The sequence below is a fragment of the Lepidochelys kempii genome, chromosome 6, assembly GCF_965140265.1.
Source record: "Lepidochelys kempii isolate rLepKem1 chromosome 6, rLepKem1.hap2, whole genome shotgun sequence".
Taxonomy (NCBI): domain Eukaryota; kingdom Metazoa; phylum Chordata; order Testudines; family Cheloniidae; genus Lepidochelys; species Lepidochelys kempii.
Window position 1 is genome coordinate 131,967,890 of NC_133261.1, and position 110,994 is coordinate 132,078,883.

The 110,994-nt window shown below is 41.6% G+C and overlaps 3 protein-coding genes across 21 annotated transcripts; 1 reads left to right on the forward strand and 2 right to left on the reverse strand.

Annotated features, from left to right (window-relative positions):
* Window positions 1–458: 458 nt before the first annotated feature.
* On the reverse strand, window positions 459–85,834 carry TOGARAM1 (TOG array regulator of axonemal microtubules 1). 13 transcript variants are annotated; one of them, XM_073350259.1, is made up of 22 exons: window positions 83,848–85,834; window positions 65,085–65,241; window positions 63,326–63,460; window positions 61,783–62,073; window positions 53,913–54,178; window positions 51,411–51,640; window positions 49,728–49,828; window positions 49,145–49,312; window positions 46,679–46,777; window positions 45,835–46,010; window positions 43,893–44,085; window positions 43,435–43,569; window positions 40,736–40,889; window positions 39,169–39,274; window positions 38,563–38,798; window positions 29,177–29,335; window positions 28,744–28,870; window positions 24,742–24,860; window positions 15,030–15,219; window positions 8,547–8,766; window positions 6,972–7,058; window positions 459–1,644 (listed from the first exon to the last, which is right to left on the reverse strand). In XM_073350259.1, the coding sequence occupies exons 1-22, from the start codon at window positions 85,825–85,827 to the stop codon at window positions 1,391–1,393; spliced, it is 5,583 nt and encodes a 1,860-aa protein (XP_073206360.1). In that variant the 5' UTR covers window positions 85,828–85,834; the 3' UTR covers window positions 459–1,390. The 13 variants fall into 13 exon arrangements, 10 of the variants coding, with proteins under 10 accessions (XP_073206360.1, XP_073206361.1, XP_073206358.1 ...); XM_073350260.1 differs by having other exon boundaries at window positions 43,893–44,061; window positions 49,728–49,831; XM_073350257.1 differs by having other exon boundaries at window positions 49,728–49,831.
* Window positions 59,239–61,772, reverse strand: LOC140913568 (uncharacterized). The gene is made up of 2 exons (XM_073350292.1): window positions 60,540–61,772; window positions 59,239–59,876 (listed from the first exon to the last, which is right to left on the reverse strand). The coding sequence occupies exons 1-2, from the start codon at window positions 61,027–61,029 to the stop codon at window positions 59,746–59,748; spliced, it is 621 nt and encodes a 206-aa protein (XP_073206393.1). The 5' UTR covers window positions 61,030–61,772; the 3' UTR covers window positions 59,239–59,745.
* On the forward strand, window positions 85,777–108,624 carry KLHL28 (kelch like family member 28). Of its 7 annotated transcripts, none has more exons than XM_073350283.1 (6): window positions 85,778–86,137; window positions 92,384–92,489; window positions 93,885–94,783; window positions 98,790–99,233; window positions 102,094–102,302; window positions 103,020–108,624. In XM_073350283.1, the coding sequence occupies exons 2-6, from the start codon at window positions 92,448–92,450 to the stop codon at window positions 103,181–103,183; spliced, it is 1,758 nt and encodes a 585-aa protein (XP_073206384.1). In that variant the 5' UTR covers window positions 85,778–86,137; window positions 92,384–92,447; the 3' UTR covers window positions 103,184–108,624. The 7 variants fall into 7 exon arrangements, with proteins under 7 accessions (XP_073206387.1, XP_073206384.1, XP_073206385.1 ...); XM_073350284.1 differs by lacking the exon at window positions 85,778–86,137 and adding an exon at window positions 86,360–87,171; XM_073350285.1 differs by lacking the exon at window positions 85,778–86,137 and adding an exon at window positions 86,360–87,167.
* Window positions 108,625–110,994: the final 2,370 nt, after the last annotated feature.

Genomic DNA, 110,994 nt, shown 5'->3' on the forward strand with positions numbered 1-110,994 from the left:
CAACTGGCAGTAGGCTCATACTCTTCCCTGCTCCCACTCCCCTTGGAAGTAAACATTCATTAAGAGCTGAGAGGCTTGTGCTAAGGAGCTAAAGGTAGGGAATGAAAATCCTGTCAGAAATAATATCTACAACTAATTTTCCACACTTAATTTAGCTCCAGCTATATCTGTAACTGAAGTGGACACAAAAGAACTATTTGTACGGTTTCCTTGAGCTCACAATTTGAGGCGGAAAATACAGTTTTACACTTTTAACCATCTTAACTTTTTAGCACTATTTGCCCATGAAACAGAACCTTGCTTCATGGTAACATTCATCCTCTCATGATACCCAGTGTAAACCAGAACTTTACAGATAACACTAGTCTTTGTTGTATGTTTAGTTGTCCATAAATGATTTTGTTTTTGCATCCAACAAAGGGAGAGAGTTTTTGAGTGAAACATCATCATGTCACACGTTTACAGAAATAAATCCATTTATTTTTTATAACATTCCTTTTTCTTTTTAAAATGAGTACAGTACCTGTAGCCGGAGAACTCTGAAAAAAGCTATTGAAGACGTGGCACTATGTTGTTGAGAATTACACACCTGGGCTGAGAGATAACACCTTTATAAATATTTGACAGATAAAGATTAAATTTAGTGTTTTTAAACAAAACTACGGAAGTTACATTCACCACCTGGAAATTTTTTTTTAAGACAAATGTGTATTTCAAAATCTGTAAAAAGTTCCTAAATTTTTTTTTGTCATCATGCTTCATTATAACCTGTTAAAATTTTACATCTGTGCAGCTGATTATGCCCAACTGTCGAACAAATGTTACATCAATGTAACAGGAGCAATAGTAAGCTAATACTGCACAATCATAAGTGGACTGATTTAAGAAATACATATTTTTCACAAATGTCACAGAAACCCCTGTTCTTGGTACCATATACATCACTCAAGGATTTTTTTCCACTTACGTAAGTAAGGCTAAGTGAGAAAACATGTCAGAACATGATTACATAATAAAAAGTATATTATTCATTACAAATTTCATATTTATTATTACATACAGGGTACTGTGCTGTAATTTCTAAAGAAGAGTGCAAATGAGCAGGACTGACTTCTCTTTAAAGACCTTAGATACTTCCATGTGGCCTGCAAGCAACACTGGTGAGGACAGTTCATGAGTGTTATACTGATTTGGTGTACATGTGCTGGCTCAGGACAGTGGGGTGCTCTACAGGTTGTCAATAAAGGCAGCCATTCTAGTTTTCTACATGAAAGTGCAGGCACTGTGAAAAGCAACTTTAGAACTGTTTCACTTGTCTTCATGTAAACAGGTATCAGTCTGTCATATAGTGTATGTATTGACTGAGCTACACACACACACCCCGTTTATTTTAGGTAGCTATATCAAGAAATTCTTCTAAATTCTTTTTGATGTGTGGTGGCTGAGATGCAGCCTGGATTAACAGGCTTTGACCCATTTGTGCAAAAAGTGCTTTTGATAATTTAGCTGTAGCTGTCCGAATATTTCCTCCAGCTCCCGGTAGCGAGCCACTGTTTGTCATGTTTCCTAAGAGATGCCATAGGACAACTAAAACTTTCTGCTCTATAGCATGAGGCTTCCGTGGGTATAGCTCCATAACAAGATCTGAAAGAATTAAGAGAACACAATACAACTGTAATTACCATGTTGTAGTATATTATTTGTATTTTCTTTGCAAATACCATGACCTCTGTGAATCCAATTTAAATAGTATCGCTTGACAATCATCTCCCCCTCAGAGGCTTTTTAAAAGTTATATCCATCTAGCACAAGTTAATAATTCTAACCATTCATTAAAAAATGATGTCAGATAAACCTAGAAAAGGAGGATACATTTTGAGGTTGGGTTGTTATAACTTCCTTTTCTCATCATTATGTATCAGTATTGCAGTGTGCATGTTAAGATAACTGACAGAGCGCTGGACAACGGCAGCTGTACCAGCATGCTGATCAGTGGGTCACCAATTAAATCACTCCCAAGTAAACCTCAGCAGTAAAGCTGGGTCTAATTGATAGATTGGGATGGTCCCAGGAGAGCCCCAACAGCTAATCAGCCCATTACTAAAGAGGTAGAAAAGGCATAGGAAGGAAGCGCTCAAAGAGAAAGAAAGACTGCCAGGTTTTTCAGGGTCAGAGCCCAGAGATATCTCTGAGCAGGAAGATATCTTCTCTCCACCTGTCTTGGCTCACTGAGCTGAGCTAAGGAGTGTATGCTTTTATCAATACAGATCTGCAGAAGTTGGTAAGGGTGCTGGGGAGAACATTATCAATAAATCGCACCAGACGTTTTACAAGAGGAAGGTCTCTGAGTAGTTTGTGGCTAGAAGACAGAGGAGTGAGGTGATGCTGTCACTCTAACCCACTTGTTCTGTTCTAGCCCTGGGAGGCCTGGCAGGGGTGCTCCAAAAAAGCGAGGCTCAAAAGCGGCGAATTATTGCCTTGATTGAAGGTAAGGGACTCCAAGCGTTGCTGTCACGGAGGCAGAGAGCCCAGTGCACCAGAGCAATGCCTGGGACGGAGTCCCACGAAGGGGTGGATAGCAGACATCAATATACACTTAACATTATTAGCTCATGTATAATTACTAAGGGGTTGTGCTCCTCTACTGGCAAGGGGCCACACAAGACAGTCAAGACCGGCTGAGGACTGGTTTTGAGCGGTTCCTCATGTCCGACACTGACCAATAGTAACTGTCTGCACGAGAAAGCGTTCTTCCCTAGCTAGGCCGTCACAGAGTCTTCCACAGTCCCTTACACCACTCTTCTGAGAAACCTGACAGAGTTCCACACATTCTGCAACACTTGGGCATAACAGATAGAACTAAAAACACTGTGGCAGTACAGAAGCCCTCTAATATAAATACCCATAAATAAAATAATTTCCCTACTTAAGATTTAACAACTTCAAAGCATAAATATTACAGGCATATTTTCATCTTGTCACCAGAATGGATAGCTATATAGTGCCATTAATTTTACTAGATCACCACCACCACCCTCACGGGGAAAAAAAAAACCACAACCTGATACACAAATGTGCTGGAAATTCAGCTTCATATGTAAAATGTATAAGACCGACCATACTGGGTCAGACCAAAGGTCCATCTAGCCCAGTATTCTGTCTTCTGACAGTGGCCAATGCCAGATACTTCAGCGGGAATGAACAGAACAGATAACTATCAAGTGATCCATCCCATGTCATCCAATCCCAGCTTCTCACAGTCAGAGACTTGGAACACCCAGAGCATGGGGTTGCGTCTGTGACCATCTAAGCTAATAGCAGGGATCTCAAAGTTCTGATAACAAAAATTACTATATGACCCCAGGAGGGTGGGCTGAAGCCTGAGCTCCACCACCCCTAGCAAGGGGGCCAAAGTCCAAGCCCAGCCTCCTGGACAGCAGGGCCAAAGACACTTTAGCAAAGCTTTTGACACCGTCTCCCACAGTATTCTTGCCAGCAAGTTAAAGAAGTATGGGCTGGATGAATGGACTATAAGGTGGATAGAAAGCTGGCTAGATTGCCGGGCTCAACAGGTAGTGATCAATGGCTCCATGTCTAGTTGGCAGCTGGTATCAAGTGGAGTGCCCCAAAGGTCGGTCCTCGGGCCGGTTTTGTTCAATATCTTTATAAATGACCTGGAGGATGGTGTGGATTGCACCCTCAGCAAGTTTGCAGATGACACTAAACTCGGAGGAGAGGTAGATGTGCTGGAGGGTAGGGATAGGATACAGAGGGCCCTAGACAATTAGAGGATTGGGCCAAAAGAAATCTGATGAGGTTCAACAAGGACAAGTGCAGAGTTCTGCACTTAGGACGGAAGAATCCCATGCACTGCTACAGACTAGGGACCAAATGGCTCGGCAGCAATTCGGCAGAAAAGGACCTAGGGGTTACAGTGGACAAGAAGCTGGATATGAGTCAACAGTGTGCCCTTGTTGCCAAGAAGGCCAATGGCATTTTGGGATGTATAAGTAGGAACACTGCCAGCAGATCGAGGGATCTGATCGTTCCCCTCTATTCGACATTGGTGAGGCCTCACCTGGAGTACTGTGTCCAGTTTTGGGCCCCACACTACAAGAAGGATGTAGACAAATTGGAGCGAGTCCAGCGGAGGGCAACAAAAATGATTAGGGGACTGGAACACATGACTTCTGAGGAGAGGCTGAGGGAACTGGGATTATTTAGTCTGCGGAAGAGAAGAATGAGGGAGGATTTGATAGCTGCTTTCAACTACTTGAAAGGGGGTTCCAAAGAGGATGGCTCTAGACTGTTCTCAGTGGTAGCAGATGACAGAACGAGGAGTAATGGTCTCAAGTTGCAGTGGAGGAGGTTTAGGTTGGATATTAGGAAAAACTTTTTCACTAGGAGGGTGGTGAAACACTGGAATGCGATACCTAGGGAGATGGTAGAATCTCCTTCCTTAGAAGTCTTTAAGGTCAGGCTTGACAAAGCCCTGGCTGGGATAATTCAGTTGGGGATTGGTCCTGCTTTGAGCAGGGGGTTGGACTAGATGACCTCCTGAGGTCCCTTCCAACCCTGATATTCTATGATTCTGTGAAAAGTCTGAGCCCCATCATTCAGGGCAGAAGTCCTTGGACTTCAGCTTTGATCCCAAGCAGTGAGGCTCAGGCTTTGGTTTCCAGCCAGGGTGGTGGGGCTCAGACCTTGGCTTCAGCCTCAAGCCCTAGCAAGCCTGAGGCCAGCCCTGGTGACCCCATTGAAATGGGGTCCTGACCCACAGTTTGAGAACCGCTGGATTAGTCTAATGATCTCCCACCTCCTTTAGAGTAGTGATAACAAAAGATAATTCAGCCAGATATTCATGATTATACTTATGCAACACCCATCTCCCCCCTCTCATTTCGTATTAAAGAATATAATCTCAAACTGTAGTGCAAGCTTTAGGTGTTTTGTTATAGGTGATAGGAAATGTACAACCAATGAATTTGAAACTATACTCCTAAACTATTAAACGTGATGTGGGACCACAATGAAGCTATAAGAGACATTATCTGCCCAATTGGTATATGAACACTGAGGGGGCAACTTTTAAATCTGATTTTCAGCCACGTTGAAAATCTGGTCATTATGGAGAGCATAATTAATGAATCTTAGTTAGGTAACACTTGGCTTGGGTGTTGCTGTTATCGCTGCTATTGTCATTTATCTTCCTAACAATATTTTAACAATGTTAGTGAGAAGATCTAGAAATGTGAATCCAGCCATACACAAGACAACTGTTTCCAGGGTGAGGTACACTTACAAGTCTATTCTGTCTAAATCATCATGTCCAGGGCATCTACCTAATACATTATTTTAAAAAAAATAATATGCTACTAGATTAAGATCCAGTAACAGAGTGTGCTGACCCCTTTCAGAGGAAATGCAGCCCACTATGCCTGTTACTGGGCCTGGGTCTCCTGTAGCATGAGGCAGTGTGATCTCTTTCGTCTTCAAGGACCGTGCAATAACAGGCTGAGAGCAAGGCCTGCTGTGAAAACTAGTAAGATATAAAAGCCAAACCACTGTGTCAATGGGAGAAAGACTTGGAAGAGAGAACAGTCTCTCTGCAGGCAAATCTGAAGAAGAACAGCCATGGCTGCAGTTTTCTCCTGACAGGGGCCTCGGGAATAAGTCTACAAAGGTCTATGGTCAGAAGCTGGTAAGGCTAGCCATGAGGGGTGGAAGGACTCTTCCCATACCCTAGTGAAAGGACTGTGGAGACCCTCTGCAGCTAAGGGGTAGAAGACTGTTGCAAACCTGATACAAGAGAGGAAGGAGAGTTACTCACCCTGAGCATTAACTGTAGTTCTTCCCAGCCAATGGGAGTGCAGAGCCAGTGCTTGGGGCATGGGTAGTGCACAGAGTCCCGTGGCCTCCCTGCCTGGGAGCCAGACCTGCTGCTGGCTGCTTCCAGGGCACAGCGTGGTGTCAGAACAGGTAGGGACTAGCCTGTCTTAACCGGGCAGCACCACTGACGGGACTTTTAACAGCCCGTCGGTGGTTCTGACCAGAGCCGCCGCAACCCAGTGCCTTACATTCTGCAGTTTCTCGTTGGAGTCTGTTTTTGAAGTTTTTTTGTTGAAGAATTGCCACTTTTAAGTCTGTTATTGAGTGTCCAGGGAGCTTGAAGTGTTCTCCGACTGCTCCCTGGACACTCAACAACAGACTTAAAAGTGGCAATTCTTCAACAAAAAAACTTCAAAAACAGACTCCAACGAGAAACTGCAGAACTGGAATTAATTTGCTAACTGGACACCATCAAATTAGGCCTGAATAAAGACTGGGAGTGGATGGGTCATTACGAAAACTAAAAACTAATTCTCCCATGCTCACGTCCCCCTACTGTTATTCACACCTTCTTGTCAACTATTTGAAATGGGCCACCCTGATTACCACTACAAAAGTGATTTTTCCTCATGTTGATAATAACCCACTTTAATGGAATTGTCTCATTAGAATTGGTAAGGCAACCCCCATCTTTTCATGTACTATGTATATATATCTTCCTACTGTATTTTCCACTGCATGCATCTGATGAAGTGGGTTGTAGCCCACGGAAGCTTATGCCTTAATGAATTTGTTAGTCTCCAAGGTGCCACAAGTACTCTTCGTTGTTTTTGCTAATACAGACTAACACGGCTACCACTCTGCCGTTTAGGTTATTATATGGCCCCCTTTGCAGGAGTATCTGACCAACTAATGTGTCTGCTCCTTTGGCTTAAAAATACTATTTCTTCTGACAGAGAACATGCAGCAAGAGAATCACTGCATGAGCCATGCGCATGATTTCTGTGGCTGCAGGGCATTTGTGCCAAATGCGATACTCTTGTTGTTGTGACAAACATAACCACTTGCATCAAGAAGTGAGTTTGGCGAATGAAAATGGAATACAAGTAAAAGTGAATTTGCAAAGCAATATGTAACTTTACCAGCAAGCTTTTCAGTCATGTCTTGTTTTGCTTTTCCATTCAAAAACTGGGCCTTTGTGCAGAATGGTTGGAGAAGCAAGTAATTATCTAAATTCAAAGAATAAAAAATGTTAAAAACCATCAGAATAATCACATTTATACAACAGTAAAGTATGTAGGCAAGTTAAAACGACTTTATAAAATAAAATCTTCAGTTCAGAATTTATTAAAATAAAACTGCTGAACCAAAGTGACTTAAGGTAGAAAGTTTCTTTTTTCACTGAAGATCAAAGAATTATTTTAACTTGTGAATTTTTATGAATAGCTACAAGAGAACTGATTTCTTGTAAGGACTAACTACTACATTACTGCAGAGTTAGAAATGTACATGGCAGCTAAGGCCACGAACATCTACATTACTGCCCATTGGCCTAGTCCTCAAAGTTGCTTAACACTTTTAAATGCTATAAAAGCCATTACAGTTAGGGGCACTCAGCCATCTCAGCAGGTGTTCCTCAATTTGCAGGACTGGGCCCTTCCTGACTTATATAAATTGACTTACAGCAACACTGTTGCATCATTTTATGTGCTGTGTAGGATTGATCAGGGCAAACAGCCTAAGAGATGTGAATGTGCAAAGTGAAAAAGGTAATGGATAGCCTCTGTTTTTTCACACTTCCTAACAGTCACCAAAGTCAATCTATGCTCAGCATATCAATATACTCAGGCCTTGGCTACACTTACAGGTGTACAGCACTGAGAGTTAAACCCACCTTCGTACCGCTGAGTAGGGAAAGCGCTGCAGTCTGTCCACACTGACAGCTGCCAGCGCACTGTGGTGTTCACATTTGCAGCTGCCTTGGGAGCGGTGCATTATGGGCAGCTATCCCAGCATTCAAGTGGCTGCAACGTGCTTTTCAAATGGGGGGGGTGGAGTGTGACAGGGAGCATGGCGGGAGAGAGAGTGTGGGTTTTTGGGGTGCTGAGAATGCGTCCGCTTGCTGTCTTGTAAGTACAGGCCCCGCTCCCTCCCGCGCCTCTCTCTCACTCACTGAAAGCAAACGGCATAGATAGATGAGATAAGCAGCTTTCAGAAACAGACCCCCCCCCCCCTTCAAGCAAACATTAGCTGTCAGCACTCCAAACGGAGCCCCCCTGCCTGCCTCTCACTCATTCAAAGCAAACAGCAGCTGTGTGGTTTTTTTGATAAGCAGCCCCCCTCCGAAACTGAGCTTTGAAACGGCACTTCCGTGTCCAGAGTTCACAATTAAATTAAAAGGATTATGGGGAGTTTCCGGAGGTCAGTGTGTAATAACGATATTCCCCGTTTACACTGGAACTGGAGCGTCTCAGCCAATGCGCAACAGTTGTTAATCCTCTCGGAGGTGGAGTACCAGCAGCGCTGTAGCCGCGGAGACACAGCAATGTACGTGCCTTGCCAGTGTGGATGGGGGGTGAGGTACAGCGCTCTGGGTGGCTTTACTGCACTGTAACTCGCAAGTGTAGCCAAGGCCTCAAACCTCCTACCCACCACACATATACAATGGCTTGGTAGGAACAGTTTTATAAAGACTGGCTACTTCAACAGTTAATTACCTAAATGTTGACAAAGAGCTTGAATAACATTTGTGGCAGCAGCATAGATCCCTGGATTCTTGGAGTTCAGGTTGTTGTCTACCATGGCTGGAATCAACATGTTGATAACAGGTGATAAGTTATCTTTCAGCAAAGGAATCATCTTGTACATTGTCTCTAGAGCTACCTGATTTACTTTGCTGTTGGAGTCATGTAAGCGAGACTTGAAAGCGTCAAAGATCTGAAAAAAGCATACAAATATCACAGGAGTTAGAGAAGTTTCATGTTTTCTCACACATTATATGAGTAACTTGAGTGGTACATTTTACCCAAACAAAACTTTGATGTGCAGTCATCTGGGATTGTATCCTTTTTACCAAGGTAAAATGGAGTTTGATATTTTTATACTGTATAGAGTTCAATTTTATCTCAGTTCATATGTATTCTAGTCGTTCCCAGACAACACAATAAGGTTAAACTAGCCTTCTGTAACTTTTGATCTGATAGCCGTATTTTCTGTGCTACTGTTGTTTTTAAACAAGGCTACCCATTGAAATAGACAATCCCTAGATTTTGCGTGAGAAGAATAGAGCATCCCCCTCCCATAGCATTTCAGAGACATGTCTGTGCAGTGTTAACACCATGGGGCCTTGGTCTATGATTTCAACCCCTACGTGCTACCACAACACAAATGATAAAGAATAAGTACGCCAAAGGAGTTTTTGCCTTCCTGAAGCAAAGACAAAACAGAAACAATAACTATTTCTATTTATAGACTTTTAAGGCCAGAAGAGACTATTATGATCATCTAGTCCAGTGGTTCTCAACAAGGGATATGTGTACCCCTCGGAGTACGCCAAGGGCTTCCTCATCTAGATATTTGCTTAATTTTACAACAGGCTACATAAAAAGCACTAGCAAAGTCAATACAAACTAAAATTTCATACAGACACTTGTTTATACTGCTTTATATACCGTACACTGAAATGTAAGTACAATATTTATATTCCAATTGATTTATTTTATAATTATATGGTAAAAATGAGAAAGCGCTCAATTTTTCAGTAATGTGTGTTGTGATGCATTTGTATGGTTATGGCTGATTTTGTAAGCAAGTAGTTTTTAAGTGAAACTTGTGGGTACACAAGACAAATCAGACTCCTGAAAGGTGTACAGTAGTCTGGAAAGGTTGAGAGCCACTGTTCTAGTCTGACCTCCTGTATAACACAGGCCATACACAGAACATCACTTAGTAATTTCTGAATCAAACCCACAATTTTTGTTTGAGCTAAAGCGTCTCTGTGACACTGACAGAACAGCCAACTTGTGGGTGACCCATAACAACTTAACAAGAAGAAAAGGAGTACTTGTGGCACCTTAGAGACTAACCAATTTATTTGAGCATGAGCTTTCGTGAGCTACAGCTCACTTCATCAGATGTTTACCGTGGAAACTGCAGCAGACTTTATATAAAGTTTCCACGGTAAACATCTGATGAAGTGAGCTGTAGCTCACGAAAGCTCATGCTCAAATAAATTGGTTAGTCTCTAAGGTGCCACAAGTACTCCTTTTCTTTTTGCGAATACAGACTAACACGGCTGTTCCTCTGAAACTTAACAAGAGGCACCGAAATGTAATCAAGACAGTCTACTTGTATGTGGATTTCAAAGAGATGTGCTAGACCAGAATTGTTAACCCATTTATTTGCAGTAATAGAAATCAAGGGTAGATGCTAAATGTATGTGTCTGTGTTTACCTGTATCTTGTTAGAAGCTTAACAATGATCTAATTAGCTGTAGATGCTAAATCCTGTTCCTGTCTTATAATTAGGGTTGTCAAGCGATTACAAAAATTAATTGTGATTAATCGCACTTTTAAACAATAGAATACCATTTATTTAAATATTTTTGGATGTTTTCTACATTTTCAAATATATTAATTTCAATTACAACACAGAACACAAAGTGTACAGTGCTCACTTTATATTTACTTTTTATTACAAATATTTGTGCTATAGAAAACAAAATAAATAGTATTTTTCAAAAAAAACAGGAGTACTTGTGACACCTTAGAGGCTAATAAATTATTTTTCAATTCACCCCATACAAGTACTGTAATACAATCTCTTTATGATGAGAGTTGAATGTACAAATGTAGAATTATGTGCAAAAAAAACTACATTCAAAAATAAAACAATGTAAAACTTTAGAGCCTACTAGTTCACTCAGTCATACTTCTTGTTCAGTCAGTCACTCAGACAAACAAGTTTGTTTACATTTTCAGGAGATAATGCTGCCTGCTTCTTGTTTACAATGTCACCTGAAAGAGACAGGCATTACAAGATATTTACGTGCCAGATGCATTAAAGATTCATATGTCCCTTCATACTTCAGCCCCATTCTAGAGGACATGTCCATGCTAATGAGGGGTTCTGCTCGATAACTATCCAAAGCAGTGCAGACCGATGCATGTTCACTTTCATCATCTGAGTCAGATGCCACCAGCAGAAGGCTGATTTTCTTTTTTGGTGGTTCGGGTTCTGCAGTTTCCGCATCAAAGTGCTGCTCTTTTAAGACTTGTGAAAGTATGCTCCACACCTCATCCCTCTCAGATTTTGGAAGGCACTTCAGATTCTTAACCTTGGGTCGAGTGTTGTAGCTATCTTTAGAAATCTCACATTGGTACCTTGTTTGCGTTTTGTGAAATCTGCAGTGAAAGTGTTCTTAAAATGAGCACCATGTGCTGGGCCATCATCCAAGACTGCTATAACATGAAATATAGGCAGAAAGTGGGTAAAACAGAGCAGGAGACATACTATTCTCTCCCAAGGAGTTCAGTCACAAATTTAATGAACACATTTTTTTAACAAGCATCATCAGCATGGAAGCATGTCCTCTGGAATGGTGGCCGAAGCATGAAGGGGCATACGAATATTTAGCATATCTGGCATGTAAATATCTTGCAATGCTGGCTACAAAAGTGTCATGCGAATGCCTGTTCTCACTTTCAGGTGACACTGTAAATAAGAAGCTGGCAGCACTATCTCCCATAAATGTAAACAAACGTATTTGTCTTAGTGATTGGCTGAACAAGAAGTAGGACTGACTGGACTTGTAGGCTCTAAAGTTTTACATTGTTTTGGTTTTGAGTGCAGTTACGTAAGAAAAAAAATCTACATTTGTAAGTTGTAATTTCAAGATAAAGAGATTGCATTATGGTATTGTATGAGGTGAACTGAAAAATACTATTTCTTTTGTTTATCTTTTTGCAGTGCAAATACTTGTAATGAAAATATAAAGTGAGCACTGTACACTTTGTAGTCTATGTTGGAATTGAAATCAACATATTTGAAAATGTAGAAAAACATCCAAAATATTTAATAAATTTCAATTGGTATTCTATTGTTTAACAGTGCGATTAAAACTGCGATTAATTACGATTAATTTTTTGAGTTAATCGCGCGAGTTAACTGCGATTAATCGACAGCCCTACTTATAATGCTTCATTACTGTATTCTATTGACTCCAAGATCAGAAGGGGACATTAGCATTTAGATGGAACTTGTGGTATAGTAATATTATTGTCCTAATCTCTCCTTGAAACCTGTAATTCCACATAGTAAACCACTTGTGATCTGTCTTCGCAAAAAGAAAAGGAGGACTTGTGGCACCTTAGAGACTAACCAATTTATTTGAGCATGAGCTTTCGTGAGCTACAGCTCACTTCATCGGATGCATGTGCTGAAAATGGCCCACCTTAATTATGCACATTGTAGGGAGAATGGTCACTTTGGATGAGCTATTACCAGCAGGATAGTGAGTTTGTGTGTGTGTTTTTTGGGAGGGGGATGAGGGGGTGAGAGAACCTGGATTTGTGCAGGAAATGGCCCAACTTTATTATCATGCACATTGTGTAAAGAGTTGTCACTTTGGATGGGCTATCACCAGCAGGAGAGTGAATTTGTGTGGGGGGGGTGGAGGGTGAGAAAACCTGGATTTGTGCTGGAAATGGCCCACCTGATGATCACTTTAGATAAGCTATTACCAGCAGGACAGTGGGGTGGGAGGAGGTATTTTTTCATATTCTCTGTGTATAAATAAAGTCTGCTGCAGTTTCCACGGCATGCATCCGATGAAGTGAGCTGTAGCTCACGAAAGCTCATGCTCAAATAAATCGGTTAGTCTCTAAGGTGCCACAAGTACTCCTTTTCTTTTTGCGAATACAGACTAACACGGCTGTTACTCTGAAACAGGAAATACAAGATTAGCATCATAGTAACAATCTGCACCGCCTATTCTTCCTTGGGAAAGGTCCTGCTATGATAAAGGTCATGCTTGTCAGCTTGGTAAGGAGTTATAAAGAAAACTCATGTTTAACTGGTTTTCTACCTTGACCCCCTAAGTCCTTTTCAGAGTCACTGCATTCCAAGATACAGTCCCCATTCTTTGTTCCTAGATGCTTTACATTCTTACAACTAGCTGTATTAAAATCCATATTGTACAAATGCATATTGTACAAATGAACTGTGGGAATGAAGAAAAATATATGTGCTTTATAGTTTAAGTAACAAAGGGTTAAATTAGTTTTAAAAAAACAAACGTGGTTATGTAGGTCATGTAAAGTGCAGTTGTGGGAAAGCCTTGAAAGTATGCCGCTTAATTGAAAAATAGGACCTGAGAGTTAACTGATAAGATAGAAGGAAGAAGAGGCCCAAATTATCAGGAATAGTTAATAATAAGGAAAGATTGTGTGAGTTGAACCAGCAATGACCCCAAACCACCAAAACCTGGGTTTTAGCTAGTCAGCCGTTAGCAGTGACCTCACTTATTTGTTAATGGCTATAAAAGGATAAGCTCTTGAAGGGTTCACTGCTAATACTTGACCAAATTGGAGCTGGCCATGGCTTAGCTCTTTTGTAAGTATTTTGATCAAATGTTTGTTATAAATGTTTTGTTACAGTTTGAATGCAGTAGTTGCCTACTATTTAGGCTATTAGATGTGTTTAGAACAATTGTAAAAATATCATTCAGACTTTGGATTTAACAGAGGAATTTATGGTTAAGATAGTAATATAGGGTACCACCAGACACTAATATCTATAATGATAAATTCCAACGAGAACCCACCTTACCAAGCAATCCAGAATGATCTGTATAACTGACCTAACCCCATCATTATTTACCATTCTAACCATTTTTATGTCATTTGCAAATTTTACCAGCAATGATTCTGTATTTTCTTCTAGATCATTGATCAGGATACTGAATAGCATTGGGCCAAGAACTGATCCATGCAGGACTCCATTAAAAGTAAAGGGATTCTGCTAGGGTTTTAACCTAATCTATTCTAGGCTGCTATTTTCCCCCTAAAAAATGGCATTCCTGAGAAAGTAGACTGGATGCAGCTACCGCATTGATACTAACAAATTAACTCTTGGAAAAAAACAGAATTAGACCTCTTCTCCTTTAAGTCCCCAAACAAGAGTGAATGAGACTTTCCAGAACTATGCTGAACAGATAGTACAGAGGAAAGCTGAGGGAAGTCTGGCAGTTGCTGATGTGGAGGACTTTGGGGGAAAGGGGTGGTGGCTGACATCTCTACTGAGACAGATTAAGGTTGTGGAGTGGTGTCTTGTTTGGTGATTATTCTAGTGATGAGGTGGGCGTCTTTGGGGGGATGTAATAAATGGTGTGGCATATCAGATGCATTAACTTTTCATTTCCTTGCTTTTTGCATTTTGTATAAATTATGCTCTGTACAGAGCAACCTTAATTCACACACAACACAGGGTTTTTGGGGTACTAATTTTGATTGTATGTCTCTCTTTTACCTTTTATGTTTTCCTTACTTTTTAGAGTTAAGATCTTCAGGCAGGTATCATATCTTCCTTTATACAATGCCTAGCACAATTATGCCCTGATCCAAATTGAAATAAGCAAGCCACTGCAAAGATTGCTTAAACTGCTCAGGAGTTCTTTAGACTGATGCAGTCTATGGCTTCCTAAAATAAGATTTGGTAAAAGGCTCACACAGTGGTGGTAGAATTGTAATAAAAAGAAAACAAGAGAAAATCCAAACTGGGCAATAGATTTTTGTTTAACTCACACAAAGATTTAACATGGAATTAAGATAAGAATAAAACCATAATAATTGGAAAAAATACTCCAGGATTAATTCTGCAATCAGGTCTTTGGCCTTCCCCAGTCTTTCCAATCCCTTCTTTTTCAACCTCTACCTAAGACACAGCTCTAAGCCTCTCTCTTTTCCCATCTGTTTCCAACTATTTTAGGACCTCGCCATCTCCTCATTAGCAAGGCCTGACCTACTCCCCACTTGCTCTGGGACTCTCCTGTTTGTCAGATTTTCATAATAAAAGACCAGACCAATGTTTTTAGTAGTGAGAATCTCTGAAGCAGTACATTCTTATTACCAAGGTTTTTCCTACACAGAATCAGGATGAAGCTTAATGGGCCTTTGAAAGAGGATGTTTTTATATACAGTTACCTTCACAATGTTCGCAACAACAAGGTCTTGATTGTTCTCCGTGTCTGATAACAGTTGTTTAATTCCATTAATTCTGTCCCGAAAGTCTTTTGCATTCAGTAAGCTTGTAATGACCTTAACATATTCTGCACTTTCTAGTGAATTACGAGCAACTGGTTTTCTTGTAATTTCACGTACTTCTGTAATCTCTCTGTTGGGGGGGAAAAAAGGATTACTGTTATCTGCTTAACATTCAGACCAGCTGGAACAATAGCCTGAAGTTAACGGGTAGTCAACTTTCTCAGCTATACAAACATCAAAAACTAAATAGAAAAACTTCCTATCAAAGGCATTTGGGCATTTTAAAGTAGGTTATTTAAAATGAACCATTTCTTACCCTACCCGAACTATGGCTCTTCGAGATGATGTCAGGGTGGATCCAACTGTAAATGCACATGCAAGCAAAATCAGCGTCTGTTGGGGCTGTGCATGCACCCTGTGCTTCCTCGTGCTCCTGTACGAGGGCATAAAGGTCAGAGCACCCAGGGACCTCTGCTCAGTTCCCCCACAACTCACAGCCTGTGTTTGCAGAGGAGTGGGAATGGAGAGCCAATCATGGGATCTGCACTTACGACACCTCTTCAAAGAACCAGAGTTATTGTAGGGTTAGGAACTGTTCATTCTTCGAGTATATGTCATTGCTGATCCCACTGTAGGCAACTGGCAAGCAGTGCCTCTTCTGGGTGGTGGAATGAGGAACATCAGCTGCAGCAGGCAAACGGGGATTGTAGCACTGTTCTTTCAAACTTGCCTGGCAGCTAAGTCCAATGCATAATGATTGACAAAAGTCAGTGGATTACTCCACATTGCCACCATGCCGATCTCAGAAACTTAGCATATTTCTGAAGTAGACAGAGGATGTTGCTGGAGCTCTGGTGGAGTAAGCCTTGATCTTCACTGGGAAAGATGTCCTAGCTAATTGGTAACACAGTAAAATACATCATGTTACCCACTTAGATATTCTTTTGAACATCAAATGCAAGTGAGGTGCCTCAGGTAAAATCTTCATATGAATTCATTTGCCAGTAGAAACCAGAGCCAAAGTCAAGGTAGATTTTATGCTTATTTAAATATCACCACAGACAAAAGGATTGATAATGGAGCTCAATGACTCCTTGTTGGCAATGGCAGTGAAATACCCCTAATTTGTCATCCTGGAAGATTTCAATACTCATATTGGCAAGGCTGCAGATGCAAAAATCCCAAAACTCATCTCCTCACTAACTCACACTCAGACTGTCGCAGGTCATCTCTGGTTCAACAACCCTCACAGCCATTCATAACCTGGATATGATCTGCAGCCTAGATATCAAGATGGAAGACATTATAACCCAGCCACAGTCTTGGACAGACCCTCACCTCGTTAAGGCAGTGATCAGAGACCCTCTAGCATCCATGTAACAAGACAGACCAGTGATCTTAATTCAACCATGAAGACTTATGGAGTCCAAGAAATTCCAAAGCCTATTATAGAAGACCAGCACCCCACTCACAGAACAAGGAGTTGAAGGGCTCCCCACTCCAGCCTGTTGGCTCTTGCTGCTTGCAGATTTGCTGTGGCAGGCTCCTTTGATGGGGGTGGGGGGAGGAAGGGCTCGCTATCTGACCATCCATGACTACAAGGGTTGGGGAGTGGAAGGGGAAACGGTTCACCAGCCCTGCAAAACACTCCATAATAAATATGGGATGCTGATGCCAGGGCAAAGGGGGTGAGGGGCAGCGTGGGGGGTGGTTCCTGGGTGAACCTTAAGGGACTAGAGCAACAGAAGGAAGAGGGGGTTTGGGGCAACCAGCAGTTGGCAGCATACGGGCTGATCTATTGGGCAGATGGACTTGGGTGTTGACGGCAGCCGAAGGGCACTGGTGGGAGCAAAGGGTGGTGGAGAGGCAGGAGAAGGGGTGAAGAGGGAGTTTGAGGGGAGGCGATGGCGAGTAGGGAAGGTTTTATTGGGGAATGGGGCTCGAGGGGATGGGGAGAAGTGGTGGGGAGGGTTGGCAGGGTGATGTTTTACAGGTATTTATTTGAGGGTTGTGTGATGGTGTGGGTTTATTTCAGGAGATGGGGGTTGGTGTGGCAGGGAAGAGGGATGAGAGGGGGCTATGGCAGGAGGTTTTGTAGGGTTTGGATTTAACTGGGGGGATCAGAAAGGTTGGATGTTTATTTTGGGATGGAGCAGCAGAGGGTTGGATGAGTTTAAGCAGGAGCTGGGTGGAGAGTTGGAGGTTATGGGGGGGCTATAGGACAGTGGTTGAGGAGAGATGGTGGGATTTGAGGGAGGGATGGGTTGGTGGGCTATAGTAGTATACTATAGTAGTAGGGGATGGGCTGTGGGAGGGACATGTTGGGGGGCTACAGCTGGGAGCACAAGGAGCTGTGGGGCAGTGCTGGTGTCCTCAGCTGGCTGTGTCTGGCTCCCTCCACTGCAGACCGCCCCCACTTTCTCCCCTCCCTGTCTATCTCATTCCTTCCATCCCTCCCTTGCTGGCACCAGCCCCAGCTCCATGCCAAAGCGCAGGGAGGGATGGACTTGCCACCACCACACCAGGGATGGAGCTGGCTCACACGACGCGGGCTGCACTTAGGATGGAAGCTACCTCCTCTAGCCCTACTACCCAGCGCCTACACCCCTTGGATCCCTCCCACACACTCTCTCCTCCAGGGCAACTAAGCAGTCGATGCTTCAGGGAGGAGCGCAAGCCTCAAAGGAAACCAATGGAAGAGGGGAGAGGAAATGTTAGAATGCTGGAGCGTTGCCCCATCCTGGATTCCAGGTGCCAGAGTGACACTCCAGACCACTCCGGCAGCGCTACACACCTGAAGATGAGGTATCATTACCATTCTGCACTGGCCTCGACCACTGACATGCTGGTCCCCAAACAGCCCCTTCTTCCCCATCACCCATACAGGGCTCCTTAGTTTTCTGACAGCCTGTACCAGATGAAGAGAGAAGGGTGGAAACTCAAGCATCAATGGCAGAAAAAAATTCATTCAGATAAGATGAAACGTAGCGAATACCTCAAAGCCTATCCTGAGGTTGTCTTACAAGCCAAGAGAACCTTCCTATCAGCCTCCACCAAAGCTGCCAAATCCTGCTCCAAGGAGCAATCAGTGGTGATAAATCACTTCATCAATCCTCAATGCCTGCATTAGAGCCAAGCACCCAGCTCTGTGAAGAGTTATCATCCTATTTCACTGAAAAGATCACGCACATTTGGGAAGCCTTCTCAAACAGCATGGATCTCTCCGCTTGTATCCAACAACCAACAGCCCATCTGTATTCCCAGAGTTCAGTACATTCACTCATCAAGAAGTCCTGGACACCCTAAAAGAGTTCTGACCCAAGACCTGTGAATCTGACTCATGCCCTTCCTGGCTTCTGAGTCACGAACAAGTGATGCCACTCCTGACCAATATAGCCAATGCCTCATTCAGAGAAGGAATCTTCCTCTTTCAACCATTGAATAGTCTGAACAGCATCAAAAAGTATCCACCCTGGATACTTTAGTCGTAGCCAACTACTGCCCAGTGTGAAACCTCTCATTCCTAAGCAAGCAACCAAGCAAGCAAAAGGCTAACTATAAGCTCATCTAATGGAAGCCAACATTCTAAACGCAGCGTAATCTGGATTCAGGCCAGGACAGGGAATTGGAACTGCTTTAGTGGCATTGACAGGAGGAGATCATCCATCAATGGGTAAAGGATAGACATCCATTCTCATCCTCCTGGACACCTCTGCACCAATTAACATTTGTTGACCACAAAGGTACTGCTGTCTCTGAGTTAGGTAGCAGGAGTCTGAGGTAAAGTGCTAAATGGTCTGAACTCTTCCTGGAGGGATGTACCTAAAAGGTCATGATGGGAAACTGCACCTCCACCACTAGACCCTTGTCTTGTGGAGTTCTACAAGGTTCAACTCTTTCTCCAGTTCTTCTCAACATCTATATGCAACCACTAGGTCAGACAACATGAACTCAAATGCCAGCAATATACAGATGACACAGAGCTTTCTCTATCCTTCACCACATATGGACACAACTGTACTACAAAGACGACCCAGCGCTTGGGTGAGATCCAGAGCCATAACTAGACATTTTAGTGCCCAGGGCAAGCAAGCATATTTGCGGCCCCACCGTTTTTCATCATGTTTCTACCCCTGCATCTTTGCACTCTGGGTGGCTTCCCTGCTGGGGCCACCCTGGTTACAGCCCTGTAATTCTGCCACTTGCCTCCTTTGTGATCTTGGGCAGATCATATGTTTTGGTGCCTCAGTTTTCCCTTATACAAAAGAGAGATAAAGATACTTACAGAAGGATGGTGGGAGGTAGAATTCACTGGTGAAATGAAAGGGATTATAAGAGTTCGAACTATAGTTCATCTCTCCAGAACGTGTATATGGAAAAAAAGGGAAGCTTCCCCCGTAAACCAGAGATCACAAGTGTTGTAGTATCTATTTTATAAAGATTTCAAATATACTTCTCTGGAATTTAATCCTCCCCAACACTAAACTCCATGCCCATGTGTGGCTTCCAGAGAGAGAATCTTGCCTGCTAACATGTCCCTGTAAATGGGATCCACCACTGCACCTGGACCCCTCCTACTCGGTCAATAATCTGCCTGTCTTTCCCTAGCCCACAGGAGCTGTGCTAAACTGCTCTCTTCTGGGAGGCATTCCCGTACTCATGTCCAGCAGCCATAAACATCTCTTCCATCAGGCAAAATCAGATCAGTGTTTTGTTTCCAGCAAATAAAGTCCAAATTTTATGGTAAAAGCAATTTCCCTGTTTCCTGATTAACAACAACAAACAAAGGCCCACAGGCTGGGGAGGAGAACAGAGTTTAACTGACACTGAGTTTTGAAATGGGGTCTTAATGACCAGGTTCAAATTAGCCAGCATCACCTTTTCATCCTGGGGAATGGAAATGAAATATGATTCTCTACAGCAGGATATGGCTAGTCCAACTCCCACCACACTCACAGCCCTTTAAAAACATGTCTCAGATAAAGTAGGTATCTTGCTCTTTCACAGGCTCTGTTATTTTCCTCCTCCTGTTGTCTGAAGCACAGATTTTAACACACACACCCCCATACACACACATCTATCTAAGCCACCTGTGTTCCACCTGCAAATCAAGAGGACGATGTGATCTGGGGAAAGGACAACAAAAAAATGGCTTTGTACGGTTTTCTTTCTTCAAATACTAATAAATGCACAAGTGGGCACGATCTTGTGCTGGCAGGGAGGACTGGATGGTCTAACTAGCCTTTTTAATCTCCAGAGTCTGTGATTTACAAACACTGACTAATGAATCCACAAGTGTCCAGTGTCAGTAGATGTCTGGTGTTTGAGGGACATCATCCTAGTGCAGACTCATTTACTAAAAAGCTTGGGTACTGCAAGAGTAGGCAGTGTGGCTGCACAGATTGGCCTGGGAGTCAGCAGTGGTGAGCTCAGTTCCTGGTCTATCACTGACCCACCATATAATCTTGAGCAAATCCCTTAAAACATTGTGCCTCAGTTTCCTCATCAGTAATTACACTTACCCATGTTTGTGAAGGGCTCAGAGATCTTTCAGAGACAGGTGTGATCTCAGGGCTGAGTATATCTAGGTAGATAAAAAAAAGACAGGAGCGCTGCCCTGAGGAGCTTACAGAGTCAGTCTAAATCAGAAGCACAATAAAGATGCCAGTGGGGGACGGCCTAGGGAGGAGGACGACGACAGCAAGAAGCTGACACAGAGAACAAACCATGCTTGTTGCACTTACTCCTTGCATATTACCTCTGTTGCACTAGATTCCTGTTAGCCTGGGTGTGCTTAGCAGGTGAATTCACAGCAGCCCAGCACCTCACCAAGGAAAGAGACTCTTAGCTGTGGTGTCCCCGGGCAGCACTTCCCTATGTCCGAGACAAACAACAGCCCTGTGCTGATCAAAATGTTACATACAAATCTGCCGATTCTGGTGATTTCACAACCAAGACATCAATCCTTGCTGCTTTTAACCTCACTCGAGGACATGCAGGTATCAGTCCATTGCAAAGGACACAAGTAATGTTTTCTACCATCTCCACTTGGCTAGGAGACTCCATGCCATTCCTGGCAGAAAAAGACCTGGCCTCAGTTTTTCAGGCCTTTGTCACTTCTCACCTGGACGACAGCAATGTGATATCCCTATACACAAAACTTTTAATACTTGGGAAACTCCAATTAATACAAAATGCTGCGGTGCATCTCCTAGGCAACATGGATTACCGTGAGCTCATGACACCTCTCCTCTGCTCTCTACTACGGCTTCCCATAGAATTTTGAATCAAGTTCAAGGTGTTGGTCCTTATCTTCAAATCACTCCATGGCTTGGGCCCAGGAGATCTAGAAGACTGTCTAAAGCTCCATTGTAAAGACTGTGGTCGACAGCTTCACTCCTTTGGTACAATGGAACTCTTAACAATAAGACTAAAGCTCGTCTGCATGGGAGACAAAATCTTCTCCAGGGATGGTCCGAGACTAGGGAATGAACTTTGTCAAGAACTAAGGACCATCACAAACCTCACCACTTTCTGATCCAAGGTTCATTTCTCTGACCTGCCTTCTCTAATAATCACGTAGCAACAGGTATATTTATTTAATAAATACATTTTAATAGAAGAACAAAACCCCACCAAAACATTACACTGCACGTACTTCTCACTCTGGAGAGAGGATGAGAGGAAAAACACCACATGACAGATGCATAATCACTTTGCATATTGCTTTAATAGAGGACGCTCAAATACTATGGTGACGAGTTTGGTATAAAAACCTATACAGAACAGAATTTGTGATGAGATGACCTATCCCTTGGACGATCCAACTATAGCCAGGAATAAATGGGGACACTGCCCGAATGGTTTGGTTCTGTCAACATACTAAACAAAGCTCTGGAAATGTCCAGTAGGTGCAATTTCTCCCCCAGTGAAGAGTGGGGAAAAACAGGAGACTCGTGAGACCTTCTTTGTAGCCCCTTTCAGAATGCTCCTTACTTCATCTCACTCTGAAGACAGTCTTCCTTCATTTCAGTCAGAAGAGTGAGTGTGTTGAGCACTTAAGGCTGACCCTCCTTACTGACTTTCAATAGGGTCATGGTGGCGTGGAAAACTCAGGCCAAATTCTGAAACTGAGACATCGCCAAATTCTGTGACCGAGACGAAAGTATTAGCTGTGGTATTGAGGCTGTAAGTGCCGAGGCTACGAGTGCAAAAAGCATCATGTCAGAGTTGTTGGTGCCAGTTTTGACAGCGTCCTCTTTGTTGCCTTTCTTCTGCTGCCTGACCCCAGAGCATGGTGCCTGTTCGAGGGAGTGCTGGCCAATGCCAACTCTTTCATAGCCACTTGGGTGGTTGTTTCCTCTGGATCTAAAGTGACCAGTATGAATTGTTCAGCCAGATGTAACTTGAGCCAGGCATCCCTGGACTGCGGGTCCTGGAGGAAAACTATGAGCACCACCATGCACTTTGGGATACAGCACTCCCACAGGAAGAATAGGCAATGGCTGTGTCTGTCCGTGAGGAGAATGCCGCCAACGGACGGTTTGAACCGTGATGGCTTAGAGTCTGTCATGTTAGCACAAAGCCTCCCCCCACCGTACGGGTGTGGGGAACTACTCTTTTCTTCCTGCAACATCCAAAGTAAAGAAAATAGGGGATAAGAGTGAAGATAAATTCTCTACACCAAAGTAATCAAGAAAAACAATGGGTTTCAGAGTAACAGCCGTGTTAGTCTGTATTCGCAAAAAGAAAAGGAGGACTTGTGGCACCTTACAATGAGTCTGAAGCTCTATAGTATGAATTAGACACTTGCTGGGCTCTATCTTGCTGCCACAGGCAGTTCAAGGAAACAGAAATGTCTGCAGCCACTCCACCCTTTATGACCTTGCACTTGTGGCTCCAATGGACAATGCTATTCAAAGACTCCAACCTTGTGCACATCAGGTGCATGCGCACCTACAGGGGGATCCACACTGACACATACTCAAGGAAGAATTATATTTAACAAAGGAACAATAAAATATGTTACAAATTCATGCACAATTCCTTTTACTCAGTATACTTTTACTATTGCTTCTTGGACCTCTACCTTTCTTCTCTTTTTTTCAAAATAGTTTCTAATGGTATGTCTACAAAGCAAGTGAAGGTGTGATGGGTCTGTACTCAGGTTCTAGCCTACACTGAAGACCATACAGTCACATCTTTAAAACAATTGTTACCCACACAGCTAGACTAAAGCTAGCATAAGTATGCCTACCTGTGCTACAATCACACCTTCATCTGCTGTGTAGACGTATCCTAAAAGAGACGATTAAAACAGGAAGGAAAACTATTATACTTTCCACATGAGTATCCAAAATATCAAACATCACATTTCAATCCAATGTGGAGTCCATGCTCTGTGTATTATATAAAATCTATTTATATTTCAAATGGTTATTCTTCTACATGGCCATGTTTACAATTAGGAAACATAGATTAAAGGCAAAACAGCTGTTCAATATTTGATACACAGATAGCAGATGTTTTGGATACAGCAAAGTTATCTATCTAGAGTATGTAATGCAATTTTCCATATATAATTTAGTACACTGTATGTGTGTATTAGCTCAGGATCTATACTGCTTTACTAGGTGCTCAAGAGTATTGAGTAACTGGTTTTCTGCAGCTCATATGCTCTCAAAAGTCCAGAAATTGTTTGCTTCTACTTGCAATTTGTTTTATGCAATTATGTTTTATGTAGTTTTAAAATTTAACCACACCTTCAATATGAGCTTGTTTGTGACACATTTCCTAACAACTATCAGTATTTTGAATAAGTATCTGTCTTCTCAATGCTTGGGGTAGTAGCTCCCAGAATGCAACATTCCCATTTGAATCTAAATAGTTTATACCAATGACAAATCTGGATTGTCAAAAAAACAAGGGTCAGTATTATGATGATTAATATAACAGTTGTGTAAACTTGAGACATAATCCTCTATTTTTATCATGTGACAATACTGCCATTTAGTGATTTTTATCAGACAAGTTATCCACTGACCAGCTCTATTACTTATGGTCTAGTAGGGAATAATCAGAATGCTGTTGAAAAGAGTTCAAAGAGTCCATTGTAGAATTTATATGCAACTTATTTTAATTATTTTGTATTAGTCTCCCAGCCAATAATTTAACTTTTCCAGTGGAGTTTAATCATTATCAGATTAACGATTAAACACTATAAAACATATGTACGGATATTCTTACTGATATGGTCCAGCACTGAGTAAGAACTTCAGTTATTCCAATGTCATGCACAGAAAAAGTAAAACCTTTAAACTACATTTACAGTAATAGTGAAGCACTGTACATGAACAAAAGGCACTACAAATGCTCCTTCATAAAATACATGTGTGTTCACAGGCAATCGGTAAGTTAATTAACACCTAACTGCACAAAACAGTAAGCTAGTTATTAGTAAGGAGTGACAGCCTAATTAAAAGTATTTACTTGAGATATATCAAGTTCCACCAACTTTTTTTTTTTTAAGTTCCATTTAAATCTGACAAATATTGCTATGAACGTTGTACAATCTCTCCCCAGCGGTACTGCAAAGAATATTCCCTGGAGATGAATTACTAACAGAGTCTGCAATTTAGCAAGACAATTCTACCTTTCAGTGATATTGAGCACATCTCTCGAAGTGGATGATGACCTGGAATGTCCAATGCTGCCAGTATGAGAACGTCTTCCTTTGGCTGACGGTGTGTCTAGAGGCATCTCTCCTAGGCCCTGCAAATATATGACCATAAATAAGAGGTTATCCAGTACTGTGCTGTGGCGTTGGAAGCTCTTTAATAGCAGCCTAATGGTTGATAAAACTGCAGTAGCAAACAGTTCACTTGTTGCAACCGAAGCAATTACAGATTAGATTCACTTTGTGTCTTTTCATAGGCGCAATCTGTTCGCAATGCAATTGTATTCCAAAGCAATACAATAAAATGACCATTTATCCCTAGTATTAATATTATTCACCTTAGCTAAGATGCAAGACTGTAAACTCACTATTTGTTTATATTAAATTTACATAAGTAGGAAAGATACTTAAAAACACTGCTATTTCACCTCTTCATTTCCTTTAAGTTATCCCCTCCTCCTCCAGTCTTCCTGATTTATATGCCAAAGCTACATCCATTGGTGACAGCCAAAACTACCCAAAGCTAAACTCCATCAACTGCCACTGCTCGATCCCTGTCCAGGTTTAAGTCTTCAAAGGAGAAAGTCACAACAGACTTTTCCCCTATGCAATTTATTGAAAGAGATGAGTCAAACTGCCATCTTCACATTTAGAAGCTCCTAATGATTCTGCAATTATTGGGTTAAATGTCTGAGTTGTGCAAATACATAGAATATGGAGTTGTTTCTATCCCATTAAATAAGTTAGTTACAAGTTTCGGCGCCAATTATCAAATTTCTAATTCTTCCTTTTGGGAAGCTGCTAACTACTTGGTTTTATGGGGCAATTTTAAATTAATCCACTTGTCTTAAGAATACCTGTTGTATTCTTTGAAACCCTTTCAAAATAGTAAGTACAGTACAGTCATGTCTGGTTGCTGAAAGGGATGGACTAATGTTGGCTGTAAAACTAGTTCTCAATGCTGAGCTTAAAACTCTCAGTGATTTAGCTTGTTCTCTCAGCGTGTGACCACACTGGCAAAAACTGGACATGCCATTCACCACTGCTGCAGCTGCTCAAATGTTGACAATGGCGAAAACTGTAGTGTAAACATTATTTAGGACTTTTTATTCCCTGTCATTTAATCTTGCTCCATAGTACTGAAACAAGTACTTACACCAACACACTGAGGGACAGTTACATCTCTTGCAATTTTATTTTATTGTAAGTCACTTTATGCTCCTCACTGTAAATTATTCATTTGTTTTACATGTAACTTCGCTTTTCAAGTCATCACACAAGGTACAGAACATTGGGCAGTCACAGGAACTGACTACCACAAGTCCCTTAAAAGCAGCAACCTACCAGTGGTTGCACACCCCAGGGTGTATCAGTAAGAACAAATGTTTTAATAATAAATTATAAAAAATTTAACTACATATTTTTCTAACTAAGAATTCATTATTGAATATTAAAGTGCTAGTCATGTGCTAGGAGCCATAGAAGACAAAGATAAGCCCCTGAACACTAGTAATCAGAAATGTGAAATACAACATCTCTCAAGGAAGTTGCCTAACATGCTGAGACACCTCTTGGCAGCAGTATTTCTGAACATAGTAAAGGGTTTTCGGTGCGCTGGATGATGGACAATGGTAGCTCTTGGGTCCCACAGATTTGGTCTTCACCCTGGACAGTGTCTGGGTAATAAAGCCAGCTAATTGTGCTGAACCTACCTTATCTTAAACTCTGGCAAAATGAAACCTGTCCTGTTCGGTGGAGGCTGTTGATAGGAGGTTTCAACTGCCTGTTTGTTGAGGAAACTTGTTCAGAAGTTGTGGACCAGATTAAGGAACCTGGAGAATGTCTAAACTGCAATTAAAACCATGTGGCTGACCCATGCCAGCTGACTCAGCCTCACAGGATTCAGGGTTCGGGGCCATTTAATTGTGATGTAGATATTCAGGCATGGGCTGGAGCCTGGGTTTGAAGACCCTGCAAGGTGAGAGGATCCCAGAGCTCAGGCTCCAGCTCAAGCCTGAATATCTACACCTCAATTAAACAGCCCCTTAGCCCGAGCCCTGTGAGCCTGAGTCAGCTGTGGGTTTTTAGCTGAAGTGTAGACATACCCCAATGTCCTTTTTGATCAGGTCCTTTCCAATGAAATGGGTCAGAGGTGATTTCCAAGTGTCTATTCTGGTTGTGTAATCTGTGCAACCTACACCCTTACTTATTCTGACGTGCCCTCCGCAAAGTAACACGCTCCTTCCTAACCATGAGGCATGATTTTTCTAATTCCATTTTAGCAGGTCTCCTCTTTCATTTGTTCCTGGTTCAGAGCCAGCAACACATCAACTCAGGTTTAAGCAACGTGAACATATTATGCTGTCTCTGTATTCTTTACACTGGCCGCTGAAGTGGCAGACTGACCATAAAGGTAACTGGTTTTAAAGGTTGTCCTCGAAACTTTGAGCCTCATCTTGCCCATCATTTAAGGATCCCAACACTGTCTGACGCCAGCAATCATGCCTTAGCTGCAGTGGATATTATGGTGTGGGACTCATCCCAACCACAGATCCAACTCAATCCATCTCTTTCCTACTTATAAAAAAGCACCTAAAAATTACTTCCATCCCAGATATCCTCTATTGGCCCCTTATTAACTATTTTATTACATTATACCCATATGTTTGCTCTTTGAATTTAAAGAGGATTATAATTTTGTTTGTGTATTTTAACTTACTTTTATGTGTACAGAACTAGGTCTTGCTAAAAATGGCATTTAATAAATAATGATGAAAGTATTTCACGGTCTTTTCCTTTGTAAAAATTGGTATGCAGATTAGCTGTTTTTGAAGGGTGTCAGACTGACACCACTGGATACTGAAGTCTTACAAACTTCCCCAAGACTGCACTGTGAAATGTATGCCTCCGTTCTCTTCAGAAGGGAGTATCTCTTGCAGAGAGAGAGGACACAGCAATTTTTAGGATCAGTCTTTGGCCTTGCCACTGAATCAGTCAACAAGCAATTACTCAGTACCAACTGCCATGGTGCTTTGTGTGATGTGGACTACTCTCCACAAGGCTATGCAGCAGTAGAGATTGCTGTGTACTACTGACTTTGCCCAGATTAGAAACAATGACCGGCAGGTTCACAGATTTTTAAAGCTAGAAGAGACCATCATGATAATTTAATATGACCTGCTGCAAAACGTAGGCCACAGAACTTCATCAGTTATTCCTACACTGTGCCCAATAACTTGTGTTTGAACTAGAACATATCCTTTAGAAAGATATCCAACCCTGACTGAAGGCATTAAGTGATGGATAATCTATCGTCTCACAATCTGTTCTAATGGTTAAATACTATCACTGTTAAATTTTTCCAGCGGTTGGATTTGTTACTTATTGTCTGCTCAATTATATAACCCTCTAGTATGAGATTACCTGCACAGAGTGAGGGTCTTTTTAGACCATGGTCAAGTCTTCTTTCAACTTTCTCTTCAATAAGCAAAGACGACTGAGCACCTGAAATCTCCCATTGCAAAATGTTTTCCAGACCTTAAATAATTTTTGGAAGCTCTTTCATGAACCCCCTTCCTGTTTTTCAATATCTTTTTTCAAGCGCAGGTACCAGAACTAAACACAGTATCATGTAATGGTCTCACTAATGCCATATACAGAGGTAATACCACCTCCTTCCTGTTATATCCCCATTTATACATCCAAGGACTGCATTCACCCTCTTAGCCACAGCACTGCTTTAGGAGCTTATGTTCAGTTGGTTATCCAGCATGAACCCCAAGTCCTTTTCAGAGCCACTGCTTTACAGGAGCGGCTCTATCTGGAAGGTATGGCTTATACCCTTTGTTCCCAGAGGAATGGCCGTATTCAAAAGTACATCTGACCAGTGGCCTTGTATCACCTTACAGATCCGTAAGCCATTTAGTCTCCCTACATTTATTTTTTTCTAACCTGTTAGACAAAAGCTTTTCCATATACCTTTTGACGTAGACTGCTGACAGACTCCTTAATGTAAGGTAAATCCTTAGACGGCACATACTTTTCAAGCATTTTGTCAAAGTCTGGATGAGTCATCATACTGAAGAGCATCTTTCGACCATAGTACCTAAAATCAAAGCAAACCATTTCATATTAACCTAGAAATATTAGGGAAATTTGGCCCATTACCATCTGTCTAATTGATCACAATAGAACATATCTTAAAATGAAATTTTCTAAGTGCAGAAAGACCTTCAGATATTCATATGCCCTCACCACCTCCTCCAAAGAAACCACACTCAAGAGAAGCTAATTTAGGCGCATGAAAAGGTGAAAAAAAGCAAGTTTAGCAAGTTAAAGAATTAAAATAATCTTTCATTTCCACCTGGAACAGTTATTTGCTATATATAAAGTAATACTACTACCTACTGACCTTGTTTCTTGTGAGCCATCCTGTGCAAACCTGGCTACAGCAGGTAAAATCCTGTCAGTAACATCCTTAATTCCAGATAATATCCGTCCCGGTCCCATTCGTTCCACCACATCTGATAAGTGCTGGGCTGTGCATCTTCTCACTGCAGTGTGCAAATGACTAGAGAAAAAACAGTAAGATACAAATGGTCACTAACAACCCATGGAAAGGGCTAACCTATATTTTCTCACTCTTTCAATGTTTATTGAAAGCCAAGTGTTTTAAATTCTTCCACTCAAGCTGCAACTCTGCTCTACTGACCAAATGCTGAAATTTGGATACTTATTTTAACTTTGTACAAAGAGATGTCCATTTCCACTCCATGGCACCAAACGTTTTAAAGGGAGACTGCTGGATTAAAAACTTAATTTTATTCTTAAACATATACATACCACATACACACTAGAATGCACAATTAAAATAGAATAATACATTTTGCTTTTGTTTCAAGTTATTTTTACTTTCTAGCCCTCATTGGCACAGCGCTACAACAACCAGGTTGCAAATGCTGATGGAAAACATTACTTTTAAAAGCATCCTTTTTGAGCAAAGTGAATATTAATTTAAAAATAATCTATTTTAAAGATGAATAGTAAGAAACATACCTTCCAACATATAGTCACTAATTTTATTAGCAACAAATTATTGTGCTCTGAAACATTCTACACAAGGACACCAATCTATAGAGTCATTTAAAACAAAACAAATCAGCATTTTTATTATCCTTTAAAAACTCCACTCAAGTGTATTTTCCCACCAGAGGTGATGCCAGCATGCAAATATAAAACAGAATATTCTCACCCAAAATTTCAGAAGCATGCACCAAACTACCAAGTATATACATGGAAGGGCAACCGCAAATTAGACGCATGTAATTCTGAATATTCAGACCGCTCTTCCCCATTTCGTTATTTTAGCCTCCAAACAGAAATTTGATATTGGGGCTAGTACAGCACTTACAAACCTTAGCTGTGAACAGAGCAGTGCGACATTCTAACAATACATATATAACTTGTCAGTCACATGCTAAAGAGAAAAAGGACGTTTAGAAGAGAGACTTAAAGGAAAGAAGCGACTTGTGGGCTTGTCGGAAGTACAACACAAGCAGAAGAGCAATTCCTATTGCATGGACTGGAGGGGAAAGACAAAGACTAGATCCAGGCTGGAGAAACTTAGCGAGCAGGTAGGGAAGGGAATAGATCAAGTGACAGATTGGAGAGAATCTATGGAATGCTATCAAGATTAAGAGGGCAATTTTTAAGTGGATTTGGCACTTGATAGGAGTCTAAGTGACAGACAGTTGCAGGGGAAGATGCAATATGTAAGAGCAAGAGTAATGTCGCAGCACCAGCAAGCAAAAAGTCCTATGGTCTGGAAGACCAGGCTAAACAGAAGTGCTCCTAGACAAGTAAAAGCATCATTCTGCCTGTCAGACAATGCAGCAATGGAAGAGACGGGCTAAGTGATATTAGACACAGCAGCTGAGCTGCCCATCCTCAGAGAGGAGAGTGGGAGTGGTGCAAAGGGTGGGGCGGACTCTGGCACAAAAGGACAAGAAGTGGCTGAGCAAAGCAATAGAACAGAGCCCCCAGTCAGAGTGAAGGTAATGGACCTAGTTGATGGCAGTTACACAAGAAATGCCCTGGGGCCTGACTGAGGCTGAAGCAGTTTGAAGGCCCGGTCTGTTAGTGCTTGGACCAGTGGTCTGTGGTGACTGAGGTGAGCTTTTCAGATAGCCAGATGGTTCAATAGCGAGCAACAGTTTAATTTTCCAGCGACACTAGTCTGTGTAGCAAGTTTTCAGGTATATTTACATTGCAATAAAAACCTGCGGCTGTTCTGTGCCCAGTGACTCGGGCTTGCAGGGCTTAGGCTTAGGGCCTATTTAATTGCAGTCTAGGCATTTGATGGGCCAGCCTAATTGCAATGTAGAGTCTTGCAAACTTGGCAGCAATGCAGCTGCTGCAAGACAGAGTTTCTCAGATTTTATGAGGAAGCGCAAAGACTGTAAGCTGCAGTCCCATAGTTCAAAGATCATTATGTTTGCCAAAAATGTAAACAATAGTGTAAACTGCCTAACCCAGACAAAACATACTACAACTTGATTACTTACTGAAACTGCAAAAATACAATTTGATTTGATCTTAAGTGGGAGATGGCCTCCTCTAAATTAAGCGGGTAACCCTACAATCTTGTAATTCCAAATTTAACTGCTGATGCCAGAGCCAACCAAGATTAACAAAGATATCCTTGATTTACACACTATTTAAAACACGTTTTTATAAAATTATGTAGACAGACTTCATTTTTTAAAATTGTCAATATTTGGATCAATTGCTCTTTCTGGGGGGCGGCAGGATGGGGTGTTCAAAATTCCATCTGAAAGCCTGGCCAACTAAATTTAAAGCACATGTTACAGAAGAGTATAAAGAACATGAGAAACTTAGACCTAAAACGCTTCCCGAGCAGACATGGTTTTCACGTCAAAAAGATTGAATGTTTTGTTTTAATTTGCAGAAAGCATGAAAAGGTTTGTGATAATGGCAATGCTCTTGCAAGGAGATGTAAAGCCTTTCCAGATTCCCTATATGTTCACAACTGCTCTGCTGCTTGGGTGAAATGCATGGTAGCAGAAAACATTCTGTTCTCAAGAAGCTGCAATTACTCTATATAAAATGTAGCACCAGGAGATTCCAAGGGTGGCTCTTGTTTAACCCTGTTTACACAGATGCTAGACATGATTTTAAAATCTCTAAAATTGAAATACTCCAACTCGCAAGGCACAAGTGGTCTAACCATGGATAAACACCCACTCACAGAGGTACCCACAACGTCTTTTGGCAAAAAATGTCTCAGAAAAAGTATACCAAAAAGTAGATTTATTACTGTGCTTATTGATATACTGTGCTGAAAGCTGTCACTGAGAAAGCGTCAGCATATATCAAATTTGCTCAGGATAGGGAACCTTATACTCTCTTTGCTGACCTAATAGACTTGGAATGTGGGCAGCTAATAGTATCATACAGGGAATAAAAACAGCCTTCCGAGTTGTGGATCAGTTGTAACTTGACCTAAACTTAGACGGTGCAGTAGTGAATATGTACTGTTCAGACAGTTCAGAGGCCAAATTTAGACAAGATATTCATATTGCTGTGCAATGCATCATCCACAACCATGAGCTACCTACTCTGGATGTTAAAGAATTCTTGTCCTTATCTTAAAAGTGCTGAAGATTATGTTGAAGGTTATATTGAAAGACATTTTGAAATTTTACTGTATAAGTCTTGAGGGGATGACAACTCAAGTTTTTTTCTGATGCCTTGGAGGCTACTGATTTATCTGGGAAGTATGCACTATGTAGATTGGGTTGCCATTCAGGTCAGAACACATTGAAAGCAATGATAAAAATAGGGACTATTACTCGTATTGCAAAAACTCTGTCACAGCAGAAGTCAGAGTCGAGTTCAAGGCCAGAAGGGACCACCAGATCATCCAGTCTAACCTCCTGTACAACACAGGTCACCATCACCACCATCATCCCCCCAGTCCCTCCCCCCACACATTAAATCCAACAACTGAAATTAGACCAATTTATTACAGCCCACAGGAGACTAGACTGTTCTGTGCCACAAGCAGGCAGGGAACAGGAGGGACTGAGGTCCTCGCAATGGCCCGGAATTGAGATATAGCCAGATAATCCTGGAAAGTGACCTGCACCCACATGCTTCAGAGGAAAACAAAACAAAACAAAGCAAAGAAACCTAATGTCACTGACAATCTGACTTGGAAGAAAATTCCTTCCCAACTCCACATGTGGTGATCAGTTAGACCCTGAGCATGTGAGCAAGAACCAGCCAGCCAAGCACCTGAGAGAGAAAATGCACAGTACCACCTCAGAGCCCTGGCCTTCCCTATCCAATCTCCCATCTCCAGCTATGGCTATCCCTGATGATTTAGAGGAAGGAGATAATATAATCCCAAACAAACCCAGAATACATTTGGGGAATGGGGAGGGGCCAAAAAAAATCCCTTCTGACCTCTGCATGTGGCTGGTTGAAACCCTGAAGCACATGGGCTTTTAGGAATATAAGTTATAAACCAGCACTGAGTCTCAGGGATGTTGAGCCCTACTCCACCCCATTACAAGCAATCCTATCATACAATAGCACTCAGGTTTGTCCAGCTCTCTCTTAAAACTAAATTAAGTTGTTTCCCCCCCGACAACTACTACTGGAGGCTGTTCCAGAACCTCATTCCTCTGATGACTAGAAACCTTCTAATTTCCGGCTTGAATTTGTTCATAGCCAGTTTATACCCATTTGTTCTTGAGTCATCATTGTCCTTTAGCTTAAATAGCTCATCTTCATCTCCCTGGTGTTCGGCCGCTAACGTGTTTATAGAGAGAGCAATCAGATCCCTTCTCAACCTTCTTTTTTGCTGAACTAAAGAAGTCAAGCTTTACTAGTCTCCTCTCATCAGACAGGCCCTACGTTCCCTGATCATCCTAGTAACTTTTCTCTGCAGTTTTTCCAGCTGGAATTCATCTTTATTGCACATGGATGACCAGAATTTTACCCAGTATTTCAAATGAGTGTTACACCAGTACCTTGTACAATGACATTAATACTTCTCTATCTACTGGAAATGCCTTGCCCGATACATCCTAGAATTGGCTATGCCTTTTTCACAGTTGCATCACATTGGTGGCTCATAGTTATCCTATGATCGACCCACACACCCAGGCTTCTCTCCTCTTCTGTTGCTTCCATCTGATGAGCCCCCAGGCTTGTCGCAGAATTCATCCAATCCTACATGACCTTGTACTACTGAATTTCATCCTGTTTCTGCCTCTCCACATTTTCCTATACAATATTCCAATCCCCTTCTGTTCTGACAATAACTCCTAACTGTGTAACAGCAAATTTTTTTTAGCACACTACTACTTCTTCTGCCAAAGTCATTTAATACAAATATTGAATAAGACTGATCCCAAGACCAATCCATTAGTAACCTCCCTCCACTCTGATAACACCTTTCAGCACAACCCATTGCTTTCTCCTCTTGAGCCATTTCTTCATCTGCCCTACAGTTCTTGTACTGATTCCCATCTTCCCTAATTTAACTAAGGGTTTCCCATGTGGTTCCATGTCAAATGCTTTACTGAAGTCTAAGTACATTAGAGCTCCTGCACTTTCCTTATCTAAAAAAAAACAAAAAACCAATCAGTTATTTTCTCAAAGACAGCAATTAGGTTAATCTGGCAGGATCTACCTTTGCTAAACCCATGTTGCATCACATCCCCTTTACCGCCATTAATTTAATTATTCTTTCCTTCACAATTTGTTCTAAAGTTTTGTAAACTACTGACGTCAGATTAATGGGTCTTTAATTGCCCAGACCAACTTTTCCCCCTTTCTTAAACAAAGGTACAACATTACCTATTCTCCACCATATGGTACTCCTCTGGATACACTTATTAAAAATTCTTGTTACCAGAGTAGCAAGTATTTCACGATGAGTTTAATCATCACTGTGACTGAAGTCTCCTTTAACTTCTGAAGAACTCGATCTCTAGTTTAAGATGCTATACTGGAACTCTCAGCACAAACAGACAATTCTGATTTAAGGATCTGAAAATGTATCAGGGATGGGCAAATTTGATGGGGAAGTCTTTACAGGCCTCTAAAAGCAAAGCTGCAGAATGGTCATTCTATATTCTTGAAGTTGCAATTTTACATATGGATGCCAGATTTACCAAGCTATGGCAACAACCAGTGACATAATTTCAATGCCTGGACTGAGACAGCAGCCTAGTGTTTTTGGTTCTTTTTAAAGGCTCATTATGTCAGTGTGTAAACTGACAATCTGCCAAACTAGTCTGTAAAGGTACTAAGCAAAAGCAAAGTGACCTATATCAGTGGTTGCCCTCTAAAATTAAATTGTAATGAATGACAGTTTAGAGGTATGCAGTGGAGTTGTAGCCATGTTAGTCCCAGGATATTAGAGAGACAAGGTGGATGAGGTGGTATTTTTTATTGGATCAACTTCTGTTGGAGAGAGAGAAGTTCTCGAGCCACACAGAACTCTTCTTCAGGTCGTGGTCCTTCCTCTAATCAAAACAAGCCCATGCACATATATGCAGCGCAGTACATTCCAAGACTTGACATAGGTGAGGAAACCGCTCAAGTGAAAATGCTTTCCAGAGCCCGCAATCTATTTTCTACTGGCCTGATGGATGACCAGGAACAAAACATACCTGTGACTCTCTCCACCAGTATCACTCAACAACAGGCAGCACTACTGCAAGACTAATCTAGGGCTATTCTGTATGCTCAGACCTAGCTTTCAAACTAGAATGATTTTCTTTTTTTTTTTTTTGGGGGGGGGGGGGGGGAGAGATTATAAACTTTATCTGAATCTGAAATGCCTGATTGCACAGTCTCAGTTCCAAGTAACAGTAGGAAACAGATGGTGCAGGGGCATTTTCTAATTACAGTAAAGCAAGGATACAACTAAAAATAAGATCAAGCAAAAGTCAAAGACACTAAAAACAAGAGAACAGAAATGAGAAACTGTCACAGTAGCCCAGATCAGGACAAGCAATGCAGAGCAATGTCTTTAGCCAATAACAGCAGATACCATGTGTTATTTTAATTTACCAGAGAGAACGAGATCAGACCAAATTCAGGACAAACCACATTTTCTTGTTGGACACCAAATTACAAGTCTTAGCTTAACTGAGGGATAAGCAATTGGAACATTTTTCCCCCACAGCCTGGGAGGCAGTATTTTGTACCCCCAGAAGTTTAGTCAGGGAATTACAATAGTCCTATGAAAAAAGAAAAGGAGTACTTGTGGCACCTTAGAGACTAACCAATTTATTTGAGCATAAGCTTTCGTGAGCTACAGCTCACTTCATTGGATGCATACTGTGGAAAGTGTAGAAGATCTTTTTATACACACAAAGCATGAAAAAATACCTCCCCCCACCCCACTCTCCTGCTGGTAATAGCTTATCTAAAGTGATCACTCTCCTTACAATGTGTATGATAATCAAGGTGGGCCATTTCCAGCATAAATCCAGGGTTTAACAAGAACGTCGGCCGAGGAGGGGGGGGGGTAGGAAAAAACAAGGGGAAATAGGTTCCCTTGCATAATGACTTAGCCACTCCCAGTCTCTATTCAAGCCTAAGTTAATTGTATCCAATTTGCAAATGAATTCCAATTCAGCAGTTTCTCGCTGGAGTCTGGTTTTGAAGTTTTTCTGTTGTAATATCGCAACTTTCATGTCTGTAATCGTGTGACCAGAGAGATTGAAGTGTTCTCCGACTGGTTTATGAATGTTATAATTCTTGACATCTGATTTGTGTCCATTTATTCTTTTACGTAGGGACTGCCCAGTTTGACCAATGTACGTGGCAGAGGGGCATTGCTGGCACATGATGGCATATATCACATTGGTGGATGTGCAGGTGAACGAGCCTCTGATAGTGCGGCTGATGTTATTATTAGGCCCGTTGCCAACTGTGCCCACATATCTATTCAGGGGACACCATCACAGGGCCTAATAACATCAGCCACACTATCAGAGGCTCGTTCACCTGCACATCCACCAATGTGATATATGCCATCATGTGCCAGCAATGCCCCTCTGCCACGTACATTGGTCAAACTGGGCAGTCCCTACGTAAAAGAATAAATGGACCCAAATCAGATGTCAGGAATTATAATATTCATAAACCAGTCGGAGAACACTTCAATCTCTCTGGTCACGCGATTACAGACATGAAAGTTGCGATATTACAACAGAAAAACTTCAAAACCAGACTCCAGCAAGAGACTGTTGAATTGGAATTCATTTGCAAATTGGATACAATTAACTTAGGCTTGAATAGAGACTGGGAGTGGCTAAGTCATTATGCAAGGGAACCTATTTCCCCTTGTTTTTTCCTATCTGCCTGCCCCCCGCCGACGTTCTTGTTAAACCCTGGATTTGTGCTGGAAATGGCCCACCTTGATTATCACACACATTGTAAGGAGAGTGATCACTTTAGATAAGCTATTACCAGCAGGAGAGTGGGGTGGGGCGAGGTATTTTTTCATGCTTTGTGTGTATAAAAAGATCTTCTACACTTTCCACAGTATGCATCTGATGAAGTGAGCTGTAGCTCACGAAAGCTTATGCTCAAATAAATTGGTTAGCCTCTAAGGTGCCACAAGTACTCCTTTTCTTTTTGCGAATACAGACTAACATGGCTGTTACTCTGAAAATAGTCCTATGGGAAGTAATGACATAGAAATAAGCATTCCAGCAGAGAAAGAATCAGATTCTAGCAGCGTTCTGGAGATTGTGACAGGCCAACTTGCCAGGAAGAAAAGTAGGGGGGGGGGGGGGTGGAGGCTAGAATCACGAATAAAGCCAAGATTTTTAACGCTGGGGACAAAGTTAAAGTTTGAGTTAAGGAGTGTGACTGTCAGAGACACTGGAGAGGGAGGACTTAGCATTGAAAAATTCATATATATCCAGAAGCAGGCAGAGAGATCACAGAATGAGACGAAAAAGGTATACATCACTAGCAGGGATGTCTAAGACTGAAGCTAACTATTAGAGGTCCTATAGATGGAAGATAGATAGAGGATATAAAAGGTCAGAAGATAATATGCTTAACGAAAAAAGGAACGAGTAAACTTTCTACCAAAAATGTGTGTGTGGGGTTGGTGGTGGAGGGGAGGAAGTAGGATTCAAATCATGAAAAAAGATGGAGAGAAGTTGTCTTGTTTAAGGTACTCAAGACAGAATGATTGATAGTATGAAAACTCATGCCAAGACCAAGCAGGAAGTCAAAATTTTTGTGCAGAGACAAAGAGCTGCTTGTTAGCCACTCGGAGAAGTGCAGTCTTAGTACTGTGAAATCAATCAAGACACATGTGTTCAGAGGTAGAAAAAAAAACCACTTTCCCAAAACTGCTGAAGAAAAAGGTTTATGACAGCAAAATAAGTGACAGAGGAGGATGAATTAAATAAGCTCTGCCAAAAGACAATGAGTGTTATCAGGCTTCTCAAGAATATGGCAATGAACACTACTACAGATTACTGCAGTCTTACAAAACTATCATAAGATGTACCAACTAGGCACAAACTTTACTAATCTACCTTTTACCATGAGAATGGAAAAAAATCTTACATTTCACTTGACTGCCAAAAAACATTACTCTGGATAAGCAGGGTTTTGCAAGGCTGGAGTATTTCATTTTGAATGTTCTGCTTTGATAAGAAAAATTAAGTGCCTTATGTGATGCACTGAATTTGTTCTTAGTTATTTCATTACAAGCTCTTTATGAATTACCTTTGACCTCCATTTATAAGAGAACAAAGTGCTCGTGCTGGAGTCACATTATTAACCATAGCCTTCAATGCTTTGTCTACGTCTTCCCTTATAAAGGTGTTGGATTCTCCGGCTTTGTGCAACAGGACTTTTACAGTACTGTCTAGTTCTTGATCCATGCTCTTTTTCAGGTAGGTGAACAAATCCCCTAAACAGACCACAGCAGCTCGGGAAACACCAGAGCGTAAATTCTTAACCTGCAAACAAGAAAAACCCAAACAAACAATGTGTAAGTAGTAAAACTTAATTTTATTTTCCTGTTGGTAAACTTTTAGTCATTTAGAAAAAGAGAAATTCTCATTTTGATTCCTGATGTGTGGGAGTTAATATGCATAACATATCAAAATGATATCAGGTTAGATCTTAACTTTCACAGCTTTCAAGCAAATTTAAAACTACTGAATATCCCAAATACAGGCTGCTTTACAAAACTGCACCCATCCTTTCAAAGCTGGCCAACATAAAGAAAATAGCAGCAACTGAACGTAACACCTCACCACTCAAATGTTTACCTCACTCCTATCAAAACAACATTTTTGGCATAAGATTTTTATATGAAAATTTAACCTCTTGAACTACAGCCAGACTTGTTTCATGCAGCTTTCCAGTCAACACATCAGCATGGTAAGCAGACAAACATCGAACAAAGTTCAGTCCTTCAATCTTCTTCTCCCTTTATAAAATAAATATTTAAATTAAAAGCAGTATCTCACAAAAATCACAGAGACAGCAGATAACTAGAATGTCTGGGGTGACAGTGGATCACAAATTGAATATAAGTCAACAATGTGCTGCGGTTGCAAAAAAGGCTAATATCCATATGGGGTGTATTAACAGGACCGTTCTATGTCCTGCTCTACTCAGCATGGTCAGGCCTCTGCTGGAGCACTGTGTCCAATTCTAGCGGCCACACTTTAGAAAAGACATGGACAGACTGGCGAGAGCCCAGAGAATTTTATAAAAATTACAGAAGGTTTAGAAAACTTGACCTATGAAGAAAGGTTAAAAAACCTGGGCATATTTAGTCTTGAGAAAAGACGACTGAGGGGGGGACCTGATAACAGTCTTCCAATACTTTAAGGGTTGTTATGAAGAGGATGGGATCAACTGCTCTCCATGTCCACTGAAGGTAGGAGAAGCAGTAATGGGCTTAATCTGCAACAAGGGAGATTTAGGTTAGATATCAGGAAACTTTCTAACTATAAAGACAGTTAAACTCTGGAACCTTCCTAGCAAGGTTGTGGAGTGCCCGTCATTGGAGGTTTTTAAGAGTAGGTCAGATAGGGATGGTCGAGGTTTACTTGGTCCTGCCTCAGCACAGCGGGATGAACTAGAGCAGTGTTTCTCAACAACTGGTCCTTGGACCAGGACCAGTCCCTGAGATTTCCCTGACATAGTTTAGGAAGGCAGAAAGCCGGTCCCTGCTATCAAAAAGGTTGAGAAACACTGGACTAGATGACCTCTTGAGGTCCCTTCCAGCCCTGCCTTTGATTCTGTGTCTAAGTAGCACAACCATCGGGATTATTCAGGAAACAAATAGTGAATACAAACTTTGTTTCCAAAAACAGCAATAATTTAAACTAGAAGCTCTCGCAAAAATATTCCGTGGTACAGACGGTAGCAGGGCTGGATTAAGACAAGACGGGGCTGCAGGTACATCACAATGTGCCCTTCCTCCCCCGACTCCAAGAGAGGCAAGAAAGGGGCCAATAAGCCAATGCCACTGCTCATCTCTGGAGTGTCAGCAGGGGCCCATCCTCACATCTGGAACAGTACAATGATGTTGGTTGGGAGCTCCGCAGCACACTGTGTCTTGGAATTAACAACCCACTGAGATGCCCATCCCACCTCACAGAGCTGTTGTCTCAGGCTGTCTGCAAACTCAGGCAGGCATCACTCCGATGGTTATGCCTGGTTCACTTTTTCAATATTTTCTTTGCAACCATGAGGACTTGCCCTCTTTTCTTATGTTTTACTAAACAGACTTAGCTTTTTGGTTAAAAAAAGTTATGTACATTTCATTTTTTTAAAATAAGTATTAACATAAATGCTGCAAATTATAATCAGATTCCATATATATGTGTGTGTGTGTGTGTGTATGTGTGTGTGTATGTATGTATGTGTATATACACACCAGTCATCATCAGCTAAAAGTCGCAATGCTTCTGTCAATGCTGTTTCAGGTTTTGAAAAGGGTCGCAACTCTGAAGGATCCATTATCTCTGGACTATGTGTGACTGATGGGGTCCGATCCTTATACTGCCCTCTCAGTCCAGGAGATGTTTCATCTGTCAAGTCATGAAGTGTTTAAGCAATAATCACTGACTATCTTCAGAACATGAAGAAAATGACTAGCAGTAAGACATGAATGTAGTTAGCTACATGAAAGCTGGTGTCTGGACAGATTACTATTGCTAAAGGGCTGATTTTTCAAAAAGATCACCACAATTACACCCACAACATTTGCAAGTGCACCATTTGGTGCAGGTAAATGAAAATTTGTGCACACAGGCACTCACTTTGAAGACTGTTAACTTGAACTGCACACACAAATGCAAGGTTTTACAAGGAGAAACAGATGCATTCAAAGATAATGTGGGCAAACCTAAGAAGGATACTGCCTGCATTTGAATTTATTTAGAAGTCTAATTTGAAAATTATTTATATACCTGTAGCTCAGAATTTTTCCAGAGTTCAGAAGAAATGACGTGCTGTTTCTCAATTACACACTTTTCTGATATAAACAGGTATTTGGTTCTATAGTTTGGAGAGGCAACAAAATCTTGGCCTAAGGATTGAACAGCTCCCCAGAAATCTCTAATGTTCCAAGCTATGCTTTCAGAAAAAATACATGAATTCCCCAATTAAATGTTCCCAGCAGATATAATTAACACCACTGAATCATTCCTTTGAATTTTACTGTTAGCAAATCATTATTTTAAATTTTAATGAGTTATTGCTCAAATTCAATTTATCTGTATCACACTACCTATAATTGCAAAGACAGCTGTAGATTTTCAATATGTTTTACTAGCAAACTAGAAAGAAGAATTTCTAAATTATTTCATAATCCAAAATGCATTTGTTTGTTAGTTTCTGTGTTGCTACTGTTGTAGCCGATTGATAATGTCTAAAGAACTAACAGCATAGCAACTATAAGCCTCCAGTTTGAAGGGCTTTCTATCAGACATTTTAACTGTATCAGAGTTAAACTTTCCTTAAACTGACATACAGTATCTAGGGGTTTTTTTTTAAACTTTGTTTTTACTCCATTAAATATTTTTTGAGTCACGGGGGTGGGGGGGGGCGTGAAATGCCAGTAGCATTTTAAATGTCACTATTTGCCAAACTCTAGATGAAAAATATTTTAAGGGAGCAGCGACCAATTTAGTGACCCAAAAATAACTTGCTTAAAATTTTATTTTCCTTGCAGGTCAGACATCTAATCATCATCAACTCTTGCTCCTTCGGTAAGGTAATCAAAAACTAGTGACCCTGCACACTCCCTGAATTAAGAGCCTCAGCACCATTCTGCTCACATTGCAGTGCAAACGGAACAAACTGCTTGTAGTCAATGTAGTCGGGATAGTTGGTTCCTATGCCACCTCTCCTGCAGTCCCCTGTGCACGGCACTCTGACTATCCATACTTACTGGAGGGTCCCTGGGGACCACTGACAGTTGGCAAACACTATAGAATCTCCCAGCTTGTTGTAACCCCCAACTGGGCTGGATTGGAGCAGAATTTTGCAGAAATTTAGGGAGCTGACAGCAGCAGAATTGAGCTGCAGCTGCACCATTGCTCTGTCTTCGTCATGGCATGTTAGGAATGAGATAATATATGAAGAGCTAAAAACATCAGGATGGCAGGCCTGCCCTGCTCAGGAACAAACACAATAAACTTTAGGAGAAAATGTCGGTGTGCTATTCTGGAAGAAGTTACTCAGACTGAGCTTTGCCATGGAAGTCCTATCACAAAAAAAAAAAATCCTAGAACCCTCCACCCAATAATGATTCTTACAACCTCTGTGCAGCTTCTCAGTTATCTTGAGTAAAGAGAGTCAGGGACTAGGGAGCTAAAGTGGTGGTTATGTTTTTAGGTATATTTATTCTACACTCATAAGTATAGCATCTAAGGCTTCAGTCGCATGTGCTTAATTTTTACTGATTACATGTAAATTACATGGGATTACTCATGTACTTAAGTATAAGCAGATGTGTAAGTCTTTGTAGGATCAGGACCTGAGTGCCTTAGCTGGTGTCAGGGATGCAACTTTAGCATCTAAGCCTTAGTGCTGTTTTGCTAAATTAGCAATTATCATATGATAAACTTTGGGTGAAATCCTAGCTCTATTTGAGGTCAGTGGGAGTTTTGCCATTCACTTCAACAGGGCCAAACTTTCACGTGATGTATGTGTCTTTTTCCCTCCATCCGGTTAACACCCACAGCATAAAATCCTGACTCAATGTTATCTCTTTGGGGATAGAGTATTTTAACGTGGGTTTCAATCTTTTAGTAAAAACTGTATTTGTAACTGCTTTCAGTTTTGGGATATGTATCTGCCTCTTCCACAAAGGAAGATGGAGATGTGAAAAATGCATTAGAAGTGTTGTTTTATACCTGCAAAATGTAGGTTTATTCTCTGTAACGTTAGTAATAAGAAGTGGTAGCTAGCACTGAACTAAAATGTAAGGGCATACACAACTTTGCACATTAGCCCTTCAGTTTTAAAATAAATCATATTAAGACTGATTACACTATGGGTTTGTCTCATCTGCCAGCATCCAAACACTTTAATACAGTGTTTTACATTTAATTAACTGTAACAGCTTACCTGAATCTAGCAAGACTGAAGACTGTGTCTGCCTTAAACTGGATGTTCTTTTTAGTGGAGTACTGAAGGCAACATCTTCAAAAGATAACAACTCATTCTTGGATGTTATTAACGCATCTCCATAAAAACTTAAACCTACAAAACAGAGAAAGAACAGGAAAATCAGAAAAAGAGAAGAGATCGCTATTTCTTAGTACTATGCTGTACTCTATAAAGATCTCAGAAACAGTTAACTTATCAGTCATAAATTCCTTCCTTATTATTGTTAGTATTTTATACCCAACAACAAATAAACTCACAAAGGAGATTACACTGTAGCCTAAAATTTCAGTAATACCTGATTTCATTTTGGGCAGTCATAACCTTAAATAATTAGTGTTATTATACCAGATTTAGAACATACTTAGTCAACACCATTTAATAGTATGCCATTAAATTGACAAAATACTAAACATTACTTTCTGTTGCCATTTTCTCTGGTTCACTGTGTCTCAGTCGTTCCCAGGGATTTTGTTCCTTTTTTTCCACATCATTGACTTCCTGATGTTCTTTATGACTCTGTTCTTTTTCTTCTTTCTTCTTCTGCCTCATCTTATCCCGGGCAGATTTTGACATGGCAACTTTCATCTGCACCAAACAGGAAAAGTCCCACTGTAAAATGTAATTGAACTGAAATAGTTCAGCCAATAACTTAGCACTGGGAATCTTCTTTGCTAAACAAAGGGGCTCACAATTTCTACTACTACTCCACAGGGCATTTGGGAATTATTTACGCTAATTTGGGACCCAATCCTGCAAAGACTTGTGCATGTGCTTACCTCTATGCACTGTGAGCAGTGTGGGCTACTTATACCATGTAAAATGAGTATGAGACTCTTTGCAGCACAGAAATAATCCCTCGTGGTAATCTATGAATAATTAAGTTATTAGGGGGAGCAGGACTGTGAACCCCTAGATTTCATGGTACTACATGTGTGAATAACTAGTTACTAATCTGAGTAAAGGGTTTGGAGTCCGGCCCAACGTCAATTTTTTGAATTTTTTTTAAACTATCAATTTTTTGATAGAGCAATCTTCAAACTGTGTGACCTGATTATTTTAAAAATCACTTTAAGGGTTCTTGTGATCCCCCGTTTTATGTTTAAAGGTAAATGGTGGATTCTCTGTAACTTGAACTCTTTAAACCAAGATCTGAGGACTTCAGTAACTCAGCCAAAGGATATGGGCCTATTGAAGAAGTGGGCAAGTGAGGTTCTGCAATGTGCAGAAGGTCAGACTAGATGATCACTATGGTCCCTTTTGGCCTTAAAGTCCAGGAGTACTTTCAGTTGGTAATTTTCTCCCTTATCTATAAGGAAATAGTGAAACTGACTATTAAAAGTGCAGTCAAGTGCACAGATTAAACAAAGTGAGAAAACAAATAAATGGTCATTAATTTCTTTAAATTTTAGCAATCTTAGAGGTTACTTGACATGCATTTTCAGGAAGAAGTGTGATTTTCCTTTTGAAGAAGTATCTTTACCTTGTGTTATTTTATACAAATAAATATTAATGTGCAAAGTCATAGGAAAGTTGAACAAGATGTAAGTAGCAGCACAGCTCTTCATAAAATCTTTCTACAGTGAAGACACTGAGACAAGATTATTTACAGGGAATGTATGGTTTATGAATGGTGTTGGATTAAAAGTCTGCAAACTGCAGTCCTCTCTTTGTCCACACAACAGATGATGGTCAGTAACAGCAGCTGGTTCCTCACACTGCCTTGCCAAAATATCCTGATCATGAAAGGAAGGGACTACCTTAGGGGCTAGTGGGAAATTCATTCTCCATGTCCCTTCAATCCTTGGTCTCTTTGCTCAGAGTGTTAACAAAAAATGCTAATTAGTAACAATTTTAATGGCTATTTTGTGATGTTGATAAATTTCAGTACCTGCTACAGCTGAACAAACAACTGCATTGAATTGAACATTTGCAACAACCAACTGAATTCCTTCACCAAATTTAGCCCTTTAATCTGTTTGACTAGTCATAAAAAGACTGAAGAAATAAAATAAATCTCTATTTCAGGTCTAAAGACAACTTTGTGTGAACATTTGTACAAACAAAACTATTCACATAAATGTTTACTAAAAGCGTGCAAACTGACAAAGCAATATCTTGTTCAGAGGACATCAGGATATTGACAAATGATTCCTCATTATTCACTCAGCTTTAGTCTCCAGCCTGTGCTGGAATTAGACCAGAGACCTAGAAATAAAAAGCTCTGTGTTCCATTACCAGCCACCTGAGATATCGATGGCTGTACTTGAATCAAACATTTATTTACCAGAATCTGGAGAACATAAAACTATATTCACTAGTGACACTTGAAAAACAATCAAATCTGTTTTACACTCTTACATCTTTCTCGTTTTCAGAATCAAGGAAAGGTGCACTGTTCTGCTGGACAGCTCTCCCATAGATCCCTGATAGAGGCTCAATGCCTTGTTTGAGAGAAAGGACGTCTCCGTTCTCCACACACGATATCATGGACTGGCTGTATGTTAATGGCGCAGACGGGGGGCTTCCAAAAACACCTGAAATGGTTATCATATTGTAACCTCACCAAGAGGTCATTTTCACACAGCAGAAGTCACTCAGTAACACACTAAAGCAAAGCAAAAATAATTCCAGAAAATAAAACTTGGGTTGCTATAACATTAGTGCCAAATTCTACTCGAAGTTACATTATGCATGTCCACTGTCTGCAATGGGACTTTTTCTGTGTGTGGGTATACGTGCAAAATTTGGTCCTCATATGTTCTTGCTGTTCTTTGTTATTTAATGCTAATATTGTAGTACAGTGCACTGTTCCCTCTAAGCTGTGAGCGTGTGCGCGCGCACACAGATCCTAAACCCTGCGCACACAGCAAAACACCTCACGCAAAATTTGCACAGAAGCACAACAATTTGCACAGAAGAAATTTTTTGCGCACATGGCCTCTCAAAAATTAGATGGAACATTGGTACAGTGTATATTACATTTCTCATTAAGAATGTAAAAATATACAGTAATTCCAATACGTTTTTTGAACTTTAATACTTTTAATTTATTTTAAAAATTGGGGATTGTTTACTCTTTAAATAATAAACATTTGAATGAACTCATTTCAACTCCCCTTCTCCTGACTGTCCAAAAATACTATACTATTGTTTCTATACTAAAATTTTATTGCATATATAGAGAAAAAAAGTTTTAAAATACCTTTTCCAACAATTACTACAGAATCTTCAGACAGGGCACTCGGTGAAATGAAGTCTAAGTTGTTAATTTGCTGTAAACTAGATGTTGACCCTGTAAATCCTAAAAATTACACACAAAGAAGAGCTAAATCATGTAGTTTACCCATTACTATGTATTGCACTCTTCCAAAGTATCATTTTACCAAACTTAGTTATACCAAACTGATTAATCACTTTTATGCAGGACTGTACTTCTAATTTACTAGAGTATTGCAAGGCTTACTTAACGCTGAAATTCTCAGAAGTACTAGATCACATATACTAAATATCATTACTTTCAAATACACTAAACACCAACTCGCTTTACACAATTATTTCCCATGCACCTAACTATTTTTCCAATAATTCAGCACAATTGTGCCAATTTAGCATCAACTGAAAACTACTGATTTTCTGTTCCAGACCACTTCGTGTTGATTACTGCACAATTTAGCAGTTCGTCAATTTTTCAGTTAACATACATTTTATATTTTAATTCCGGTTGCACTGTTTGCATATATGGCAATGTCAATCAGTAACAATGGCAGACTGGCATTACATTCTTTAGCATTAAATAACTCCCATGGAGTTAACAACATTTTCAGCTTGAGGAAAGTCAGATCACTCACTGGAAAAATCACAAATAAGTCAAAAAATGTTATGGCAAATAGATGCTGAGGTGCGGCAAGCCTGACTTTATCTTATTGTTGTGATTACATCTGACTGTCTATAACAAAGACTTTTTAGCACAGAGGATTGAGACCAAGCCAGGACTACACAAACTGGAGAGTCAAAAGAATTCTTAAGCCTTTTAAGACTCTATCCCATGAGAGCTGTTCCGTTTCCTGACTCAACCTCCATCTAACTCCTTCCCTATGGAAAGTTCACTGGAGGGAGATGCTGTTGAAACTGACCAGCAAATGATTGGTTTTTGCTTCTACTCCCTCCTCACCCGTGTGTGTGTGTGTGTGTGTGTGAGAGATAACTAATAGAAAGCCTAGAACTGGTTTGTTTTGGGGGAGGGGTTAATGTCTCCTCTGCTCTCTCCATCCCCTACTTTATCCTCCACCCCCACCCCTAAAAAAAGGTTATTAGTTGCTGGTTTTTGTATACCAAAAAATATCAGGTACATCAACCCTAGCCATCTCTGCTTTTACTGAATAACTTCTTGAGATTCTAAAAAGCTGTTTAGTGCGAGCTTTTATCCCTTAACTGAACAGTCATGGTTCTTTAGCCAGAATTGTATCTTTAGCCAAATATTACTTATATTACAGTAGCAGCTACGAACCTAACCAAGGATTGTCCTACATGTTGTACAAAGAAGAAAGAAGCCGGTGTCTGTTCCAGATGGCTTACAGTTAAAGTGACCAGACAGAAAGTGAAAAATTGGGACAGGGGGTGGGGAGTAACAGCAGCCGATATAAGAAAAAGACCCAAAAATCGGGACTGTCCCTATACAGTCGGGACATCTGGTCACCCTACTTACCGTCATGGTGTTTCATAGGCAACAGGAATTAAACTGGTGTTAAACAAAGATGTTAAACAGTCTGACTAAAATCCCTTTCCCCCACCTTCACTCCAATTGCTCAGATTTCACTCTCTTGTAATGACATTATGTCACTACATCTATGCTAACTGGAGAGTTTGCAAGATAGATAAGTCCCCAAATTTTTAATGTTAAAAAGAAAAAGAAAAAAAGAGCAGAAAACCACACTCTTTGGGGACAGATTCTCTTGGAGACTTTCTTTATACATCATACATGTCTATCAGGCTTTGAGAGAAGGCCACTACATTTCACATCAGACACTAAAATACTGCCACAGGATATTTACTTTAGCCACTACCAATCAGCCAGATTTTAAGTAATGTAAAAGGTGAAGACTGTATCCCTTAATTTGACTTTCATTTTTAGCTTTCTTGGTCAAAAAGACACACTGTCATGGCTGCATGCTAACAATGGCCAGAGACAGAGAAACACATAGAAGACAAAATCCTTTAACCATAAGTAAGCTAGTTATGATGCAGGGAGCAGTAGCTTTTGTATATTACTAATATGTGCCTAGTGCTAAATCAATGCAACTTTTCAAAACCTCATTAGAACTTAAACACAAAAGCTTATGATTTATCTGCCTGAACTTTACCAATAATGATGGCTTAATTAAAAAAATGAAACATATATAGCTATATCCATATTTTGGCTGAGAAAAGTGAGATTCTGATTATTCATTTCAAGTCTTTTCCTATCCCTGAGACTTTAACAGTTATCTAACACTTGTTAATTAACAGCTTGTTAATTTCACAAATATATCTTATTAAGCTAAAAGGAGATTGTAATTATAAGACCAAGTTGAATTCCATGAAATATTTGATTTATAAAAAGCTAACAAAAGTTTGGTTTTTTTTTTTTTGCCATAAATAGGAGGTCACAAAACATAGGAAGCTCACTAACCTTTTGTAGGTTTACAATGCCTTTGATGCTCTTTGTTCTGACCTTTAAAAACACAAGGTGACACTTCTCTCTGCTTGTCATCTTCATAATCACCAGATCCATTTCCGTAGTTCAGACGTTGGCCAATTATGCTCACGTTAGAGGTTGATTTATCATGAAATGTTACCCCTGCACAACAGAATCCATAGTGAAGTGTTCAGTATGTATCACTAAAATGGTGCATCACTATTTCATAAATAAAAAACCCTCAAATCAAATTTTTTGATATCTCTGCAGGGTTGAAGCTAGTTTTAACATGCCCTAGCTGTGTTACAGGAAAAGGGAAAGAAACAATCACAGAAGTTTCCTCTCAAACCCAAGCCCACAGTATGATTTCAAAATGGTCAATTAAAATCTAATAGAGTAAAAAAAAAAAAAAAAAAAAAAACTACTTCTGGGCTAAGATTTAATAGGTCAAATAAGACCAGAGAAAATTAGATACTAAAGTGGAGCTTGTTATGAAAATGTTGGACAGAGCCTTAACTAAAATGGTTTCACTTTGACCGAATTAGTTATATCTTTCTTTTTCTGCTCAACAAATTACCTGCACTGAAGCTCTGTTCTACTATGTTAGTACTTCTATTTCTTGCTGAAGACAGTCTTGCTGGACATGATTTGCATCCAAGTAGAGGAAAGATGTCTGAGCTGCTGCAATACAAAATCATTTCTATAAATATATTTCTGAATGGCACTAGGAGCCCTGCCTAAGAACATTTTTCACCCGAAGTGAAAACACGTGTTGGGTACAAAACATTTCCAGCACATCACCAGAAATGGTCACGTTTACTACATATTAAAGAGAATGAGAATTCATTTGGTAACGATCAGGTTCACCACCCCCTCCACTCTGAGTAGCTCCTTCTAAGAGCAAAAAATTACATGAGGCAGATATATGGGAGAAGTTTCCATTTCTCCTGCCCATGCTGTTATTTGTGCTGTGAACACAGAATTTCAACCTCCAGTGCTGGAAAGCCAGCCGTAGGCCTAATTGGCACACTAGTACCAGCTCTTGTGGGCATTTGTTTATGAAGTTATTTGAGAACTCTCGGTGTTCTTGTATCATGACCTGAGAGGATGGATGTGCTAACTTGGTTAGCTGACACCTAGTGTATTACTATTTCACCATGTCCAGGCCTACTTTGGTTCAGCCTGTCAGCTATGCCTAGGGCTCCAGCAAGGCCTACATCAGCATCTGAACTAAACTCTCTTAAATATATAAAGAAACTTCAAGGTATTTAATGACTCCTGGCATGGCATTCTGTCACTCTTGCACAAATTCAAACTTGCTTATATAGGTCATATCTTCCCTGGTGGACGAGACTTGCATTAGCTGTGAGCACTGTCATACATTAAAGCTGCAATGTCGGGGACTAATGGAAATGTTCTGTATTACAGAATACTGTTCCTATCACTCCTGGTCAGAGTCCATGCTGCAACAACATGGCAAGCCAGAGGTTTTTTCTGTTGGATTTTTACATTACGTTCGTCAGGCCTGAGCTGCAAGCAGCTTGGCCACATGCCTAGGAAGAAGGTAAGGAGAGGATGTACTTGCAATACTCAGCAAAATATTTCCCACTTCATTTTGCAAAATTAAAAATAAGTACATACTGCAGCTAATTGCTCAACCTTACTGCACCATCAAAACAAATTCCATCAATACACTATTTATTTCTTTGCAAAGGAGCTGAGAGAATGAAGGCATTACATAGAAAACAATTCTCCGCAATTAATATTACAACGGAAATGCTGCATTAGTGGATAATTCAGGTTTAACAACAATGAAAAAAGTTTAAATTATTTGTTTCATCCCCACCCAAAAATCTGTTAAAGAAAATGCATTCCTGATTAACTTTCCAGGTTGCAATAAGAAAACCTCTTCCTCCTCCTCCTGATTCATTCTGTTTTACTCATTTATTTAGCCTGTGGTTCAGCATCATTATAAAATATTTAATAGCAACTGCAGGGCTTTAACAGCTACTTGGTGTTACTATAGCTAGAGGTTGGCACTGGGTCAAAGAAAAAGGAGGAATGAATTAAAACAATATTAAACCACAGCAGCAGAGCACAATGTATTTTAACTGGGAATAACTCTCAGATAAAATCTAGGCACTAAGCAAACCAACGTCATATTAAAAATACAGGTTTCCCACCATTCAATATTTAACTAACCCTAACAGCGATTACGTCAGAATTCTCAATGGGGGTTTGACATATAAATTACACTCACGTTATCTTTCCCTGAGGGGTTGTGGACACTGGCGAAGTCAGAGACTCCTGACTGTAAACTCCACTTTCACTGTAAGAGCTCACATTTGGAGAGGAAGTGCGGGAAGGGGAGTCCAAAGTCAGATCAAGTTTAAGCGCAGAATCGGGGCTCTCGAGATCTGAAGTGCTGCCACTCAGTTTTGCCCTCTTCTTAGCTGCACTATTACGGAGAGACCTAAGTGAACTCTGCATCTAAACAGAATTGAAAACAATGTCAGAGTTTACATACGGCATGTATAATTCACAAACACAGGAACGAGTTGTCAAATACAAGCCTGCTTCTAAAATCTTAATTTTTATTCACTGTACGTTGACAGGGCTGTGTCTATGCCCCCTTTGGGCAAGGTAATCTATATGGACTCAATTTTCTTAATGTCAGAGATCATTATTCTTCTTATAAAGTGAAACAAACATGCACAATTTAACAGTACAACCAATGCAAACCCAAATGCAGCATGCACATCATATCTAGTTATGTTCTGCAAAGCTTAAAATGAAAGGTTCCTCACACAAACACACTATCAATCTTTTTTAAAAAAAATAATTTTCTTAAATAGGCTCATGTTAAAGAGAAGAGTTAACTGGCTCAATGGCAGTCTGTGGAAGGGACCTCTGATTTTTGCTCCCCAAGCTAGCCAGTGCTGGGAGAACTGCAAAGGTGAATCTCACCCCAGTCTACCAGTGAAGGCTGCTACCCAAAGTCATGAAACTACAGCCCCATTCCACTGCATCTTCTCCCCTCTCCTTGCGGGAGATGCTCAGGGTAGGAAACAACGGCACTGGAGGGTGGTATTATGAGACAGGGTTTTGCAGGGGAGGAACTGGAGGGAGGTTGGGACAAACTGCAATAAAGGGTGGGATGGGAGAAAACAGTATTTCTACCTGGGACCCCCTTACTGTTTTGTCCCATTCACAGTCTCCTTTCTCACATTCCAATCTCTCACTAGTGACTTCCACCCACTCAAGGCCCCCACACTCACGCACACCAATCCACCATATTCACACCTTCATTTGCCAGCTCACCCCATTCTCCCACAATCAACCCTCCCGACCCACTTCTGGGTCAGAGCTCCCCACGTTCTCTTGAGCTTCCTCCAATCAAACCTCACTGCTCAGAAACCCCTTACTCCCCAACCTACCCACCCCACCCACAGGCTCAAAAGCACCTTCCCATCAAACCCAGCAAGCTCAGAACCCCTCCTCCCTTAGCCCAAAAACACCACCTTTATGGGTTAAACATGGGGACCAACCAGTGGATTTTTCAGAGCCACAGGAAGATAAGTAGAGAGCTAGGATTAATTTGAATATGGGGTACCTTGGCATGCATCTGTGCCTGTTCACTAGTGACCCTTTGTCTGGGGTGTTTTTTTTTGTTTTGTTTTTGTTTGTTTGTTTTTTTAAGATCTTGGGAATAAAAGATGCAAACTGAGACAGCCGCCCCACTGCCACCCCAGCTTCAGTGACCCCTAGTTTGGTAGGTATATTTATGGATTGCTTTCATCTCTAATTTAATGTACGGATTTTCTTTCTTTTTATACATGAGTTTGTGATTTTCAGAGCATGAAACCCCACTGGATAAAAATTTTTAAAAATGATCATTTCTTAATATAAAATAAAGCTTTAACTTAACTGTATTGAAGATACATTACAATTTTCCATACAATGTGTGTTTGTCCATCCCCTTAGGAGAGCCAAATCAGGCATGATCTATACCTACTCTCTTATATGGATTCTGTATTACAGCTGTGTTAACATCATAATGGCTCCACATTATGGAGTGACACAATACAGCGGAATGACTCCAGAGATGACACCCTAATTCATACGTTAGATCAGGTTTTCTCATTTCAGTCCATGGAAACTTAAGCATATGTCAAGGGCTGCATCAGTGACAGTGCACTTCAGCAAACTTTACAGGTGAAAAGAGTCTGAAGAAGAGATTGCTGGAAGTTAAATAGAGTCTCAGTAATCAAGTGCTATTTTCTATAAAACCATTAAATAAAAATAAAGGATTAATTATTTAAGTCCTACATTAAGGGCAGCACTGTGGTTTCACCTTGGACAAAACCAAAGAAAAAGTTCAGGCTGTGTAAATGTCTAACTCATGCCATGGTACTATAATGGAGAATGTCAACAGCATGATTTGAGAACCTCAAAATAGGTAAGTAAAATGAGCCTATGCCCAGGGCACGGACAGCGTCCTTCAATACTGACTTTCATTGCTTTAGTTAGTTTCTACCAGACACATATCATCTTAACGGAGTCTTTTGGTATCCATGACTTGGTCACAAAGAGTACAGCAGTGAACATATATATATTTTTTCTTCTACACCTGAGGTTTTAAAGGGGGTTGGGTTTGGTGTGTGTGTGTTTGGGGTGGGGGGGGTTGTTTTTTGTTTGTTTGCTTATAAAATGTATATTCTAGCATCTTTTTAAAGTATGTAAAATCACATTTAAATCCAACCTCTTCCTGGTCTGACTCCTTATCATTGACATTTAATTCTGAAAGATCAACTGCAAGTTTCTTGTCTTTTTCACTCTTCCAAATATCCTCAGACTCTTCATTTTTCTGTCCCGCTGTGTTTAACTCAGATTTATCAGGCAACGGGCTTGCCCCCCTTGGTATTGGGGGGACAGGTTTGGTCCCATTCAATCCTCTCCGTGAAGCTGGCGATCTCACCAAGGCTGGTTTAAGCTGAATTGGAGAATGCTTTTCTTGTGCATTTTCCCCTGCGTAAGATACAGAGAGACGTCACCATTTCAGAAGAACAGTAGAACACATCACTCAATAGTAGAAAATACATATTCAATTTTCAAGAAACATAGCAAAAATATTTTTAGAAGAGCTGATTTTCCCCTCACTGAAGGGGCGCACTTGTGACACAATGTTTAGTCATGTAAATATTTTAAGGGTACCTTTGGTTGAAGCAGCTCATTTTTCATGAGGAAATTCTACCCTGTAATTTTGTTGCACACGGAATATGCCAATAAATAGCTCATGACACAGGTGAGGTACAGAAACCCAATGACACCAATAAGATGCATACATTTGTTTAGGCCTGTCCTTCGAGATTTCATAATTCTATTTATTGATATACAGTAAACCCTACTAAATCATACTTGTTTGTTCACATGCTTTATAACCTTCACATAAAATTGGCCATATCTAACTGCCTCTCTGGGGGAAAAAAAAGTCTCACATTACTAAGATGTCATCATTTCTACAAAATATGCTAAAGTATGTCAGCATACCATGAAGTAGCCAATAATTAATACTAAATTGTAGTTAACAAAATTAATTGAAGTACATTCTGTGATGCATAATCCTCACTTTTTTATTCCAGGTTTTCAATTACTTGAAAGTTTGCAAAATTCAGTAACTCACAATGGGTTTTGAGTGTGAATTCCTGAATTAAAACTATACATGTGGAGAAAAATAATAATGCTCGCATGACTAATTTTTTTTAATATAATAGCATGCTGTTCTTTTTCTTCAACTTCTATACAACTTTACCTGATAAAAGATATTTCATTGATTATTCAAAAGCTATTTTTAAAAGATTAACAGTAATAGGTACTTTCTGTTTTTAAAAAATCCAGCCTTCTTCACTTTTCTAGAACAGCTACCAAAAGCAGTTTTTATTTCAAACAATAGAGAGTGGGAAGAGTGTATGCATATAGAATACCTGGCTGGTGTCTTACAAAATTTGTCTTTACTAATGAGAAGACTTAATATAACTCAAGAAGATACTTGTCAAAGAAACTAGCTTTCTTCAAAACTTACAGATCATCCAATTATCGATTGTTAGGTACATTACTTATGATTAGGGCACTAACAAATTCACAGCCATGAAAAACATGTCACGGACCGTGAAATCTAGTCTCCCCCTGTGAAATCTGTACCGTATAGGGTAAAAGCACATAAAGGACCAGATTTCACAGGGTGAGACCAGTGTCTCTCAAATTGGGGGTCCAGACCCAAAAGGGAGTTGCACAGAGGTCACAAAGGGGGGTCACAGTATTGCCATATTTTAAGGGGGGTCATAGTATTGTCACCCTTACTTCTGAGCTGTCTTCAGAACTGTGTGGCCAGAGAGCGAAGCTGCTGGCCAGGTGCCAGCTCTGCAGGAAGCAATGTAAAAGTAAGGGTAGCAGTTCCGCAACACCCCCCACCCCCAACTCCTGTTTGGGCCAGGACCCTAAAATTACAACACCCTGAAATTTCAGATTTAAATAGCTGAAATCATGAAATTGACAATTTTTAAAATCCTCTGACTGTGAAATTGACCAAAATGGACCGTGAATTTGACATGACCCTACTTACATGTGAAAGGTCATACAGAACGGCCAAAGGTAAGCCTTTGATATTTTAGTTATGCATCCATATTTTTCAATATTGTATTTTACTTTGTTTTACAAAAATATGTTAAGTGATACTATATTGAACATCTTCTGGTTCCTTACTCAGGTATTTTCATTGCTTGCCAACTTTCTAGCATCTTTGCCCTACACTCTGCCATTACAGTAACCTTATTACACTGGCAGCGGCTTACAAAAGTGTTTCACATTTGTCCAGGATACTTTCTCTTAGGAGATGTAAATTGGTCTATTTTACATATGTTTTGAGGGAACAAAATGTACACATTAAATAGTACTCTAGATTTATCTTTCTGAATCCAGAATAAGTAAAAGTTGTCTGGTTCCAAGATAAATGCTGTGGAAACTGCTTCGCTAAGAAGACTATTCTAGTGAAAGAACAAATGGCACAACTACTGCAAACAACAGGCTAGGCATGCAAAAAGTCAGCTATTAATAGTTGTGCTCCATCAGGAGAGTCACTTTAGGAGGAAAACTGCCAAATAACTGACTTAGGGCTTTTCTACAAAAGAAAGCTGCACTGGTTGAACTTAAACGTGTGATTTTTAACTTGATTTAGTTAAACCTCTGCAAAAAGCTGTGTGGATCACTCTTGGTTCGGTTTTAAGCAGGAGCGTTTTGTTTTAGCTTAAATACATTAAGGCTATACCTACACTACACAGCTTTTAGTGACGTGGCTGTGGAGCTACAGCCATGCCGCTAAAAGTCGGGCAGCACAGCTCCTGTTTATCAGCTCTCCTGCCGACAAAACTCTTCTACCCCCAATGAGCGGCATTTGCATCGTCGGCTGGAGAAAGCTCCTGTCGACAACGCGCTGTTCACGGTGGTGCTTGCCACTGGCAAAACTTGTGTCTTTCAGAGGGGGCTTAACACTTCACACTTAACACTTCTACACTGGCAACTGAACAACAAAAACTTTTGTCTTTCAGAGGCATTTAAAAAAAATCAAAGCTGAAAGATAAAAGTTTTGCCATGTAGCTAAAAGCTGTGTAGTGTAGACATAGCCTAAGAATCAGCGTAAGGGCTTGTCTACATGGGCACTTTACAGCGCTGCAACTTTCTCGCTCAGGGGTGTGAAAACACACACCCGAGTGCTGCAACTTTCAGCGCTGTAACACGCCAGTACAGACGGTGCAGCAGAGCTGGGAGCTGCACCCCTTGTGGAGGTGGGGCTTTTAGAGGGCTGGCAGCACCGTGACCACACAAGCCGTGTTAAAGCGTTGCCGCGGCAGCGCTTTAATGTTGCCAGTGAAGACGTGCCCTAAGAAACTGAAATAAGCTGCCCTTAAACTAAGAGTATCTCAACAAAGGTTTAACTAAATCAATTTAAAAACAACTTCAGTTTAAGCCAGTGCAACTTCCTTGCATAGACAAGGTCTTACACTGAGCGTTAATGGCAATGACTGATGTTGAAACTGGAATGGAATTAGCATAAAAATTCCCATTATAAGTACATTTGGCCTTAGATAGATTTTAAATAGGTGTGAAACTGTGAGGACTGGTCATTTAATACAGAAGTTTCCAAATAAAGGTTAAAAGGGAAAAAAGGCAAAACGCAATGAGTATCATTTTCTTGTATATTCATTCATGAAGGTATTTTATTGCATTTAAGTCTTTTAGATTGTTTTTCTTTACAAGTGCTATCTTCTTTTAATCAGAAGACAGATGGTACACTAGGGCATGGCTACACTTGCAGATGTAGAGAGCTTTGAGTTAAACTCGCTTTCGGAGAGAGCAGTAGGGAAAGCACTGCTTCTGTCCACACTGACAGGAACAAGCGCACGGGTGTGGCCACATTTACGGCACTTACAGCAGTATTGGGAGTGGTGCATTATGGGCATCTATCCCACAGAGCACCTCTTCCCATTCTGGCGCTGTGGCTTGTGGAAAGGGGGTGGGAGGGCAGGGCATTCTGGGTCCTGTCCCAAAGCCCCGTGATACATCAGTTCGCATCCCAGCGATCCCTGTGCTTCCGTCCACATTTGGCGCCATCTTTCAAAATTTTTTGTACTGCGCACTCTGTCTTCCCTGTCGGCCTGCGGGAATGGAGCCCGAACTGCTGAGGAGTACGCTGACGAGTTTCGCCAGCATGTCACGTTTGGCAATCAAGTTATTCCTTATGATCCAAAGTGACAGTGAGGACTCCAACGATATCGACTCGAGTAACTCATATGACGCAAGTTTGTTTGGGGCATTCACGGACATGCTCACCACCATGGAATGCTGCTTTTGGGCTCAGGAAAAAAGCACTGAGTGGTGGGATCACATCGTCATGCAAGCCTGCGATGACAAGCAGTGGCTGCAGAACTTTCAGATGAGAAAAGCCACTTTCATGGGACTGTGTGAGGAGCCCGCCCCCATCCTGTAGCACAAGGACACGAGATTGAGAGCTGCCCTGCCAGTGGAGAAGCGGGTGGCTATTGCAATCTGGAAGCTGGCAACTCCAGACAGCTACTGATCGGTCACTAACCAGTTTGGAATGGGGAAGTCGACCGTTGGAATCATATTGATGCAAGTTTGCAGGGCCATTAAGCGCATCCTGCTCAGAAGAACAGTGACTCTGGGTAACGTGCATGACTTTGTGGCTGGCTTTGCACAAATGGGTTTCCCTAACTGCAGAGGGGCGATAGATGGTATGCATATTCCAATTCTGGCACCAGCCCACCTCACCTCCGAGTATGTTAATCGGAAGGGGTATTTCTTCATGGTTCTCCAGGCGCTTGTGGATCACCGTGGGCATTTCATTGACTAACACAGGCTGGCCCAGAAAGGTGCATGATGCACGCATCTTTCGGAACACTGGCCTGTTCAGGGAGCTGCAAGCCAGGACTTTTTTCCCCAGACCAGAAGATCACCGTAGGGGAAGTCAAAATGCCCACTGTGATCCTTGGAGACCCTGCTTACCCTTTAATGCCGTGGCTCATGAAACCCTACACAGGGAGCCTTGACAGCAGCAAGGAGCAGTCAAACAGGCTGAGCCGGCACAGAATGACTGTGGAGTGTGCTTCTGGCCGTTTAAAGGACCGCTGGCGCTCATGGTATGGGAAGCTGGACCTGGCCGACGACAGCATCCCTGCGGTTATATCCATGTGCTGTATCTCCATAACATTTGTGAAGGGAAGGGTGAATGATTCACTCAGGCATGGAACTCAGAGGTTCAACATCTGGAGGCTGAATTTGAAGAGCCAGAGAGCAGGGCTATTACAGGGGCCCAGAGCAGGGCTGCAAGGGTTAGGGATGCCTTGATGGAGCAATTTGAGGCTGAAAGTGACCAGTAATGTCTAGTGCCCTGCATGAGAGTGAAGTGTAGTGGTTCCAATGTTAGTAGGAATCTGTGTTTGCTACACTGACTTGCAGTGCCTGTTTCTTTCCTGGGCTAAGGTATCTTTTACTTTATGCAATAATAAAGAATGTTTTCAAAGCCAAAAAATCCATTTATTGAAAAGAAACAACTACTTGGGAAACAGAAAGGGCAAGTGGGTGGGGTGGGGAACCGTAAAAATCACAGATTTGCGTATGTCCTGTTATCATACTCAGCCTTCCTGTCTGGATTGCTGTGCTGCACTTCAAGATGGCTATACTGCATGGTGATGGGGGTTGAGTGCAGTGGGTAAGGATCATAGTTTTCAGGGCTGGGTGGTGAAGCTACAGCTGTTGGAGGCAGGTGGTGGCGATAAGAACCCAGATGTTGGGGAAAGTGGGTTAGAGGTGACATTGGGGCACAAGGGAAAGTTTTGGGACAAGGGCGGCGGCGGCGGGGGGGGAGGGGCACGGTAGTGCTATGCCTGGATGGCTACGAGTGCCTGGGTCGAGTCCGCTTGGTGTGCCATGATGCTTATCAGCTGATCCGTGCTTTGCTGCCAGAGCTCCTCATCCTGCTGGCGGATCCTCCTTGCACTGTCCCACCACTCCTGCACTTTTCAATTTTCATTACTTGAACGCTGCATTAGTTCATGCAACACGTCTTCCTTGCTTCTACGTGGCCTCTTTCTGATTCTTTGGAGTCTTTCAGCCAGTGGTAACACGGACAGCTGAGATCTCAAGGTTTCATCTGTAAAGGCAAAATGCAACACTTAGAGGCAGCATTGTTCACACCAGACAGAGCAACGATTCCCCCGTACTTAAGGGCAAGCACAGTCTACACAAGAGCATAATTTGCCCGTCCCAAAGCGAGCGCACACAACCCACAGGAGCCCAAAAATGGTGAGTAAGCACAGGGTCAAGCGTGACTGATTGTTTCACAGCTGTACTGTCCTCTGGGTTTCCGTGCCTTAGGGAGAGCCAACAGTGGCAGGGGGCCCCCTATACTGAACACTATCCCCACATTTTCCACAGGAGTTCATCCTGGAAGATCTCGCTGCTGAGGGTGACCTGGGAAGCAAAGGAGGGTCTTCTACTGCAATGCAGCTTCCGCCCTGGCCCATATGCAGGTTGCCTGTGTGCAGCAATGGTCCCCACGCCCCTCACGGCACAGTGGCATGGACAAGTTAGCCTTACTGGGACAAGGAACACGGTGGCTCTCCTGAGAAACCTGTGCAAGCACATTGCCCAAGTTCTGGATGAGACCTTTGAAGAGATCACTGAGGCCAATTACCACGATGTAAAAGAGCACATTAATGCCCTATTCCGCATCTAGGCATGCATGCAGTCCACACTCTCCTCACCCCAAGAGCCCACACCAAGTAACTTCCTTCCCAAAATAAAAGCTGCTTACCGGGAACCTCCTCTGGTGTTTGTCCTTCCCCAAGCACCGGCCGCCGCAACTGGCTACCTTCCTCCTGGCTTGAGAACAGCTCCTGGCTGCATGCATCTAGGGATTCCGGGGTGTCTTCCTCCGCCTCAGCACCCTCGCTCCCGCTTTGCTGCTGCTCTTCCTCCTCTTCCCGCCTTGTTGAACTGGGCTCTGAAGTGTCCATGGTGGTACTCGGAGTGGAGGTGAGGTCAGTCCCAAGTATCGCATCCAGCTTTTTACAGAAACGGCAGTTCGCAGGGGCAGCACCGGAGCGGTTGTTTGCCTCGAGGGCTTTGCAGTAGGCATTCCGCAGCTCCTTCACTTTAACCCTGAACTGCAGTGTCTCGGTCATGGCCCCTTTCCAGCATGTCCCTTGATATCTGCCTGAAGGAATCTTCATTCCTATGGCTGGAGCACAGCTGGGACTGGACAGCTTCCTCCCCACAAACAATGAGGTCCAGCACCTTGCCATTGCTCCATACTGGGGATGGCCTGGCTCGTGGAGGCATGGTCACCCAGAAAGATTTGCAAAGAGCACTCCACGCCTGGCTGAGCAAACAGGAAGGGGATTTTCAAAATTCCTAGAGAATTTAAAGGGCGGGTCTGATGGTTGGTCACCTGAGGGCAGGGCAGTAGAGTTCAAAGTGATGACCAGAGTGGCTAGAATAGGCATTGTGGGACACTTCTGGATGCCGATCAGAGCGCATGACCAAGGCGTCCACACTGGCGCTGCGGCGCTCCAGTGGGGGCACACAAAACGTTATTCCACTTGCCGAGCTGGAGTACTAGGAGGGACCAGCCGCAGAGTCAGAGCGCTGTACGTGCCTTGCCAGTGTGGATGGGTAGTGAGCTAGGGCACCCGGGGCTCCTTTACTGCACTGTAACTCGCAAGTGTAGCCAAGCTCTTAAGTGTGTTCCAACTGAGACAATTCTTGCCTAGTACATTACATATTTGTGCACTTATCTAGAGTATAAAAGCAAAAACAGATTAATCTAACTGCAAATATATTTTTTTAAATGTATAAACAAAAGAGCCGAATTTTCAAAAGCTGGGTCTTGACCATGTGCCCACAACAGTGCATATGCAAAACCCGCTTTACAGGCGCACGCAGGATAAGTGCACATTTCCCAATGCATTCACACAGATGCAGGTTTTGCGTACACTTTTTTGAAGGCCACTTTCAAAGTGTGACCATAAACTTTTATTTTTCTGCAATATTTTTACCTGCATTGTCTCCTGACTTTTGATTGAGAAGCTTCTGAGGACTGGGCTTGGACAACCCTTCAAAGCTTTTAAGAGGCCAGGAATTTGAAAAGTTAACAGCATGATCTTGAGACTTCTTTGGAGATTCAGCAGGAGGGGAGGTGTGCTTTGGACTGTTTCTAGGTGATGAGAGTGGATAAGATGGAAGAATGAAGGCCCCTTGGCTTGTGTTAGAACTTGGAAAGGACAAAGTACGCTCTGCTGGACTGCAAAAAGTTCGTTGGGTCTTGGTAAAATTTAGGCTGGCACAAACTGATATTAGAAGGAATGAAAAGATATTATTTATACTAATTAACCTCTTTAACAACCAACAACATTTTAATTTTACTTCTCTTTCTAGCCAACTTGTCCTTCAATTAGGCTTTAAAATACTCTGAAAAAAACTAATTTTAGGAGGAATCAAGCATTATTTTGTTAAGGACTTGTCTACATATTAGAGTTAATCCAGAATAAGGTAGGGTGTGAATTTGAAGTGGATTAACTATTCCTGAATAACGCCACATGTGAATGCTCTTATTCCAAAGAGAGAGTGCTTTATTTCAAGTTGGTTTACCCAAAATGGATTAAGCCAATTCAGAATAAAGGCACTTTTATTCCGGAATAAGAGCATCCCCACTTGGAGGTGATCATTAACAGCTATTCCAGAATTATTCTCCATGTAGACAAACCCACAGTTGATAATCAAGTCCATGACAATCACCATCTTTAAAGTATCAGTCTAAAACAGTCAAAATGCTAGATTCAATAGGATACCATTAAGAAGACAGTGGCATTTAATTCTGGTTGGGTATACTATTACAGCAATAATTTGTAGCAAAATAATACATTTACCCAAACTATTATAAGTGAAGGTCAGAGCTTTACTTGAGCGAGAGATGCAAGCTAATAGAGCAGTGGTTCCCAAACTTGTTCTGCTGCTTGTCCAGGGAAAGCCCCTGCCGGGCGGGGCCAGTTTGTTTACCTGCCACGGGTCGGCAGGTTCAGCTGATCGCGGCTCCCACTGGCCACGGTTCTTTGCTCCAGGCCAATGGGAGCTACTGGAAGCGGTGGCCAGTACATCCTCAGCCTGCGCCGCTTCCAGCAGCTCCCACTGGCCTGGAGCAGCGAACCGCAGCCACTCGGAGCCGCAATCAGCCGAACCTGCGGACATGCAGGTAAACAATCTGGCCCGGTCCGGCAGGGGCTTTCCCTGCACAAGCGGCGGAACAAGTTTGGGAACCACTGTAATAGATGAATTGTTCATACCATCTAATTTCATGTGTTTAGTACAAGCTACCTGGTGTCTCAAAAATTCTACTTCCATGTTTGTGTTTGGTTATACTTTGACTATAAGCTATTTGTTTTTTCATCTCATCTATGTTCTTTTACTAAACACAGAAAATTGCCAGATCATATTTCATCCACCTAAAAATAAAATATTTACTAAGAGACCTGACACAGGACAACAACATAATGCTCTCAAAGGGGCGTGCACAAATGTGGAGTACGATTATAGTCCATGTACCTTTATCTTGCCGATGGTTATTTAATCCTAAAAGTTGTAAATCAGAACCCACACTACCACTCTTTCCACGTATCTGTGAGTATCCAAGTTGTCCACATTTTCCTGAAATATGTGGCTGATGAGAGCCCACAACACCTTACAAAAGGAAAAAAAAAAATATCAGCAAGTACCTCCATATGCAGTTTAAAAACACAATTAAAACTGAAACACAAACTTAAAACCCTTTTTGAATAGTTATAAAAATAATATATTAACAGTGAGTAAAAACTCTTTTTTAATTTGGATAATAAAACCTAAATGAAAAGTTTGAAAGTTTTCAGTGCTGCACTCATGAGTTTCTAAGCAACCTTATAATGTTCTTCATGCACATAAGCTAGAATAATGGCTGGCATTCATGCAAAGAAGCCTGTGGTTCTACCAAGGCATATTACCAACAATGGGATTTGTAGTAGGTGAAACAAAAACCAAACAAGTAATTTCTTCTTGGAATATGGAAAAATAAAGGGGAGAAAAATGCCTTAAAAACAAAAAAATATGAAGTTTTTCTTTAAAATGACATCATTCTTAACAGAATAGTTAATACGCTTGGAATTCCAAATATGTCAATGCTTCCCAACCGGGGCTGAATATAAACAGTGCACTGCCAAGAAAAGGGAATGAAACAAGTTTGGTCTTGCCCAGTGTCTCCACGTGCCTTTTCACTATTAGAATACAAAAGATAGCTATCGTAAGTTAAGCATTGCACTGAATGCCCAATCTTTTATAGAATTGATCTTTAAAAAGGTTCCCAATTATTTTAAAAGGGGAAAAAAAATCTCATTCTTCAAAACCGTTCTCAAAAGTCACTTTTCACCACCAAAAACTATTCAGGCACTTTCTAGTTTTATGTCTATCGCCGACCAATTATTAAAAAACACAACAGAAAAGGGAAAATGTGAACATACGCAATAGAAAACCATTTCACTACTGACAAAAACATATTTCTGAAAAGGATACATTATATAAATGTAGCCATTGCGGCATGTTGCCAAATTTATAGTTCAGTGCTCTGTTTATTAAGGTTACTATTCAATAGGGTCTTTGCTAGAACAGTTTCCATGGCAATAAATCACTATTTTCCTCAAACTGTTCCATTGCTCTTCCATTTACTATTCAATCTGAAGTTTGAACTGTATTTTACACAATGCACAAGAACTCTGGTCAAAACTGTTTCCTTGCTGATCTACATAGAAATTGTGATACAGCATTTTTTCTACATTTTAAAATCAGGAGGAAGGTCTTGACTCAAGGTCACCCTGAAATTGTGTCATTCATTTTAGCTGTTAAAAGACTGAACTATTTCCTATTAATCATTTCTTAAATGGCCAAATTAAATTGCATACTTTGAAACTAAGGGCATGCGTACACACAAAAGCTAAACTGATTCAACAAAAGGTGTGATGTTAAATAAATTTAGATAAACCAGTGCAAATTTCTGTGTAGACCAGGATTAAGAATCTGATTGTAGTTCTTGTAAATCAGCACAGTGCCCATGATTTCAATACAGCTATGCCAATTTATTGCAGCTGAGGAAATAACTCTGCTTTTATTTACTCAATACTGGAGCCTTCCTGTTTAAAAAAACAAAAATCACCAAATGATTAAAAATTCTCAGAATGCTGTAAATGAGCACAGATGTCTTACCAAGTTTTCCTAAATGTACCTGATCACTAACAGATCTTCTGCTTATTTAAACACAATTATCTACAATGATACTTACCAGGACAAACAGGAGAATGCTCAGAGTTAAGATCTAGACTATTCTGAAATAAATTCCTTGAAGCTTTTTTTCTGCTAAAAAATAAATCATCACTGACTGGCATTCCTTGAGAAGATCTTAATTTTGGAGAATGAAGGAAATCATTGTATGGACAGAACTGTAAGAAAACGGAAAATGTAAAGAAACATTTATTCATATTAATAATGTGCCCAATTTTTTTCTTTATAAACAGTGGAATCCATAATGAATTACTGTAACACGACATTTAGAAGCCACCCTCAAATAATAACTGTCTTCATTTAGGATCTGCACCATTGCCAAGCTAGACACAGAGGACGTATTTTACTAGAAACTGTGGTGTCAGATGGAGGCGAACAGCACTGAAACCAGCAGCCACTGCTGCAGTTCACAAAGGGGGCAGGACAGGACAGGAATCAGAATCTTACCCTGGATACTCTCAATGTACAACTGTGGAACAGTGTTTGCATGCAATTTACAACTTCCTGTACCCACGGAAATTCATCTGGCCCATAATGTGTACATTCAAGAACTAGCTATGCTGAATGAAAAGGGGGAAAAAAAAAAAAAAGACGATCACCTCTGCTCTGACCTTATATGCCACTCTGGTGGTGAACAGGACCCACAGGAACAACATAAGGCTGGCATAAACCACTACCCTCACAAGCCCCAGTGAAAGCAGTATAATTGTGCATGCCGGGGAAGAGAAGGGAAGGGATGCCTCCACAACATACTGACACTTGAAAATTCTGGGCTCTGAGACAGCTCAGAGAGAGCAGTCAGGAAGCTGTCATATAACAGCAAGCTTTGGGATGCTCTAATTTACACCACGGGCTGCACCAGCCTCTAGCCAATCCAGAATCTCTGTGCACACCTCTAAGAGGCGCACCACAGAATCGGACTCAAAGTCACAGCTGATTTCTCTCATTCTGAAACTTGCAAATGTCATTTTTCCAATTACCTTACATTTAAGATAAGCTTTTCTGAAGTTATCCAGATAAGATGATTCATCAGTATAAAAGCAGGGATGAAGCAGGAATAAAATCTTTTATGCAAGTAAAGGTACTTCAATTTGTTTCAGAGTAGCAGCCGTGTTAGTCTGTCTCCACAAAAAGAACAGGAGTACCTGTGGCACCCTAGAGACTAACAAATTTATTTGAGCATAAGCTTTCGTGTGCTACAGCCCACTTCATTGGATGCATGCAGTGGAAAATACAGGAGGGCGATTTTATATACACAGAGAACAAGAAACAATGGGTGTTATCATACACACTATAACGAGAGTGATCAGTTAAGATCCTAATCACATCAGCCACACCATCAGAGGCTCGTTCACCTGTATATCTACCAATGTGATATATGCCATCATGTGCCAGCAATGACCCTCTGCCATGTACACTGGCCAAACTGGACAGTCTCTATGTAAAAGAATAAATGGACAAATCTGATGCTAAGAATTATACCATTCACAAACCAGTCAGAGAACACTTCAATCTCCCTGGTCACTCGATTACAGACCTAAAAGTTGCAATATTACAACAACAAAAACTTCAGAAACAGACTCCAAAGAGAGACTGCTGAATTGGAATTAATTTGCAAACTAGACACCATTAAATTATGCTTGAATAAAGACTGGGAGTGGATGTGTCATTACACAAAGTAAAACTATTTCCCCATGTTTATTTCCCCCCCGCATACTGTTCCTCACACGTTCTTGTCAACTGCTGAAAATGGCCCATCTTGATTATCACTACAAGAGGTTTTTTTTTTCCCTCTCCTGCTGGTAATAGCTCACCTTAACTGATCACTCTTGTTATAGCATGTATCACACCCCCCATTGTTTCATATTCTCTGTGTTTATAAAATCGTCCTACTGTATTTTCCACTGCATGCATTCGATGAAGTAGGTTATAGCCCACGAAAGCTTATGCTCAGATAAATTTGTTAGTCTTTAAGGTGCCACAAGTACTCCTGTTCTTTTTTCAATCTGTTTTAGAATTTAAATTTTATTTTAAAATTACACAGAAAATCAGAGAGTAGGGATCCAGATGTAATTCCCCACTTTTATTTATTTATTTTTAATACTGATGTTTCAAATCCTGCTTTCCAAGAGTCCTGGCTAAACAGAAGAAATCTCAGATAATCGTTTACTGGAGGACTAGAAGGCTCAAGGGATTGATAAATGGGATATGGAGCCTTTTGCTGGCCTGAATGCAGCACACACTGGTTGCAATATTGCCAATCCAAAAGTGTTATAAATCATAAATCAGAGCACCACACGCACACAATCATGAACCCCTACAATCTAAAGTTGAGCCTCTAAGGATCATATTTTCAAGGTTTCCTCTGCAAGCATAAGGACTAGATCAGGGGTGGCCAACCTGTGGCTCCGGAGCCACATGCGGCTCTTCAGAGGTTAACATGCAGCTGTTTGCATAGGCGCGGACTCCGAGGCTGGAGCTACAGATGCTAACTTTCCAATGTGCTGTGGGGTGCTCACTGCTCAACCCCGGGTCCTGCCACCACTCCACCCCTTCCCACAAGACTCCTGCCCCTCCCCTCGAGCCTGCCATGCCCTCAACTCCTCTCCTCTCCCCAACAGATCCTCCTGCACACTGCAAAACAGCTGATTGCGGCGGGCAGGAGGCATAGGGAGGGAGAGGGAGGTGCTGACTGGCGGGGCTGCTGGTAGGCATGAGGTGCTGGAGGGAGGTAGCAGGTCGGGGGTTGCTGACATATTACTGTGGCTCTTTGGCAATGTTCATTGGTAAATTCTGGCTCCTTCTCAGGCTCAGGTTGGCTACCCCTGGACTAGATTAATTTTTTTTAACAAAGTATGAGATTCTCGTGTAATTTCAGGAGTGGGGGCTTTAGGAAAACACTAAATATGAGAATTGCTATAAAATCACAAGTTGGCAACACAGTGTAGTGATCAAAAGGCAGTCTATATGGAGAATAAGGTGGTCTCAATCCAGTTCCCAGTGGACATGTGTATCACAAAAACTACTGTAACTGGCACCTTTGACTTATCTGCTGAGATGTGCGAATATAGAGACTAAATTATTCACTCAGCCCTGAAGTTCACAGCACTGTTCGGGATGAGATATTTATTAGAGGGGTAGGTACCATCAGAAAGCACTCTATTCAAAGTTTTTTGGATGGAGGACTTCATTCTCCAAGTCCAACAAGCCAGCACCTTTCTCAAGCAATAAGTTCACTTTAGGAACATCTTGACTTTTAATTTCACTGCAAGTATCAGTTTACCCTTGGGTTTGAATTCTGAAAGCAGGAATCTCAACTCAAATTTTTTCAAAAAGTCATAGTGAACACATGGAATTTCAATTAGTCTGATAATTCAACTTCTCTGCAATTTACAGCCTAGAGTATACATTATAACAGACACTGCCTAATAAAATCTTAAAAGGCACATCACTTTGACTGGATAAATGAGCTCAAAATGAAGCTCAAAATAGAGACCTGCAACCAAATACTGCAATGGTCACTATCTAAAACTTTTACATGGAGAAACTGATCTACTGAATACCTAACTATATAAGCTGTAAAACCTTACTACAACTGAACAACAAAAGATGCAGTGTAAACCACAAGACAGTGGCCAATGGTAAAGATTATTAAATGTGTTATGTTGCAAGTACTACTGCTGTAATAATTTGACAGGTTGAAAGTTAGACCATCTTGGCCAGCATACACAAGGACACGTTTTGTCCTCATTTGGACACATACAACTCTACTGAAGGCAAGGGGGGTTCAGAGACATGGCAAAGGACAGATTTTTCTAACAGATCTGCACTAGGAATTATTTTGAGGAAGTTCTATGGCCTGTGTAACACAGGCGGTCAGACTAGATTATCACAATGTTCCCTTCTAGCCTTGGAATCTATTAATTTGGCCCATAATCTTTTCACATAGTGGATGACTGTACCTGAAGTGGTGTAATTATGAGATGTACAGTGTGACTGTGAGCATGTCTTGAATTTTAAAGTTAAAATATTTAATTATGTTTCATAAAATGTCCTAAGAAGCGGTTCAGCTTAATTTCTGCAGCTATAGCATGCTATCAAAAGTTATTTAAAAAGTTTAAACAAAAGCTTGAGGGCTGTTTTTGTAGTTCAAGAATATCTGCAACACACTTTAAAAAGCCACAGCCCTGCCAAAAACAACAAAAACAAAAATGACACCTCTCTGAAATGGAAAAAATGTTTGAATTCTGAAGTTTATTAAGTTATCCATTTTAAACTGTGCTGTCTCTAGTAAGCTTCTTTTCCTCAAAATGAAAAATCCGTTACAGCCTGCATGTGGTAAGTTGGCAGCGAATTCTAGTCTCTCTAAATTCCAAAGAGTCACTTAGCTATTTTGGTTTAAAATGGAACAAACAATTTTTTCAACTGGTTTATGGGGGAAGGTTGTTCGCTTTTGTGATACTATTCCACGTGTACACATGCAAGCATAGCAGTTCTGAAACTGAAATGGTTTCTACATTTGCTTTTGTCTTTATTAGCCAAAACACCAAAAGCCTAAATTTCATTTTAATTTTATGCACTGCTGCCACACAAACTATATTTAAAAGTTAATCCATAGATCAATTCCAAATCTTCATATTCAGGGGCTTAAAACCAGTCCATTGAAAAAACACAACAGCTTAAAACCTGACTTAAGATCTTTGCCCAGGAATGAAAGCTTTATAAATAATTTATAAGAATTAGTTTCTCTTTTGTTTAACTTGTAGATAATCATCTGGTTTGAGATGTATATCACTAAGATTAGTCTGTACAAGCCCAGATGCTTGAGTCTTCCACCAAGACTAGATCCATTTCTAATGAAAGTCTATGGGGAAACAACTTGCTACAAGTCTTTTGGAGCCACTGATTCAAACAGAATTAAAAACAAAAGTAAGAGACATCTCAATTTGCTACAGGACTATTGAAAATAATGGCATGAAACCCTCAATAATGATGTATAATAATGACAACACACAGCATTATATAGTGCTCATCTGCAACACTTTTCTATTAGCAATATTTGACTAATGAGGAAACTAATACAGAGAGGCTAAGTGATTTGCCCAAGGCTACCAAGAGTCTGAGTCAAATCTGGGATTGGAACTCCAGAGCCCTAGTTCCCAGTCCCCTGCTCAGACTACTAGACCAGACTCTTATCTGGATGAATTTACTACTTTTGAAAATTGTTAAACAACTTTGGAGCTTGAAGTTCAGATAGGAAGCACAATAGTGTACAGCACAGGACAAGCAATAAACCTAGAGCTGCCATGGCTGCCAGCTAAACAGAAGACATAGCTTGAAGAACAGAACTCAAGGCCTTCAGCTCCAATCACAAAGGCATCCACTCGTAGTGTCAACCACATAAGTAGAGCCTTGCGCGGATAAAAATTTGCATCCACATCTGACCCTCAAACATGATCTGCAGCTATCTGTACCCACAGATAAAGTAAAGTAGATATCAGCAGACTTGCAGAGCTCTAGATAAAATTTTGATCTGCATCCATCTGCAATCCACAAACCTGGTCCATGGATGCAGATATCGGTGGATATAAAGTAGATATCTGCAGGGCCCTACACATAAGGATACTGGGTTCCATACTCCATGAGGAAAACTAACAGGGTTAGCAACCCCTTTCAACCACCAGACTGTGAAAGTGTCAAACTGACAACTGGAGAACTAGCAGAGAAAAACCATATCCTTACTCACATTGTCCAATCTGTATGCCTCAACTCTGACTAGAGGAACAAGTTTTATTATCATAGGGATAGTTCGGCCCTCGTTCCCATTTAATCTGTGCTCTCTTTGTTGAGAAATGGCAACCAGGATGGTGGTTTTAGTGCACAGATGCTTTTTCTTCTCAGAACAAAATACAAGCTTATATCTAAAACTAATTTCAGAGAACACTGAACAGCCATCAGATGATGTGCATCATTACTGCCCTCACAGGACCCAATCACCAAGCCCCCAAGGAATTCCCCAACTTAAGAAAATCAGAAACGGAGGAGAGTTTCAACTGTATGTATGAACAATGAAGCTACATGAAAATTAAATATGTCTCATGTATACTTCTCTTCTGAACTGCTGCATAATGTTTAGGGCCCTACCAAATTCATGGCCACGAAAAACGCGTCATGGACCATGAAATCTTATCTTGTGTATGCTTTTACCCTATACTATACGGATTTCATGGGGGGAAGACCAGCATTTCTCAAATTGCGGATACTGACCCAAAAGGGAATTGCCGAGGGGGGGAGGGGGTGTCGCAAGGTTATTTTAGGGAGTTACAGTATTACCACCCTTACTTCTGCGCTGCCTTCAGAGCTGGGTGGCAGGAGAGCAGCGGCTGTTGGCCAGATACCCAGCTCTGAAGGCAGCACCCCGCCAGCAACAGTGCAGAAGTAAGGGTGGCAATACCATGCCATGCCATCCTTACTTCTGCATTGCTGCCTTCAAAGCTGGGCAGCCGGAGAGTGGCGGACGCTGACTAAGGGCCCAGCTCTACAGGCAGCAGCAAGCAGAGCAATACCATACCATGCCACTTTACTTCTGCACTGTTGTTGGCAGCAGCTCTGCCTTCTGAGCTGGGCTCCTGGCCAGCAGTCACCACTTTCCAGCTTTGAAGGCAGTGCCGCCGCCAGCAGCAGCGCAGAAGTAAGGGTAGCAATACCGCACAATGCCCCCCCCCCCCCCCCACACACACACACACAATAACTTTGTGATTACCCCACAACTCTTTTTTGGGTCAGGATCCCTACAATTATACCATGAAATTTCAGATTTAAATAGCTGAAATCATGAAATTTACCATTTTTAAAATCCTACGACTGTGAAATTGACTAAAGTGGACCTGACTAAAGTGGACCTAGAATTTGGTAACGCCCTAATAATGTTGCTGTACACTATTCGACAGTTGTCTTCCGCCTTCAAGGCGGCTGCTTTTCAGAACTGGGTGAAGTGTTCCACATTCTGTCTTTTACAGAGCAAAAGCTATAGTAACTTTATGTTATGCAAGGTTCAGTATACATGTTCTCCCACACAACAGATTCTTTAAGCGCAAAGTTCAGGTGACAACTACCAAAAATTAATTTTCCGGAAATCCCATAATGTAGTGTTAACCTCTTTAACCGTGACTGTGCAACTGGAAACAAGGAAAAGCAGATCAACTTGGGTCAGTGGGATTTATGAATCAGTAGCAGTTACTCCAGAAACAGTGCTATGCACATCACAGTGGAGGTCTTGATAAACTATATAAACAGAAGTCCTAATCTGGAATTGCAGTGGGCAAGAAAAATGTGCCAGCTTTTGCTAGGGAAGAATAAGGTACTGTGATGATTCAAGTTTCTCGGAACATCCCTGCAGGGGTTGTTAAGGCTGTGTGGTTGTTCTGTCTGGAAAGTCACCATTTCTACATTTCCTGGTTATGCATGGTGACTTTGGTTAATTCAAGTCTCACTTTCAGGAAGGATATGGAAAACAGAAGGTGAATGGGCAGGTCCAGCCTTAAGTCCTCCCTTGCCATATTTTGTGTGGTGGAATTTTCTTGTTTTATACAGACAGTGGAATTTGACAGGAATGAGATGAAGAGATTAAGTCAGTAGCTGCCCAATGCTTTATTAAATGACAGATTTTTAATACCCTTGCTGTGTTTGCAAGACTTAGTAACATTTGAGTATTGGTAGAAATGCAGTTAATTCAGAGGCTATGCGTAATGGCTATTTCTGACATTCCTCAGGAGCCATGTGATACTTGATCTAAATGCTCCTTCTCATGCCCAAAAGCTTCCCCACCTTTATTGAAAGGTGCACTATGCAAACATTAATTCCCCAAGACCAGGAACACATTTGAGTTGCACTACTGGGGCTGCCTCTGGCTCTAAGGAAGCCCCATGCCTGCTCCAAAGAGTTATTCCACCAAGACAACTGCACCATTACGCCAGGACTTTTGCTTAGGACAGTTAATTTCTGCTTCCTGCTAGATGGGTAAAATTCATCGGTGGATGTAACTCATCTGTAATCCTTCATGGATTCCCCCAGGCACATTGGTTCTGGAGGCGTGCCCATCCCTCCAACAGTGCTTCAGGCCCCCAGGACATACTTTCTCTCAGATCCCATCCCCCATCACAGCTTTACTTTCTTCCCCCAACTCTCTTTAATTATGAATGAGCAAAACACAGTTTTCAGACTGAAGGCAAGAGCACCCCACTGGGGATTTTTAGGAAATTACAACTCAAAAATTTCCAACTCATTCCATGCATGAAATTTGGTGGAAAAGTCCATATGGATCCAAAGGCATGTTACTAATTTTCAGCCTCTAAACAGGGGTAGCATTTACTTAGTATTTGTATTATCTTAGCACCTAGGAGTTGAAGTCATGGACTAGAACCCCATTGTTCTAGGCACTGTACAAACAGAACAAAAAGACGATCCCTGCCCTGACAGAGACAACAGATGGACACAGACAGATGGCGAATACAAGGAAACAATGAAACAATGTTGGCCAGTATATTAGAAGCTGATGGCTAGACATCAATGAAATGTCTTCAGAGATAGGCCAAGATTTTAGTTTGGACAGAAGGAGACATGTCTGGAGTAGAGAGATATGTACATCAACCTATTGACTGTAGTCGAATTTGTGTTTGCTGATGGGATTACGTAGAGAAAAAAGTGCAGCAGGCGAAGGAGAGGATGGAGAACAGAGCCCCCACAGAAAGTTGGGGGGTGGGGGTGCGCAGATGAGGAAGATCCACTGAAGGAGCAATTAGAAAAAGGAGAGAGGACAGGACAGTCATAGAAGCTAAGGGAAGTCAAGATTCCAAGAAGAGCATGGTTGACTGTACCAAAGACAACTGCAGGTTGAGTGTGGTTCTGAACTTTGGCAAGAGTGGTTTCGGTGAAATGCATGGGGCAGAAGCTAGATTGGAGAAGACAAAGTTGAGAAAAATTGTAAACAGTTCATTCATTGAAATGAAGGGGCGGTAGCTGGAGAAGCAAGTTGGGTCACGGGTAGGTAGTTTTTTGGTTTGGTTTATTTTTTAAATCGGAGAAACTAAATCCTGTTTGTATTGTGAAGGAAGAGAGTCAGAAGAGTGAAAGAACAAGGAGACTAATAAGGGAGGAGATGACAGTGGGCATGAGAGTGATCAGGAAATGCGTTAGGATGGGGCCACTGTGGCAAGTGGAGGGGTTACAGAAGGAAAGCAAACTTCTGTATTTGACAGACAAGGAGGAAGAGGAGAAAAAGAGAGCTGTAGGAGGAGGGCAAGGAAAGACAAACCTTTAAACCAAGACTGGATTGGTCTACAACAGAACTCTAGGCTAGCTCAAACAGAATGTATAGGCTTAAGTCAAGAATTATTGGGTAATGCTCTCTGGTATGTATTATGCAGGAGACCAGACCAGATGATCATAACGGTCCCTTCTGGCCTTAAAATCTATTTATAGGCCTTGCAATGGGAACTGGATTGCAACCTTAACTATGGAGTGGCTGACAATGCTCTACAGCAGTTAAGATATTTTATATTCTTGGTGAAGAGTTTTGGTGAAACTGTGTCTCCTTGCTTCATGCCTTTTTTGGCTGGAATGCAAAGGAGAATGTCAGAGTTAATCCATCATGAAGTCAGAGTTTGCTTCCTTTAGTAGTCTCATGTAGTTTGTGTCAATGCCCTGCTCTGCAAGAGCTTTCAGCACTGCATTGATCTCCACTCTGTCGAATGCTTTTTCTTAGTCGATGAAGGCAATACATAAAGGGAATTTGTATTCCCTCGAGCGATCCAATAGCTGGCTTATAGTGAAGATATGGTCTATTATGCTGAAAATTCCTTCAAAAACCTGCCTGCTCTTCACAGCCTGCCTCAAAATGGTAATGAGGTAGATGAACCGGAAGGGTGGAATCAGAGTCAACAGAGAGCAGTTAAAACACCTTAGATTCGCGGCATGCATCCAATGAAGTGAGCTGTAGCTCACGAAAGCTTATGCTCAAAAAAATGTTAGTCCTTAAGGTGCCACAAGTACTCCTTTTCTTTTTTGCGGACAATGTTGTGTTGATTGCCGAAAACTCCAAACTATAGAAAATGCTGCAAGACCTCGACACAAAAAGCAGCCAAGTTGTACTGAAAATGATCTGCTCTAAAATGAAATGGGTGTGATCTGATGCCTTGCCAAAAGCCCAAGTAATAGTCAAGGGAGAACAGACAGAAGAAGCTGAACAATAAGTCTATTTGGGCCAAGAAATTAACATGCGCCGTGATCAGGAAGGTCAACTCTTACGAAGAAAGCAAGCTGGTTGGTGTGTATTCAATTCTATCAAGGATGTCCTCCAAGGAAAAAAAACAACAAGGCAACCTCTAACTCAACAGTACTACCGGAAATGTTGTACATCAGCGAAACATGGTGCTGACAAAGATAGAGGAGCAACAACTATCTGTCACAGAAACAGCGATGGAAAAAAGAATTCTGGGGATTTCAATCTGCGACAGAGTCCCCAGTGAAGCAATGAGTGGAGTGCAGGATGTCGTTGTTGAAAGCAGGTACAGTAAAATGCGATGGGCATATAGCTAGGCTCACTGACAATCAATGGACTGCAGCTGTCCACGAGTGGTCCCCAGGGGAACTGAAACAACCACTCAGCCGACCTCCAAAGAGATGGGAAGATTTTATCGTGAAAAGGCATGGTCACACATGGAGAAGGAAGGCCAGGATAAGACAAGAATTGAAGACGTGTTGTGACTGGAGCAATCTATATGAGTGCTGAAGAACCGATCGATCAAGGTGATATTCTTGGTGTAAAATATTTTAATGGCATCCACCTAAATAAAGCAGCATATGGTCTTGGATATCTTCAAGAAATAGGCAACATCCCTGGTTATTCTAAAAATAAATTAACACCGTTTGCAGCTTTAAAACCAAAATATTTTGGCGGAGTTTCTCCTTTTTTACTTGATTGTTCTATGCTGTGTGGCTCTGCATATTTGAAATAACTGATTAGAAGAGGTATTTGTTCTTGAAAACATGGTCAGTACTGTACCAAAGAGAAGAAGCTATAGTAATAGAATATTAAGCTTATCTAGAGTCCAAAAGTGTGCTTGGCACTTTGCAACAATCAAAACTAAGTTGACAAAAGCGCAGATGGCTCCCCTATACAGTAATGTCACACAAAGACAGAGCAGGTGGTTTTGTTATCTTAAAGGGCAGTAGGGTAAATTTCCCTTCCAGACCCTGCTTCTAACACCAAGTGTGCTGCTGCACTCAGCCTGGTACAGGGCTTGGATAAAAGATGCTGTTAGAGTGTTAGCAAACATATTCTAACTAGTATGTTTGTAGAGTAATGTAGACAGGGCAATAAGCTCCCCCGTAGGCTTTAACTCAGCCAGCTTCGAATGTGTTAGACCTGTGCTGCTCACAAATTTGTATTCATGTAATTAGAGGTGTAATTTTATACTGATTTAGTTTAAATGTTGTAACTCATGTTACCCTTCTTAGCAGTCTGAACCTGACTTACAAGAATTTAGCTTGAATCTGTATATTTACAGCTACAAGTTGAACCCAACAAAAGTTTTAAAGTGATATAAGTAGTCCACAAAGAAAACCTGCACTGGTTTAAGTAAAATGATTTGTCAAACTGTGGCAACTTGTGCACAGGCAAGCGCTTTAACACAGACTACACAACATGCCCTGGTCTACACCTAAAACGCCGAATGACCTAGCTACATCACTCAGGGCTATGAGAAATTTCACACCCTGAGGGATGTAGTTAAGCCAACCTAAGCCAAATGTAGACACTGACACATCTATGAAAGAATTCTTCTGTTGACCTAGCTGCCAACACTTGTAGATGTGCAGGTTTACTTCAGAAACAGAAAAAACCATTCTGTCGCTGCACTAAGTGTCTATGCTACAGCAGTACAACTGCAGCCCTACAGCTGTGTCAATGTAGCATTTGTAGAGCAGACATACCCTGAGAACACATTAGTTTACACATTCCAGAAACACAACTTTTATCCTAATCTATACAAGTCTTGGGGGTTAGTAAACACCAAAAACGATGTAATGTCTCCTAAAAACTTTACCACCAGAGAGCTATGTATATTAAACATTAAACTGATTTCGTAAGTTTTCAGCTACTAAATGGCTCCGAAAGTTAATTTTTAAATGAGCTCAGCTCAAAGGAATGTCTCCACATTAATAGTTAAACATTATAGTTACACCAGAGGTCAGACACTCTAAATATTTTTCTATGATTTTTGTAGTTTGCAGTTTTATTTTTTATAAAATCAAAACCTAAGAATTAAGATTTATCCAAACATTTTTTCTTTTTGGTTTTCCAAGTCTTCAGAGAGTCACATCATAAAGAAGTAGAGCTGATCATCTTTTTCAGTTAGCAGACGATGTCCCCAAGTACAGAAAACAAATGGTCAATTCAGCAATGGCATGAGCACATGCCTCTTCACTGAAAAGCATGGAGTTCATGTATTTCCATCAAAACTGAATTTTCCCAAAGGACATGAACTCCCCCCCGCCCCCCAAGCATTTAGGACCTCATTGTATCAGGTACCAGAAAGCAAATAATAAAAAGAGTCCCTGCCCTAGGTTTCAGATAAAATGCAATTCAGACAAGAACAGGGGGTTGGGATATGAAAATGAGCTAACAATAAAATTAACAGTTTAGAGCAGCAGAATTCTTAGTTTATCTAAGCAGCCTAATATCTCAATGCTTAAAAGCAGCCTAGCAAAACTGGCAGTGTGTCAAAAGGTAAAGGTCCATCTACATTAGCAAAAAGAAAACGAGTACTTGTGGCACCTTAGAGACTAACCAATTTATTTGAGCATGAGCTTTCGTGAGCTCACGAAAGCTCATGCTCAAATAAATTGGTCAGTCTCTAAGGTGCCACAAGTACTCCTTTTCTTTTTGCGAATACAGACTAACACGGCTGCTACTCTGAAACCTGTCATCTACATTAGGAAACATTTTTTAACGGCAGTGGTTATGAAGAGGTTAAGACCCATCAGGTTTGAGTGAAATTAAGCATGGCTGTACTGATCCGCTCCTAAAAGTAACCATTACATAGTCTAACAGGAAAGAGGAGCTCATGGCTCTCTCAGTGAGTGGTCTTCCTAGTTCTCTCTCCTCTAAAGACCTGCCCTCCTCTCTCTCTCTAGGCTTCTCCCTCAAGGGGAGGCTTGTTATTGTCTTGCACTGGAACTCCAAGGAAGAGGGGTGGGGAGTACACAGCTACCCTTCACAATAAACATAAGGTTAAAAATAAAATTCTACATTCTTTACCTATTCCAAAGGAAAACTGATACAGCCCACACTTTGTCTTTAAGAGTATTCAGATACAAAGGATTTATAGGACAAGTTTAAAGAGGAATGGCACACTTCTAATGCATCAGACATTGATACCTTCTGTCACCAAGTGAAGCAATGGTTAGATGGGAAGGGGTATGATTAATGACTATAAACACAAGCCTGGGCTGAGTTAGTCTAATAGTGGACAAGGAAGACTGCTACTCCCAGAATCAGGGCCTACTCACATTTTGCTTTAGGTCTATCCTGAGAAAGTCTGTCTAGTTTTTGTCAACAGGCAAGTTGGGAGTTTGTTTCAACAATTAAAACATACTAAGTACTAGGTTTCAAAGTAGCAGCCATGTTAGTCTGTATGCATAAAAAGAGCTACAGCTTATGCTCTAATAAATTTGTTAGTCTCTAAGGTGCCACAAGTACTCCTTTTCTTTTTACTAAGTACTAGGCATGTAAAAAACATTTAAAAACAGTAACCATGTAACCGATTAAAATTCTATTGGTTACACGGTTAAATGTTTACCCAGGGAACTAGGCACGCAGGGGGTGCTGCAGCACCCCCATGTTTTACGCAGGACTCCTGTGCTGCCCCCACGCCCAGGGATCCCAGCTGCCAGCCCCACATCAGGGTCTCTGCTGCTACCCAGCACCCGAGCTCTGGGCCCCTTGCCTGTGGCTCTGCTGCTACCCAGCATCCCAGTGAGCCTGGGGTCCCAGCAGCCAGGACAAACCACGAGTGCAACAGGATGCCAGGCAGCAGCAGGGTGGCAACTAGGACCTCGGGTGAGGGACCAGCAACCAGGATGGACTTTGGCGGCCCAGAGGGACTCCGGACACACGGGGCGGAGTTTAACCATTAACAGAAACCAATAAGCATCAGGCTTATCGGTTAACCATTTAATACAGTTCTTAGTAGAGATGTGAGAGTTTAATAATGGGCACTTTCCACAGACGACAATTCCAAAATCTCACAAATATCAACATACTCCCCTTAACCCGCACAAATAGTGTTGGAAACTGTTTGCCTTTTAGTGAAGACTGAGACAAATCCTTTTCAAAACCATTACAAGACACACACAAGACATCATGCTCTATCAATTCTAGCACAGTTTCTGTAATTGTGTGGATAACAATATGACACTTTCTATACTAGTGGTTGAACTGTACCCAGCACTTCACTCAGAAAGTGGCTAAATGAAGCAGATCTGGCTTGCATGTTGTGATTATGTGTATCTAGTTTAGCAATAGACTTTTCAGAATAACCAGAATTTGGATGCTAACTTTTATTCTGGCAAGTACTTAGCAGTGTATGGGTACAATGTTACGTGGGGAAGAGTTACATTTTAATGTAAAGGTTATGATTAAGGAATTTTCTGGTTATTCAGCCACCCTTCAAGTAAGAGTGGACAAGGGGCACATGGGATTACCAGAGGCAGAGTGCGACTGACAAAATCTTCAAATTCAAACACCTCAAAGTCATCACTCTGCCTTACAGACAACTACAACATAAGAATAGACAGACTATAAAATGAAAGTGAGGCAGACAGTTCTAAGTCACAGGTAGGGGAAAGACAGGAACAGAAAACATTTCCAGAGGGGACTGGGTGTCTCTGAGAAAAGTTTAGGAGATACAGAACATTCCATTTTTAAAACAAAAATGAAGTTCAAATACAGTCCTACAGGCTGCATCTTCACTCCGGAAGATAATCCTGTCACACTAACCACAGAAATCTGAACAGCAGTAGTGAAGGCAAGTAGAGTCTTTATTTTCACTGAACGGCTCCTTGGCAAAGCCTTGAGCAGCAAGAGTAATGGAGCTGTCTGCAAGCTCATGGAAGATGTAGAGCAATGTAATATCATGTTCGGATTTTGCAACCCAAAGGCTAGAATTTGGATGCCTAAATCGCATTATGGATCTAGCCCCAACTGCCACTTAGCCCAAAATTCAGATCCTCAAAACCCCCACTCAGCTTCCAGCTAACCCTTGTAGGTACTGAAGTCCCCAGGCACCCATGTTTCTTTTAGGCATCTAAAAATCTGCCACTGGCCACGCGCAAAGCGACCTCAGTCCTGATGCCCACGTGCCACGCTCACGCCCAAGCCCCGACAGGATCCTCCAGCTAGGCATTCCTCTATTTCACCTGCAGGGCCCAATGCAGAAGGTATTCTCAGAAGCTACCTAACAGATCAGGCCCTAAACCTAAACAAAGTGACAGCACTGGAGGAGGAAAAGGTGGCCTCCTGATAACCTTTAGCCCAGCATTGAGAGTGCTCATCCAGGATATGGAAGTCCTGGATTCAAATACCCCCTTTGTCCAATTTGGAGCTGGGATGTGAACCTACCTGTCTGGAGAGTGCACTAACAACTGGGCTATGAGATATGCTGGGGTGGGTCCCCCAATCTCTTCTGTTGAAGCCATTCCACTTCATGTAAAACACTTAAATACTCACTGGAACAGAGAATTGAAGGTGGATCTCCCACAGGCTAGGTGAGGGTCCTGACCACTCAGCTAGCTACTGAGTCAGCCTCACTCTGTCTCTGGATCAGTGAACATATATGAAAAGTGAAATGGCTTCAGCAGGAGAGACAGAGACCTCCCCACACCAGAATATTCCATAGGTAGGCTTGGCAGAAATTTTTTTAATAATTTCAACAAATATTGATATTTTATAAGCATAATTTCTATTTGTACCATTGAAATTTTCACTTGGGCAAAATCATGGGACTTAAGCATTTTTTATGTTTATCAATTTACATTTTCACTGTTGTGGGAAATTATAAGGGTCAGAATTATTTAATGACAGCAGACATTGAGATTAAAAAAAAGTTACAGCTTTATAACCATTAAAACAAACTGACAACATCACATGTCCAAATATACAGAGTAAATATAATTAAAATCAAACTCAAGTGCTCGCAGTTATTACTGAAAGAAATATTTTTTAATGAGTCTGTGTGTCCGACGAAATTGACATTTACAATAACCAATAAAAATCTAATCCTTCCAAGCCTATCCATAGGCTAGTGGTTAAGACACTCCAAAGATCCAGGTTCAAATCCCTGTCCACAACAGACGGGGGGGGTGGAGGGTATTTGAATCCAAGTCTCCCACATCTTGGGTGAGTGATCTGAATGCTGGGGTGAATGTGCTAAATGGAAGAAGGGGGCATCACCTGTCTTTTTTTTTTTTCTCCCTAGCAAGAAAGGTCTTAGGCACGTAACTCCAGGAGATGTGAATTCCAGATGGAGGTAGGCCCCTAAGTCCCTTTAAGAGACCAAGCTTAGGCACATCTCACCCCAGTATTTCCTATTGGCTACCTTAGGCAGCTCAGTCCCCACTCAGCTTGCTAGCTTTTGTTGATCCCATTCTTAGGCACCTAACCCCCCCCCCCCCCCCGTGCATTATACAGAGAAGCTGGGCAGCTAACTCCGGGCTGAGGAGTCCATTGGCAGAAGGGTGCCTAAAATTAGGCACTGCAACACTGAGCCTAAGCCTCTTTGTCAATCCAGCCCATTGAGTTTTACATAAAACCTTATGTTCTGCAAAGACTGTTGGTGCAGCTGTAGGTTCCTCATCTGACACATACTTTTTCAAGTTCTAGTCTACGCATATTTTAGGTGTGCCAACACCAAGAGGAAAACAGTGCATTTAGCATGGTACAAGATGACATTATTGAGAAAGGTGGGATAAATAAGAGGAAAGTTTGTGCTAAAAATTAAAGGTTTCCTGCACAAGTTCTGTGTAGAAGAAGAAATTGTAGTGAACAATTCATTACCATCCGAGGCTGTTTCTCCAGGTCAAAACAAGCACACTGATGGGGTGGTGTGGGAAAATTTTACACCATTCCCGCCCATACTTTACTGATTCTGTGGTTAAATGGAGGCCTTTAGTCTCAAGTGTTGTCAATATGGCCACTTTTGCCCACTGTTTTTGTGAGTGGACCTCCCCTTTGAGGTCTCTCCCCAATCTACAGGCATCAAATATGTCCACTTTTGAAAGCACATTCACTTGAAAAAAATTGGAACCATTTCACAGCAACCAGTTGTGATGTCACGGAGAGGATTGTCTTTTCAAGCAGTGAACAAGAGGTAATTTCTGAAGTTCCATATTCATAAAAAGTTTCCTAATGTTAAAAAAAGTGAAAGATTTGTGACACTAATGTATACCATAGTATACAACTCGATTCAGTTTACAATTAGTACACTGTCAATTAGCAATTACCTACACAATTAGCATTAATATAATTGTTAGTCTCAGAAATGAGGACAAGAACTGAGTGAAATCTCTTCTAACCCGCAGAGATGGCAGGCCAGCATCGAAACCCTTACCTAGACTATCTGTTCTGTGGATAAATATATGACAGTAGTGCCCAGGACTGCCAATCTGAAAGTTTCATCACTTCAGATATTAGCACAAATATATACACACTGATTAAGGAATGTGCTTGTGCATAATCAATCTCCCCCTTTTTCAATTTCTCAGTGGTTCTATATCCATTATGTGGGGCAAATTAGTTCAGGGGAAAAGCTCAAGGTACTGAAACATATGAGCAAAATATAGAGCTTAGAATAGCTACATGACTGAAAATTAACTTATAAATGGAAAACATATTCAGTGGGGAAACTGTTTCAGTAAGACTGATTTTCTAACCAGCATTTATTATGAGTTAGCTTTCTAGATAGCAACCCATGCTAAAATCAAAACAACCTGTTTAAGAAGTTTTAGCAGAAAGGCAGACTTTTCATGAACATTCAGCAAATCATGAGAATGGAGGGCTGCCTAGTGCAGAACTAGAGGGGACTTCAGATGACCTTGGATAGGTCACTAATTTATGGATGATAAGCTCACATTCAGGGTTTGTCTGACAAGGAGAAGTGGTCAAATTTAGACTATGATTAGTGGGAGTGTATTAGCTATGTCTGACCTAAAACCTTTTCTACTCAATGCAGGCTCTCATAGGGTCAAATGCAACTCAGGTAACTACTGACATGACCTACACATTTAAATATTCTGTGGTTGAGCCTACTGAGGAAAGCATTGGCTATAAGAGCACTCCAGAGCTCTGTATAAAGAGCCAGAAGCAAAGCAGTTTATTTTGCACTGTAACAGTCATGTTCCCTTTTCAATTTATATGTGAAAAGCTTTTGCACTTAGAAGGAAACCGACCAGTTTCCTCTTGAGGAAAAAAACAATTGGTTTTTAATGACAGGAAATCTGTTTTTTACTATTCCTAACTCTACCATAGACCGTACTTGACTTTGGCAATTCACTTGGCTTCTGCATGTCAGCTTCCTTATCTGACACAGAAGCAATATCACCTAGATCAAAACATTCAACTTCTTTCATTAAATGTTTACAAAGAGCTCTGAGATCGTTGTATGGAAGGGCCTTTAGGAAAAAAGTGTTAAGTGAAGTAGTGTACATACCTGTTCTATGCCCTTTGTAAAGGGTGTCTGGTTTCCTGAACAGCCTCCTCCTGTGCCTCCAGCTCGCTCATTTTCCCAAGGCAGTTTGTTTTTTCCTTTACCTGCACTTAAAACCCTTCTGGGACATATCCCTTGATCAGTATAGGGGCTGTGAGAGCCATAGTTTTGGGTAGCATCCCTTGTATGATCCCCACAGTAACTGTGTGCACTCTGAGTCCTGTTGCCTGCCAGCAACCAATCTGTGTCTGCTCCATGGGGCAGATGGACCCCCCTGCCATGGGCAGAGGATGGCATGGGCACAGCATACTCCACAAACCCCTGGTCTGTTAACTTAGGCAAGGTTTTCCTGGCCAGCCTGGCCTGTACAGCGTGCATCACCCCGTCCCCGTTGTCCTGCAATTCAACAGCATCCACAGCCTTAAAGAGGAGACTGGTTTTGCCTGAGCCCATGGAAGAGGCCAACACCGCAAAGGCCTCCAGGGCAGCATGGCGGACCCGCCGCTTACTGTCCACCAGGGCTGGTGCTAACCCAAACGCCAGCTTGGGCAAGTCAAAGTCCTCACTAGGGTATGTGAGCAGGGATCCGATGCAGATGTTCACCACCTCCTCCCTGACCTTGGAGTTCTTGTGCTGAAGATGCTCTGGCTGCAGTAGCAGGCACAATACCTCTTGGGGACCCACAGCCTTCATCAAGCACCAGAAGAGCTGACTGTACTCCTGCCGGATGGCCAGCTTGTTGTCACCCAGCACCTTGGCAGCGGCCGACACAAGGGGTCCCAGGTAGGCCTGAACCCGCTCGCCCAGGCGCAGGGCCAGCAGGTGCAGCACCTCCAAGGTGCCATGTACCACCTTGAAATTGGAGTCGTCCAGAAGGGTGTAGAGGAAGCTGATGAGCCCCAGCAGGCTGGGGGCGGGCGTGGAGGCCAGGCTGGCGGAGGCGGCATCTGTCAGCACCTGCTTGAGCTCCTCCACGGCCTGGGTGCGGTTCTTGTAATCCTCCTGGTCCAGCAGGCGGCCGTGCAGCTCCCGAGGGATCAGCCCGAACTCGAGGTGGGCGCTCAGGGGATCCTGCTCCGCGGGCCGGGCCCCCGCGGTGTCCCCGCCGCCGCACAGGTCCTCGCCGAGCCGGGCCTCCAGCAGCCGGCTGTAGTGGCCGCGCAGGGCGGAGGGCAGGCGGCCCAGGTAGCCGTGGAAGCGCTCGGGCCCCAGCGTCTCGCCCAGCTGCCGGAGGCTGCTGAAGGCGGCGGCCGCCTCCTCGCCCGGGCCGCCCCCGGGCCGGGCCGGCGCGCCCAGCTTGCGGGCCAGGCTGAGGGTGAGGTCGCCCAGGTCCAGGCCGCGGGGCAGCGGCGGCCCGAGCAGCGCGGGCAGCAGCAGGGCGGTGGCGGTGCGCAGCGCCGGCTCGGCGCTCTCCAGCCCGTGCTCCACCAGCGCCCGCAGCGCCTGGGCGCCGGGCCCCGGGCGGGCGAGGCGGCGGCGCAGGCCCCGCAGCGCCTCCCCGCGCAGCGCCGGGCTCTCCCCGCGCAGGCCGCGCACCAGCTCGGCCAGCGGCCGCTCGCCCGGCGCCGGCCCCGGCCCCTCCTCGCCGCCGGCCGCCGACAGGGCCGGGCCGGGCTCGGGGCCGCGGCGGCGGAGCAGCTGCTGCAGCAGGGCGGCCTCCCGCTCCCGCTCCCGCTCGGCCGGCGAGCCCCGGCCCTGGGGCGCGCGCGTGTCCCCGCCGGCCCCGCGCTCACTGGCCTCCATGCTGCCCGCCTGCGGGGGAAGGGCGAGGGCCGCGGCCATGGGGCGGCGGCGGCGGCGTCCCCGGGCAGCGGCTGGAACCGGCCTGAGAGGAAAACATCGCGGTCTCCAGGGGCCGCCTTGCGCCTGCGCGGCCTCAACCAAGCGCGGCCGCAGGTGGAGTGGGCGGAGCGGACGGAACCAACGCGTCGCCCCCCATCCCCAGAGCGCGTGGCAAAATGGCCGCCCGCCAGGGGAGGGCATCACGTGACCGTCCCAAAGCACGTCTCGACGCTGCTTGTTGCCGGAAAGGGCAGCGTAGAGCACTATGGGATTTGTAGGCTCCGGGAGCTCGAGGGTGGGGCGGCGGGCTAGTGTCATGTGACCCACAAGATGGCGGCTGTACCGAAATGGCCGTTGGGAAGGCAAAGCTCCGGAGCCGTGGGTTTGGGTGCCCGGAAGTGACGCAAGGCCGCTGTGTGTTGGTGTCTGACAGGAGGCGACGGGGCCTACTGCTGCTGCCGCCGCCGCGGGCTTCGGTCTCGTCCCGGCCTCTGCCGCCCTCATGACTCAGGTGAGCCGAGCCGAGCCTGCGGCGGAGCGGCCCCCGGCCCGGGGAGGGAGAGCCCCGTGTGCGGCGAACAGCGCCCCCCGGTGGCCGAGCCGGGCTGCGGCCCCCCCCCCGCCCGCCCGCCGGCCCCGAGCGGCTCCGGGAGACCAGCTCGCCACGCGGGCGCGGGGCCGCTCCCGGAGAGGAGCCAGCCGGTACGCGGCTCCGGCCCGCGGGAGCCCCCCGGCTTCGGGCCGTGCCGCGGCGCCCCTCTCCCGTCCCGGGCGCGCCCCTGTCGCCCCCTCGGGTCAGGGACCGTCCCCCGAGCCTCTGGGCCGCCCCAGCTTCGCAGCGCCTCGTGCCGCTGGGCCTCAGCCTGACGCCGCCGCCCTCGGGGGCGCGCCCGAGCGAGCCGGGGTCCCGGGCAGGCGCTGCCCGCCGAGCGCGCCCCGCGCCGGTCCTCCGGTTTGCAGACCTGCGGAGCGCGGGCGGCCCTGCCTCGGCTCCCAGAAGACACCGAGGTGATGGGTAGTAGGAAGGCAACCTATAAACCAAAGCTAGATCCCGGGTCCCAAACCAAATTCCCTTGCCGTGGGACATTCCAAAATAAATGAAACTTCCTGCAGAATGGAAAGGCTGAAACTTTATTGAGACAAGTCAAAACGGTGCTTCAGTTTGACTTGCTTGAAACGTTTCCAAGGTTCCCCCAGCCCCCCGGAGTTGCGGCGGCCGGCCAGGCTGGGACCCCCAGTTCTGGGGCAAGGCACCTGGCAGACTGCTGGGAGCCAGGGTTGGTGGGAGCCCCTGCTCCCAAGGAGCCAGGAGGGTGAGCTGGCGGAAAATGAGGCAGGATTCCATTGAAAACCTTTTTGTCAAAATTGTCTCGTTCTCATGGAACATTTTGATGAATCGGTGTTTTCTGATGAAACATGTTCCATGGGAAAATTGCCACGTTACCAGTGAGGCTTTTTAGACCAAACCCAGCATTTTGTATTCTACCCAAAAGTAGATGGGGAAGCAATCCGGAGGTGGCAAAACAAGTACACTTCACCAAGTAGGTAGGCCTTCTGTTATAATTGAATTTTCAGAGTTGTCTTTAAGAATAGCCCTAAGTAGAGAATATTCAGTAATCCAGTCTGGAGGGGACAAACGTAGTTCTGTCTTTAGTGTCCTATGATTTGTTCATAGAACCTAGAAATGGAACAGGCCTGTCAGGTCTCAACTAATCCATAGTTTGAGGAGATTACAATACAAATAATATCTCTGTATTGACAGTGGTACCCAAAGGCCACGTGTGTCCTTCTAGCATATTTTCCAAAGCTGTGCCTCTGGAGAGAGTTAAATAAGAGGCTAACCCAGCCTGTTAATTTCTTCAGCAGTAAACTTGTCTGAAATGGTGGCTTATTTGTTGCATATTCCCTTTTCTATATTAGAATCATAGAATCATAGAATCATAGAATATCAGGGTTGGAAGGGACCCCAGAAGGTCATCTAGTCCAACCCCCTGCTCAAAGCAGGACCAATTCCCAGTTAAATCATCCCAGCCAGGGCTTTGTCAAGCCTGACCTTAAAAACCTCTAAGGAAGGAGATTCTACCACCTCCCTAGGTAACGCATTCCAGTGTTTCACCACCCTCTTAGTGAAAAAGTTTTTCCTAATATCCAATCTAAACCTCCCCCACTGCAACTTGAGACCATTACTCCTCGTTCTGTCATCTGCTACCATTGAGAACAGTCTAGAGCCATCCTCTTTGGAACCCCCTTTCAGGTAGTTGAAAGCAGCTATCAAATCCCCCCTCATTCTTCTCTTCTGCAGGCTAAACAATCCCAGCTCCCTCAGCCTCTCCTCATAACTCATGTGTTCCAGTCCCCTAATCATTTTTGTTGCCCTTCGCTGGACTCTCTCCAATTTATCCACATCCTTCTTGAAGTGTGGGGCCCAAAACTGGACACAGTACTCCAGATGAGGCCTCACCAATGTCGAATAGAGGGGAACGATCACGTCCCTCGATCTGCTCGCTATGCCCCTACTTATACATCCCAAAATGCCATTGGCCTTCTTGGCAACAAGGGCACACTGCTGACTCATATCCAGCTTCTCGTCCACTGTCACCCCTAGGTCCTTTTCTGCAGAACTGCTGCCTAGCCATTCGGTCCCTAGTCTGTAGCTGTGCATTGGGTTCTTCCGTCCTAAGTGCAGGACCCTGCACTTATCCTTATTGAACCTCATCAGATTCCTTTTGGCCCAATCTTCCAATTGGTCTAGGTCCTTCTGTAGCCTATCCCTCCCCTCCAGCGTATCTACCACTCCTCCCAGTTTAGTATCATCCGCAAATTTGCTGAGAGTGCAATCCACACCATCCTCCAGATCATTTATGAAGATATTGAATAAAACCGGCCCCAGGACCGACCCCTGGGGCACTCCACTTGATACCGGCTGCCAACTAGACATGGAGCCATTGATCACTACCCGTTGAGCCCGACAATTTAGCCAGCTTTCTACCCACCTTATGGTGCATTCATCCAGCCCATACTTCCTTAACTTGCTGACAAGAATACTATGGGAGACCGTGTCAAAAGCTTTGCTAAAGTCAAGAAACAATACATCCACTGCTTTCCCTTCATCCACAGAACCAGTAATCTCATCATAAAAGGCAATTAGATTAGTCAGGCATGACCTTCCCTTGGTGAATCCATGCTGGCTGTTCCTGATCACTTTCCTCTCATGCAAGTGCTTCAGGATTGATTCTTTGAGGACCTGCTCCATGATTTTTCCAGGGACTGAGGTGAGGCTGACTGGCCTGTAGTTCCCAGGATCTTCCTTCTTCCCTTTTTTAAAGATTGGCACTACATTAGCCTTTTTCCAGTCATCCGGGACTTCCCCGGTTCGCCACGAGTTTTCAAAGATAATGGCCAGTGGCTCTGCAATCACAGCCGCCAATTCCTTCAGCACTCTCGGATGCAACTCGTCCGGCCCCATGGACTTGTGCACGTCCAGCTTTTCTAAATAGTCCCTAACCGCCTCTATCTCCACAGAGGGCTGGCCATCTCTTCCGCATTTTGTGATGCCCAGCGCAGCAGTCTGGGAGCTGACCTTGTTAGTGAAAACAGAGGCAAAAAAAGCATTGAGTACATTAGCTTTTTCCACATCCTCTGTCACTAGGTTGCCTCCCTCATTCAGTAAGGGGCCCACACATTCCTTGGCTTTCTTCTTGTTGCCAACATACCTGAAGAAACCCTTCTTGTTACTCTTGACATCTCTGGCTAGCTGCAGCTCCAGGTGCGATTTGGCCCTCCTGATAACATTCCTACATGCCTGAGCAATATTTTTATACTCTTCCCTGGTCATATGTCCAACCTTCCACTTCTTGTAAGCTTCTTTTTTATGTTTAAGATCCGCTAGGATTTCACCATTAAGCCAAGTTGGTCGCCTGCCATATTTACTATTCTTTCGACTCATCGGGATGGTTTGTCCCTGTAACCTCAACAGGGATTCCTTGAAATACAGCCAGCTCTCCTGGACTCCTTTCCCCTTCAAGTTAGTCCCCCAGGGGATCCTGGCCATCCGTTCCCTGAGGGAGTCGAAGTCTGCTTTCCTGAAGTCCAGGGTCCGTATCCTGCTGCTTACCTTTGTTCCCTGCGTCAGGATCCTGAACTCAACCAACTCATGGTCACTGCCTCCCAGATTCCCATCCACTTTTGCTTCCCCCACTAATTTTTTTTTCATTGTAATTTGACACACAACTTGTGGTTGCTTAAGAAATTTAAAATTAAACTTGGTGAAGCTCTTGAATGTGCCAGTAGGGAACAAGCCTCTCCTGGACGGGAGAAGGCCTTGATGGTCATGTGCTGTGATTCTAGGGTTTTATGGTACAAATGAGGATTTGGGGGAGGCATTTCAAAGCTCCCTTGGCTCAAGTGCTTATTCCAGGTCCTTACTTCCTATTATTCCCATGTAAAGAAAATTGCATATAGATAATGGGGGTCATTATATAATATTGTTTGTGAAAAGGGGATAATTTATAGGTCAAGCAAATTTAATATAACTTTTCCAAGATAATCATGACATTCCTAACAATAATTCTGTTGGTATTTATTGTACTTCCATTTTAATTTTATGTTATTAGAAGTGACTAGGACTCAACAGTTCATCTAAGTGTTTTATAGGAACACTACCACGCTTTGCTAAGTGCAAATTATTTGAATAGGCACATTTCTCTGACTAGTGAATTTACCTTGTTCTCAAGTAGCGGGGGTAGCTGTGTTAGTCTGTATCCACAAAAATAACAAGGAGTCCGGTGGCACCTTAAAGACTAACAGATTTATTTGGGCATAAGCTTTTGTGGGATGCAAGTGGGTTCTAGCCCACGAAAGCGTATGCCCAGATAAATCTGTTAGTCTTTAAGGTGCCACCGGACTCCTTGTTGTTTTTGTACCCAGGGCTTTGGAGCGGAGCTCGTGGCAAAAGCCCTGTTTGTACCTTGTTCTGACTTCATGGCTAACAAACTAAGTAAAGATGCGCACAGAATCTGCATTGTTGTTTATTTGAAGATCACTGGTTTTGTTATGTGTGGTAAACACAAATGTGAGTAGTCACATTTAATTCTGTGGGACGGCTCGCACGCAAAGTTACGTGCACACATTTTTGCAGGATCTGGGACTTATTCCGTATCACACTAATGATTCTGGTTCTCTAGCCATAGTCTTTCAGGATGTTGTTAGCTTCGTGTGTCTGTTGGATTCTGTATACTTGTAGAGTAAAATTAGGAAGTGAGGCAAAGAAATATAATCTCTGTAAACAAATACACTTAACTAAAGGAAGTAAAAAGAAAAGCAGGGGTTTTAGCTGCTAGATTGCATCACTAAGCTTGTGAATACTGCAAATTCAGTGACCAGTTGTCACAATCTTGTTTTCAGAGAATTGTGATGAAGGGTTTTCTTAAAAACTTTATACAATATTATAATAGGAAAGGGGTAAACTTGTGTATTTTCCTGCACAAAATTGTTTTTACTTTGGTTGTAATTCTTCACCTCTTTGCTAGCGACTGCTATGTTCTATATTTAAACATTGTCAGATAATTGTCTCCCTCCAGATTCAGCACTTCATCGGTGCTCTGCTGTGCAAATTAGGTGTCAGGGAGTTATAAAAGTGGTGAAGAGAAACTTGCCAGTGACCACAAGTCCTTACTTTTTAGTACCAGTTTACAAGAAGTAAAATGATAATGCATTGTAGTCAGTTTAAGAAATGAAAAGCTGATTTATTTAAAATTCAGAAATCTGATGGGCACAAGGTTCATATGTATTTTATCTGGGGTCATGAACAAGAGCGGATCTGTCTCTGCCATTGTATTTAAACAAGCTGAACAAGCAAGAGGTGAAAATGTGTAGTATAACAATGGGGACACGTTAATGGAATGCTTGAAAAGTTTACAATTTAAAATGTTTCCTTCTAGTTGATTCATCATCCTTTCTTATGCACAATATATAGGTTTAGAAGTCTGTTCTTTCCTCTGTGCATAACCCCTATGGCTGATGCTGGGAGCAGCTGTGCATGAATAAGTGGATAATGATGGCGAAATCAGAATTTAAAATGATTTGGCCAAATTTTGCCTCACAACCCATTATTTCAGTGGGCTTTCAGACTGCAGGGCTAGGTCTGCACTACAGGTTTCTGCCCGAAGAGCTGTATTGGTCAGGGGTACAAAGATGTGTGATTCCTGACTGACCTAGCTTGTGCAACCAGAAGCCCTTAGCATGCATGCAGCTGTGCCAGGATATGTGCACTTTTACCAGTTTCTTTCATTTCTAGGGGGTGGTTTTATTATACTGGTATAAAGCTTGTATAGTTGCATCCTCACTAGGAGCACTTTGCTGGTAGATAGTGCTTGTATTCCTAGACTGGTAAAGCACATCTGGATGTAGCCTAAAAGGGTAGAATCTGTCAAATCATTATCTGAGAAGGAAATTCCGTTACCTCAGTTTTTAGCAGCCTGACACTTTTTCCCCACCACAAATTTAATAATTCTGGTTGCGATACAAAAGTAAACAAAAGAATTACTTCTGTGGTTTATGAAAAACAACAAGCAGAATTATACTCAAGATAGAGTCTAGGGGTGTTATATTTATTTAATAAATAATAAATGTCACAGTTCAGTGCAACTGCAGCTGTATTTCCCCTTCAACGGTTCAGCCTGGACATCCACTCTCAGGCTTCCAACTCCCCAGCCATTGCCTTTCTCTGTGGAAACGTGTCTCTTTACCTTCTGACCAGGGTTTTGCCAGGCTGAGCGGTTCCCTGCCTACACCGTGTTATCCCCAGCACAGACAGGCTGCTGATGGACACCTGCTTACTTCCTATTCAGAGACGGTTAACACAGGTACATTTGCTACAGTTATAAGGTACCACAAAGCACTTCCTATGCAAGCCTTCTTTATTCTTAAGGTAAAAGGCACTACCAAGAAAACATATGACAAACAATAAAAGAATCTACACACATGCTAATAAGCTTACAGACATCCTAACATGGATTCTGGCAGGAGCAGTCCTCCAACCTCCCACCCAAGGGGGGATGTCTTGTGGTTACAAATTCATTACAACTTCAGCTCAGAAAAAGCACCCAGTCCTTTCAACGCTACGCTAAGGATTGAGGTTCTTTGTAGACCGGGGTCCCATCCATTTGTTGGTTCAGGAAGAAAGCCCATGAGCCAGTTTAAAATTAGGCTAATTATTCAAAACCCGTTTCTTTGGCCTTTGGTCCCAGGAGAATCCAATCTGAACTAATATATGTGAGCCTCTCCAAGGTGGTGGCTTCAAGTGGTTGATAACAGAGGAAGTACATTAGCATCCCCTCTCCCTTCTAGAGAAGGTATGTACAATGCCAAAATAACACACAATTGCATTTTTAATACACAGTACCTCAGAGGTATTAATCCTAATTCAATAAGGTTTAATTTAATTCAGTAAAGTTTATCTTAATTCTATAAGGTTTGTTTAAGATATTGTCAGTCTGTCACAATAAGAAAAATAGTTTTGTAGGCAGAATGGCCCCTTATAATTGTTTGTTAGAAATGATTTTGAAATAAGAGATTCTGGAATAAGCACTCCCGTTCTTTTCTAAAACTACAATAATTTAATTTAGTAATGTTTGAGAACTTTTCAAAGCATGTTCGAAATATTAAATAATGAATCCTCCCAAATGCTCCTGGGAAAGGAGGAGGAAGATATTGAACCTCCTTGCAGAATATTAAATTTTGAAGAGTTCATGGCACCTGCTTTCCTCCAAGGACATGTGTAGTAATTGTTTCCTCTTCACAAGGTTTGCTCAGTACAGTAGGACCTCAGAGCTATGAACTGACCAATCAACCACACACCTCATTTGGAACCAGAAGTGCACAGTCAGGCAGCAGCAGAGACCAAAAAAAAAAAAAGCAAATGTAGTCTAGTATTGTGTTAAACATAAACTACTAAAAAATAAAGAGAGAGCAGCATTTTTCTTCTGCATAGTAAAGTTTCAAAGCTATATTAAGACAATGTTCAGTTGTAAACCATAATGTTTTCTTCAAAGTTATGAACATTTCCAAGTTATGAACAACCTCCATTCTTGAGGTGATCATAACTCTGAGGTTCTACTGTATTCACTAAAGATGAAAAATAAATTTGATTTTTTTTAAATGTTGTCTGTTTAATGATTTAAGAGGCTTAAGTAAAATGGATAATGAAACCCTTTAAAATAAAAGGCTGAGTAACATATTTAAAATTTTGTTCGTCACAGATGGACCAGTCGTCTCCAACCTACATGCTTGCCAACTTAACCCACTTACATTCTGAACAGCTTCTGCAGGGTTTGAACCTCCTTCGCCAACATCACGAGCTGTGTGACATTATCCTTAGAGTTGGCGATGTCAAGATCCATGCACACAAAGTGGTACTTGCTAGCATCAGCCCGTATTTCAAAGCCATGTTCACTGGAAATCTTTCAAAGAAAGAGAACTCCGAGGTAGAGTTCCAGTGCATTGACGAGGCAGCACTGCAGGCTATAGTGGAATATGCATACACAGGGACTGTATTCATCTCGCAGGACACTGTAGAGTCACTTCTTCCAGCTGCAAATCTTCTTCAGATCAAACTTGTACTAAAGGAGTGTTGCACATTTCTTGAAAGCCAGCTAGACCCTGGCAATTGCATTGGGATTTCTCGTTTCGCAGAGACGTATGGCTGCCATGACCTCTACTTGGCTGCGAACAAATACATTTGTCAGAATTTTGAAGATGTTTGTCAGACTGAAGAATTTTTTGAGCTTACACATGCTGAATTAGATGAAATTGTTTCAAATGACTGTTTGAATGTTGTCACAGAAGAGACGGTTTTTTATGCACTGGAGTCTTGGATCAAGTACGATGTGCAAGAGCGACAGAAGTACTTAGCACAGCTGCTACACTGTGTCCGGTTACCACTGCTGAGCGTTAAGTTTCTTACTAGGTTGTATGAGGCAAACCATCTTATTCGTGATGACCATACTTGTAAACATCTGCTGAATGAAGCTCTGAAATACCACTTTATGCCTGAGCATAGACTTTCCCATCAGACTGTGTTGATGACACGACCACGGTGTGCTCCCAAAGTACTTTGTGCTGTAGGAGGAAAAGCTGGACTGTTTGCTTGTTTGGAAAGGTAAGGAGTATTGGTGACACTAAGTGGTGTTAAGAAGCCATGCATTAACATGTCCTCCAGGTCAGGGTTGAGACAGTCTTTGGGTTGTAACTGTTTACTTTGTAATTAAAGGGCTTCAGTCTTGAGGTTGTCAGTGTATCAGCTCCTTTCATGAGCACCCAAATGACTAAAAATCAAATTTAAAAAATGTCAGAGAAACAGGGTTGAGCATACTGTGCTCTTTATTTTTATATATGATCTTCCTTGATACATGTTCTTTATTTGTGCTGAGAACTTTTCTGCAATGTAAAATATTGCAAAGCCTTAGTAGATCATTTGGGGTGCTTGTATTTAAATATGAAATTTGTTAACCGTACAGTTATTTTCACTCTGTTTTTGCCTTGGTACCCTTTCATGTTTTTACTGTGTATACGATTTTTGTTACTCTCCCCAATCACCATTCTAGACTGCCAAATAGTAAAAAATGTAGCTTAGGTATCATAGATGTGTGCCCCACAAAACCTTATTGATAAAACAGACCTCGTAGTTAACCAGGATGTATCATTGGGACTGCTAACTCTCTTATTTTTCAAATGATGTTTGAGATGGTATAACTTTTTAAATTACATTTTTAGTGCTTTGAATCCTTGATTGTAAGTAGTATGGCTACACCTTTAGTTAAAGTTGCTTTATACTTATAATCCTCTGTTTTCAGTTGCTTAAAACCACTTCATCTGAAATTTTCCAAACTTCGTGTGCATTAGCAAAAACAGTTCTGTTTTTTCTAAGAATGAGATGGTGTGGGGGGGAGGGAAATTAGGTTTGCTAAATTCAGATAAATGGTTGGATAATCTAAGAGCTGTAGTCCCTCAAATGTTTGGAATAAGAACTTGAAATTTGGCAGTGGGATGATGTGGGGGCCAGAAATGTGCCTTTTGCTGTCCCCATGAAAATCCAACAAGATTTAGGATCAATGTTAGCCTCTGAAGTATAGCTTATTAGAAGCATGTTGCTACAATATAACGTTCTATCTGCACTGAACATGCTCCAAAGCACAGAGCTAGAATTGGATGAGAGTGAATGCTTGGAAGAGGGAGGAGAAGATGATGCAGCACTAATAGTAACAGCTGCTGTCACCCCCATGGCCTAGGAGAAGCCAGATGTGATAAGGCTCACTTGTAAATGATTGATTATGTACACTACACAGTCTTTCTTTTGAACAAGGGCTCATATCCTTACCTGAGGAGGGAGACAAATGTAATTTCTCACCACTTTAGAGACAGGGTAATTGAGAGCTTGCACTGGTCCTTTGTTATGAATAGACCCCAGTGGTCATATTCTGTATACATCTCTGAGTTGTGTCAGGTGCCGAAAGCAAACTGTATTTAAAAAAAAAAAGAGAGAGAGAGAAACATGACTTCTTTTGGGGTGTTTTCCAGTTCTGGTATTGTTCGGGGTTGCTTATAACAGTGGTTCTCAAAGCCGGTCCACTGCTTCTTCAGGGAAAGCCCCTGGCGGGCCGGATCGGTTTGTTTACCTACTGCGTCCGCAGGTTCGGCCGATCGCGGCTCCCACTGGCCGCGGTTTGCTGCTCCAGGCCAATGGGGGCTGCAGGAAGCAGCGCGGGCCAAGGGACGTGCCAGGGGCTTTCCCTGAAGAAGCAGCGGACTGGCTTTGAGAACCACTGGCTTATAACATTTTCAGACAAATGTAATGTGGTGTTTTGTTTTGTGGTTCATAGTGTATCTTTAACACTAAACATTAAGCCTTATTATACTGTTGACTGATAGAGTATTCATGTCACAGTTTCTTGGTAACTGCACCTGTATTCCCCCTCCATGGTCCCTTGAGGATACCCACATATGGTTTCCAGCTCCCAACTGTCACCTGTCTTTAGTGGAGATCCATGTCACTGTCATTCCTGACTGGGGTTTTAAGGCTGCACAGCTCCCTGCCCACGCTGTGATATCCCAGCAAGCCAGTCTGCCCAAAGGCTGGTCTGTGCTTTGCTTTCTTTCCCAGGGCTATGAACAGTGTGTTGTCAGTTACTGCACAGCTCACTCTGTGCAAAACATGTGTATTCTTAAGGTAAAAGCATTACAGAGAAAACATAAAAACAATCAGAATTCTGATATGCGTGCTAAAATATTACCAGAGGTTACTCTTCAGTCTTCTGGGATCTCTAGTAGGCCAAAGTCTTTCCAGCCCTTCCTCAAGGATTGGGGCCCTTGGTCAGGAGGTCCTGTCCATTTTCTGGATCAGAGAGAAGGTCCTGTAGCTCAGTTCCAGGTCATCCTTTTATACCAAAAGCCCCTTCTTTGTCTTGTCTTTGGAAAACTCAGTTTCAACCAGCATATGCAAACCTCTCTAGAATTGTTTAGTCTTAGTGACTGGCCTTAATCACCCCCCCACACACACACACACTGTTTTTATTTCCTGTATGAGCTCTGGTAACCCTCCCCCATGGAGTAGAATGCAATCATACATAAATCATTTATAAATTTAATACAATGGCACTTAAAGTTACTGGATGGGGTTGTAATATCTGTCACAATTCAGACCATCTCTTAGAGTAGAAAGGCTCGGTTAGTATCCTGTTAAATAACTTGAAACCAAACTCCTACAATTACATGACTTAAAGAAAAGTTTAGCATGTCATTTTAAGTTTTTAATTTTTGAGGTAATTATTTTTTCTTGATATATAATCTGTAAATCTACATATGATTTACTGTAGATACAACTGTATTTCTTAACTTTCCCAAATTTGATCTGAAAACATAGCTTTCCTGAAGTGATTGATTGAAAACCACTATTGGCACAGAAGACAGTCAGGGGTGGGAAATTGTCAGTTCCTCAGATTTAAGGATCAGAGGTATTTTAATTGAGACTTTGTGGCTTTCTATTAAATCAAATAGTGTACTTTTCTGATATTTCTCTCTGGAGCTGTTCTTCTGCAAACTCCCACAGTGAAGTACTGACTGTAAGACTATCCCTTCCCAATATTTTTGTCGGAAATCCATTGCTTTCAGCTGTCCTCAAGCCTTTAGCAAATGAGTGGAATAAGGAGCTTTTCCTCTTCCCTACTGTAATTGACTAAACTGAAGTCCCTGAGTTTAAACAATCCATCTGGACATAAAGAGCTATTTGTTTCTCTATTTATTTGTTTTAACTTTTCTAATAAATTCAAGGTGAAAGGTAGCTGGGGGAAGAGCAAATGCAGATATCTGCTCCACAAGCAGCTAGTTGAAAATGGGCCACACCACTCTGCAACATGGAATGCTTTCTCCTGCAGGACAGCAGAGTTGTAATATTTGCTGTTGTATCTTTATCAGCATCTGCCTTGAACCCTTCGGAGAAGACTGAGGTTGCTGGACTCTGTAACTGTCAAAGAAATAAAGGTCTAGGAAAAATCCAGCTGTGATCACTGAAGTCTCATTTGGGGTCTGAAGCTGTCCCAGAGACTGTTGAAGCTGGATTTCCCATGGCAACTTTAACACCAATTGCCAGCAGATTTCTGGTCTTGGTGACCATACAGTGATTCGGGGGGGAGGGATAGCTCAGCGGTTTGAGCATTGGCCTGCTAAACCCAGGGTTGTGAGTTCAATTCTTGAGGGGGCCATTTGGGATCTGGGGCAAACATTGGGGATTGGTCCTGCTCTGGGCAGGGGGTTGGACTGGATGACCTCCTGAGGTCCCTTCCAACCCTGATATTCTATGATTCTATGATAATATATTTCATGGTGACTTTTGGGAATTTTTTCTTCCTACCTGTGTATATATACAGAGGAAGAGTTACCTCACCAAATAACTCCCTCATACACATTAATCAATGAGTGCGAAATACTCCGTATTCTTGGATCTGGATCACTTAAGGCCTGATCCAACTCCCATTAAAGCCACTGGAAGGTACACAGGTACAGAACATACATTTCAGTCTTTAACAAATAAATACTACTTGGTGGGACTTAGCAAAGCTTTAAAGAGTAAAGTCTGTTCACCTAATCCAATTTCTCTATTTCCTCTCCAGTGTTGAGATGTATTTTCCCCAGAAAGACTCCTGGATAGGTCTGGCGCCTCTTAGCATTCCCCGCTATGAATTTGGAATATGTGTCCTGGACCAGAAAATATATGTTGTAGGAGGGATTGCAACCCACATGTGTCAAGGCATCAATTACCGAAAACATGAAAGTTCAGTGGAATGCTGGGATCCTGATACAAATACCTGGACATCTCTTGAAAGAATGAATGAGAGCCGAAGTACTCTTGGCGTCGTGGTTCTAGCAGGAGAACTGTATGCCTTAGGTGGCTATGATGGGCAGTCTTATTTACAGTCAGTGGAGAAATACATTCCAAAGGTTAAGGAATGGCAACCAGTGGCCCCAATGAGTAAAACAAGAAGTTGTTTTGCTGCGGCTGTCTTGGATGGGATGATATACGCCATCGGCGGCTACGGTCCTGCCCATATGGACAGGTACGTACTCGTGAGGTCTGCCGGATGAAAACAGTGTGAACTTGGAAAACCAGTGATAATATTTACCTTGTGATCAGCAGCCATCTGTAAGTTTCTAAGCAAGATCAGTGGTAATCCACGGTGGGCCTCATTAGTTATTGTTCTGTTGCATCAACATGAGAATTCATTTGAGGAATCTTTTTTCAGTATACAACTGAAGTGTTCTAGCTAAGAGCTCAGCTCTTCTTTTATACAAATCTTAAGAGAAAAATATGCTTAAAGTTCTGATGCTAACAATATGAAAATGTAAGTCTATATAAAGGCTTGTACTTAAGTATCTTGCTGAACTGGAGCCTTAGACTAGTTTAACAATAAAGTTCCAGTAAAAGGGGATGAGCACAAAACCACACATAGTCACAGGCCCTAGTCCTGCATTCAGATCCCCATGGATGGAATCTTGTACCCATAAGGAGTTCCATTGAAGTCGTCAGTGCTCCATTCAGTTTCCAGCTTCTCACCACATGGATCTTGGTCCATGATCCCTTCTGTCCATGAATCCCCGTATATATTCCCTTATTTCCTGGGCCATCGGAAGAACAGGATTGCCTGCATTGCCCTCACCATGCTCATAACACTTGTAGTTCAGTGTTAACACGCTAACTATAATCAAATTTCGTGCTTCAGCCAGTCACCTGCAGGGTCAGGAAGATTTTTTTTTTCCTGATGCACAATTGACCAGATGTGTGTTGGTTTGTTTTGCCTTCCTCTGAAGTATCAGATTGGTCAACTGGAGGCCGGACAGCAGATTGGGTGGATCAGTCCTCTGATATGATAGAGAGAATCTTCTTTCTAGATGCCTGGCGTGTCTTACTCATATGCTCAGGCTCTAACTGATCACCAGATTTGGGCTCAAGAATAAATTTTACCCCAGGTCATGTTGCCAGGGACCTTGGGGGTTTTTTACCTTCATCAACAGCATGGAGCAGGGATCACCTGCTGCTGGGCATCTCCTGTCAAATCAGTTCCCAACCATTGCAACAGTATTGTTGACACCTCAGTGTCCCCTGTTCCCTGCCTGTGGCACATGACAGTTTAATCTCCTTTTGACTAACATCATTGGGCTCAATTTAGGGGTGTCTGGTTGAAATTTAATGGTTTGTGTTATGCAGGAGGTCAAGACTCTGTGATCTAATGGTCCCTTTTGGTCTTAAATTTTTTGAAATCTGTGATCTGGCTGCAGGATTAGGGCCATACGATGCAGCTTACACAAACTTTCCTTCATTAACAATGGCAGCAGAACAGCTGGGCATTTCTCTTCAAAATGCAAGCTAGCAAAAGAAGACTCACTTAAAACAGCAGGATAATCAGCAAAAAGATGGAGAATCTGGCCATTTGTGAACTACCAATATTTAAAATTATTGAATGTTATATATATAAATAGACTAGTTGGGCATTGCTGACCTGGCATTTGGTTCTACTGCTGTTGACGTTCTTGGCACTGAATTAAATGGCGAAAGGATCAGACCCCTAGTTTGTGACAAAGGAGGTGCTGTTCAGCTGATGAACAAATGAGACATGCATAAGTTTCTTAGAGGTGAGTTCTGTTAAACGTTGTTGGGCGGCGGAGGAGGAGACTACTACATTCATTGGTGGAGTAATGTGAAGTATACTTATTTAAGTATTAAACCAATGTAAATTTTAAGGAAAAAACACTAGGAACAGACCTCAATATTGAACGGTTATGATAGTCTTACTCTTCTCTTATATTCGTAGCTTGAACAGCTCTTCCTTTGTCACAAAGGAATTGTTAGTATCACTCACAGTTGTGGTGTTACTGAAATTGTGACAGATATTTCTAGATTCCCTTTTTTAAAGCTTTTTATTGAGTGGCTTTGTTTTTCGCTATTTATGGACCCTGTTTATGACATGGTCATCAGGCTCATACAAGCCCTGGAAGATCAAGTAAGCTGGCTGATGTTTAAATAAGCTCCTTGCCTTCAGTGCACTACTACTCCTGGTTCCCTGTTCCTCTCTCTTTCCTTCCCCCCCATGCCACGGGCGCGGCACATCTGGTACGGGATGGCTGCATTCTTATGTCTGTAGTAACTACTGTCTTCTGTACAGCTCCAGTGCTGGAGAGGTATGTTTCGTGGGGCTGCATGTTACTTTCAAATTTACCCTGAAGTGAGGACATGTCCCATCCTCCGTTACTGTTCAGTTCCAACCCCTGTGTTGCCATTCTTGACGAATACTCCTTTCCCATTTCCATCCCCACCCCCACCCCCTTCCAGTCTCAGATGGTGTTGTGGCAAGATGGGGAAATCTTGAGCCTGGTAGACTTTTCGGTTAAATTCCATTGCAGAGTTGTGAAATGTTCAGATTACCTGGTGGTGGTTACTTGAATTATAGTTGCACTTGTCCTTCATAAGAACCCTCAGCCCCGCACTCTGTCTTGTTTCATGTCAAAATGTATCCTGTGGTTATGACCGTAATCTGATAACCTCAGAGTACAGGCAGAACTATATTGTTTGGCCATGAGGGAATATTTTTAAATTGTTTTTGGCAATATTGTGGGCTGAATCTTCAGTTATGCCAATTCTTTGCTGGAGGATCCTAAGAGGGGCTGATCCTTCTGTTGTTGAGTATGTTGGCTTCAGAGCTTCTTTGTGCCAGCCTTGGTGAAAAGAAGCTATAATGCAGAATTTTTCCATTACCCTAAACATTTTTTCTTGTTGCCTTATATAATGGAGCAAACTTTTTAGTAGACAGAAGCAAGCTAGGAATCCCTGATGAATGCAGATAAGTCTCTTGTGGTATAAAACTCGGTGCAAACAAATGTCATTAAACCCAAGACTTACAAGTTGTTTATTTGTATCTGCAGCATGGAACGTTATGATCCAAGTAAAGACTCCTGGGAGACAGTAGCTTCAATGGCAGACAAAAGGATAAACTTTGGTGTTGCTGTCATGCTGGGGTTCATTTTTGTAGTGGGCGGACACAATGGGGTGTCTCACTTGTCAAGCATTGAGAGATATGACCCACATCAAAATCAGTGGACGGTGTGTAGACCTATGAAGGAACCCAGAACAGGTAGGAATGTGTAAAATGCTGAGAATGTCGAGGTTTTCCTGGTGTCCTGAGAGACAAAATTGCCATTTGACTTTATAGAAGAATGCAGGACCTGGCCTTCAGAGTGTTGTCTCTTTTCCCTGCGTAGACTAAAGATCGCTGAAATAATGTAATGTCGTGTGAAAGAATGACTGACTAAATATTGGATTTAACTTTTGTTTGAATACATTACAAGAGCATTTATTTTCCTGATATAATTATAATAAAAGGCCCAATTCTACTACTTTTACTCACATTGAGTAGTACCTTATTCACAAGTAGACCGTTTGAAGTCAGTGTGGACTATCTGGGGACTCAGATACTTTTCAACCAAGGGAAGGCAGAATCTTGACCAAGATATATAAAAACAATAACTACTACTGATATGTAGAAAATGTCATTTTTTAATATCTTTATGAACGAGGCTAAAAATGGGAATAGAACTATCCTAAGCAGCTGGTTGTGGACAGGCATTTCAGTTTCAGCAGTGCATATCCCTTCCTCCTGGTCTGACTGGGAAAAGAGGGTCAGGTGTTGAGGGAGGGTGCAGGGTGATTCAGGAAAGGAGACACAGATCTGAAGGGGCAAAGATTTTTCACCCACATGCAGCCTTTTTTAAAAACACCATTTTAGATGGTTAAAAATAAAAATATTATTTAGCAAAAATTAATTAATTTTGCATCTTTTTCCCTTTAATAGGAGTTGGTGCAGCTGTAATTGATAACTACCTTTATGTAGTTGGAGGTCACTCAGGGTCATCCTATCTGAACACCGTACAGAAATATGACCCTATCTCAGATACTTGGCTGGACTCTGCTGGTATGATGTACTGTCGATGCAATTTTGGTTTGACTGCACTTTGATGAAAAGTGTGAACTCATGGACCTAATGTGAAGATGGAACTTTTTCCGCTTGAAAAGATGCCCAATTCATTGAGACCATAAGCTGCATTTTCTGGAGTTGGAGGAGTGGGGTGAATATTTGATTGACAGAGTTGGATTTTTTTTTCTTTTCAAAAATTGGCCTTGGTTATTGTTAATTACACAAAACAAAACAAATGGAAACTTGTTGCCAATCTAGGGTATGGACTGCATCCTGTGACTGGCATGAAGTGGTTATCTTAACATTAGGATACCTGGGATAGGGTTAGAAAACCTAGTGTATCCTTTCACTTTTTAGAGCTTTTACCTCTTCCTACTATGAAACATGCAGTTTACTGTGCGAGGGATGAGAGGCCTTTGAGTGTGTCGTATGACTGGGCTGTTCGTTAATAGTTGTCTGGCTGTGTCTTCATTTTGAGAAAATGCCAGTGCTTCATGATCTTTTTTATGAATAGTAACTAAAGGGCTGCCTTGTTTCTGAATCTCAAGGTTTGTAAATAATAAATGCCATAGTATGTTGCCTGTACACTCCTTCGTTACCTGCTTAATGTGTTTTGGGCTGGGGATAATTATCATGGGTGACTATTTAAATTAATACATTTGCAAGGTAAGTTTAATGCCTTTTATTATAATTTTGAACCTATTAAAACAAATTGCAATCAACTGACTTGTTTTAACCTTCCCCTATATTTTTGTTGTGGACGGACTAATGCCAGATGAAATTACTTACCTGGTCTGCAATGTGCTTGTAATCATAATACAAAGACCATTTTAAATGGTTAATTCATCAACAATGTCTTGGTTTTCTTAAGTAGCACAGCAGAGTTCACAGCGTAGGTGTAAATATTTAGAAAGATGTGTCCATCCCATCCTTGGTCCTAGCAGACTTGTGTTCATATTTCCTTGTAACTTTTATTTTTTTAAGAATGTGTGACTGCTTTTACAGAGTGTTCAGGTATCAAAATGGTGCTAAATGTAGGATTTACCACAAGGCTGTTACCAATTTAGTGCAGTATGCATAAAGCATGATTTGTTTTGATTGTTCTCTAGTGTATTTGTTTCTCTCTATCTGCTTTATTAATTTGTGCCTATGAAAAATGTCAGTAATAACACAACATACTCTATTTTTTTCAATTGATCTAGTTTAATATTCCTATTTTCACAAAGTTTCTAAATATGGACTGGATGAAGAGTGAATCTCTGCCTCTTTAGACAAGTTTTGCCTTTAAAAATATCACATTGAATAAAAAGCACTGGGCATGGTTATTTATACTATGCACATATCTTTGTAACTGAACCCTGAAGGTTGTTTCTTCTGATAAACCAGAATCTGAAGAAGTCTACTTCAGTGATGGCCCTACAGTTAGTTAAGCTTTGGGTGGATAAATAAAAAATTGAGGTGGTTATGTGATGACCATTTATTTAAAATAAATAACTGAATAAATATTATTTTGGGTTGCAAGAGTATGTTTTACAAAATGTTTCTTTCTGTTTTAAACAAGGAATCACGTTTATCTTGCATTCTGTTCTAATATTTGTACTTATACTTGCCAATTCTGGTACTTGATACATTTTTCTGCTTCTGGGATTATTTCCATCCACCCCCGCCCCCCCTTCCCAATTTTAACATAATAATCCAATGTATGTTTCCCCTCGCTCTTAAAATCCACATACTATTATTCTTGAAAGTGCAATAATGTTAGACAAAGTTGTTTAAAAAGCCATTTATAAGTACATAAAATAAGGTGTCCTGGATGTACTTAAATTTATTTTTCTGTAAAACTAATTGCAATCAGGCAAACTGCAGTTTTCCTTGTTCTTCCATAAGCTAGCATTCGGATTTAAACAATGAGAGAACTGTCTTTTAACCATAAAAAATCATGTTTTACCAATGTTTGCACAAATTATGAAATCCTGCAAATAGTCTTCATGCTTTACTAACTTGGTAGAATTCAGCAGGATTTGTAAGCAAATACAATGGACAAATTTAGCATTTTATATGCTGCTTATTTGAATGACCTATTGCTTATTCTAGTTACATAGCAATAATGCATAATTGAATGATTCCAGTTCTTCTGTTGATAGAAGACAGGTAGCTCTATTGTTGTACATGGAGAGTTTGTGCGGAGAAAAGCAATTTTAGGAACAAGTCACAACCAAAATCATGTTAGTCTGCTGTCTAGGCTGCCTTTTCATTTTGTTCAAGTAAATACCCAAGCTGAATGTTTACATATGCTGTTTTGCTTTCCAGTTACAAGTTCATAGCGATGCCATTCATTTTTGTGAATTAAGGAGTATCTTATCCCCCATCTAAACAAGGAGATAAAAATGGTCAAGAACCTAGTTTGCAAAACAGTGTTTGTTTGAGTTTATGCCTTGAAGTGGCTACAAGTTTTTTCTGTAATTCAGTATGTACTGAATTTTTTAGGAGTTTGATTAATTACAAGAGTACTCCATGAATGCAGCTTTTTAAAATACAGACTTAAGTCTCATTTGATTCATTAGTAAACAAAGTTCATGCGTAGAAAGTGGCACACGATACAGACATAAGTGGTCTGGCATCAATAAAAAGATAACAGTGCATACCTAACAGGTATGGTGATGGTTTGTCAATATTTAGCTAGCGCCTTTCGTTTAGTGATCTCAAAGCATTTTGCAAGTGCAATGTACATTTATTCCCTTTATTTAGGCTATAGTGAAATTAATTTATGTTAAATAGACTTACCACTTTACATGACGCTGAGGTTAATGCAGCCTATTGCTAAATTTAGAGTACTACTAACCTAAGTAACGTTTCAGTATGCAGGTTTGATGTTAAGAATGGAGGAAGTAATAGTTAATGAAAAATCCTGCTGTTTCTAGATGCAGATCTGTTTAGATTGGATATTCATAGAAGTGGATCAATGTAAGATGCAGAATACTCACATATGCTGTACGTCTATCAAGTTTAGAGATCACATAAACTAATAAATATGGCATATTCATTTTCTGTTTTGGGCGCTGCTTGTGCTGTTCACCGAAGTGCTCCATTTTAGGGAGATCTGATGCAACAATCAGTTTAGCAGTTAAAAGAAATAAACCTATTATAGCCTGTACCATCTTTCATGCAATCCAAAAGTTAAGACCTTCAAATAAGATGTCATACAACTTTAAATTATCATCCAGTTCTATTTCTTAATCACTCAAAATTATTTTTTTTAGAAGCACTTTGAAATAGGTGTGAGTTTATATATGCATAAGTCATTGGATTTTCACTCACATGTTTAGAGGAAACTTAATAAAATGCCATATGCAAGTTTCCTGACAGTCATTGCTATTAGAAATGCTTTGATTTTGGAATATCCTGTTTGAATCTCTGAGGGGACAAATGTGTCCAATATACATCTCTGATGTTCCAAATAGCTAACTGTTTTACGGAGGTAGTTAAGTGTTGCTTTTGTGAATTTGTCATCTGTAAGTCCTCATTTATTTATATGAAACAATGCAAAAATTTCCAAGTTTGCCTTAAATTCCTGATGTTTAATTAAAACTCAAAGAACTGGATGATAATTCCTATATTTTGCCTTATGTCCTGTGCTGTACTTTAAACCCAAGGAGAATTTTAACTTTTAGCAGGATTTGGAACCATTGTAGAGTGAGTACTGTATTGTACTCTGACTTGTGAGGAGTGATTTGGTTGTGAGTTTCAGATGAGAAATGTAATTCTGTGTGTGTACAGTGTTTTTATGTGTACACCTTTTTTAGCAGCAGGATTTTGTTTTCATTATTGTTTACATAAGTGGCATTTGAGTTCAAGAAAAAACTGCTGAATAACTTGCAATTTTGTTCTTAATAGTGTTCTCAATGTGTGTTTGCTGTTGTGATAATGCTCTGTAACAATTTGTTGTAACAGTATTTCATTTAATGTGAAATGTTTACTAAATAAATCTGAGGGAAAAAGGATTTTATTTTTACATTTTGGCTGGATGGTGGATGGTGAATGCAAATGCACGCTGGCTTTAATCCTACTTTTAAATAAGACATCCATGTGATTTGGTCCCTTAAGGGGGTTTGAGGCTTAATTTAGGTCTGAGGTCCCAGTTCCCAGTCATGGATTAAGCTGAGAGAGAGAATAATTTTCAGAAATCTGCTTCCTGACCTTTGTCTGCTGGGCTACTTTTTGAGTCCTTTCTCAAAAGCCACTTCAGAGGGGGCTTTTATACTATAGTCTTAAAACTGTAACCCCTCCTGACACATATGCATCACTCACTCAAATGACACTCTGATCTCTGTGTGTGTACATATGCACATAAAAGACAATATTTGATATGTCGTGTGAATAACCAGACATGCACACAAGGCAGCAGAGTTAAAAAGTTGTGCATTGTTCTTTGTATGTGTAAACCTTACAGTTAACATGCTCAGTTGACATTTTTAAAATATGAAAGTTTTTTTAATCAGAGAGAAAAATTCTACAGTCTCTGCTTGTCTTGTCCCATTGTAATGCCCTGTCCCACACACTTCACAAGGTGCGTAGGAGTAAGCCCCACTCCTGTTCTGTGCAGCAAGCACACACCCACCTGTGAATGTGTCAACAAGTACAGGAGAGGGGTTTTCCCTCCTATGCTCCATAGCAAGGCTGCAGACGTGAAGACTCCTACCTGAAACCTAATTTCAGGAAGAACTTTACGTATCCTGATAAAGCTTTCTGTGATGCAAAGTTCATGCTCTGACAGGGTGGATAAAAATCAATGATTTTTTTTTTTAAAAATTGATTTTTTATTTCAATCTGATTTTTTTGATAAAATGCTTTTTTTGAGGAAAAAACCTATCTAAAATTAGTTTTAATTAAGATACATTATCGCTCAAAGATATCTCATGGAATAGGGATTATAAATTCTAATTCTATAATATGAGACAATATATTCATGTAATGGTTAAAGTTTTGTAAATGAGTTCCAATGTTTCAAGGATTAGGGACCCAATTTTATGGGGTTCCAGGGGCTTCTGTATGGACTATTTTGGTTAATCTTTCTATCTATGCAATGGGACTCAGTGCTCAGTCTAGAAGATACCATCAGAGATGCTTAGTTCTGCAGTTCTCAAACTGTGGATTTGTGTCTCCAGAGATAACTTGCTTGTTAACAGCAAAAATGTTTTTAAATAAATAATATATAGAGGTGAGAAATAAGACTTCAACCCTATCGTCCCTCTGCAAATTTGTGTACTTGAAGATGATGAAAGGAACATATCTGAACATGCAGGATTTTCAGGTTGGTAAACTTTTTTATTTCATACTTCTTTCTTACGGACTGCCTGTCTTCTGGACTATTCTTGAATTCTCATGTTTGAGCAAAAAATATAGTTGTTACTCTATAGTACTGTCATTTTAGATGCAGTTGTGATAAAAAAATAAACAGCCAAAATAGGCAGAGCTTCCTTTTACAATTTCACCTTTAAAGTAAAAAGAAAAGGAGGACTTGTGGCACCTTAGAGACTAACCAATTTATTTGAGCATAAGCTTTCATGAGCTACAGCGAGCTGTAGCTCACAAAAACTTATGCTCAGATAAATGGCTTAGTCTCTATGGTGCCACAAGTCCTCCTTTTTGCGGATACAGACTAACACAGCTGCTCCTCTGAAACCTTTAAAGTAGTACTGTGTGTCAGTGAATGCAATGATTAATACTAAATGAGGAGTATGGTAATAATGAAATAACTGCATTGGCTTACTTTGTTTAGGAGAATCCATCCTCAACATACAGGATTCTGAAGACTATCCACCTTCAAGATCACCATCATTTTCTATAGTTTCAGGGTTATCTGCCAATGATAGTGTTTCAGTCACATCATGTATGTCACATAGCGACAGTATATATCACCTGTAGCAAAAAGAAGAAAAAAAAATCTCCATCATCCAGAAACAACCTTAGTTTGTTATAAGAACCAGCAGATTACAAAAAGAGGTAACTGATGAAAAAATTGCCCAGTTTGTTTATGCAACAAACTCTCCTTTCTGTATGATTGAGAACCCACACTTTATTAACATGGTTCAGTCATTAAGACCAGGATACGGTCCACCCAACAGAGTGGATGTTGCAGGCAAATTGCTGGATAAAGTGTATGAAAGCGAAACTGAGCAGTGTGCAAAGGGTTTAGAGGATAAAGTCGTTAACCTGAGTCTTCGTGGGTGGAGCAATGTTCACAATGATGCTGTTGTGTGTGCTTGTGTGATAACAGAAGAAAGGAATGTCTTCCTTACAGAAACAATTGCTACATCAGGAAATGCACACACAGCAGAATACTTACAAGAAGTAGCAGTAAAAGCTATAACAAACTGAAAAAAATTTCAAATGTTTAGTACGCAGCTTGGTCACAGACAATGCTGCAAATGTATCCAAGATGAGAAGAAATTATTTAGAAGAGAGTGAAGAGAGTCCCAAGCCAATAACATACGGTTGCAGTGCTCATTTGATGCACCTCCTAGCCAAAGACTTCAGTGTTCCAGAAATAAAAGCTAATGTTGTTGAAATTGCAAAATACTTCTCGTAACAATCACTTTGCAGCAGCTGCTCTGAAAAAAGTGGGAGGAACCAAGCTAACTCTCCTACAAGACATGCGAAGGAACTCCATAGTGGACTGTTTTGAGCACTGTATCAAGAACTGGCCTAATCTGATGACAGTTTGTGAACAAAATTGTGAAAAAATAGATGGCACTGTCACAGCCTAAGTTCTCAACATTGGGCTTAAGAGAAAGGTTGAACACATGCTGAGTACCCTGAAGCCTATTTCCGTAGCCTTGCACAAAATGCAGGGAAATAGCTGTTTTATTGCTGATGCTGTTGAAATTTGGAAGGAACTGAGTGCGATCTGAAAAAGAGAAATATGCAATGACAGAGTTAAATTACAAGCATTAAAAAAAACGAATGGGACAAGCACTATCTCCAGCTCATTTTCTTGTAGATATTGTCAATACTCGGAACCAAGGTCAAACCTTAACTGCTGAAGAGGAGTTGGCTATGATATGGACATCCAGCAATCATTCCTCTATAATGCCAACTATATAAACTTCAGAGCTAAGGGTGAACCATTCAAGAAATATGTTTGCTGATGATGTTTTAAAGAAAGTCACAGCAGTGAACTGGTGGAAGTCACTTAAGCACTTGGATTCAGAGACTGTTGAAGTGATGACAGTCGATTTAATTTTTGTTTTTAAAAAAAAAATATTTCATTTAACTATTTTAGTTTAAAACAATTTTAACAAAAACAAACCTGATTTTAAAAAATATGAATGTTTAAGTTCAAAAATTCATATGCTTGTTTTGTTAAAATATTATGTTTGCTGTTAAAGAAAAAAATCCAGAATACATAATGTTGTTGTTTTAGTTAAATAAAACAATTGAAATGTTTGTCTGGGGATGTCCTCCTAATACAGCATGGCAAGAAAATCCTCCAAATATTAATGATTAACCTGTTGAATTGGAGATATTTATGAAGTCATTGAGAGGTGAACTATCTGCTTCAGTTACCTTTGGTAAATGAATAACCAATCAGTCATTTTCTGATATAGTGTAAAACTAATCTGAAAAGTTTTCAAAATAAATCACTTAAAAATGTACAGTGTGTACCTTCTAAAAATGAAACCTACATCTATCTCGGAGTTGTGAAGAATATGTATTAAAGTTATAACAACCAACAAGAATGCACTTTTATGTAGAAATCCATGATTAAATCGAGTCTTCCTGACTAGTGATTTAAATAGATTTGATTTAAATCAAATCCACCCTGGTATCCTGCCTTCCAGCAATAGCCAGT

What these genes read in the sequence shown, in the direction of transcription:
- LOC140913568 (XM_073350292.1), bottom strand. Translation starts at nt 61,029, where the DNA reads ATGGCAAGGTGCTGGACCTCATTGTTTGTGGGGAGGAAGCTGTCCAGT. An exon ending in AACACCAGAGGAGGTTCCCG is followed by an intron (nt 59,877 to 60,539) that starts GTAAGCAGCTTT and finishes TTGCCTTTACAG; the next exon opens with ATGAAACCTTGAGATCTCAG.
- TOGARAM1 (XM_073350257.1), bottom strand. Translation starts at nt 85,827, where the DNA reads ATGCCCTCCCCTGGCGGGCGGCCATTTTGCCACGCGCTCTGGGGATGG. An exon ending in TGTAGTAATTGTTGGAAAAG is followed by an intron (nt 46,011 to 46,678) that starts GTATTTTAAAAC and finishes TAACCATTTCAG; the next exon opens with GTGTTTTTGGAAGCCCCCCG. An exon ending in CTTATAAATGGAGGTCAAAG is followed by an intron (nt 29,336 to 38,562) that starts GTAATTCATAAA and finishes TTTTTTCTCTAG; the next exon opens with TCATTTGCACACTGCAGTGA.
- KLHL28 (XM_073350283.1), top strand. Translation starts at nt 92,448, where the DNA reads ATGGACACCTGCTTACTTCCTATTCAGAGACGGTTAACACAG. An exon ending in CTGTTTGCTTGTTTGGAAAG is followed by an intron (nt 94,784 to 98,789) that starts GTAAGGAGTATT and finishes TTTCCTCTCCAG; the next exon opens with TGTTGAGATGTATTTTCCCC. An exon ending in TATGAAGGAACCCAGAACAG is followed by an intron (nt 102,303 to 103,019) that starts GTAGGAATGTGT and finishes TCCCTTTAATAG; the next exon opens with GAGTTGGTGCAGCTGTAATT.